At 36.2% G+C, this 141347-nt stretch overlaps 11 protein-coding genes and 3 long non-coding RNA genes across 34 annotated transcripts; 5 read left to right on the top strand and 9 right to left on the bottom strand.

Annotated features, from left to right (window-relative positions):
- Positions 1-2441: 2441 nt before the first annotated feature.
- On the bottom strand, positions 2442-8421 carry LOC140009645 (uncharacterized). Its single transcript, XM_072055746.1, has 8 exons — positions 8323-8421; positions 8110-8236; positions 7323-7384; positions 6349-6468; positions 6192-6260; positions 3857-5067; positions 3627-3706; positions 2442-2844 (listed from the first exon to the last, which is right to left on the bottom strand). Exons 1-5 carry the CDS (start codon positions 8419-8421, stop codon positions 6219-6221), a joined length of 450 nt encoding a protein of 149 aa, XP_071911847.1. The 3' UTR covers positions 2442-2844; positions 3627-3706; positions 3857-5067; positions 6192-6218.
- Positions 8422-10528: 2107 nt separating this feature from the next.
- On the bottom strand, positions 10529-17794 carry LOC113695615 (26S proteasome non-ATPase regulatory subunit 1 homolog B-like). Of its 7 annotated transcripts, XM_072054869.1 has the most exons (8): positions 17465-17791; positions 14627-14715; positions 14228-14333; positions 13914-14022; positions 12764-12894; positions 12265-12496; positions 11914-12082; positions 10529-10836 (listed from the first exon to the last, which is right to left on the bottom strand). In XM_072054869.1, exons 6-8 carry the CDS (start codon positions 12313-12315, stop codon positions 10793-10795), a joined length of 264 nt encoding a protein of 87 aa, XP_071910970.1. In that variant the 5' UTR covers positions 12316-12496; positions 12764-12894; positions 13914-14022; positions 14228-14333; positions 14627-14715; positions 17465-17791; the 3' UTR covers positions 10529-10792. The 7 variants fall into 7 exon arrangements, with proteins under 7 accessions (XP_071910970.1, XP_071910973.1, XP_071910972.1 ...); XM_072054872.1 differs by having other exon boundaries at positions 10529-10877; positions 14228-14715; positions 17465-17794; XM_072054871.1 differs by lacking the exon at positions 13914-14022 and having other exon boundaries at positions 17465-17793.
- A 1110-nt stretch (positions 17795-18904) lies between these two features.
- LOC140009646 (replication protein A 70 kDa DNA-binding subunit D-like) lies at positions 18905-20861 on the bottom strand. Its single transcript, XM_072055747.1, has 9 exons — positions 20724-20861; positions 20371-20641; positions 20213-20297; positions 20014-20138; positions 19853-19931; positions 19643-19772; positions 19390-19547; positions 19195-19315; positions 18905-19093 (listed from the first exon to the last, which is right to left on the bottom strand). Exons 1-9 carry the CDS (start codon positions 20859-20861, stop codon positions 18905-18907), a joined length of 1296 nt encoding a protein of 431 aa, XP_071911848.1.
- Positions 20862-21059: 198 nt separating this feature from the next.
- LOC113695785 (uncharacterized) lies at positions 21060-26860 on the bottom strand. Its single transcript, XM_027214937.2, has 7 exons — positions 26620-26860; positions 26412-26489; positions 26219-26326; positions 25890-25952; positions 25719-25790; positions 25534-25596; positions 21060-25408 (listed from the first exon to the last, which is right to left on the bottom strand). Exons 1-7 carry the CDS (start codon positions 26858-26860, stop codon positions 21060-21062), a joined length of 4974 nt encoding a protein of 1657 aa, XP_027070738.2.
- Positions 26861-42245: 15385 nt separating this feature from the next.
- LOC113694534 (uncharacterized) lies at positions 42246-50481 on the top strand. Of its 3 annotated transcripts, XR_011816843.1 has the most exons (14): positions 42247-42462; positions 42618-42795; positions 45471-45532; positions 45694-45781; positions 45882-45943; positions 46035-46128; positions 46294-46719; positions 47141-47779; positions 47879-48037; positions 48126-48230; positions 48326-48451; positions 49057-49204; positions 49311-49353; positions 49671-50481. XR_011816843.1 is itself a non-coding variant. In XM_072054876.1 (12 exons), exons 2-11 carry the CDS (start codon positions 42700-42702, stop codon positions 48428-48430), a joined length of 1836 nt encoding a protein of 611 aa, XP_071910977.1. In that variant the 5' UTR covers positions 42246-42462; positions 42618-42699; the 3' UTR covers positions 48431-48451; positions 48532-49015. The 3 variants fall into 3 exon arrangements, 1 of the variants encoding a protein (XP_071910977.1); XR_011816844.1 differs by lacking the exons at positions 42247-42462; positions 42618-42795 and adding an exon at positions 44203-44511; XM_072054876.1 differs by lacking the exons at positions 49057-49204; positions 49311-49353; positions 49671-50481 and adding an exon at positions 48532-49015 and having other exon boundaries at positions 42246-42462.
- A 2616-nt stretch (positions 50482-53097) lies between these two features.
- On the bottom strand, positions 53098-56222 carry LOC113694536 (polyadenylate-binding protein 8). 8 transcript variants are annotated; one of them, XR_011816846.1, is made up of 5 exons: positions 55910-56222; positions 54691-54809; positions 54134-54559; positions 53776-53811; positions 53553-53681 (listed from the first exon to the last, which is right to left on the bottom strand). XR_011816846.1 is itself a non-coding variant. In XM_027213371.2 (5 exons), exons 1-5 carry the CDS (start codon positions 56091-56093, stop codon positions 53616-53618), a joined length of 750 nt encoding a protein of 249 aa, XP_027069172.2. In that variant the 5' UTR covers positions 56094-56222; the 3' UTR covers positions 53553-53615. The 8 variants fall into 8 exon arrangements, 5 of the variants coding, with proteins under 5 accessions (XP_027069171.2, XP_027069170.2, XP_071910979.1 ...); XM_027213371.2 differs by having other exon boundaries at positions 54215-54559; XM_027213370.2 differs by lacking the exons at positions 53553-53681; positions 53776-53811 and adding an exon at positions 53098-53464 and having other exon boundaries at positions 54215-54559.
- Positions 56223-61596: 5374 nt separating this feature from the next.
- Positions 61597-63747, bottom strand: LOC113694535 (uncharacterized). Its single transcript, XM_027213367.2, has 5 exons — positions 63244-63747; positions 63085-63136; positions 62108-63009; positions 61894-62022; positions 61597-61800 (listed from the first exon to the last, which is right to left on the bottom strand). The coding sequence occupies exons 1-5, from the start codon at positions 63745-63747 to the stop codon at positions 61597-61599; spliced, it is 1791 nt and encodes a 596-aa protein (XP_027069168.2).
- A 4204-nt stretch (positions 63748-67951) lies between these two features.
- Positions 67952-87106, bottom strand: LOC113694538 (heavy metal-associated isoprenylated plant protein 35-like). Of its 3 annotated transcripts, XM_072054879.1 has the most exons (4): positions 86412-87106; positions 85797-85905; positions 68844-68906; positions 67952-68161 (listed from the first exon to the last, which is right to left on the bottom strand). In XM_072054879.1, the coding sequence occupies exons 1-3, from the start codon at positions 86622-86624 to the stop codon at positions 68863-68865; spliced, it is 366 nt and encodes a 121-aa protein (XP_071910980.1). In that variant the 5' UTR covers positions 86625-87106; the 3' UTR covers positions 67952-68161; positions 68844-68862. The 3 variants fall into 3 exon arrangements, with proteins under 3 accessions (XP_071910980.1, XP_027069174.1, XP_027069175.1); XM_027213373.2 differs by lacking the exons at positions 67952-68161; positions 68844-68906 and adding an exon at positions 77459-77807 and having other exon boundaries at positions 86412-87100; XM_027213374.2 differs by lacking the exons at positions 67952-68161; positions 68844-68906 and adding an exon at positions 77459-77807 and having other exon boundaries at positions 85797-85872; positions 86412-87085.
- LOC113695786 (uncharacterized) lies at positions 71776-74528 on the top strand. The gene is made up of 3 exons (XR_011816848.1): positions 71776-72225; positions 73708-73852; positions 74382-74528. It is a non-coding gene; the product is annotated as an uncharacterized lncRNA (long non-coding RNA).
- On the top strand, positions 80491-86355 carry LOC113694539 (uncharacterized). The gene is made up of 3 exons (XR_011816849.1): positions 80491-81232; positions 81349-86030; positions 86133-86355. It is a non-coding gene; the product is annotated as an uncharacterized lncRNA (long non-coding RNA).
- Positions 87107-94578: 7472 nt separating the features above from the next.
- Positions 94579-96023, top strand: LOC113694540 (uncharacterized). The gene is made up of 2 exons (XR_003449413.2): positions 94579-95014; positions 95814-96023. It is a non-coding gene; the product is annotated as an uncharacterized lncRNA (long non-coding RNA).
- Positions 96024-98162: 2139 nt separating this feature from the next.
- Positions 98163-106249, top strand: LOC113694533 (uncharacterized). 3 transcript variants are annotated; one of them, XM_027213365.2, is made up of 15 exons: positions 98175-98419; positions 98572-98753; positions 101382-101443; positions 101608-101695; positions 101798-101859; positions 101940-102036; positions 102202-102627; positions 103074-103712; positions 103812-103970; positions 104058-104162; positions 104250-104330; positions 104978-105125; positions 105232-105274; positions 105619-105775; positions 105910-106249. In XM_027213365.2, exons 2-14 carry the CDS (start codon positions 98658-98660, stop codon positions 105755-105757), a joined length of 2145 nt encoding a protein of 714 aa, XP_027069166.1. In that variant the 5' UTR covers positions 98175-98419; positions 98572-98657; the 3' UTR covers positions 105758-105775; positions 105910-106249. The 3 variants fall into 3 exon arrangements, with proteins under 3 accessions (XP_027069165.1, XP_027069166.1, XP_027069164.1); XM_027213363.2 differs by having other exon boundaries at positions 104978-105143; positions 105910-106045; XM_027213364.2 differs by having other exon boundaries at positions 98163-98419; positions 105619-106249.
- A 12395-nt stretch (positions 106250-118644) lies between these two features.
- Positions 118645-125257, bottom strand: LOC113694677 (uncharacterized). Of its 2 annotated transcripts, XM_027213530.2 has the most exons (13): positions 124658-125257; positions 122699-122990; positions 122385-122458; positions 121731-121890; positions 121589-121613; positions 121388-121477; positions 121050-121221; positions 120890-120963; positions 120517-120586; positions 120052-120123; positions 119847-119977; positions 119380-119453; positions 118645-119194 (listed from the first exon to the last, which is right to left on the bottom strand). In XM_027213530.2, exons 2-13 carry the CDS (start codon positions 122931-122933, stop codon positions 119133-119135), a joined length of 1239 nt encoding a protein of 412 aa, XP_027069331.1. In that variant the 5' UTR covers positions 122934-122990; positions 124658-125257; the 3' UTR covers positions 118645-119132. The 2 variants fall into 2 exon arrangements, 1 of the variants encoding a protein (XP_027069331.1); XR_003449448.2 differs by lacking the exon at positions 118645-119194 and having other exon boundaries at positions 119406-119453; positions 119847-119972.
- Positions 125258-135914: 10657 nt separating this feature from the next.
- On the bottom strand, positions 135915-139415 carry LOC113696234 (uncharacterized). The gene has a single exon (XM_027215642.2). It carries the CDS (start codon positions 139000-139002, stop codon positions 136645-136647), a length of 2358 nt encoding a protein of 785 aa, XP_027071443.1. The 5' UTR covers positions 139003-139415; the 3' UTR covers positions 135915-136644.
- Between the last annotated feature and the right edge of the window lie 1932 nt (positions 139416-141347).

Genomic DNA, 141347 nt, shown 5'->3' on the forward strand with positions numbered 1-141347 from the left:
GGGGCGCCCTTTGCAAAATGCTGCTGCTAAAATGATGCAGATGAAGCTTAACAGACATCATCAAAGTGGATATGGATGCGAATCAGTTGAGATCCTCTATGCCACTATTCGATGTCAAATTCAGTGTCAATCCCACTTATTACGTGATGGTAGAAGAAATTTAAATAAATAGCACATGACAAATTAAATAAATAGTACACTTGGCATAAATATAGAAGAAGTGACACTGAATTGCCACTGAAAAAGTGGCATTGAGGATCCCGTGTGGGATGCGAATAGGGTTCACTTTGCTTGTTTAGGACACTGATAAGTGGGAAACAAAGGAAAAAAAAAACAAATGCCATGCATCAACTACCACATGCCCTTGTGGGGTTGCCATTCCACATCGGTTCTGGGGGGGGGGGGGATTTGGATTTGGGTTTATAAGTTCTTGGGAGGACCTCAAAACTCAAAAGTTGCCGACTTTTGAGGTTTCTTCTGGGATAGGTTTATAAAAGTCGAATTTCTAACTTTAGTTAGAAAAGGTCAAGATGCATCAACTACCACATAGTCGTAATAGTGTCATATGTGCATTAATTGTTTTATTGAGTAATTCCAGTATTAATGCGATCTAATTTAGTGATTAAGGAGACGTATCTCCCGGCTGTTGTTGCACATATCCTGCACTTCAATTCCCCCAAAATAGGCAATTGATGCTCGATTAAAGTATACTCATAACATAAATAATTAACCCATAAGTCAAAAGCTGCGCCATTTACCAAAATGAATACATTTCGCTAAGAAAATGCTTTTGGGAACATCAGTCGTCAAATCAAGAAGGCACCTAGCCTGCTCCAGCATTGATGTTTGTCTATTGTTTGCACATGCATGCTTCTTCATCGTTCTCATTAGGAGCATCTCATACATAAATATGTTATCAGTCAATTTTTTTTAAAAAAAAACATCATATTAACTAATTAGCCGCGCTCTACTCTACTATTCTGTAGGAGTATCGCCAAGAAATTACACAAATCCATTCGGCGCTTAAAGGCTCAAACGAGGAGTATATACCAAAATCAAATGCTTTTGGACAAAAGCAAAGATCGTGTAATCACTTATTATCAGTTCAAGTAATCAAGTTAATTTATCTCGAACTTGATTGCTTGATCCTCCCTTTTTCTTCTTGATCCACCCAGTTATGACCCAATTACACATATCCCTTTTGCTTGATGCCGAAAGTAGAGAGTTTCACTGAGGCCTAATTATATCGAGCTGGAAAAGTTAAAAAGAGTATAATGTCCGTGGGCATGCTTCTCATGGTGGAAGAAATTAAGTGAAACGGGCAAGCATTAGACACCAATCATTATGACAAATAAAAATTAGATCAAGATTAATCACGCTCCACATTTTGTTGACCGCACTCTCGATCGATGGCTATCATTTTTATTATATAATTTTCATGTATCAGATTATATACTAAAATAAATAATGAAAATATAATCAATAAAAAGTTGAGTGCGATTAATATTTTTTTAAATTCATGTTCAACATACGATAACAGAGGACAGTATAGTAATGTATAGGAATTGATTAACATGCATACAACATCAAATATATATATATATATACTAGGTAATGACTTTCCACGCAAGGCGTGGGAACTTGAGACCTGTTAATAAAATTTTATTTGTTATTGTGATATTTTTTAATGGTTGATACGATGCTATAATTCAAAAGAATAAAGTCATTGGAGTATTGTACAAGAATTGTTTGGTACCATTTACATATACAGCAGCATGGCTGATTCAAAATATATTGCTGAAGTCACTGCAGTGCTACATAAAAGTTGTCTGATATGTTCAAGCAGGAGAGCCTGAACATCAAATTGAGACACAACAGATTTATCACCATTTTTCATGTGCACAACAAATTCCAGAAGTTCTTCTGATGCCCATTCAGTCTTGCCCGGTGAAGAAATGTCTTCACCACCTTCTCACAACCGCACCAGTAGATTCCTCTTCATTAGCAACAGATCTTAACCCCACCATAAAATTCACTAAAAGAGACACCAAATAGCCCCACCATATCATGAGCAAAGTTTAATCAAAAGATACACAATTTTACAGCAAGACAATTTTTAAGACCTAAACCAAACAATCCAATTTTGCCTAGAAAACCAGACATGAAAAGCAAGCATTAATCTCTTAAAGATGCAATAGTGTCAAAACAGAATTGATGTTGAAGGGTTAAAGGAATAAAATTAGTTTTGTTCAAATAATTACATTCTAAAGGGAAAAAGAGGTTTATTAGCCAGAACCTTTGGCAACCCAATTCACATTCTCTCCTTGAATGGTAATAGCAGGTATTATGGGTTTTAAAAGAACCAAATAATCATCAGATGCATATGGTGAAAACTCATAAAGAACTCAAAGACAGCATTAGTCCAAGCACGCCCACAAAGATAACAAAAAGATAGAAGCTATTAAAATATGAACAAACCAGCAAACCTATCAAGAGAAAAGTTAAAATAACTATTACAACCAATATACAACGAAAACCAATCAGAATGAGTATGACCAAGGCCTAATTGAATATAAATTACTCTACTTAGTACTTACAGCACCAAAATTAAAGGTAATTCTACCTATCAAGAAAGGGGAGCGAGAGAGAGAGAGAGAGTACATTGTTAGTGTCTTTGTCATAGCTTTCAATTAGCTTGACAATCCTCATTCATGTCTCACAAAAGCCTTTATTTCCTAGGACACAAGAAAGCAGCATCTTTCACACATCCTTTGCACAAGGCAAAAGGACAGGTAAGACACATGTAATAGGCATTCTTTTGACAAGTGCTACAAATATGCCAACCTGAAATACAACAAAAGGACGAGTGCATGTCAAAGGCTATCAAAACCTGCATAAATATAACACAACAACGTCAAATTGAATATGTCTAACCAAAAACGAAAGAGCAAGCAGAGATCAGTCAACCATATTTTATGAAAAACTTCAGCATAGAAAAATGATTAAATAAAAGCATGAAGTGGAGGGCTCAATTTTCCCAGAGTATACGTTAGCAAGTAATCATCCTTTATCAAACTACATGTATAGTAAATAATGTCAATTGTAAAGAGCATGCTGATATATCAACTTCATCAAGAATAATGTTCAAATGTCATGTCTCGTATGATATACAAATCCCAACCCTTTTAACATGACGAGTCAAGTCATTTCTGCAATTTCCTGAGGTTCTCTTTCCTATTCTTGATATTCCAAAAGTGTGCTTCAGTTGGTGCAAAGAAACTATCACGCAACTGAGGTAAGAAGAGGTATTCAATTTTGTAGCAATTAAAGGTTAGTCTCATTGGACATGTCAATAAGTCACGTTCTTCAGTTTTCAGAGTATCTTAGGTTGTCCGCATGTTAAATTAGTCTCTCGAGAGCGAGTACAATAAGCGAATAAAGCTTTCAAAACTACTTAAGAACAGATAAATTTCACAAAGTAGGTAGCAAAAATCACATATAAACAACTAAAGAGAATAGCACTGCACTTATGCATCTGAACCCTCCAAAACAAATTTATGGTTAAGTGTGAATATTGTTGCATCCCCGCATCTAACCATGTTTGCAGAAGAGACAGATGCACTTACCACAATTCCATTTGCCCTTTGCACGGCAGAATGCCTCATCCCGATTAACACAAGAAGGATGATATGCCTTGGGGCAACCCCTGAAAAAATAATGAATCAATATCATTTACAAAGAAGGCATATAAGTAGATACAATAAGCATGTGGATCATATTCAACACATTAGTTAATTTCAAGAGGAAATATATTTCAAGTGGAATGGAATTCAATTTGAAAAGCCGGCATACTTACCGCCGGTCACACAGCACAAGGTCCCCCCCATCAAAGCAAATGAAACAAACATCCTCATCCATTAGCTTTTGAGTTCTTCATCCAATTTTAGAATTAGTCAAATTTTTAGAATTCTTCCCTCTCTTGCGCTTCTCTCCAGCAGCCTTGCTTGACTCCCCAACACCTGTTTCAGTTTCCAATTCCGTCTCTGCCAGAGCAGATCCCTCCTCAGCAACCATGTCTTCATCTTCCTCATCTTGTGGAACAGACACTGAATCATCTATTTTAGCATTGGATTCAACATCACTAACCCTAGTAGTCACCATTTCAGCGTCAATCTTCTTCTCCATTTCAGTGTCCGCAGTTGGAATCCCCTTCTCCTGAATATTTTCCTTATTTTGCTACCAACAAACTCCAAATCATTTGGCACAGAATTTTCAGGTGCTGCCATTTGCTTCTTTTCATCCATCTCCGCATTGGCTAGAAGAGTTTCCTCCTCCACCACCCCACTCTTACTATCTTCCATTTTTTTATGTCATCCATTGTTGCGTTGCCTACAATACCTGTCTCCTCACTAATACTTATCTCTTTATCCACCTCTTCTTTAGCTGAATTTGGAGGTTCATTATCATCCAATTGTAAACCATGTGAACCCATAATATTTTCACCTTCAGTTACCTCAGCAGCCGAAGTGGATATCTCCATGTCCACCTTAATCTCGATTTTCACAATCTCATCTACCATTACTTCTTTACCGTCAGGTAACTCCTCTTTCTCCTCTCCTGTCACCACTACAGAAGATTTCACGGGTATCACCACCATTTCTGCATCTTGCTCAACTGTGACTGATTCATTAGCGCTTGATTGCAAATTGTCTAGCCAAACAGGGGGCTTTTCTCCTCCAACCATGGCCACAGCTTCGTCAACCACCACATCATTGCTCCTTGTAGCAACAGATTCGGCACTATCAAGTTGGAAAGAAATAGCTGTGTTAGATGCATCCTTCCCTGCATCACCTACAGTTGTGTTCTCCACTTCAAATTCCCGTCTCAACCACTTCTTTGACCTCTTCAGCCTCTCCAACAGCAGCCACAGACTTGACACCTAGTATAGAGGCATCCTTCCCTTCATCACCAACAGTTGCCTCCTCCACTTGAATGTCCCTTGTCTGAATCACCTTTTTGGCCTCGTCAACTGCAGCCACCAACTGAGCACCTACAGCGGAGGCAGAACTTCCAAGAAAAAGTAAATTGTAAGAATACAGTCCAATCTCAATTATTTTGCTGAGATACATGGGCAAAAAAACTAATCACATGGGGATTTCAGGATGATATCAAATTGTACGCGTTTAATATAAATCTTTTCAGTGAACGAGTAAACAACATAGATGTCATACAAAAATATCCAAAATGAAATTATTAAAAAGAAAATCAATAAAAAACAACCATTCTGACAGGGAAACATGCAGAAATAAGTGTTCTCAGTTAGACGCTATCAAGCACCTGTAGTTGTTAACTATAAGCTACTTCTCAATTATGACATTGATAAATTTATTCCTATCAAGCTATGAGACTCAGTAGATTGCATCTTTGCTAGAATCAAAGAATTGCACACTTACTAAGTTTTAGGAACAGGACAGAGATGAATTGTAGAAGCTGCTCATTTGGAGTGCCAACTTGAGCAGTAAACAAGTGATCAAAGACTCCACAAATAGATTTTACTGCTGTTTGTTCAATAAAGATAGCCTTATCATCTTCGACCTAATCTTGGATTGCTTATATAACTTTTGCATCATTATTAACGTTGATCAACTCTTGCAAAATATTTGAAGCTTGCTAATTCCAGAACAACAAATCACAAATGCACCATTATTAATAAGAAAAGAAAAAAGACAGGCTTAACAGATTTGCACCAAAGTTAATGAAAGTTTATAGTTAAAAATATTAGTTATTTTAGGTTCCTTGATTTAAAGGCTAGTTTTCAAAGCATTGCATTAGATCAGAAGCCTACTCAATCTAACAAGCACATTAATCAAGAAGAAAGTCAATTGATAGGAATATCTAAGTAACTTTTCGTTGAGACATACATTTAATATTGAATCTGGAAAAAAAAATTTGTTGGCTAATGTACTTGACAAAACATAGAACTTTGGACTACATGAAAACAAGCATGAAAACAAAGTTTCTCATTCAAACTCAAAATGAAAAGGAGCTCAATTCACCAGTTCTGAAAATAAATTAAGAGAGTAAATTATGTCCTAATCAGAACAACAGATTAATGGTGGCAAAATGTGCAACAAGGCAAAACAGAAGGCTATCTATTGATATACGAATTGATCATATTCAGAGAGAGATACCTCCAGAGGCTATCACTAAAAAGGCTTTTAGTCATTTGGATAGCTCCTTATGTATTTTTGCATTACAATCTGAAACATATAGTACAACTGCAATCAATACTGTTAGCTTAAAGAAAAGGCTTTGCAAGAAAAAATGCTTAGCAGTATCAGTTCGAACCTTCAGCAGCTTGCCATGTGAGGAGGATGTAGCAGACAATAATCCTTCATTTTTTGGCTCATTCCCAACCAATGCACTTTTTGACTCAATTGAAGACAACATATCTGAATCATTTCCAATCTTTTTACAGATTAAAAAAAGTTCAGCCATCAAAATGGAATACTAAAACTTATAGCAGAGAGACAATAAAATAGATATTACTGACTGGTGTTAAAAAGGGGGGGGGGGGTGTTCTCTTATTGTCGAAAGTTAGGCCAATGCTAATCATTTCCAAACATATCAATGTTTTGAAAACAAAAAACAAAAAAACAAACAGCAAACCAATCTTTTGTATATCAAACAGCTGTAATTGTTTGATTATCTATAGACATAACATGAAGAAATTATGAAACCTTTTTTTTGCATCGAAGTCTTTGTTAGTTACATCTGTAATGTCCTTTTAGCTAAGCTTCTGTCTATAGAGTGATAATCTGGCACATTAACAGGTTGTGCAGCTTGCATGACCTATATAAGAGGATAAATGAAGCTTAATAAGTAATTGTTACAGAATCTATATGAACCTGCCATGCATGGGAGGATCACTTAGTACATGAAAGGATACAAATTGTTAAACGAAACATGCAAAGCCTACCTCCACTACACTGCCTTCGATATTAACTCCACATTAAAAATAGAGTTCAAAAAAGGTTTACAACCTGTACCATACTTATGCAAAATCACTAAAATTGATGTTGAACCCATAGCCAAATATTTTAACGCAAAACAGGAAATCTTTTATGACTTCCGGCAAGGGTGATTTACCATATATATAGATTGGAAGCGAAACAAGGTATAAGATGCTTAAAACCATGAAACTTTCCATAAATTTCTGTTAAATTATTGTGTTTTTATGAATTTTGATGCATTACATGGTTAAAAGAAATTACCTAAGCAACGCAAGAAAACAACCCAAAAATAATGAAATTGAAGTTCACCTCAGGAAATTTCCCTTCCTCTCCAAAAATGGTACAAGAAAGACAGTAGCAGCTGCATAGACCTACACAATGAAGAAACCCAAAATTATTTAAGGAAAATGATAAAGCTGAACGAAGAAACAAAGAAAGGCCAAAATTTTGTTTAAGTAGAAGGGAGCATCCACTTGAGCTTCAGCGGCAACCTTTTACTTGAAAATCGAGAGTACTGCAAATCCTTCAATCAGTAATTGAATAAGAAATAGAGATTTTTGTATCAAGATAAAAACGGAAAAGTAAATAGCCAAATTTGATTCGAAAAGCTAAAAATTAACATCAACATCGGAAATGATACTTACAAAAAAAAGTCACCACTGGAGCGCACAGCAATCTTCCAGCATAATTGAAGTTTTCACAATCTTAAATAGTGCTTATGTTAAACAAGACAAAAACCTGTGCTAAAACAAATACTAATAAATTTTGACAAAAGTAAATAAAAAAGGAGGAGAAAAAAAAAATCAACGGTAGCCAAAAATAACGTGAACAAATTAGAGCAAAATTCAAAATTTTATCTGTTCCTTTGCATTTCATATCAAGTTTATCAACTCAACATACAATAATTATCTCATCCATTTCAAATTCTAAAGAGAACTGTTACCATTTTTACTTGCTGCTTTCTCACTAAATACCATTGAAGTACAAAAACCCCTAACGCCCATTAACGCTTCGATAAAAAAGTGTGCAAAACAAATAAGATACTCAAAAGGGAAGAAATAAAAGAAGGATGGAGAGAGGAAAAAGGAAAGCTAACCAGCTTGAGCTGGGGGGAGCGGCTTCGAAGGAAGCTTAGCCGTCGGCTTGGATTGCTGCTGCTGAGCAGCTGCAGGAGCTGGGGTTTTCTTAGCTGCGGCCACAGGAACCTTCTGAGCAGCAATCAGCTGTGATGGGTCTTCAGTGTATTGCTCACAACAAAGCGATATTTCGGAGTATTGTACTTGTTCTTGTCTTGATTGATCAGACGCACCCTAGCTCGGTAGTCCGTCTTTCCCTCTCTCCTTCTCTTAAACGAGACTTGGTAGTGCTTGAAGTAAGCTTTTCTTTTCTGGGCTTTAACAAAAGCCATTGCTACGGCAGTCGGAGCTGTTAGCCACGGGGTGCGGGGGTGTTGAGGGTGGGGAGTGGACCGGGGCATCGGGTGAGAGAGTGGGTTTGGTAGGTATTGGTTTGATAATGCGTAGTATATCGTCTGATAAGTGATAAGGTCGACAGAATAAAGGCATAATTGGCTTGAATTAGTAATGGCCGACAGAATTCAGAGGGAAAACGTAAAAAGCTATTGTAAAATGACACTATTAGACATGAGTTGAAAATATATAGTCCATTCAATGAATATTTTGAAGGACGAAAATGTAATTAAACAAGAGAAAATTAGCTGGCTGATAGAATTCAACATCACATCTCATTAATGCTTCTTGTAAATGCTGCAAAAGAGCCGATGTTCCACTGACATTCGGCTAAGCCTTGCAACAAGCAACAAGCAACAAGCAGTTCCAATAGCTCTTGAACAGAACAAACGAATTGCAATGAACACTAACCAAACGAACAACCACAACCAAAAGACTTTAAGGACAAAAATGGCCCTGAAGTGAGCAGATGAAATTTTAAGGACAAAAATGCCCAATGAACAGGAACCCAAAACCCAATGAACAAAGTGCTTCTTATGTATATGTAAGGACATTTCTAATGACTTCCAAATTATTATGTTTACCATAATTCTTCATTTTTTTTCATGATTGTTTGGTCTATGACCTTAAATGATGAAAACATCATTTAATTCAATAATTTAATTGAATTTATTTTTTATCTTTCCCAAAAGTGTAATTTTAATTTTAATTCAGATTCAGAAGTTTAATTGGAGTTTAATTCTCAATCTTTTAATTCAAAATTGGAGTTTAATTGGAGTTTTAATTCTCCATTCTTGATTTAACTCCATTTTTTATTCGAGTTGAATTTTAATTTTAATTCAGAAATCTAATATTTCTAAATCTATGAGTTGCGATTATTATGTCTACAATAATTCTTCATTTTTTTTGATGATTGTTAGGTCTATCATCATATAATTCAATAATTTAATTGAAGTTTATTTTTAATTTTTTCCAAAAGTTTAATTTAATTTTCATTCAACAGTTTAATTGGAGTTTAATTCTTTAAAAAAGTTAATATTTTTAATTGAATAATTTGGGAACATCCGTTATCATTTAATTTAACTCAAGTTAATTTCAAGAGGAGATATATTTTTTTCTTCCCACTCCACACAACTATGCATACAATCAATGTGGGGTCCACGGGCCACAAGCAAGAAAGCAGAAATCTCCAACGTATATAATATGTGAAGGAGCCTAAACCACAATGAGAAGCAGAATGTTGCAGTGGAATGTTATCGTGGGCTCCACAGTCCAAAAGCAATAAACCAATAGTGCAACGTACAAAGCACAACCATCACAAAGTGCACTCGAACGTACAACATCCTCAAGCATGGAGATGCACACGGAATCCCAGCAATAGTATGCAATGAACAGTATCCCTCCAAATGTCTTCTTCTATATTTAGCTCCACGAAAAAGAACAGCCAAAAGGCTAGAAGAACAAAAAGCTAGAAGGACAAAAATGCCCCTGAAGTGAGCAGATGAAATTTTAAGGACAAAAATGCCCAATGAACAGGACCCAAAACGTCTTCTTATAATATATAGCTCCACGAAAAAGAACAGCCAAAAGGCTAGAAGAACAAAAAGCTAGAAGGACAAAAATGCCCCTGAAGTGAGCAGATGAAATTTTAAGGACAAAAATGCCCAATGAACAGGACCCAAAACGTCTTCTTATAATATATATATATATAAAAAATATATATATATATATATAATACTAGGGATTGCTTCCCACGCAAGGCGTTGGAGCTTTAGACCTGTTAGCAAGGTTCCTTATTATGAAAAACCAGTATATATTAGTAAGGTGTCATTGAGTTTAAGCAATTCCTGATTTTCACTTTTCTGTTTTATTAGCAGAGGAGAACTGGTCTGAGTTTTTATATAATTGATTGCTGCTTGAAATTGTCATTGTACTGAGAAGTAACGAAGAGAAAACAAACTTGATTAAATATATAGAGTATTATGCAGGGGTGAGGGAAGGGAAAAAGTTGGAAGAGAAAAAGAAGCGAAGATAAGAAACAGAAAATAGTAGGAATGCAGAAGTTGTATACACAATCTATAAGCACAATAAGTGTCGTACAATGAATGAGCATGAGCAATTGCTTTCATTGCATGAAGTTTTAGGCTCTGATATTAAGTGTAAGCAGAAATCAACAGAGTGAGTTTCTTGCTATAAAAGTTTAAGAATAATGTCTATGTTGCTATTAAAAAACAAAAGCAATAACTGACGCTAGTTCAGGCTTGTGTCGTGAACTGAGTGTGTTACACGAGTTCAAAATGCTTAGTCCATTCAAAGAGCTCCAGTTCTGATTTCTTTTCTGCAGCACCATGAATCTACCAATTACAAAATTGTCCATGAGCAAAGCTTGTAACAACTAAAAAACATCCAACATAAAGCATTGTCAACGAAAACATTTTTTTTATTCTATAATAAAGAGATCATGCATCTATTGTGACTAAATATGCAATGAAAATGATGCGTTTCTCAATCTTCATTACACAAGGAGGAAAGTTTTAGTCAAAGTAACAGCAGGGGTTGGTATGTGGAGAAGGTGCGAGTATAATAGCATAGAGGTAGTAATAGATGGGAAAACACTACTGAATATCTATTATGGTGATGCAATCTAAAATGGATTCAGCAGAAGAAATAAGTCTGTATAATTCAGATGTAGAGAAGAAAATGAAACAAGAAGATTAATAAGCATGAGTTATTGTACAGCATTAATGAGAATTGATGCTCAGGTTAAATCAGTGAATAGTGTTTTGCTATGTTTAATTACATTTTTCTCCTTAGAGATGCTTAATTCAATAGACTAAATGTCTCGAATTCTTGTGCAAGAGGGTCATTTTGGCATAAGCTTTCCACCACTGCTCTTGTTCTTTGCTTTCGTTTTCTGCATCTACACTATTTTTGGGCTTGCAAATTCTCTCTGATTGTAATGTGTAATTTTTTCCCCTCATTTCTTTGCTGATTCTAATGCCTAATATATTGGGTCTCTGTTTTTTCAAAAATTTTGATTTTGTTATTACCCAGAAATTTTGATGCTATCTCTGCTGTGTCTCTTTCTTAGCTGTCCTGGCCTTTGCTTTGACTGGTGTGCATAAAAATGGCCGCAGGAAGCTTGACAGCTGAAGTGGTAGAGGACAAGCTAAGGAAGTATATGAGCGGATTCCAGTACCAAGATTGGCTAAAAAAAGACCAACAACTGCAATTACTTTGTTATGTTTTGTCTTTGAAAGCAACTTTATTGTCACATTGCTTTCACCAGCATCCAAGATTCCTAATGCTAAAATTGTATGCATCTTGCTCACAGTGTCCTGATGCTTATCCAGAATAAATTTTTCCAATGGCCGTCTGTTAAATGAGGCAAAAATATCAGGGAATCACTGTTAAATGAGGCAAAAAACTACCTGAATGCATCAACAGGGGAATCGCTGGCACATCTGATGTCAAAGGCTCCAGCAATGATATGGCCTCACTCAGACCAGTCCCAGCACATGATATGCCAAACATAAGAGCTGGACTATGACGAACATGTGGATTATATGATTCAGAGAGCAGGGAGACGATTTGAAGAGTCTACATTTTAAGGTTAGCAACTCAATTAGATGGATTGTTCAATATGTGCATTTTCATCGATCCTTGTAGAAGGTTAGAAAAAATTAAGAGCGAATACATCATATGAAAAGTTGTTTGGAGAAGTAAAGCCTTGGTGTCAAATTCTTATAGCCTAGAACATAAACCATATGCAAGTGCCAAACCTGAACATAAGAGAAACTAACCCAGTGCCAAAACCACAGTGTGCCTAACATTGTCACTCAATTCTGATGCAGCAAAATGCAGCAGCTGTCGAATGGCCTTGTTGTTTGCAGTTCTACTGTAAGCCAATGCCAATGCATACATTTATCCATAACGTAGTATGGGGTCTTGATCCCAAGTTATCTGCTCAATCAGTGTATGAGTTGCTTCTTCTGTTCCATAAACTGTCAAGAGCTATTCCCAATGCCAAATCGTTAGAAATGTCCAACTGACTTTTGATTTCTCTTTTTCACAAAAAGAGAGAATAAGAGAGAATTCATTAAGCTTTTAATTTTAGAAATAGATTATAGACGTTAAGCACAGATGTTCGTGTACGTGTAAAGGACATTCTTTAAGGTAGGTACTATGCTGAATAACCTGTAGGAGACAATTTTTAAAAAAGGCGGAAAAGTGCAAAGATAAAAATAGGTACTTTTTTACATAATACAACAAGGCAAATACCTCAGCATTAGTGCTTGTTAGACTATCACACAGGAACTGATTTATGCCTTCCCCATAGTAGACAATGCTTGTGTTTCTCGTAGTGCTGTTGTGTTAAACTTAGCCTAATTTATAGCCCTGGTGAGCCAGTTCTGAGAGTTTAAACAAATACGAAATGTTAGATAGAAATGACTACTTTTATCATTATGCAACATATAAAATGATGAGCAAAGCAGGTGCACAGTAAGGTGTTGACGGTTCTGACAGCATGCATAATGCTATTAGCGTATATAGTTGCATTATGACAAATACCATTTCTCATCTCAACAGATTGCTTTATTTTGTTGAGAATTAGGACATGCAATGTAATATGCAAAAAACCAAAAATTAGTAAAATACTTCAAAGAAATCCAGTAAACTGAGAAACTATCTTGGGAAGAGAAGAAAAGAAAATAGGGAAAATGCCTTAGTTATAATAACTACATAAGAATTGCAATGTCAACTGTATGGAAGTCTCTCCAGACAGTATTCCTTTTATTTTTGATAACCTCTCAGCATAAACATCTTCCTTGAGACTGGAAAGTTGGTCCTTCATTTTCAAAAGAAAAGCTTGGTGTTCATTCTCTACAAGGTTAAATGCTATTTGAAATCCCAATAAAGCATCATTGTTGCTTTCTGTTCTTAAGAGTTTCTCAAATACAACAGCAATGTCCTCTGGTCTATCCAAAAACATGAGAAGCTGACATATGCTTAAATAATGAGGTGATGTCTGTTTTTAGAATACTCTAACAGGAAGATGCTGTATCTGCATTAAAGTAGTTGAGGGTCAAAATTTCTCAAATTTTGACATCTGATATATTTGGACTAATGTTCTCTAGAATTAGGAATAAGGTTAACAAGAATGAATTAGATAGATATAACCACTGTTCTGATATTTTCTAGAGCTGACAAAATTGTGAGAGACATGATTACAATAGTATAGGATTACTTGAATGTTGTCACTTCTTATAACTGCTTCCCCAATCTTATCCAATCTTTGGTATTTTATGGCTATTCTCACAGCTTATTGATGTTTTCTGTTAGTTATAAACCTACAGGGAGGTCCAAAAATGAGATAATGAGAAAAAGTTCAAATCTCTAGTGTAATCTAGCATTTCAGAAGTTTACATACTTATCAAGCATCCTTTCAACAATGGGTTTTGATCTTGAATCTATCTTTGCTGCTTTATTTGACTCAGCAGCCTTGGTCTTTAGGTCAAGACATTCGTCTATAGCTTTAGCTGAGACACAAAAGCATATAATAGAAAGATAAGTAAGAAGTGCATGCCATGGTTAAAAAGAAATGCATAGTTAAGTTATGTAGTACCAGTGCCACTTTATAGTCAAAACTCAGTATTTATCTAACCATGATTTATTTTCTTATAAATGCAATACATATAAATACTGAACAAATTTAGAAGGCAGAATTCAAGAATAACATCCTACCTATAATACTTCGAACATAATCTGAATCTTCTGATACATCGAATAGAAGGTCAGCTCCAAGGGCATACGACAATGAGTGATTTAGTTCATTCAAATAACAAATGACCTGAGAGGGGAGACAGAGATTTGTTATAAATAATGAATGCATACAAAAGCAAAAATAACTTATGCTTCCTCTTCTTGAGATGTATTTTACATAACCTGGTAAAATGTATGCTAACATATTAATCAAGAAGATGGGCACTCTGTAGAAGTAGGCTTTAAAACAAAAACTTCCAACAAAACTATTGTTTAGAAGGATTTCGAGTTTCTCTAATCATAAACTTCAAAGTAAGGTAGATGATTATTTCTATCATCCAATTTATTATATAAAACAGGCAAGAAGAGAATTAAAGATACAGGAAAAGCATGTTTGAATCTTTGAGGCCAGTAATGCAGCTAGTTGCCTCTGGGTCTCATCAAAGTCCTCATCTTCATATACACTCTCACTGCAAAACGATAAACACTAAGTAATCAATTTTCTGAACATACAAAAAGTTGTGTACATACAACTGCAAGAATGAGTAATAAGGGTAGCATCATGAGAGTTCAGCAATAACTAACATTTGCATAAAGCTTGTAATAAGAGCAGAAAAAAGACATTTTCCCAACAAAAGCAGTAATTAGTTGTATGAGCTTTAAGAAAAAGATCAAGCAAGAGGTTGGAATGACAAAAATGCCCCTAAGGAGAGCAGATCAAATGTAATCAACACTAACCTCTGTTCTTTGAACATTTCCTAAGGATATTTGTAAAAGTATAAGCTAGCTCAATAAATGAAGCAATGGTATGAGTTATTGACTCAGAAGGGCTAGTGGCTGAGATGAAAATTGACTCAAGAATTCAAGCAATGGTATCCAAAAACCAATGAACAGCAGCCAGTTGTACCAGCTGCAACAAAACGAACAAGCGCCGGGCCAAAATGACAAAAATGCCGCTGGGGAGAGCACATGAAAACCAATGAACAGTATCCAAAAACGCCTTCTTATAATATATAAGGATATATATATATATATATAACAAGCTATTTTTTTGAAAAGATAACTAAAGGCCGAAGAGCCCAAAGAGCAAAATGTAATAATGATTAGGGCTGAAGAATTAAGGAATTGAGGAAGATAGAAGGAGAGGAAAGAGAACAAAAATGATAGGGAAGATAGACTTCAAAATAAGGAGATAAAAGAGTAAAATTGATTGTCTGGGTAAGGAGACTACAATTCACATACAAACTGATCTTCATTACATCCCCAATCTCCTATGTATAGATTCAGCTTATAGAGTAGTTACCATGTAACTAACATTCCTCTTGCAACTAATTGGTCTAATTATCAGATTGGGTCATAACACAAAACTTGCTTATCCCTGTTATAACTACCATGGATGAGATTTCAGGTCCATGGGTACTTTTTCAAGTGTTCCACCAAAAGCACCGGCAATATCCTCCGTAGTAACAGTCAACAAAAGATCAACTAACTCTGCAGGGACTAACTCAAAATGCTTCTCTACAAGGACTAACTTAAAATTCCTCACGTGGCAGCCATATAAAATAATTGCTGTTTTTTAGACGTAGGTTCTACAAAGAGGGTTATTTTTCTAGCTATAATTGGTGTTTTGCATATGAGTATTTCCCTCCTTCGGATTGATAGAGAATCAATACTGCACAAGAATATAAGATTGGTAATTAGAATTACCTCTGTAATTCTTTCACTGAATATAAAGTAATTAGAAATACTGTTGTTATATGTTATCAAACATTTTTAAAATATTTTGTATCAAATGTTAGTGATATTTTCGAAAAAATCATTCAAAACATCTTTTACATTTTACTAAAATAAATTTTTCATCCCTAAATTTTAAAATGCTAACTTCAAATTTGGTTCAAGCCTAGGTTTCTGATCACTTTTTAACTTCAATACACCATATGACCCATATATAGTCATTTTTGTGTGCAAAAAGGTCAGATATTTGTAGTTAAACAAATTGCTCAACCCGCATTCATTTTTGCTCCTAAAAAGGATTTGTAGCTAAATAAATTACCCAACTCACATCCATTTTTTGCCCTTAAAAATATGAGTTTTAATCTTTTTGTCCCTAAAACAATGATTACGTATAGGTCACAAGATGAACTTAGGCCAAAACTTAGTTGGAAACCTAGGGATCAAAATTGATCGACTTGATTTTGTAAGAAATGTAAAGTTCAGTATTTTAAAATAAGGGATGAAAAAAATCATTTGCTAAAATGTAAAGGATGTTTTGAATGATTTTCCATGCTTTTCTCAACAGTTCATGCAATTAGTTATAAGTTTCAACTTTCAATTAGTATATGTATATTATTAACACGGGGGAGAAGTGTGATTTAAAAAGCGGATAGAGGTTTCAATTTTAACCATTAAGCTAAGCCCTCGTCAACTATAGTGTTATAAATCTGTAAAATAAGCATTTTAATGCTCCACTTAATATTATCTTATAAACTATAAGCCATATTCTATATAACTGGGGCTGAATTAGAACTAAAAATATTTACGTAGCAATCCATGTTTCTTTTTTCTTTTTTGGAACAGCAAATGCCGAATGCATAAGAAATGTCTACAGTTTTTTCTTTTTGCCCTTTTCCCTTGTCTGAGAAGATAAACATAAATTGATCTCCTTGAACCAATTAGTCATCTCTTACCATTGTCAGAAGTTTAAATTGGCATCCCTACCTTGTAACTTTGTCACGGTTTTTGAGCTTTGATGCAGGCCCATTAGTTTTTGCCCAAAATTCATTTTCTTTTTGTTCTTTTTAACCACTGTTCTGATTATATGCAGGAATTAGCAACTAATGGCAGATGCATCTTGATCATCACAATTCCATTCTAAGCTCAATTCTTTATTTATTGTTCATATGTATTCTGCTACTGCAGAAATAGCAGGTTTGGTTTCATAAATTGCCCTGCAAGTTAGGCATACACTACAAGTCTTGAGTACCATTAGTCACTTCTACAAGTTCTCCAACGCCCATCTTTCATACAGGCCAAAACTGTGCATGGAAGATTTGCCCGCTAAACAAAATTAGTTTAAAGTAGGTGAGCTCCATAACCCACCTCAAATCTACCAGCTATTTTGCCTACAAATCTCCCTGAACAATCTAATCTACAAATCATCCGCTTCAACAAAAGGGAAGAAATAAAAAAAGGATAGAGAAAGGAAAAAGGAAAGCTAACCAGCTTGAGCTGGGGGGAGCGGCTTCGAAGGAAGCTTAGCCGCCGGCTTGGATTGCTGCTGCCGAGCAGCTGCAGGAGCTGGGGTTTTCTTAGCTGCGGCCATAGGAACCTTCTGAGCAGCAAAAACCCCTCAAGACTTCCTTTTCAACCGGACCTTTTTCAAGAAAGATTAATCAACGGTATATCCATTGTGTATCAAAATATTTTATCGATCTATACTATCGAAGAAGAGGGACCAGAGAAACAGAGAGAGAGCAGAGCTTGATGAACAAAGAGACAAGGGAGAAAATGGAACGAGAAAATAAAAAGAAGAAGATAGAGATGGAGGCTAATAAGGAGGCGGGGAATTATCCTTAGAGGGCTGGAAACTCTTTTTGGGCTAAAAGGACGATCCTGACCTGGAGATGGTTGTCTACACACCACACAAAAGGCATATTTTGGGTTATTATTGTCAACACAGTTTTTGTGATTGTCACCTAATTACCAAAATATCCTTTTCAAGACAGATGAAAAAAACTGTAGATCAAACCGTAATCTGGCTCAATGGACATTCAAAAGGTTGCAGTACAGCCAGCATGACAGGCTGCGTGATGGTTAGTTGAAATGACAAAAATGCCACAGAGGAGAGCAGATGAAAATTGCAATGAACAGTAATTTTCAAACGTCTTCTATAGTGTAACTTACAAGGGTATTTTTGAAGGTTGTGGGAGGATAGCTGCGTACGGGAACCCAAAACGTGTTCTACAACATTCGGCTAAAGCTTGCGGCAGATGAAATTTGAAGGACAAAAATGCCCAATGAACAGGAACCCAAAACGCCTTCTTATATATTATATTATATATATACTAGGTGGTTTTCCCCGCGCAAGGCGCGGGTGGTGCCTGGGGGTGGTCTGCGTTCGTTTGATTATGAGGAATAATTGGTCATGAAAATTGAGAGGTTATTGTGGTTAAATTTGTTGAGGTATATGAATATGGACAATGAGTATATTAACACGCTTATATTATAGGTTTTCTGTTTTTGGTAGATTGTAGTCCAACCAATCTGAGTTTAGACTGGTTGGTAGTTTATCTACCATCAAAAGAGTTGAATATGTACATAAAAGTTGTCTTTTTACATGCCTTTTACAAAAGTGATAATAGGCATAGTTAGTGGTGTAGATGGAATCCACACTACATTTGCGTTATGTTGGTCGCAAAAGCAAAAGTTGTTGTGCGAAGCTTACTGAGACTAATCTTCATCATCTGATCTTGCAGTTCGCTGTTTTTTTGGTGGACTTTCTGTTATTTTGAGTGAAGTCAAGAGGCAGTCATCAATCTTAGCTTTTGTGGATCCTTGTGCTCTGTTACTTGGTGTGAGTGATAGTGTTGCAGTGTCTTCTTCGTTTTCAATGTCCATTGGTTCTTCTTCGTCCTCTGCACTTGTTCCTTTTGTGTATTTTTAAGCGCTGCTGCTTCCTGCTGCTCCTGTCAGTCTGCTACCTTGTTCAGCTAGATAGATCTTGTGAGCAACTATAGCTGTGTATTTTTGAGTTGCAGAAGGCTCATAGCTATAAGGTGCCTTTTTTATGAAGCAGATAATGGTGTTGTCGCTGATGCATTCTTCTATAGCTCTATAAGGAATGTTATTCTGCAGTTGTGTAACATACGTTATTCAGATGATTTATCGTGTACTGTGTAATGATTAGCTAAACTTGATTTGTAGGGGAAAGTCATAGTTGTGATAATTACCTCCGATTCTTGTTGCTGAATTTCTGAGATTTTATATGGCAAGAGCTGCTGAGCATCTTTTCCATATAGATCAAGTGTAATGTTACCACTCCAATCCGTGAAATCAACAGTTATTCTTGGTCTGATAGATATAAGAGTGATTTGATTAGATAAATGATTAGTTGTTAGTTAAGAGTTAAATGTCACATACATTACCTTGCTACAACATGGATACGACGGTGACAGGAGAGACAGGTGATTTTATACTCAGGTGTGCTGCGAATGGATTTGTGACAGAAAGGGCAAGCATGATACCAGAGTTTTTGGCTTCTGTCCAGAAGTTTGGGTGTTCCTTGTATCCAGAATGCTTTTTTCTATAAGAAAGGGAATAGTAATTTAATTAGTTTTTGCAGAAATTTGAATGACATAATCAGATAATTTGTAGAAATGTGTATGACTTAATGTTTACCTGTGGAGCAGTCACGATGGCACCTATGTGGGTTATGTCTTCTGCATCTGGTGGTGGAAGAAGTTCCAATGGGTTTTCATATGTTTTTTCAGTAATGGCTTTGGTGATTGCCTCATTATTTTTAGCTGCCCTGTTGTTGTAGTTTATGTGCTAGTATTAGTATTGTGAGCTGTGGTTGAAATGTATTTTATTAGTTTATTGAGTGCTTACCATTGCCTCAGAGGTGGACCTTCTTGTAGTGGTGGGTTGATTAGGATGCAGGAAGCAAATTTTGTCGAAAGAGTTATAGCTGCAATTATGTTTGTTTGCTTTGGTTAAGATATGTTAATGTAATTTTGTATTCTGCTAACTAAGGGTTTAAAAGTTCTTACTGCCATATGATGTCGCCTTAACTCTGAGAGCTGCAATTAATGGCTGAGTGTGAATTGTTTCAGCAATTATTTGTCCTTCGTCTGTTGCATGCTCTCCCCAGAGTGTAAGGATGATTGCCATTGAACTGATACAAGAAACCTCTTTGTTAGTAATTGCGATGGACTTGTGGGTAACTTAAAATTAGTTTTGGTATCATACCTTTGATCTGTGAGTACAATGTCTCTGATTGGAGTTGCTCCTTTGGTTGATTGTGGATTGACGTGGACAACAATACCAATCACATCTGCATTTAGTTTTATGAGAGTTTATTGAAGACATATAATTATAATTATTATTGTTGAAATAGAAAATATTACCTAAATCAGAATTAGTGTCAATGTGATGACACAGCTTTTTGAATGGAGTGAATTGGTAGAGTGGTGGAAGAAGTGGTGGTTGCTGTTCATCTAGAGGCTCAACGATAGTCGAGTTATCAATAATCATAGTGCATGTTTTTTGCTCAAGAGTTAAGGGATCATCTGCATACTGAAGCCTTGCATTTGATACTACAAATCGCCTATAAATCTGAAAGTGATTTCTGAAGAAGTCGATGTCTGAGCCATAGATGAGAGCATCAATCTTGTTTGCCTAATTAATGCAGTAATATGAGTATTATGTATGTAACAGTTGTAAGTTGAGTCTTAAAGCTGTAGTTTTGGGGGTGATGTACCTTCTCGTCGGCCAGAAGTAATTTGAGATACCTCCTTCCTTTTTTTGATACCTGAGGTTTTTGTTTGTCGATGACTTGAACGGTAACTGCCCAATTCTTGATTCCAGGGAGCAGGCGATCAAAGGTTATGAAGTTCATTGGTCACAATCTGCGGAGAGTTTCAGTATCAAAACAGATTAGAATTATATACTGTGGATTATGTGCGATGAGTGAAATGCAGATAATAATTAGCTGAGAGTAAGAGTAAAGAAGATGTGACAGGTATGATAAGTTAATGTCAATGATAGGAAAAAAATGCTGTTGGAAAAATGCAAGGATGAAACTATTGATGAAGTATTAGAGCTGTGCTGCTTCTAAAATTTCAGTATAAACTATGTTAGGCGTAATATTATCCAAGCTGAGATCAGAAAGAGAAGGCTTGATCAACATTTTCACAGATTTGCTGTTTCTAGCTCTAGAAAGAGCTACGTAGAGTTGGCCGTGAGAGAAGACTGGTTCACGAAGGTAAATCCCAACATAATCTAAGGTCTGATCCTGAGCTTTATTTATTGTCATGGCGAAGCATAAACGAACTGGAAATTGCATTCTTTCAAAAGCTATAAGACAGTCTGGGTCACTATCTGATTTGAAACATATTCTGTGCAGGAAAACTTCTTTTCCTCTGAATTCACCAGAGCTGATGATTGCCTCTATTATATTTGGTCGCAGAGATCTACATATGAGCCTTGTACCATTGCAGAGGCCTTCTGGAGGATCTATGTTTCTGAGTAACATGATCGGAGAGTTTGGTTTTAGTAGTATTTTGTGCGGAGGGAAACCATTTGGTGTAAGGCTGTTAACAAAGTCTTCTAGGATAGCCTGTTGAGAAGTGTCTGCTATTTTATCTCTGCTAATGTATTCAAAAGAATTCCCTGAAAATTCTTGTATCAATGCATTGTTGATGTCGTCGACAAAGTCATTTTTAGTTGTAAGAATTGCTCGATTCGTCCATGAATAATCTTCTTTTGAGCAACTTTTCAAGTCTGGAAATACTGCATGAATTAAGGTGTTGAGTGATTGCTCTTCAGTGGTGTATGGTATGAGCAGGTCTTGAGGAATTTGAATATTGTTGTTGTTGACAAAAGATTCAGCTCCATTTCCTACACGAAGTAAATAATCAGTAAAATTGGGATCAGCAATAGCTCTCATATTTTCTTTGAGTTTTAGTTTCTGCAAATCAGGCCATATATAGGAATTTACAAGACATGCTTGCATAAAGTCAGGTTTTGATCCTTTTGTTATGACTGGAAGTACCTGACGAAAATCGCCGCCGAAAACTATGATTTTCCCTCCAAAAAGTTCATCTGTCTCCATTAAGTCTCTTAGCGATTTGTCTACACGTTCAATTCCTGTTTTGTGCATCATCGGAGCTTCATCCCAGATTATTAGCTTTGCTTGTCGAAGCAAATCTGCTAGTGCACTCTGTTTACTGATACTACACATATTGTTTGTGTCCATATTAATTGGAATTTTGAAGCGCGAATGCGCTGTTCGTCCTCCAGGAAGTATTGATGCTGCAACTCCGCTTGATGCTGTAGCTAATGCTATGAAACCTTTGGATCTGATATCAGCTAAGAGAGCTTTGTATAAAAATGTTTTACCAGTCCCTCCTGGTCCATCTAAGAAGAAAGATCCTCTGTGATTATTGTATACGTGAGCTGTAATTATATCAAATGCAAGTTTCTGTTCCATATTTAGTCGACTAATGGATGCAATATCTTCATCTGAGACAATAATCTGAGTTTCACTCATAGTATCTCTTGTTTCTCTGTCTGCCAGATTCAACCTCAGAATTCGTGGGACTAAGTCGTAGGTATTGATGTTCTTGCCCATTGATTGTAAAAACTTACTTATTTCATGAAGCACATTTAGTCGTATCTGATCACTTTGCACATTAGGCTGATGATAAAAATCTTCGGATAGAGATCTTTTGAAATTTTCCCAAAGCTGTCTAGGATTTGCTGGTGGAAAATGTACTAATATTGTGGCAAAAAGTCTTCTGAAGGTGTAAGGCATATGATATAGTGCTGCTTCTTCCAGGCATTGCTGTTGTGCATTGTTTGATTCGAAATATCCCCTGAGTATTGCTGCTTCCTGGAAGCTGTTTGCATATTTATTATCTATCATTTTCAGATCATCAAATGATGTTGGTCCTTTAACATTGATTAAGAGCAACCGCAGAAAATAACGCTCTCCTTCATTTGGATTTGCTGCAACAATTCTTCCAATACAATCCTTTTGTTTCCTTGCTGACCAGTACTTCTTATCTGGATGCCAAACGAAGTGTTGAGGAAACTCCTTGTATGTGCATTTTAAGGCTTTTGCTAAATCATATGTTGCATTCATATGGAAAAACTCTGTTAACATGGTCCTTTTCTTGAACTGATTTTTCAATAGATCTCTGATGTCTTCATTGTCCTTGAAGCTCATAGATTGGTAATTTTGTAAGTGTAACTGCAGATTCATAACAGAAGGATGCATTTCATTGAGAGTAAATCTGTATATACGCCACATAGCTTCAATACCAGATACCCATCTTGCTGTCTGATACTCTTTGATTTCATCAATGCATTGTTCTGGAATATCTGAGCTGACTCGAAAATGGACTTTGTCATGTCCTTTGAAAATATACTTGAACATGTATTTGACAACTTTGATGGTAGAACAGATTTCAACATTGATATGGCAATTGAACTTTGTTAATAGGTACGGATTATGTGGTACTACCCATCTGTTATCTAGTTCTTGACCTCGAACATAAACTTTTTTTCCATCATTTCTTCGGCGATATATCGGATAAGCATTCTGTCCGTGAGTTGTAGAATCTGCCCATTGCTTTGGATACTTGTTCTTACAGAATCTGACCTTTTGACCTTGCATGCAGACATTGTTAGGATTTTTACTACCACAAGGTCCATGCATCATATGCTTACGGACCATTTTAAACAAATGCTTTTGTGTACCTTCATCTGGTAGTTCAGCAGAGACTATTCGATCATAAGAATCAGGAGAGTATAGCTTTGAATTGGGTTTCAGAATAATAAGGAAGTGAGCATGTGGCAAGCCTCGTTTCTGAAACTCAATAACGTAGGTGTATGCTGCAACTTGACCAAAAATTTCTCTCTTGAATAGCTCTTCCTTTAACACTTGCAATTTCGAGTGAAATACCCGAGCACATAAGTCGATTCTGTTTTGTGCTTCATCAGTAGGCAGCATATTTTCCTTAATTTCTGGCCATGAAGGATTACATGTCATAGTAAGAAATAAATCAGGCCTTCCAAATTTCTGGACTAAGGCCATAGCATCCATATATCTCTTCTTCATATCTCGAGGCCCTCCTATAAATGAAGCAGGTAAGAGTACACGCTGGCCTACTTTAGAACCTTGTGATTGCCCTTGAATTACAGAGTCCATCAAGCCTTGGAGTTGTTCTCTTCGAATAAGCAATTGTTTACTTCTGTAGAAGTCAAGTCTTTGAGTTTCAAGCTTGACATACATATCTACAGCAAATTGTTGTAGTAAGCGGCCGGTGTTCAGAATATTTGGAATGTATTGTTTTCTGATCTGAAACTTGTAGGCATAATATTCCCTCATTGACACGAAGTCCTTTGAATTTTCGTGTTGCTGAAGAGCTGCAGAGGTTGTTTTAAAGTATGAGTACCAAATATATGAAATGCATTCAGAGAAAATTTTGATGCTGATAGTAAAGTTGTGCAAAATAGCTAAGGAGAATGCACCTTGTTGCTCTGAGGTGAAAAGCTCTTCAGGTGATGTAAAACTGCTTAATGTCACTGTACATTTTTTCTTGCTTTCTGCTCTTTTACGTTTCTTTGGATTCACATTTCCTGATCTTTGAATTCCCGGGTGCCAGCCTGTTTCTCCAAGAGGATATAGGAGAGGATATTGCAGAGGATCGTAACACCCATAATAATACTGTACGCGATGACTCTGGCCTTCTTTTGTATATACTTGTATGTGTCTACTATAAGCTTCTGTTGGATTTTCACCTTCAATCCATAGAGCAGCAATTTGAGAAACTCTAGGCTTATTGTAAATTCTTTGATCAGCAGTAGAATGTGATCTGAGGATAATCTGATATGAGTCTAAATCTGAAACATTTCTTAAACTTCGGAAAAAACAAGCATAAGGATTTTGCTTCATCACATCCATGAGTTTAGAGACTATGTTTATTGTGACTCTCTCTGAAAATGCTAGCCTGTTCTCTAATTCATGATCTGTGTCATGAAAATAAAGTTGCAGATACATGCCAGATCCTCCGTGAGGAATCAATTCATTGATGAAGTGATAGGTCTGTCCTTGGATTTTGAATGTATAGATGCCATTAGTCCTCTTGCATAAGGCCTTGTCATAGTGAACTCCAAAAGAAGTAAAAGCGAACATATTATTATATGTCCGAACATATGTACGAAAAGATATTGCATCCTCTGTGTTTCCCGTATACAGCTCAACCAAAATGTCTGGTAATTTGTTTTCATGCAGTATAACTTCACCATCAGAGCAGCAGAAACTTGGTGTCTCAGAATGGAATTTTTTAGCGCCGCAGTATTGACAGTCAGGAACCTGAGGCAATTTATCTGGTTCATTACTGATTAATTTCAATGCTTCAGTCCCATTTGTTGTTTGACCTGATATATATTATTAATGAATCAGAACGGTAAAGGTAACTGATAGTATATAGTCAGTTGAAGAAGAGGCTATAGTAAAGAGTATAGAACAAATAGGATTGATAAATTTGTAGCATGCTGCATACATTTTTTAGCTGTCATCTTCTTTTTCTGAGATCTAGTAGATCTTTGTTGCTGAGTGGATACAACTGTGGTAAGAATTATGTTAGGTAAAGAGAAGTAATTGATATATGAATACATTTACAGATAAAGGAATTTATTCAGAGGAAAGAAACAGTAGAAGAAAAACTTCATGAACAGCATAATGGACCTTTGATAGAAACATTATCATCTCTGACATTTGATTGTAAGGTCTTATTAAGAGAAGGAATCATAGCAATGCCTACAAGAACATAAAAGAATGCAACGGAAACATTTTGTTAAGATGATTGTTAAAGTAATAGAAGCTAGCAATGTAAACACTCAAAGCATCATTGGGAACCTGGTGTATCTTGCACAACATCAGAAATATAGCTATAACAGTTGGTGCAGATTGGAGATTCACCTGCTATATAAAAGTAGTTAACAATTATTTATGATTATAAAATACAAAAAGTTTTGTGTAGTTATCAAAATTAACCTTGATTTCGTTCTGTATTGGACTGTAAGGATTGGTGGAGACATTGTAGTGCAGGCTCCAAAGGAATAGTTGCAGTAACTATAAATTTCATAATGATAGGTATATGATCAATGATCAGATAATCAAATGTAAGATGAGAATAAGAAATATGAAATGCAGGATGGAATAATTAAATAACTGAATAAATTAACCTTGATTTGTTATAGGCTGGAACACAGATGTTTGTAGGAAGTCATTAGATTGCAATTGGGACTGCATAGTTTGTTGCGAAGATTTGTTATGATGAAGTTCCTGTTTATCTAAAGAAGCAGAAAAATCTTAGAGAATAGGAAAAATGCTCATACAACTTAATACTACATTTGTTACTATATATAGGTATCTCACCTTGGAGTTGCTGATGAACATTGGTCGTAGCTGATATATTTGCATCGTCAGTGCATTGTTGAGAACACTTGGCAGGGTCTTTAATCAGTATTTTGGAGCAAAAAATATTTGCAGTGAATAATCAATATTCATAAAAGTGGAATTCAGATATATTAATATAGTATAATACTAAGTTTAAATGAGTGAATAGAGGAAATATCTTCTGCACCTGGATCAAGAGTTAGTTGGGCTTCATCGCACAGCTGAAGGGTACCTCCAGTGGTAGTTTGTTTTTTATCAGTGAAATTAGTGGAATTTTTTTTAGCTTTCCTCTTTTGATACGCCTCTCTCTGTTTTAGGCGGTGCAATTCTTTCTCCTCAGGCGATAACATAGCATATTTCTCTCTTAACCTCTGATTGCATATAGCCTTTTGCGCAGCTACCTTATGACTATCGCTACAACTACTCATCCTATCGTTTAACTCAATATACTAAACAAGCGTAGGTGGAGGTAATGGTGTCTGGGAAAAAAGCATGAATGCAGAGAGAGCAAGGAAAGTTGATGCAAGCATAAAAGTGGAAAAAATTGCAGTGAAAGCAGTCAAAGACGGAAGAGAAATTATTACCCAACAAAAGATGGCTAAAAGTAGTGAGGAACTACTGCAAAAAAAAGGCAACGTAAGGTGAAAAAACACATGCATGCAAAACATAAATACACGAGCAACATAAATATGCATGAGGAAAAGATGGATGGCAAGAAGTAAACAGACGATGAGGAAAATATTCATGGAACAAAAACGATGAAACAAAATAAAAGAGAACAGAGGAGAACGATGAGTACCAGTAGCAGGAATGCAAAGCAAGCAAAGCGAAGCAGTGGAAAGCTAATCGAGAATGAGAAACAATAGCATATGCGTATGAAGTTTATTTGAATGAAGTATCTAGAATTACTGTTTGCTGATTTAACCCAGCAGTCTTGTCAAAACAATTGACAAAAAAGACCAATCCATATCCATAAGGAAGGCATATAAAAAGGATCTATTAAGGGTAAATAAGGGAACAATAAGTACATCAAAAGAATGGACAAAAAAGGCTAATCCCTATCCATAAGATAAGAAAGGCATATAAAAAAGGGAAATTTATTAAGGGAACAAAAATCATTAGACGAACATGAGAAGTAGCCTTGAGAGGACAAAATTGACGGAAAAGGCCTTGGAGAAGCAGATGAAAGTGGCCTTGCACAGTAAAATAAAAGTTCCCCTTATATACTGTAAGGATATATAAAGATATATAAAAGAAGAAATATATAAAGATATATATACAAACACCCACACGTGTATGTAAATGTACATGTATGTATTATTTTGCGAGCTGCACATGCCAGCTTTCTTCTGGTTCTTATTTTTCTTAAATCCTTTCCCGTTTCTAGCTTCTTCCTCCATCAATTGTCACTCTTTAATTATATTATGAGCTGGACTAAAGCGTCACCAGTGCAAATCCCAAGTTGCTACTAGTAATTATTCACGAGTGGCTAAGACAAGCATGCTGTCTAAAATTTTTTTTTAAAAAAAAAATTAAAAAGAAAAATGCAGCAGCAACATGCTGTCTGGCCAATTGGAATCAAGCGGGTCAAATCAAAAGGGAACTTAAGATATTGTCAGCAATATAAAACATACGTATGCTGGAGTTTAATTTACTGTAAAGCCGTACATCATATAATACGCCAATCATATCAATTTGCTAGTAGTAGTACAAGATGTGGAAGAAAGCATGAGAATCAACAGGCTCCCGATGTCATAATGTATAACACTTTTAAGCATTGCATCTAATACATCAAATAATGCGCCAATGTTAAACAGTTGCAACTTACAATTAGTCACGTCTGGGGGATAATTTTTGTGTCAAGGTTTGCCTTATAAATGAAGAGTCAGAAGTTTGAAGATAGATTCCTCCTGCCCCCCACTCAAGGGTAAAAACCCAAAAGAATAATTAATATGTCCTCGTCATAGTTCTTATTTTTTCAAAATTTTTAAAGTCAAATGATAGCTACACTGCTAAAGTCATATTTAAAATTAAAAAAAAAATAGGGTCCAACATGGCAACATCTATACAATATATAAAGGAAGAGATCACATAGTGGTGTGTTAATATATAAAGTAAGAGATCACATAGTGGTATTAACACGCTTTGATAACTTTTTTGAACTCGTATCCTTAATTGTTGGGGTAAAATGGAACCGATTAGACTAAAAAGAAACCTTAAAATTTAACAAATCATTTAAACAACTTATCCGCTCCCAACTGAATCAAAATGAAGAAATCATAAAATTTGGTTATCTAAATAAGCACAAGGAGATTTTTCACTTCTTATACAAATTGCACTCCACCCATGCTGCTTCTTAAGTTATCCATGAAAGTTTTCTTCTCGCCCCTTATAAATTTGTTATATACTGCTTCCATGATTTCTGATTTCTTTTCCATTTATTTCGCCAAAAATAATTTCTATGAATTTTTTCTCCCATTTTAGTGCACAGACATGAGTGTGCCTTGATGAGTTTCGGTTAAAGCCCAAAAAAATAACATCCACAAAGAGAAGGCTTCACTCATGGGCTACTACTTGTCTAGACTATGAACATAATGGGCCACAAAGGCCCAAATCAATGATTTCCTGAGAAATGTCGCCGCACGATTAGACTCTTTTCCTTTCTTCTTCTTCTTCTTCTTTTTTTTTTTTAAATGTCGGGGGTGGTAAACAGCTGATTATTCCCTAAAACGGTGCCTATTTGATTTGATTTTAGTGTCAATGAGATAACAAAAATTAGAACCAAAGGGAAAAAAAGAAAAGAAGAAGACAGAAAGACTCATCAATTATTTGTTCACATTTTCTGGTAACACATATAAGACTAATTTTGCTCCTCGGATGAGATCAAACCAAAAATTTACACCAATACTGAGTCATTTGATTCGTCACTAAGCTATCAACAGTACAACACATGAATTTCAGCAATCATAAGGAGGAGGACTCGGATTTACATCAGCAGAAAGAGCAATCCTAGAGGTGGCAATCTGTCTCAAGTCCCAATGAATTACCCATACCCATGGGAATTTTGGGCGGAATCGATATTGTAATTTGATATTGGACTTAAAATGAATCAAATCCCAATTGTACTCATTAATTGATGAGAAATTTTGGGAAATACTTGGGTACCCGTTAGGCCCAAATAGCTCACCAAAAAATTTAATTTATTCAAAAAATATCTCTAACAATTTTCCTAGTCATACCAGCGAATACAATCTAGAAGTTTTCCTAGTCATTATCCACAAGAATTTCCAACATTTCAGTGAGTTTAGACATACCATCCTTGGACAATGATGAGAATAAATATTCAACACCCTAACTGCCTTTTTCATCTTGATATCTATTGGAATATGGCTGTATATATATCTTTTTCTTTATTTGTTAATCCAATTTTTGATGGGAATCTTGAGTATAAGGCACTTGCATGTTTATTTTCTTGTTAGCTATTTTCCTTTGCCTTTTTGTTTTCATGCTTTTGAGGAAGTGAAAACGTCAACTTCATGTATGAATAAACCAAAATGTTCATTTTTTTGGTTTAATCCTGGGAAAAGATATGTTCATTCTTATCAAAATGTCACGTCTTTTTTAAACAATTATTGATCATTCTAGTGTGTAAATCAATGTTATTCAGGCTCAATGGACTAATTTGATTACACAATGCTGCTACTTGCTGACTCAAAGATTATTTTTTATGGTAATATGGTTTTGTCGGAAATTGCATTACATTCCCCATTTGATGAAAAAATGAATTCATGAAAATATAAAATCACTCTAAAAGAAATTTAATAAATAAAAAATATTATAGTTATATAAAAAATAAAAAATGAATTAAAGAAAAAATATGTAAAAAATAGATTTGGGTATTGGGTGGGACTAATCTAAACCCATTCCAAGCCCAAGTTAGTTCCAAAACACATATGGATAAGATTGGACCCAAACTCATATGACTCTATTCCATTTCAAACTCAAGCAAATCCCCCTATTTTGCCACCTCTAAGCAACACCACCATCAGGCCATCAATACTGCTTTTGCCCTAGCATTAAATGCATCATGGTGGTTGTGCAAAAATAATAAAAATCTGGACAGCTTCACTAAAAGCAACAACAAAATAACGGAGAATAAAATGTGATCATGGAACCTCAGAGATAGACAAAAGGCAGTATGAAAAAGTTAACCATTATTTCTCCCACCTGTCCTAGAAGTACGTAAGTAACCCATACCTTGCTCAAAAAAAAATGATAAAATAAAATGGGCATTTTGCCGCCCTCAAAAGTAGGGCTGTCCCACCTGTCCTAGACCCGGATCCGTCAAATTTATCCGGGTATAGGTAGGGATTTAGTTTCGTTATCTGGACTCGGATCCGGATCCGTTTTGTCAAACAAAAAAACGGGTCGGATACGGAATATAGTATTCCGACCCGTATTGGACCTGGATCCGAATATAAATGGATTAATAATTTAAAATATATATTTATTAATATAATTTGATTAGGATGATGTATTTGAGTAATCAATATAATTGGACCTGGATCCTAATCAATATAATTTGATTAGGGTGATGTATTTGAATGAGGTTAATTTGATTTATTTTCTTATTTGATTTTTTTTGTATTAGTTAGAAATTAGTTTATAAATATATGTTTTTTTCTCATTTTGCTAGGAATTATAAATTTTGTTAGTTTTTTTCGGATAGACCCGAATCCGGATCCGAATATGGGACCCGTCAGATCTGGATCCGGAACATAAAGTAAAAAGACCCGTCGGATAAACGGGTCGGATCTGATATAGTGCGTCGGATTCGGGTCTGGAATAATGAATTCCGGCCCGTTGACAGCCTACTCAAAAGGGAAAAAAAATACAAGAAAAAAGAAAAGCACAGCCATCAGTCGTGATAGGGATCCACATGAATCGTCAAGTTCTTGAGATGACTGGAAAACAATTGTTTGGATAAGAGTTTATTTGGATGATTTATTTGAGATATTTACTGTAGCACTTTTTGTGATGTGATGTATGTGAGATAAAAAGGTGATTGGGAAGATAAAAAGGTGATTGGGATTTGTGAAAACAAATTTTGCAAACCAATACGAGACCCGATACGGATCTGGCCTCCCTGGGGCGATTTTGCAGTGGCCCGATACTACACGAATATGTACGAGACGAGGAATGCAAAGACAAAATATTAATCTGGGAGCACACGAACAGTCGTGGAAATGTCGGGCCAATATTTTTATTTTGGCATGAAAACATCCATTATTTGACCAATGGGCAGCTATTAGATTTTGATGGACTGTTCCCCTTAACATGAAAGAAAAGTACTGCCTACTTGACAATAGGCTAAAGACAACCGATTCATGGGCTACCCATGGCAAGAGTACGATTAGGAGATAATTTTGCAGTAGCTTTTGGGAAGCTCAACTAGTGCTAGTTTCGAGGCTTTGTCCAGAAGGTTGTTGGCTGAGGAAGAAATTACTTCTGTTTCACACTTTCAGTAAGTACAATCCACGCCCAAAATGGTTGTACATCTTTGTATGCGAGTGTGTATGTGCGTGTGTGTGTTTTTTTTGTCATATTTCAAAATTTGTGGCTCAAGTTTGTTGCTGATTAGGCGAATGAAGCTACTAATTACAGGCTTTTAAACTCAAAATCGTTTTTTATCAAAAAACAAAAAAAAACCAGCCGCCGTGTGTTTAGACTGGACCAATCCATTTGTTTAATGCAAGAAAAGAGCTGCAGTCTGTTGACGTGAACCTGATGGGCTACATTTGGTTCTGCCCAGCTTCTCAATTCATTCGTACACTAGAATTTTATACTGCTAGTATGATAATGATCCAATCCACGTGGATAAAAAAAAATACCCCGAGTTAAACATGCTGAAGATTCCATTGCTCCCTCCTCATCCATGTTAAAACAGTTGAGCATTAATTAAAATAGTAGAGTTAAGTAGCTGTCCAAGTCCAATTTAAAGAACGTCACTTATCGCACATTAAACTCTCTGAAAAATGACATGAGTTGGTAACGTCTTCATCATCCACGGAATTAACCGAATGACCGCCCTGATTATACGACTAAAAAAATTGTGCTATTTTGGCCAAAGTTAAAATGCGACGAAATAAATGAAAGAGTCCTGAGTAAGCACGGAGGTCTTAGCTTTGGCAGCTTCCAAAATAATATATATATATATATATATCTTATATCTTTTACTATATTAAAAGCAGGAGTTCGGATTACTACAGTGAAATTGGACTGGTTATAGTGCAATTTGTGTGAACTTGAGGGGCGGTTTGGCCTTTTGCCATTTAGTGGTGGTGGCTATGCTGGAAATTCGTTTCTGTCCGCGTGGCACTCTTGGATGGAAACATTTCCTCTTGGTCAGCAATTTCCTCTTCATGTGATTAGCATTAGCCTCAGTGATGCTTCATTTTTCGATATGTCATTTGCTATTTCTCTCTTTCTCAAGACACCGGAAGATGCATGCTATAGTATTGTGGTTCCTTTGTAATTTATTTGTTCTTTGTACCTCTTTTGTTTGAGTCATTGTTGTCCCTTGTGATCCGGAGAGATGGGCCACCTTAGCTATTTACGGGTATTAGTTTAGCCTTAGGTGTTTGCCATATTTTCCAATCACGCCATTTATTTTCCTTTCATTCAACATATATGTTATATTTGCTTGGTTATTTTGTAATTTTGTTATTTTTTGACTCTAATTTTTGTTGACTTATTGTTCTCTTTTGTGGACAACACAGATAGTTTTTGAACATTTATAAATACATTTTTCTAAAAAGAAAAATTTTAAATACATTTTTTCTAATTTTAAACACGAGTTTGTCACTCCATTTGTAAAATAGATCCATCCTTTATTTCTTAGCATTTTATTTCAATTTATCCGTAAACACAAGTCGATTTGGAATTCACCATTTAAAGATTCCAACTATCTCTTGATTTTGAATACCACTTTTATTAAAAAAGAAAAAGAAACAGAGAAACTCACCTATTTTAGCACATGATTTAAGAATACAAAATAACCTATAATTTTGCAGCATATGATACAGATTACAAAAATAAAAAATAAAAATCAACCAAGTTTCTGAAAGAATCATCAAATGAGTAAGAATTATAGATCCAAAGAACCTAGAAAAATATAAAGGAAAAATTTTTAACTCAAGAAATCGTTGGATATTGTATATATCTAAGCCATTATCTTAGTGAAAATTCAAAAAGCTTCTTCCATGCTTCTCGTACTCACCACATAAAGTGCTGCCTCCTATACAAATTATCAAAACCAATATCATTAAAATCTCCAAAAATAAACAAAGAATAGACAACCAAAAAAAAAAGGAAGAAAAAAGAAAAATAAGAAAATATGTATATTTACCCCTGCAAGTTGAAGTCGTTCAATATTGAGAGTCCGAGACTCATTTTCAATAGATGATGTCTTGTCCAAAGAAACCATTGTTGCTCCCTTCATTCTTGAACACTTTTAATCTATCAATCAAACAATCATCTGAATTGCAACAAAAAAAAGGATCCAATATGAAATCTTGATTAGGAGAAATGATAGTGTATATAAACCGAGCTCATGGTGGGATAGAGTTGAATAAAAATTATATGTCATGCATCCAGACCTATTAATGTAAAAGAAAAAAGCCATTGAATATACAAAAAAATTTAATTTAATTTTACATTGGTCTAAAAATATTTTTAAATATGTTTGAAAACTCATTCAAGTATAGCAAACAATAGAAAATGATAAACCCATTTTATAATTTTAGGCATTATTTAGTGATTAATGGTACATTAAAAAAGTTAGATAACCATGCCTTATAATTCTACCGAATTTTAGTCATTACTTACTGATTAATGCTACATTAAGAATGTTAGATAACCTAATTTCAAGGTCTTATTTATCAGTGCAATTAGGAAAAAATACACACTCACACATGACGACTGTTAAATCATTGATAATTTATTGCAGATATGAAGTACTAACATATCGTATCGATAGTCAATTAGTAGTCCAAGTCCAGTAGGTACAAAAATCTCTTCAACTTCATAAATAAATTGAGTAAACGAATAACGACAATAACTAATTTACCTAAAGTTAAATTCCCCATAGTTGCTAGCACCCATAATGTATTTAATATATAACTATTTTATATTAATTCACTTGTCTTCATTTGAACTTGTTTAACACAGACTCAGGACATCCTCACGCATCACGTGAGGCTGAAAAAACTAGTACATATATAAAGCGTCAATAGCCTTATGAACAGTGGAAATGGGACAGTTATACCGTGATTCTTGTGACTTTGAGGGGCGTTTTGGTCTTTTGGTGTTGGATGGCAATGGTTTTGCTGGAAATTCACTTGTGTCGGAGTGGGTTATCCAGTAATTTTCACCAACTTTGAGGGCATTTGGTATTATTAGTAGGGCAACAAATTTTTTGGAATGGTTGGTGTGCGTTTAATTTCCTTCTTTAGGTGTGCGTTTCCTTTTGCGAGCAAAATTCATAGATGTCAGGCTGGCTTGTGGTTAACTGTCCAATTGTACGAAATATATTACATTAAAGTTAGGACCATCAAATTAAAATTAACTCCTCTTACCAACAAAAAAAAAATTAAATTAACTCCACTTGCGAAGTTTATTGCATGGAAATTAAGACCGCTTCACAAATTAAGATTAGTGGTGAGTGGGCGATGTAACCTTGCACTTTCTGCAAGCTGTTGCCCGGTTGTTTCTTCAGTTAAAATGGTTAGAGGGTCTACCCGTTTTGCAATATATATATATATATATATAGATATATATATATATATATATATATATATAGATATATATATATATATATAAGGATCCCCATGTAAACATTTTTTTTTTTGCAAAAGGAGAAACTTTCGTCATAAAAAAATGCAGTTTAAGCAATGGATTATAGTTTTTGAACTTTTACAGTAGGCCCAACTTTTTTCTTTCGAGCATGAAAAAATGATTCAATAAATACTAACCCTAAGCACGAGTTTATTACCCCATTTGCTAGAATAGTTCCACCATTTATTTTTTTAGCATTTTATTCTAACCATCCTTAAACACAAGTTGATTTGGAATTCACTATTTAAAGTTTCCAACTATCTCTTGATTTTGAATACCACTTTTATTAAAAAAGAAAAGAAAAAGAGAAACTCGCCTATTTTAGCACATGATTTAAGAACACAAAATAACCTATAATTTTGCAGCTTATGATACAGATTGCCAAAAAAAAAAATCATCAACCAAGTAAGAGAAAGAATCATCAAATAATTAAGAATTATAAATCCAAAGAACCTAGAAAATAGAAAAGAAAAATTTTGAGCTCAAGAAATTATTAGATATTGTATATATCTAAGCCATTATCTTAGTGAAAATTCAAAGAGCTTCTTCCATGCTCCTCGTACTTACCACATAAAGTGTTGCCTCCCATACAAATTATCAAAACCAAAATTATCAAAATCTCCAAAAAAAAAAAAAGGGATAGATAGCCTAAAAAAGGGAAGAAAGAAAGAAAAATAAGAAAATATACAAAATAAGAAAATATGTATATTCACCCTTGCAATTTAAAGTTGTTTAATATTGAGAGTCCAGGATCATTTTCAATAGATGATGTCCTGTCCAAAGAAACCATTGGTGCTTCCTCAATTCTTGAACACTTTTAATCTATCAATCAAACAATCATGTGAATTGCAACAAAAAAAATAGGATCCAATATGAAATCTTGATTAGGAGACATGTATAGCCATTAGCCTTTTAGTTCTACCTAATTGTAGGCATTAATTACTTGTTAATGCTACATTAAGAATGTTAAATAATCATGCCTTTTAGTTCTGTCTAATTTTAGGCATTACTTACTGATTAATGCTATATTAAGAATGTAAGATAACCTGATTTCAAAGTCGTGTTTATTTGTGCAATTAGAAAAAAACATACACTTACACACATGACTACTATATCTAACAAAGAAAAAAAAACTGCGTCGGGGCCAAAAAAACTAGTATATATATAACTTGTAGGGTACTACTTATCATTTGCATGGCTTGTACAGTTCTATGACCCAACCCAATCATATGCACTATAAATAGAATAGAAAATGTGACACTTTTTACAAGTCATAGCTACCATTATTCGATGGGGGAAAAAATACAAAAGCTTCGTTACTGCTGCTTAACAGTAGTGCTATTATCTAAAGATATTTGGAGACCAATCACTGAGTTCAATTGCGGTAATGATAAGAGCGCATTTATCACAGCAAACCAACCTTCAAAAGATTGGGAACTCTGTGCGTTTCTCCAGTTAAGTTAACTGTATTTTTTCCGATTTTGAAAATTTTGGAATAGTTTCATTTATTCAAGCCTTAAAGTATAATCTAAAAATTAGAAAAGTGGTCCCGAGATCCAACTTATTTGATAGAGATGTTATTTAGAAAAGTGTTCCCGAGATCCAACCCAATTTATTCAAATCTTAGTTAAATCTTTGCTTTTTTTTCCCCTTCGTTATAAGATTTAGAACTTTTCATAGACGAAACAAAAATTTTAGAAATGACAGACGTCCAACTTGTTTGATACCATAGAATTCCATTAGCATTCGTTATGTAGTGCTTGTGACCTGTGACAGTAAAAAAACGTCTTATACATTTATGTAGTTCCTTAAAAAAATAAAATAAAAGTTTCAATTAAGTTAAAAGGGTGCAAATATGAGAATGGAAAGCACTTAAGTTTTTTTTTTCAGCAATGATAACATACTTATCTAAACCAAAAGGTTGTGAATTAAATTTTTTTCACTGCAAGTAGAATTTAAACCCCCGACTTACGGTTCAAAAAAGGACAAAATCCATTTTTGGTGACCACTGAGCCAAATCCTAATGGTTAAAGAATGTGCTTCAATTCATAAAGACGTTTTCAAGTTGAAGTATTAGAGGAGTGGATGAACTCCTATCACGACCTTTGATAAACTATCTATAATAGTGCTATAGCACATACATAAATCTGCAAAGAAAAATTCATTAACCTGAGATCTAAGGAGTTCCATGCAAAGTTCTACAATGATAATTTTGTAGGCCATCCGAAGATGGCTGAAGAAGCCCTTACCATGTAGGATTTCCTCTTTTTACCAGCAATTTATCCAATTGTATTCTGAGTGTACTAAATCTACCTCCGAATAAGCAGTTACATTCCTTTAAGCCTCTAAGAGAAAAATATGAAAACAAGGAAGCTTAATTTTCAATAGCCAAATAATGGCCAGAAATCATTTGCTTACATCACAAATACAATTTCCAACACATCTTTTTATCTCACATACATCACATTACAAAGCGTGCTACAGTAATTATTCTAAATAATATTTCAAATATCTCCTATCCAAACACATCTTAAAATGCAAAAAATTTCATTCGATTAAGTTAACAAATATATTGTAATAATGTGATGTATGTGAAATAAAAAAGTGATTAGAAAATATATCGAGATAATTTTTTTTGTGAAAACTCACAATCTAACTCTGCAATCACAAGTCCTCTTTTACCCATCACATAAACAAAAAAGAAGTTTTCTTTCTTCCATTTTATCATAAGAAATCAAATGTGGAGGTATTACCAATGAAGTTTCCGCTCAGAACTGTGCAGAGCATTCTTTACCTAGTAATTTTCAACTAGGTAGAAGGAAAAAAATATATAGGTAGATGTAGTTTATGGATCCACTTAAGATTATGTAATATTTCCAAGATCATGTGTATTATAGGCCTTGTTTGCAAGCAAATTTTTGCTCAAGTTTATTTGCTACAAGTTTTTTAATAACTTTAGTTACAGTAACCTCAAAAAATTTCTCAAAATTTTTAAACTATACATTTCAAAATATTTAAAAATTTACACATTTCAAAAAAAATTTCTACAATTTCTACAATAAAGTTTCAGACAAACACTCAAAAAATTCACTTGCCAAACGAGACCATACAAAGAAATTGCTGGTGAATAACAAATTCAAGAAAATTTTAATCCTACTATATATTGTATATTTTTTTGTCAATGTCAGTATCTACAAGCTATCCCTACATTAACTTAGACTAAAGAGGATTTAACTAGGATAGAATAACTAAAAAGAGAGAGATCCACCTTTTGATCGAAGGAAATTATTGTTATATATCTTTTGAATTTAATTACAGTAGTAAGGATTTGATCTCTTAACACTACTTCAGCCTCCCAAATATATTGCACGTATAAGTAAACTTTTGGAAAGCCTCAATCAATCTAAGTCGTACCTTTTTTTAAAGGTAGTACTAGTATCGTGCCGATGGCGTATGATACAAACCCAGTTCAAAAGACTCGAGACCACCACAAAGCCCTGTTTGTGTGTCTTGTCCTGCTACAAGTTCTTGTTTGGCAAACAAGTTTTTTATCAAATTTATCTGTTAAAGTTTTTTAAAAACTTTAGATATATTAACCTTAAAAACTTTTTAAAATTTTTAAATAATACACTTCAAAAATTTTTAAAAAAATTTCTATAATAAATTACAATAAAATTTCAAATAAATACTCAAAAAACTCACTTGTCAAACGGAACCTACGACTTGTCCCCAACCTCCAGAAAATAGTTTCACTTCCAACTAGGGATGTAAACGACTCGGTCAAAAGTTTGACTTGCACTCAGCTAGTTTGAGTAATTCATTAATATATCAAGTCAAGTTCGAGTATTGATTTATCAAGATCGATGGCTCGTCGAGCCTTAACAAGCACAAATTAATTAATTAAAATTATATATTTAGTTATTACAATTTTACTTTTTTAGGCATGGAGTTATCTAAATTACCAAAATGTTGACTATAGTTTTAAAATATTTATAGGTCATATAGTCATTTCACAAGGAAAAAAAATAAATTCGAAAGGGAAAAATAATTCTGGAAGTAGACAAGAATCTCTAGCTCGAGTCATACTCACAAGAAATCGAGTCGATCTCGAGTTTTCGAGCAATTTTCGAGTTCGAGTGCGAACTCCATTTCTGCTACTCGCTCGAGATCGAGCAATATATCTCTACTGTCGAATCGAACTTGAGTATAGTGATACTCATGTTCGACTCGACTCGACTCGATTACCGCCATAGTTCCAATTCCAAGCACCTTTAAAACAACTGTTAAAAATGTTAGTAATTATTATTCCTCTCTAGTGATTGCTAATTAAAACTCTGACTTTGAATAAATCCAGACAAGTCTTCATAAATTCTCCTGTTCTGCCCTCTCAGGGATGGTCCAACTGTAAGCGTGTTTTTAAGAACTCTTGAGATCCTGAATTCGAATATTACTCTGGACTTGAATTCCTGTAACTCGTTCGGGGTCGCTGCGTGGGGGTGTGGTGCACTCCTCCGATTTGGTGTGCCGGCTTAGGTCATAAGGATTCGAGTCGGGCATGATTCAGGTTACAAAAAAAAAAAAAAAAATCTCGCGTTCTACTTCTATGTAAGGGTGGCAATCGTGTCGAATTCGGGTTGACGGGTCGGGTTGAGACTCAAGTATAACAGAAAATTCGCTGACCCGAACCTAACCCCTAACCCGAAACGGGGGTCAGGATACTTGACACGAACCCAAAAATTTCGGGTCAGCGGGTCGACCCGAAATGACCCAAAACTTAGGGCCTGTTTGAAAGGTGAGTTTTTTGGATGTTTATATAAAACTTTACTGTAGATCACTGTAGAAGTTGTAGAAAAACTTTTGTAAAAATTTGGGTGTTTGTAAGATGAAAGTTTTTTTTCCTTTTCATTTTCTTTCTTTCTTTTTCTTTTTTTTCTTTCTTTCTTTTTTTCTTTCCCTTTCTCCCTTTCTTCCTCTTCTCCCTCCCCTGCCCTGATCCCTCTCCCGGTACCTCCATGGCAGCAACCAACACGTGAGAATCAAAATTTTTTTTTTTGCTTTTTTTCTCTTCCCCCCTCCCTCCCCCCTCCATCCCTCTTGTCCCTCCCCCTCTCCCTTACCCCACCACCCTTTTTTTTTTGTTGCCTTTTTTGTCTTCTCCTCTCCCTCCCCCGCCACCCCTCCCTTTCCCTTCCCCGCCATCCCTTGCTTCCCCCGCTGGCCCTTCCCTTCCCCTTCCTTCCCCAGCCACCCTCCCCCTCCCCCTCCCCCTCCGGCCTCCCCTAGCTGCGATCTGGTCACGCAGCTCCCTTCCCTCTCCCCCTTTGCGATCTGGTCGCGCGACCAGATCTGTCAAAGGGGGAGGGGGAGGGTGGCGGGGGAGGCAGAGAGGAAGAGGAGAGGGGGGAGGGAGAAAAAAAAAAAAAAGAGCTTCAGCGACCAGATCGGGCAAAGGGGGAAGGGGAGGGTGGTGGGGGAGGCAGAGTCGAAGAGGGGAGAGAGGAGGGAGAGAAAAAAAGAGGACCACTAGAACTGGTGTCCGGAATAGTGATAGGCGCCGGAAGTGGTGGTGGAGGTGGTCGCTGGCGCCGGAGGACGTGGTGGGTTGGGTGGGGGAGGAAAAAGAAAAAAAGTTGAAGGGAAAGTTTTTTGTGTATTTTTGAAGTGTGTTAGGTTAAAAACTTTGATAAGTTTTTTGAGATTCCTGTAGCAAAAGTTGTTAAAAAACTAGTTTTATACAAACTTGATAAAAAACCAAGCTTCCAAACAGGGCCTTAATTTTAATTTATCAATTTATCACTGTAATTTCTAATAAAATTAATTTCTCATAAAACTAATTACATAATTAAGTAATAAAAATTTAAATAAATAATTTCAAACCAAATCTAAAATAAATTAAACACCGTAAAAGTGTTTTATCCCAAACAAAATATAAAATAAATTAAAAAATAATATAATATATTATTTGTCCAAATATAATAATTTTAACTTCACACAAATTAAATAAATTTATTTAGGATTAAGTAATTAATGCCTTTGAAAAAAAAGAATAACTTAGTTTAGTTAGATAAAATAATTTTTATATTTATTAAATTATTTTTAATTCCTAAACTGGTCATATCAGGTCACCCACGGGTTGACTCGAAATCGACCTGTTTTCTTTTCGGGTTCATCAGGTTCGACCCGATTCTGACCCTAACCTCTGAAATCTCAACCCAAACCCATAAATTTCGTGTTAGGTTCATGTCGTGTTTTTAAGTCGTGTCGAAAATTGCTATCCCTACTTCTACGATTTTACTGAGAGGAGGGGAAAAATAAAAAAAATCTCCCGTGTCCGCGCAAGCACCCTATATTTCCTCCTCCTACAAACCCCCATTTATTTTTCTCTCACTACGTTTTCCCCAAAAGACAGCAGCACGCCATCTCTGTCTCTTTGTCTCTCCTCTGGAAGTTTAGCTGCACAAAGCCGGCGTTTCACATACCCAAATTCACCCCCGGCCCCCAAGGAAGAAAAAAAAAGAAGAACTTGTTGTGGTACAGAACCAGTATAGAGACTGAGGGGGAAGCTGAAGTAATCAGAATCACGTTAAAATTGACACTCACGATTGAATTGAACTCAAATGATCCTTACTGATTTTTATTGATGAACTTCAAATAGGGATACAGAATTGGATTTGGCGGGAAAGGGGAGAAGGGGAAAAAGAATGCAGGAAAATTGAAGAAGAAGACAAACAGAGGGGATATTCCCACTCTGATTTAATGACAAATCTTGACAAAAAGCTCCCTAACTATTACATAATCGAATCATTTATAGAAAACTATCCTAACTAACTTTTTTCCATAGCTAATAAGCAAATGACACGTGTAATGAGAATCTTCAAGTTGTCTGGACCTCAGCTACCACAAGGACAGCATGAACCCAGAACGGGCGTGCTTTCTTGGTCACGCCTTCGCTATCCCTTCCCACGCCTTCTCCTTTTGTGTATGGTTACTTGTTGGCTTTGTTTGTCCACGCCTTCCCATGTCCCCTCTTTGCCATTTCCACGTCTTTCCTTATCCACCTTTCACGCCTTCCTTTCCCCAGCTTCCTACTTCATTACAGAACTAAATTACACTACTTCGCCTCTGCACCGATCAGGTTAGTCTTGTGTGTTTTTTTTTAAATAGCACAGATAATTCATATTTCTCTTCAATTTTACTTAATTCTATCAGATCTACTTCTGCTGAAGTTTGAATTTTTGACTTGTGTTTTTTTGGGAGTATTTATGGATAATTGTTGTTGAATCTTGGCAGGGGATTGAATTGTGAAGAGTAAGAAGTAGGGGGAAAAAGTTTGATTTGAATTGAATTTGGTTGGAACGTTGAGGTGTTGGAAATGTCGAGTCGGAAGGAGGATGAAAAGAATGAGCGGATTATACGGAATTTGCTCAAGTTACCCGATAATCGGAGGTGTATTAACTGTAATAGCTTGGTATGCTCATCTTTTTTTTCTTCTTTTTGATCTATTTTCCGTGAACTTTTGTTTTGTTGTTTGATAATTTTCTTACCCAATTTCGTTGCCTGTGCTGCACTGAAGTACAGTTTTTGTTTTGAATTTTGATTATTACTTGCGGGTTTCGAGGATAATGATATATTTGGTGTATTTGAGTTGGATAATGTTTGATTAGTTATTTCTATTTTTAGTTAGCTGGTGACGGGAAAAGGCTCCCCCCCCCCCCCCCCCCCAAACAAAAAAAAAACACCACCCCACCACACAAACTCCCCCCTCCCCACACACACACACACACAACACCCAAAAAAAGGATGGGCGGTTGGTTAAAGGAAATTGAATTGGGTCGATTAAATGTTTGCAATTACATTTTTGGCTATTAGGCTACTGATCTAGCTAACGTTAAGGAGACGTTTCTATAGCAGCTAAACAGCTACTGAAAATGTTTTGGATAACATTTTGTGTCTGTCAGATATTGGCCTTCGGGTAGTCAATGGATTTCTTGCTTGCTGTGCTATAGATTCTTATTCTTTTAGGTAATCAGGAATTTCTCATTAAAGTACTAATTTCTTGTTTCTAATGTCTAGCAAAAGGACATTAAGATTATCGATGAGTTTTCAGTCCAATTCAATTGGCTGTCTTCAAATGACTTGGGCAAAATTATCATGAGCAGAAGAAAAGAATGGCCATAAAGTTAAAAAATTGTCTTTCCTGTCGTAGGGGTCAAAATCTGGCAATAATGCTTCATTTGCATTTCTTATGTTTTCCATGGTAACTTTGCAATTGTGCATACAGTAACTACCTTTATCACGTAATATGGTTCCTATTTCTAGTCCTTCAAAAATTTTCATCTACAACCTGTTTGGATATCTGACTCATATCTCAAGCTCTGAGACCTTGGACATGAAGCTAAGGTGGATTTTGGGTTGAACCATCCAGTTTCCATTGCTTAAGTAGTCTTGGGGTGCTGATTAAGAAACATAACAGGGTATTGGGCAAAATGCATTCTTAATTTAAGACATCCAGAAATATGCTAAAGGATGTAAATCTGTATTGCATTTACCATTTGTGGTTGAGCAAAAGGAACATTTTGGTTTGACAGTTATAACTGTATCTAAATGGTGTTCATTTCCACTATATTTTAGCCTGTTGTGTGGTTAATTTGCATATAAGACTATTGGCTACCATGAGTTGATAGCAGGATCTATACTATATATAAAGGGAGAGCCTTTAAGTTTGGCGGAAATTTTTTTTGTCATCTTTTAGATTTCCACTTTTACCCTCACAATCACTTAAATGTACCTCCATATTGCCGACCAACTTAACCACAATTAACTTTCACCCTAATTATCTAAATATATATATGGCATGTATAACTACCTACAAACATTGTAACCAACAAGTTAATTAAAATTCTGTTCAGAAAAACTAATTTTTTTGACAAATATTGAAAAAACTATTAAAAGATGAAAATTTACTCTTTTCATATGTGAAAATTTTACACTAAGTCCTTCCGTGGATTGTTCCTAAATTGCACACACATCGGGTGTGCCCTTATCACTAGCATAGAAAATACATGTTGCTGATGTTTTGATGTCCTCACCATAAACTTAAGCATATTGAAGCTAAGAGTGAAAAAGACAACTGATTTTGATCTTGTATGGTCTAGGGTATGGGTCTTGACTAGCTGCAGAAATGGTATTCCTACTTTATGAGCAACGTTAAGTTGATATTACTTTGAAAATTTTATTTTATTTTGTAGGAAGGGTAGTTTTCTTTTTCGATATTTCATAAATTATTTGATGATTGATCTCTTTTGAGCAATCTGTCTTTAAAAACTAGTAGTTTCCTTTTGAACTTTGGATATATTTTAGAAAAGTAGTTTTTCTCATTCTGAACTTAGATATACTTAGATAATAATGGAGTGGATATTTAAGTATCTGCTATTCCATTTGAGTGTCTGTAAAGCGTAAACTGCTTTTGAAAATCTGATGCCTTAATTTTGTGATGCAACTATCTTGTACATTCCACAAGTTGATATCATTCTTTCTGATTGGAGAACGATCTATTTGTTGTTTGTCATTTGATTGGAGGTTGCTTATTAAAGGTTCCAGAGTATCATATGCACTTGCATTTTTGGTTATTTCTCTCTTAAGCTTTTTCTGAAGAATTATATCTTTTCTGTTTTATTATTTAATTTAGTATCATCTGGGCAGAAACTGAGAAAAATTTCTCTTTCGAGAAGAAAATCCTCAGGTTTGGAATATGAAACAATTTCTTCTGAGAAGAAAATCTGAGATTAGGAAACATAGTTCAATCCTGCTTGGTATGATCTTGATTACTCATTGTTGATCGTTTAATTTCTTGACAATAGAGTTGTTATCAAACTTTGAACACTAATGCAATGAAACTTTTAATATATTGAAAATAGTTGCTACTTGATGCAGTGAATTAGACAAAGCCTCTTTTGGAACTTCGTCACTTGATTTAAGTTCTTCATGTGAAATTTAATTTTGAACTTTGAGCTTAATTGCTAGATGCTCTATTTTATTAGTTCAAAATGCAAGTGATTTCTGTTTTATCAATATGATCTAGTAAATTGAGAACTGATTTACGAATATGATTTATGTTGCAAATGACTTGGTTTCTTCCAACAGGGGCCTCAATATGTCTGCGTTAACTTCTGGACATTTGTCTGCACAAACTGCAGTGGGATACAGTAAGTGCAATATGAGTAACTCCCTCATTTTATCAATGTTGATCTTTAATGCTTGCCTCTTATCTCAACTAATTTGGTCTTTAAGAATTTTCATTATGTTAAAGAGTCCTCTTAGTGCTATTAGCTTGTTTACCTAAAATTACATTTAAATTTGCTTTCAGTCGCGAGTTTACCCATAGAGTGAAGTCAATATCTATGGCTAAATTCACTTCACAAGAAGTTAGTGCTCTTCAAGGGGCAGGAAATGCGGTAAGACTTAATAGGCTCCTGTTTAAGGTCTTAGAAGTCTATGTGATGATTACAAGTGTTTTTTAAGTTTAACATATTCACTTCTTTTCTTTATTCATAGAGTGCAAAAGAAATTTATCTTAAGGAATGGGATCCACATCGTCAATCTCTTCCGGATGGCAGGTTAGCAGACATTGTTCTTTTTTTTTTTTTTCCAAAAAAAAAATAAAAATTAACAACTACAAGTTACCCTAATTCTTGTTTTCTTTGCCAGTAATGTGGAAAGGCTTCGAGATTTCATTAAACATGTTTATGTAGAAAGGAGATATTCCGGTGAAAGGATCTTTGAGAAGCCTCCAAGGGTGAAGGTGGTTTATACGTTGATTCTTAGTTTAATTTTTCAAATTGTTATTTATATAATGGCTTTATTTGCTCTCAAGTATGAATCTTACTACATCCAGAGAAAAGTCTAGTGTCTATTCCAAAGTTGCATTGACTTCTATAAGTTCCAAAACTGCATTTAATTACTCCAGGCGGAAAGCGAGGACTCTCAGGAAAACAGGAGGATAGGTAGTTTCCAGAGTGGTTCTCAAAGCCCACCATATGATGATGAGCATCGTTATAGTGATAGACCGAGTCCAGGTGGAAGAAGTCCAGGGTATGATCAGGATCATCGGCAATATGATAAGAGAAGTCCTGCTCGCACAGAAGTAGTCAATGACTGGCGACGTGAAGATAGATTTGGTAATGGAAGGAGATCGGAGGATATAAGAGTGTCTGATGGAGGTTCTAAGCTTGGTAGTAGGTCGCCAGATCATCAAAGAGATCTCGATGTGTCCAGCCCACCAGTGGTACGACCTGTTAGAGATATTTTGGGAGAGAATGTTTCTCCTCTTCGTGTTCTTGAACCTCCAAAAGCCAATGACCCCAAGTCTGCTGATGTTTCCACACGCACTCAGGTGACAATCAGTATAGCTGCATTCAGATTCAAGCATCCTAATGCTGCTTTGAATGTAACTGGACTTAAAACTACTAACTGGAGCAACAATATATCTGCTTATGCATTGTACAATGTAGTTACAGTTTAAACTAATTGTTGTGCTAATGTGATAACTAAGAAAATCATGCACTTGATTTGACACTCACCAAATTGTCAGTTTTGTGTTCCATTGACAGAACTTTTGAAATACTCTGGTCTTTTGGCATGCTTATGCATAGTCCTCATGATTAACCTAATTATTCTGCCAGCTTGGGCATCTTTTTTCTAGCTTATGCTTTATAAATATGATTACCTAAGCATGTAATTCATGCATTTGCATCATTTATTTTTATCCATTTTATTTGATCTAAGAGTACACTATTTTTCTAAATATGTGGCAGAGAACCGCGTCTTCCAGTAGCTTGGCATCCTCTAATGGGAACCCAGCTGAAATTAAAATTGAAGCTTCATTAATTGATTTTGATGCTGCTCCAGAACTTCCTGTACCTGCACCGGTGCAGCCACAGCAATCGGCTGCAAGTGCATCCATAGCGCAGACAGCAACACCTAGCAGTGATAACTGGGCAAATTTTGATTCTGTGGCTGAGGTGAAAGCATCTCAGCCACGTGTTAACTCCAATCCACTGGAATCTGTACTTTCTCAGCTGTCAGTGCCAGCATCTGTATCTGGTCATGTGGCCGTGACTCCGGGAATTGGTGATGCCTTGCATAATGCCTCCGTAGGCACCTCATCAGCTTTCCCAAGTGTTTCACCTGTTACATCTTTTGGTTTGCCTTTTGGCAATGTTGCTTCCACTTCTGTGGCAGCAAACAACTCCACAGCATCTTCAACAGGTAATCCAGCAGCTGCCCCTGGACCTGTTGCATCACTGCGAATTCCGGCTGGTAATTCATTTGGAAATGCGGTTACTGGAGGACAATGGTTACAACCTCAGCCACATTCTTCGTTCCCTGCTGTTGATGGCCAGCCTTTGTCTCAACCACTCAATCCAGCTTCTGTTGGACCTTCAAGCAATCAGGTACGCCTCATTTTTCCCCTCCTCCCCTGCCCTCCCAAACTGCTAGCTGTTTCATGTGGATATTGCTTTACTTAACATTTAAGCATGGAAAATGTACAGCCATGGAACCCGTTATTTGCACCAAATGCTCAAGTGCTTCCTGGTGCAAATGTACAAGCATCACAAGCTGTTATGAGACCTGGCTTGGATGCCAGTGCCGGTGTTGCTACACAAAACTCTCAGAAAGCAAAGTCTAGTGGCAGAAGGGAACTGCCTGAGGTAAATGAATGCCCCTTTCTGTTCTATGGAGCTCTTATTGAAATTTTTGACATACGTTGACACCTCCTGCTCTGTTTTTTGCCTGCAGGATTTGTTCAGTTTTAGTTATCCAACAATGCCAGTACGAGTTCATGGTTGGCATGGTAGTCCAGCACATGGGATGGGATTTAACATGCAATACAACATGCCAATGGTAGCTTTCAAATCCACAATTTTATGAATTTATTCACTTTGCACGTATAACTCGAATAACCGTCAATCTTAAACGTGGATTGATCCTCTTTTCAGTCCATGCAGCCCACCTTCCCTCGGGCCTCAAAATCGACAAACCCTTTTGATGTCAGCACTGATCCTTCTCCTGCTGCAGCAGCAAGTGAATTCGTTTCTTTTTGACTAATCTGAGTCGTGATTACAGTAAGTGAACTCATTTCTTTTTGAATAATCTGATTCGTGATCACTGTTTGTAATACTTGGTTTGTTATGCGCGCCAGCAGACCCCTCCAACCCCAGAACTAGTGAATAGGTGAAAGAAAAATGGAGAATGGCAGAGGCAGCAACATAGTCTCTTGTCAGAAAAATACGTTCTGCTTGAATGATGTAACTCTATTTAGATATCTGCATAGGAGATCATGACGATAGCACCAGGGTGGTAATGTTTTGGCACTGGGTGCGTTACTGCTTTGTTTCATCCATTGGAAAAGCCTGGTTAATTGTTTTCGTGATTGAAGCAAGTCCATATCTAGTATGGTTTAGATTAATCTCTCACATTAATTTACCTTAGATAGAACTATATGTGATAGCTGAAGCTAAAGTTGAAAAAGCGTTTGGTCCTTTTCTTGCTTATTGCAATGCCAGGTCTCTCATTTTATGGTGCTGGAGCTTATTAACTGTCTGATGTCGAGTTACCTGCTTTTACTTATATTTTTTCCCTATGGCTTCATGGTAAGTAGGCGTCTTGTGTAGTGGCATTCCTCATATTTGTGTTTAGATTTAATAAAATCGTATTCTGCATTACACAGTTTCCCTCAATGGCACCATTGCAAGGTGCATTACCACCCTTGGCGGCTCCTGCAGGCCTTCTTCAAACTTCCAGTCTTGGTGCCCCTTTGGCCCATCCATCAGCACTGCTACCTAATGGACCTCCTTATGCATCTATTTTGCCTTCAAGTAATTTGATGTCTTCTGGTTTGGTTTATGCCTTTTTATTCTGTAACCACATATAAGATACCCCTTATCTTAGAAATGTTGTAATATATACCTGGGACTTCTGCAGCTACAAACCGGATGCAGCTGCTGCCTGGTAACATGCCACCAAGGTACCTTTTGTTTTTATAAATTCTTCCAGTCTTCAGGCTTAAACAGTGATCTCCATTTCTACTAAAGGATGCGTAATCATATGTTCTAAAGTCAGTGGCGGTTACTGCAGAATTTCATCTAGAAGAATTAAGTAATTTGGTATTTAGCTCTAGAATAAGTTCTCTATTTAAGGTATTTTCGGGTTTTAAAGTGGATTTATATAAGTTGACTTATTTGTTTCTTCTAATGTAAATCGTTGGTACCTGACTTAGTCTGGATAGGTTTTTTCTTTTTGTTTTTTAATGTGTCATGCTTAAATCACTTGGAATTCTTGCAGGCCACATGGACAAGTTAGTTATGGCATTGAGAGTGGTGCTTTTGGACCTCTAAGTTCAAATCAGCAGCTGAGTGTGTTACAGTCAGTACCTGCTGCACCAAATACCTTCTCTTCTATTGGAAGGAACCCATTTGGGTGATTGGGAGAAATAGCCCTGGTGAATGTTTTTGATGCATCGACGTGTTGCTTCTTTTTAATAGTTCGGTGGAAGTTTTGGTTCCTTGTAGCCTAATTATATGATGATGAGGCGTGTTGCATCCACACCAAGTTGAAGTTCAATAATCCTCTCTAATGTGTTGCTGTAATGATGCTATAGTCAGAAATTGGGAGCGGCTTATTGTCGGAAAGGGATTGAGCAGCTCCTGCCGATTGTTTTGTGCTTGATTGGAAAGAGTTGCATGCTGCTATAGCGAGGTGCATTTTGAAAATTTTCTTGCCTTTTTTTTTTGTACTAGTCATCGAGAACTTTTGTTGGTGAGAAATTCCTTCTCTTTTTCTCCCAGTTGGGTTAGTGGAGTAATTGTACGAGAGCATGCAGACACTAGAGTAGCACATTATATGTATTCTGGTATGAGTGTGTTCAATGTTCATATCTGCATCAAATAAGCTTGTACAGCTGATTTTTTTCCCCCTTTTTTGTCTGGTGATAATGTGATATGAATTTATGTAGTTGTGGGGAAGATTAATGACCTTTAGGAGGTGTTTGGGAAGTGGGTACGAGCATTAGGAATAGGTTTTGGATTCATGTTTATTTTGGACAATGGGATTGAATCAATGCTGTATAAAAGGTTCTTTCTATGGGTTATTATAATTAACTACTACAATAAAGAATTTCACATCTGATTACCCGCCTATAATTTACGTTTGTCCAAAAAAAAAAGGAAAAGGAAAAAAAATAAAATGAACAACAAGAAAGACCGTATCCTCGAAAAAAAAGGGGGAAAACTCAGAAAAATAACAGAGAATGATGTCCGTTTGATGTTCTGGTTCCCTTTTTCTACTCCTCTTTCTTCTCTTTGAACTGTCTTTGATTTCTAATTTTATTGTCGCTAATATTCGATCTGGGTTTTTGCATGGTAATTGCGATCAAACAACATGGGAGGGTTTAATGGTAATGTTAGAGAGGCAGTGGCGGTTGAGTGTTGTGATCTGAGGAGTGCTTTAGATGTTTTTAATTTGGGATCGTCAACGGAAAATGGATACATTAATAAACTTGGGGGGCCAAATTTTGGTTTAAAACTCATGGGGTACCAAAATTTTGGTTTACTACTCATGGGCAAATGGCGAATTTTGGTTTACTACTCATGGGGTACCAAAATTTTGGTTTACTACTCATGGGCTTAATGGCGAAATTAAACTCATGGGCAAATTTTGGTTTACTACTCATGTGCTTTAGATGTTTTTTTTTTTTAATAAAATCAATTTATATCTTTAATTTTTATTTTAGCCAATCTAATTCTCAAACTTCAAATTTGTACCTGCTTTGATCCCTTTAAAGTGGCGCTGCCAAATTTTATCGTGACAAAAACCAGCAACTAATCAAGGCAATTATAGAAACTACAAGCCAGGTTCCAATTAAAAAAAGAAGAAAGTAAAAACTTTCCAACAAACAAGGCAGAAAACAGATTTTCCATTAAGCTTGGGACGAAAACATAAATCGTCATTGTTTCCCCAAGACAAGCATCCATTTTCAATGATTCCTTTTATCATTTTTATTTGTCTTTTATTCACAGTCTATACTACTACTTACATTGAAAATTAACCAATCGCTTTTGCACAGCCGAACGACAAGAACAATTTACCCTAACTACCAACACACACATATATATATATATATATATATATATTTCTGTTAACACAAGTATAATTGACACATATATTTCACAGTCCATATATATATTTCACAGTTAACATATAGTTAACATATATATATTTCACAGTCCATGTTTTTAAACTCGGACCGGGTAGGACGGTCCGACCGGTTGAACCGGGAACCGGCCAAGTGCCCGGTCCGAGCTATCTTAAAACTCGGATTGGTCAAGACTCGGTCAAATCCGGTCAAACCTAAAGAACCCGTACGAACCGGGTTTTTTTATTCTCCATTTTTAAATTCTTTTTTACCTTCCTTCCTGACCTCTTAACTCCAAATCCTTGTGAGCTCTCCCTCCTCTGCAAATCCATTTTCACTCTTTGACTTCAATTCAAGCATGAAAAATCAATGTTTTACCTCTTTTTTTAAATAAGATATAATCTTAGATCTTGTATTCAAAAGAAAAAAAAAAGACCCAAAAATGCAAAAAAGAGCGTGGAGAAGAGAACAGTTTGCAGAAATCAGATAAAAGCATGATATTTCACGGGTTTGAGAACAAATAACTAATAAAATAATAATGAAAATGAAATTAAAAAAAAAAAAAAAAGAAGAAGAAGAAAGGAGTCGCAGAATGGCGTGGAAGATGAAGAAAGGAGTTGAAGGAAGATGAAATGACCTATGGGATACTTACAAACCCATAAGCTCCATACCCAAATGACAAGTCAAAGAGAAAAACAAGAATCATCACAGTTTGACATCATACTAGAAGATAAAGAAGAAGATAATGATGATGGTAATAATCTTGATGCAAGGAAAGAGTTAAATAATAAGTGGAAGGCAATCTTGCACTTTATAGACCGTGAACTGCTTTACTCTTTCTCGCACTAGAAGACAATTTCTCCATACCAACACGGCTTGCGAGAAAGGAAGAAACAAGTTTGCATTTTTTTTTGGATATTTTTATCCCTTCACAAATATTCCCTCACTCTACATATCCTTGTAACCGAATGATTCACCTGTAAAAATCGATAAAATGACTCCACTGGTACGTTTATATGAATTTAGTGACCTTTTTAGCCACAAAAAATATTTGATGACCAAAAAGTGCCATTTTGAATAGTTTAATGATCATCTCAGCCATTCACTCTTTCTTTTACAGATGTAGGATATTCTGTTTGATGTTCGAAACTTGGGCTTGTCTTTTGGCTGCAATGACCAAGAGAGCGTCACTTTCAAGATTGCACTCGCAAAACATGCATTTCAACATATCAAGCCCGAGAAACTTTTTCATATGCCACAAATAGAAAATGTCAAAAAGCTTTCTGAATGCACGGCAAGGATTCTAGATCTTCTACAAGCACCGGCCGGTTGTATGGTGAGTAAAGACATCAACAAAATAGATGTAGATACAAAGATAATAACTTGCAAAAACACAAACAAATTTTGACACATATTGAAAATTGTCCCAAAATCATCCACCCAAGTTCAAATTAAACCCCCATCATTGTGTGCACCGGCACCATACAGCCAAACCTGCAACTCTACGAGCCCCCAATCCATGGGAAAAACAGTTCCACTGCTTTGTGCCAGAAAATGCGGCTTTTGCTTCACTAAAAGTTATAAAGTACTTATATATTATTTTAAATAGCATCTAATATAACAGGATCCATCCATAAAACCAACAGGCGATATTAAAATCCTAGAACATAACAGAACAATGCATGTCCTACAATAAACAACTGAGAAAGCTCCAATTAGAGTGTTTCTTAGTGCAATAATCCACACCATTCCCTCGCTCAGGAAGCCATTAGGAAAACATGCTATCAGTCAAGGGTAATGATGCCAACCGATCAGCAACATGGCTTGAAAGCTCTTCAATCAAAACATTCCCCATGGGCGGCAATGCATCTGTCCCACAATCAGTAGACGCACCAGCAGTAGACGCACCAGCAGTAGACGCACCAGCAGCATCCACTTTCGCAATCTGCTGCAGCAATTTTCCTTGCACCATATGAATTTGATTCCCTTGCTCAAACACAAGATTTTGAATGTTTTTAAAAAATTATCTATAATTTTGCCCACTAATTCCTGCTTCACCCTCCTTGTCATTCTCAAGCTAGAGGAACACACAGCACTTATTTTGAACCCTCCAACTCAACTCTTCTTCTAATTTCTTTAAAGTGGTTTCTTCCATGTTCCATCTAATGACCAAGAATATGCAGAAGATGCTATTCAACATTTTGGCAAGAATTGAGTAAAAGGACATGCATATATCTTGTCATACAGAAGCTCTACCTTTTTCACCTTTTCTCTCTTACTACATGAGGCTGCCTGATGATGAAAGGGTGGTTCAGTAACAGCAACAACTTCGACTTTTACAGACCAAGAAATAATTAGCAAAATTCACTGTCAACGGAGTATTCTCCTCCATTCTTTTAGACTTTTCTGTTAGTGTGATTCTATCCGATGATTTTGCATTGCAATGAATTGCAAAAAAAGAAATCATTGACTCGACAAAGTATATGTTGAACCTTTAACTTCTACAAGAATATTTCCAAGAGAAATTTGAATTTGTGTTCCAAACAATTTAAGGTAAAAAAAGAAATTAGAATAAAGAGAGACATTCACCAGACTTTCAGAATACAGCACTTACTATTGCAAGGAAAAGAAAAGGAATCCATACACGATCACATAGATGCGTGATTTTCAGTCAACAAAGAGACACGATACAGACCTTGCTTGCACCCGTGTTTATCTGTTGAGCAAGCACATTCCGAACAGCACAAACCACGTCAGCTGCATCTTGTGAATAACCATCACAGGGTTTTGCACTGTCCAGCCCAAAAATTTTCTTCTCAGGGTCTAGATAATAAGGTTCCACACGCAGGCTCACTCCAAGCGCTTCATAGCCATTCATCTCCTCAATAGCTGCTCGACAAGGTTCATCACTGTCAAATTGAACAAAGCCATAGTCGGCTGATTGACCATCAGGACGTCTTGGGATATTGATATACCAAATCTTTCCGTATTTCAAAAATAGGAATTCCAAAAGTTCAATGTCAGCCCAGTCTGGCAAGTTCTGCAAAAAGGTGAGGATTAAGAAAAAAAAAAAAAGAAGGGCAAAGCAATTCCAAGAAATAGTTAGAAAAACTCACAAAGGCTACAAAGTTTTGAAAAAGTAAAAGAAATAAAAAAAGGAAAGTACAGTACCCTCACAAACAACGTGTCAGGAACCAGCCCAGTCATTTTAGTACATGGATGACAATCCATCATTTGGATAGGCCTTCCGTGGAGGGTAGCAGAGGCCAGCTTGTTCATTGCCAAATCAGCTGTCATCATTATGGTAAAACAGTAGGGAAAAAATAATTACACATAGCACTTTGAAGGATTGGAATAAAACTAAATACTATGACAAAAACATGCTTTGCTATTGCAAGCAATCTCTTATGCTTTTGAAGAGAATTGCAAAATGAAACATAATATAAAAGCAAAGCACGGATCTGAACTGCAATTAGGAAAACAATATTCAAGGAAAAAAGCCATGGTCGATAAGCTGCATATGGAATAAATATCTTTTTAGAGCCGTTCTTTCATACCTTAAATCAATCCTTACGTTAAAATGGAAGAAAACAAGGAAAGTGGGAATGCACAAGCTCCGAAAGGGGATTAAGAAGGCGAGGATTGAACTCTCGTTCCAATGGACCAGGCGATATTCAATAAAACAGAAGCCACATTGAACCCACCCCGCACACAATAATTGGTTCCCACACATCAAAATAATGTTGTAACAGTTATCATAGATGATATATTTTGGTTAAATGAAAAATGCTCCTTGTACGTTAATCACTGATCACCTTGATCAAGGATCTCTCTGACAAGGGAAAAAAAACTTAAATTGCCATGTGATCCCATTCTAAGGAGGCACCACTGAAAGAAGAGACTTAAATATTTCATCACTCTTAGATACTGAGACAAAAGACAGACACTTGCATGACAATAAATTCCTGGCACGTACTAAATCAAGGAAGGTCCCAACTACAGCTCGCCTATATGCAAGAATAATCGGGAATCTTTTCCAATTTCTGACTTCAGAAAGAGAAACAGGTATTCGCTCTTCAACTAAAGTCCTAGTACGATAATCCATTCCTCAAAAATCATAATCTATTTCCACAAACGACAGACATGGTTCAACAGTTGGCAATCACTCGTTCATGACACAATTGGTCTGCTTTAAAAACGCCAAAGATGGGGGAAAAGGGTTAGGCAGAAGTTTATCTAAATAGATTTGCAACAAGAGACATGAACAATCAGAAATTCCTCAAAGGCCAACCTTATAATGAATTTTGCAACTACAGATATGAATCACACGAAGCAGCTATAAAGCAAAGGAAAAAAATTTCATCAACAGCAGGATGTCAACAAAACTGACCATGTTCTTTCTTCGCAAAGGAAACCAGGGCATAGCGGCCAATTATGGAGTCACAGAAAATCTCAGTCCTAATCGCGACACACACGAGGAAGAGGCGATGAACATCCGCTCCCGTCACGGTATCGGCCAAAGTCCAAACATAAAGCGCCGGCAGCCCAAAACCAGACGATCGAAGACCAGTCATCTTCTGCCGCACTCGATCTCCTCCCCGATGTCTACTCGCTTGGTTTGTGTACTCGTTTTGAACCAATCCCTAATTCTCTCGTTTCTATTCTTCTACAGGATTCCTATTCTATGTAAGTACGCTGTTTTGGGTTTCGACTTATAGAGTTATAGGAAAATCGCATACCGACGGAGAGGGACGGTAATTGGGCTTCATAAATAGTAATTCTTACTAATAACACAGTAAATTTGATTCAGGATCAAAATTTACTATTTTTTGGAATACATGTATAATTTTACATTAAAATCTTATCTCAAATTAGTATTAGGAAGTTTATTTGAAATAATGATAAGATATTTTATTAATGATTCAAACTTAGTACCTTAGTTAGTAAGTACTCATAACATACCTATATAATAAATGATTATAGGTATAATTTAAAATTTTTTTGTATTTATATATTTTAAAATACTATGAAAAGTAGTTTCACTTTTCAGATAACCTTGTAAAATATGTAATAAAATTTGTCTTATTATAAGTTTTTAATTATTTTCAATTTTTGAAAAGTTTAAAAGTTTGAATAACAATAACAACAAATCTTCTTAGTTACATGTAGAATATCATTTGTTTCTATATCACACTTTTTATAATTTAACACCTATGAATATAATAAGATAATAAAGTTTTAATAAATTTACATCTGGGACATAAGAATTAATAAGAGTTAAAACCCAAACAAAATGAGAAATAGTATAACAATAAAAATGACAAAATTGGTATAACGGTTAATATAAGAAAATTAGTATGATTTGGACTTTTTTCCTTGAGAGATTGTTCATAAAAATGAGATCCAACAATTAAATGAAAACCACTTGCACATATAATCTATTGTATAATTTAAATTAAATTCAGTTCACGTATAAAACGGTCTTAAAATAATTAGCGCACTGTGATGCAATGTTAATTTAATAACAATTTTTTTTTTTTTGCTGAAAGTCTCAAATATCCATGTCATACATATGAGGGATATTTTACCATATTTGTGTCCAATTGTAAGCACAAATTTCGTTGCCCAAAATTAAAGACATGAAAACTTGCACAAATATCAAATTTATTAAATCAAATAATAAGAGAGTTACAATCTCTAAAAATTCTTTTTCTTTTGATAATTACAAGTGCTAAAAATTCTTGAATCAAAGAAATTAATCCCCTAATTCTTCTCTTCAAAAGCACTCCTAATTAAAGCATAATAAAATCAAGTTTTTTTAACTTTTTAATGTAGTAGTTATGTTTACTAAAAAAATTAGTAAACCATTCCTACAATGCATTGCTTCTCCTGAAAGTACTAATATTTTGTAAATAAATTGAAATAATTTTGTAAAAGATTTTATGCATTGTCACTAATATGATCAAGAGAATTTTGCAACTTTAAAATATAAATAGAAAGAAAGGAAAATGGTATGAGTATAAAGGTGACCAAATGTAAGATATATATCACATCATGTGTTTAGATATGATTTGTTAAGTAATCAATAATTTAGTCCTGGTCAATATATGATGCATATTGATTTCTTATAAATAAAAATATAATTTAGCAATTATGCATTAACAGAATTCGTATTTTGAATGCAATCAATTGAGCACCTATTTCCTTTTTTTAAGTAGCTATTATTTATTTTATTACTTAGGTTATGTATTTACATTTAAAATAACAACAATAGCTTATCAATCCTCAGACCAATAGAACGTCAATTATTGTTAACTAAACTAATTTTATATTGATAAAAATTAGTCTAGAAAATAAAATGTTAATAGCAACAATTGGTAAAAAATAGCAATCTTTTAATTTTGGGACAATAAAAAATAAGTTCCCAAAATATTTCACTTTTATTTTTAAAAAAATCTCAACTTATTAATTAAATTCAAAATGATTTTATTATAAAAAATATTCTTCCTCAAATTAATATCAATGATTAGATATGAGATACAAATATGGGAAAAAAGAGATAAAAATATGGTAAAATATCTCTCATACATATGTCATGGATATTGGAGAATTTTGGTAAAAAAAATTTTTGTTGTTAAAATAATTATATGGTGTTGCAGTGTGCTAATTATCTTAGGATCATTTTGTACATGAACTAAATTTAATTTAAATTATACAATAAATTATATATGCATGTGATTTTTGTTTAGTGGTTAGATCTTATATTCGTGAACAATATCCAGAGAAAAAAAATTCAGATTATACTAATTTTGTTATTTTTATTGTTGTATTAATTGTTACACTGTTTCTCTCATTTTGTTTGGTCTATATTAATACAAGTTTAATTCTTATTATTTCTTGTGTCCCAAAAAATAAATATATTAAAACTTTATCATCTTAACTAGGACGATGTGTTGTTATTATTAACCAAACTTTTAAACTTTTCAAAAATTATTCAAAATTATAATACAATAAAATTTTATTATTTTATAAGGTTATGTGAAAGGTCAAAATATTTTTCACATAATATTTTAAAATATATAAATACAGAAAAAATTTAAAAGTATACATATAATCATGTATTATACAAGTATATTACGAGTACTTACTAACTAAGGTACTAAGTTTTAATCATTAATAAAATATTTGATTGTTATTTCAAATAACCTTCCTAGTATTGGTTTGGTATAAGTTTTTAAAGCAAAATAGTACATTTGTGCCATAAATTAGTAAGTTTTGGTCATTAATCAAATTTATTATGTTATAAGTAAGAATTACTATTTATGTATAAAAAATTATTATTACTTGAACTAAACTTACTCTCTCAAAAGTATGTTTGGGATATAAAATAATAATTTATCTATTTAAAAAAGGGATAATATCAGAAACCTCCCCTGAGGTTTCTTGAAATATCACTAAGCTCCCTCCACATTTTGGAAATCTCTCCTACCACCCCTTGAATTGACATTTTCTTAACAATGTCAGCCCCTCTAAGCAAAAGTAACAATAGATTAAGCATTTTGGAGGAGGGAGAGTATTTTAGTTCCCTTCATACCCTTAGTTTGACTGATACAGTGACATAAGAAAGTTGCAATAGGTGAAAAATATGAATTGGAGAATATTTTCCTGGCAGCACTGTTGCATGACCGTTGGACATGCAACGGCTACTTTGAGTGCTTCTACTGGTATTAAAAGGTGAAGGAACCGCTGGTGAAGTAAGGCAGATGGAGAGGTAATTGGGCAAAGCAATGGCTAGTTCATCCTTTGAAGGGCACTCATATAAATCACCTTCATCATTAAGCATGAAGAACCGGTATTGTAAATGCAACCGTAAGGCTACATTACGAATTTCAGAGAGTGAAAGAAATCCGAATAAACTATATTTTAGTTGTTCAAAGTGCAACTACTTCCAGTGGTATGAAGGAAATGAAGGTGAAGAGTTGCAGAGCCAAAGAAATGAAGGTGAAGAAGTGCAGAGCCAAAGAAATGAAGCTGATCGTGCAGTGCTTCCATTAAGGACAGCAAATCAGGAATGTAACTTGATGCCTCGACAGAATGCAATTATCACCATCTTGTTTATCATCAATCTACTACTCTTAGCAATTTATCTTTTCATTCAAATAGTTAAAGCAATCACACTTTCTTGTTCTTGTAATAGTAGATGTGTTCCAAGCTGTTTGGAGCCTTACTAGTCACACATGAAAAAACCAGAAGGTATGTGTAAGTCGAACATGATGTTAAGCTATGCAAAAATGAGTTGAAGCTGTATTTTACTTCATACGTATGTCCCCCAAGATTTGTTGCATTACTGTTATACCAAAAGTCATACTTGACAGAAAATGCTCTAAGCACACAGGTGAAGTTCCTTAAGTACAACAATACTTTACTGCTAAGTTCATTCCAATTATAACAATAAGGCTTCATACATAGAGAAAATTCTTAAATTGTGATGAAAAAAAAAAGTTATTCTACAAAGGGGGTAATTTGTGAAGTTGGTTCCACAAATGTGATCTTCGCATTTGTGAAATGCGAGTTCAAATACCTCGCATTTCACAAATGCGAGGTAAGTGTTTCTAGAAAAAAAGAAAAATAAGCTCGCATTCTCCAAATGCGAGCTTAATAAGCTCGCATTTGGAGAATGCGAGCTGAGATACCTCGCATTTCTTGAATGCGAGGTACTTAATCTAAACACAAACAAAGTTCACAATTTCGGCATTCAAGTCTGTCTCACTCTCCCTTCACTCTCTCCGTCCAGCTCAAAGAGCTGGTCTTTTATTTTATTTTAATTCAATAAATTTATTTTATTTTATTTTAATTTCGGCATTCAATGGGTTTAAATTTATTTTATCCGATAAATAAATTTCTATTTAAGGCACCTTGGGTATTCTGTGAGTATAATGGACGAAAGGTATAAAGAGCTGGTCTTTTATTCAACAACGAATTTATTTTTATTTTATCCGATAAATAAATTTCTATTTAAGGCACCTTGGGTACTATGTTGTTGTAATGGAGAAAAGCCATAAAGAGCTGGTTTTTTATTCAACAACGAGTTAATTTCTAAGAATGAATTTAACAAATAAACAAATTTAAAAAGTAATTTAAAAAATATTAAAATTTTTTGATGCAATTTTCTAGGAATTCGTATTTATCGGATGCAATATACAGTCCAACCAAAAAGCTTGCTAGTTTGGTTAAGATTTATTGCCCCAAATTATTATCAACTATTGATGGCAATATTATGGGATTTTTTTCCAATTCTAATGAATTTAGAGCCTTAACTGCTAAAATTTGTAGACGCTTTCATTGCAAATTGTAAATCATTTTATAATTTGCAGTTAAATCATTTATATTGAGTACATGGCATTACAGCTGAAGCAAAAGGAAAAATCATGCCAAAATATGGAAGCATCATACGAAACAATGATGGGAAACTGAGGTACATGACCTCGCATTTAAGAAATGTGAGGTCATGTTTTCTTTTTCTTTTTTTTTTTTGGATCTTGGTGGCTGGAAAATGGGGGATAATTCGCATTTAGCAAATGCGATCTCAATGAACTCACATTTGACAAATGCGAACATCCCTTTTACAGAACATGACACCCTAAACGCCCCCTTTGTAGAATTTTTTTAAAAACCATCACCACATTAGAAATTTCTCTTCATACATAATGGTAAGGAATCCGAGACATAGAGTTAAAAAAGAGCACAGCATACACGTTGGAGTTAGCAAATTCCATACACAATGGAATAAATCATCATGTTCCAAGATCTGTGGATAGCAGCAGAGCATATTTGGCAAGAGTAAATTGAAATTCCACCATATTGCACCAAAACATATGTCTAAGATTTTGTTCACTGGGACTGGGAATGCATATAAGTACTTGGCATACGGTACAAATAATACTTAGCAAAAGTATATAGCAATCCACAAGAATTGAAAACATCATCTAAAAACATCATTCTAGATGATGAGGATTGCTACATATATAACTGTACCAGATCAGTCTCCCAAAGCAAAACTCATATTACTAGTACTAATTAAAACCACATACTGATGCTGCTATTGTCATTGTGAGTTCCAGTGGTAGTTGCAGAAGTGGATATTGAAGAGGCAGTGACTGTTGGAGCTGTTGCAGATGCAGTGACTGCTGGAGTTTGATGTGGATTAAGAGCTGCATTTCGTCTGGCTCTCTTATTATTGTTAGCAACAGTAGTTCCAACCCATGCATTTGGCCCTCCTCTCTGAAGCCATGCAACAAATTCTATTAAACTAATGGCCTTGACAGTTAAAATAGTTAGCAATAGGTAATGAAACTAATTTCTGATTAGCATTACCTTTCTGGTATTAGTACTAGTGCTAGCAGAATGAGTAAGTTGAACATTAGCTCCAGTAGTTTGATTTTGAGTGCTTCCATTACTGCCTTGACTTGACACAATCACTGGCACATTTCCTTGTGCATGTTCCTGACAAATCATGACAAAAAGCTAAGCTCATTTGCAATCCCAAATACACATAAAGATACTGTAAATATACAACTGCTACAATTACCCATAGAACAGATCCTGCTAATCCAGTATTGGCAATGCCTCTTCCTGGTCTTCCTCTTCGTTCTACTACCTGATTTGCAGAGGTACTGCTGCCTCTTTTTTCAGCAACAGGAGCTCCTTGACAAGTTCTCCTATTATGTCCAAATGCACCACACTTAGAGCACCTAAAACTGATTGATCTCTTGTGTTGAGATGCAGGAGCTCCTTCATCAGGTGCTCTTCTTCTATTTCTTCTTGGTCTACCAGCTCTTCTTCTAAGTGGTGGTGGCAAAACTACTGCTGGTGTCACATCTTCCATAGGAGGCCACCTATTCATATGTGGAATTGGGTTGATCATGAATGCATATGTTTTCAAATACTGATCTCTTGAAAAAGCTGCATCACAATAACTTTCCAGTTTCTCCCTTCTGTAAATAACTCCTAGTGCAGCATGTTTGCAAGGAATGCCAGTCAACTGGAAAGCCCCGCATTCACATGTCCTCTCATGCAGCTTGACTATATAGGACTTATCCACATCTGCTACTTCAAATGTGTTCTCACTTGCCATTGTCAATGAACACTTTCTTGATTCAGATGCAATATCCTTCAGCTTACCAGTAACATGTGGAGTAAGTCTAGATGTCCATGTGCAGCCTTTTTGATACCTCTTATGTAGTTTCTTCATGAATTTTTGCCTCAGTCCATCAGCCAGAGCAAGTATATTCTTTCCTCTCAGTTCACCAACCCATGCATTAAAAGATTCTGTGAAATTGTTGGTGACATGATCACACTTAATTTCAACAGAAAATGCATGCCTTGCCCAATTACACTTAGGAATGTTTGCTAAGTATCTCCAAGCATCTATGTTAATATTCTTTATTTTTTCCATAGCCTCATTGTGTCCTATCAGATCATAGCTTTTAGCTGCTTGCCAAAAAAATCTTCTTAGAAGCAATCCTGGAAATTTCACTTTGAAGTTGCTATAGATGTGCTAATCACAATATCGTGCAGCAGCTTGTGGCACTTGTTCCTCGTATGCAAGGTTTAGTCCCTAAACAGAGAATGGACAGAAACAAATTCCTGTTCTGTTACTTGACAGCCATGCAAAACAACAATGGAAGAAATCTTATACATAAAACATAGAACCAGGAAACATACCTTCTGCCTATCACTCATGAAGGTGAGTGGAATATTGTTTGGAAAAGGTCCAAAGAAATCCTGAAAATAGTAAAAAAACCAACTCCAAGCTTCCTTGTTTTCACACTCAACAACAGCAAAAGCTAATGGAAACAAACTGTTGTTCCCATCAAGAGCAACAGCAGTCAACAGAATGCCCCCAAATGCACCTTTCAAATGGCAGCCATCAAATCCAATAAATGGCCTGCAACCTGCTAGGAAACCATCTCTTTGTGCCTTGAAACTTATGAACAATCTCAGAAATTTAGGCTCCATAAGAAGGTTTGGCCTATCGTAGTGAATTTTCATGATGCTTCCCGGGTTATTAATCCTCAAAAGTTCAGCATATTTTGGTAACCTTCCATAGGCTTCACTGTGTGAGCCTTCTATTTGTTCTAAGGCTTTCTTTTTTGCCCTGTAAATTTGCATTCTACTTGGCAAGACTCCATGCTTCTGCATTTCAGCCTTTACTCCCTTGCTTGTCATCTCTGGGTGATCTCTCATAACAGAAATTAATTTTTTTGCAATCAATCTGATGTTGCTTCTGAGTTTTTCCTATCCATCACACACGTATGCTCAGGTGTATATGTCTTAACCATGAATGTGGTTGTATCAGCAACTGGGGATGCATGAATCCTCCAATTACAACCCTCAGCTCCACACTTAGCAGTGTATCTGCTCTTTTCATTTTTCAACCTCACCAATGGAAATCCTTTTTGAATAGCATAGTCTTTTAACACTGCTCTAAATGCATCCACATTAGTAAATAGCATTCCTTTCTCAAACTCAATGTCCTCTCTTGGATTGTAAGTCCACATTTTTGACAGCATGATTGCTCTCAAAGGATCTGATTCTTGGTCAGATTCTGAATCAGGCCCAACTTGTGCATCCTCAATCTCCTCATAATCAGACAAGTCATTTTCCTCCTTGTCACTGGAAGAAATTAAGGCCCTATCTTCAGCTATGACATCTTCTAAGTCACTATCCATGTCATCTTTCCAAGAGTCATCAGAACTAGAAGCATAAATCTCATCATCACCCTCACTGTCAACTACAAGAATAGGAGCTTTTTCGATTCCTTTGTCTTTCTGTGCATCCTGAAGTTGGTTATTCCTATTGTCTACCATATTCTCCTCTGTAGTAGGAATAATATCCAGGTGCAGCAAGTACAAGTTTATAACAAGATCTTGCTCATGAAGTTTGAACATATCAGATACTGATTTGTCACTACTGATGTCCATAAAGCTTGTTGTTCTAGGAATCGCACATTTCATATGCACAAGCATGTTCAAATTTCCAGGCAAATCATTCATTGCCTTATCAGTAACATCACCGAGAAGGTCAATATATTGGTAGTTCTTTGGATCGACATTTGGAATTCTGACAGTGTTTCCCATGTAATGAACTACAATATCATGTGCAATAATTCTTCCCATCCTACATATCAGTGTGTTCCCAAGAAAAGTCTCAATCAGTTGCTATATGGATCACATACTCAGAGGGCTATAACACATGCATGCTTATTCAAAGTCAAACTCAGGTTGCAAAACAGAACCTTCATTGCAGCTTTCATGAACATCATCACCCTCACCAGCTTTTCATTTAAATTTTCACTTTTGTCTACTAACCAACTGTATACACTACACTTAGAGCTTGTCATATGTATTGCAACTTTAATCTACAAAGCTAAGCTCTTCTTATGTATTACAGCTTCAAAAAACTCAATATTCATCAACTTTTTTGTTCATCAACTTTATAAAGGTTAGGCATACATCATCAAATCACACATTTTTTATAACATCCAACATCAATAATACTTAATAAAACAAGAGCATACAAAGGGTCTGGTTGGATTATAAACTCAGTCATCAAGTCTAACAAAACAGAAAAATATAAGGAAAACAGAGATATTATAGGCAAATCAAACAGAAAGCTTAATGACACCTGCATTTTGTCCAATTACATGTTGATTATATCAACCAGCAATGGAAGATTTTTACCTGTTTTGCAGCTTAGTTTTGACAATCACACTTTCGGTCCAACCGAACGCATGCAATTCATTCAAGTGCCATATTTCTCCTCCTCTGCAATATCCAGCAAGAGATTTCCAGAAACATAGCTTCAATTGGTTCTCCAAGCTACAAATAACAATCACAGTTATAAGTAGTATTTCATTCCTTGACATTTCCCGGGCACTTAGATGTCTTATCAGAGCAAAATGGCGCCATGATACACGTACGGAACTCAACTTCTAGGCGGCAATGGTTTCCCGCTCCTTATACAGTTGCACGCTTAGTGATATTGTCATTTTTTCTCCTTTTATAAGCTGAATAAGACCACAGCAGAAACAAGGGTATTATTAGCAACTGATGAATTTTCATAGTGACTTCTGACCCCACCATCACTTGAGGGGTGGTAGGAGAGATTTCCAAAATGTGGAGGGAGCTTAGTGATATTTCAAGAAACCTCAGGGGAGGTTTCTGATATTATCCCTTTAAAAAATAAGTTTCATATTTATTCCAATTTACCTTTTGAGACACAAAAATTACTAATTATTACGGTTAACTTACTATTTTAGATGAGAAACTTACTTTCTTATTTTTAGACATTATCTTATTTAGGTGGATAGATCCAACAGGTAATTAAATGATCGCTAAAAGTATAACAACCTGTTATATCAGGTAAAAACTGTTTAGTTATTATAACGATAGTTACTACCGCATTTTCCATAAAATCTATATCTATCTATATAAATTTGAGAAGAGGTTTTTAATAATAAGCTTCCACACACCTTCCCACACTCAATTCCATTTTTCTAGCATTTTATATTTAATTTATTTCGTAAAATACATCATGTCCACGTTTTCAACACATTACCACATTTTCATCAAATAAGAATACCACTCCAACTAACACTCCTCCCCTCACACACCTCCTCACTCCAATTAATACTCTCTCAATTAACAATTTTATTCCGATTAAAACTCCTCCAACCCAATAATAAGATATAACAACATAATTTCACCAAAAATAGCAATTTTGCAATTTAAAGTTCATGTGATCAAAAGAAGTCCCTTTAGAAGTAACAAAGCACTAATAAACATTTGCCAAAAGTAGTTGATCTAAAAGGGCTATATTTTTCACATCTTTCTGCTCCAACAAACACTGTCTTAGAGAACTCGTCGGTAATTTTGAATGCTCCCTCAAGAAGTGCGGCGGCCATGCATTTTTTTCATGTGATTATGATGTCGTCTAAGGCATCTGTGGCGTGGAGTTGTATTGACATGAAAGTGATGGATTTGACTGCAACATGGTAAGGTGTTGAAATGTCTACAACCTTATGAATACATTTATGAAAGCTGGAGTTATGAACAACAAGAGTTTCGTTCCATTACAGCGAGTGATGAACGGTCGAGATATCTTGATATATAGTGACTGGAAAACGACGTATTTTAGCGAAAAATTTTAAAAGCGTGCTATTACACGCAAAGACATCTGCGACTTTCTGAACATTAATTTGATGATAGTGTTTCTGCTTAATTACGCCTATATAAGGAGTACTGGAACAGAGGACTGTGGGAAGGCGGATTGAGGGCTTAATTAATATGGCCCAATATAAAATCTCGGCCAAGGTTGAAGATGTTTTCTTTTGATAAATCTTACTCTTCCAAGGCCATATCGGGGCTTCAAATGGAGCAAATAGACAGGAGAACAGGGAAATCAAGAGAAAAGTAACAAATCCTAATGGTTAAACAAACTTTCGAGTTCAATCTTGTAGAAGGGCATAAAGAATCGGGTCAAACCATCAATAAAGCACGCCTTTACCTGTTATTGATCGAGGAGCGTATCATAATATGATCGATATGGATTTCTGACCCATCAGTCTTGCCAGCATCAGCCGGTCTTCTAAAAACTCCATGTGGGACTTGAACTACCGGGAAAACCTTTCGATCCTTGTGAAATCTGGCGTTAGAAAAATGGCAATGGCAATGATCTGTGCTTGTATCACCAATCTCCTCCATTTTTCTCTTGTTCTTCTGCCTTCTTCCTAGTGATAAGGGCTCCATGGTAGAAGTCTTCACCAACAAAATGAGAAATCCTAGTGATATGAACTTTTGCAGTTCAATTTAAATTGTCAAGAAAAAGCAGCAGCAGGAATGGAAAGGGAGAGAGGAAAAGGAGAAAGAGATTGAGGGTTGGGAATACGGGACAAATTCAGATGGGAATCGGATAGGAGTGACAATGCTTAACCCTTGCATACACAGCCGCACTACTAATAGTAGTGCCTGAGGATGCATGTAACTAACTGCTGACACGGATCAATTCCGGAAGATTCTTTCTAACGACCTCACAACACGACAAATTACGAAGAAAACGACACGGCCGGTACTACTAATTCCTGCTACAATTACTCACACTATTATTTGAGTACATATATATATATAATCATATTGTCTTTGTAACAGCCCCACCTTCCCCTAAGGCGAACCAAAGGGGTTAGCAGACTGCCTGCCCAACTCTCGCCAGGACTAACGGATCAGTTTACGTCGATCTACTACGTTCCGAAACACACCAACGCGCGCAAACAAGTCAAAATCACAAAATGAAAAAAATATGAAAATCGAAGCCGATGATGAACAGTACCGGCCATGTCAGAATCCGGAGTTCAACCAAACATCAATCCAACATATATACATCGAAATTTAACATTTACAAGCCAAAGCGGTATACCAAAATATCCAACAAGTTCATACATGTGCAATTAGCCAATTACAAGCCAACTATTGGTTGAAACAAAACACTTAGGGTTTTCACTCTCAAGGAGCTATTCTAAATATACATTTACATGAGTTCAACTTGACAACCAACTAGCACAACCTTTCTCAAAATAGTCATTTTCCTGTAACGAAAACAAATGGAACGGAGTGAGCTAAAGCTCAGTGAGCAACTATCACATAATCAACAAAGATCACTTAACCTTAAACTTTCATCTCAAGTACGCAATTAAGAAATAAAATAAGTCGGTAAAAGGATACGGACGGCTCTCAAGAGCCCATTTCCACGCTTACATTCTTGATCCAATCTCATTGACTCTCCGTCAACGTTTATGAGTACCAACCGTAGAACCCACTTCACTCCCATCCCTTCCACCAAACATACCCCAACCGGGCCCGCACTCCAATCAGTAGCTTTTGGTAATACTCGAGTTTACCGGAATCAAGAGTCTCATTACTACAAGATTCCCCAGTACAGTCCCCGTGACATGTCAATTTTCACGACCAAACCCTCGCCGGCTCGATTCAATTGACTACCAACGGGGTTGAGCTCAGTAGTACAGTAAGGCCGTTGGATACTCGTCCAAACGACACCAAATCAGTTTTTCATGAAGTGAATTCAATATCTCATATAGCAAGTGCAGTATATCAGTGAAGCGGTAAACAGTCATTAACGTATCACAAGGGGTGAGGGCGGTCAAGTACACCCTCGCCTCAATCAATTCCAATAGCCAAATAAGCCTTCAAGGCATCAAAATCACATATAGCAAAGCCACATTGTAACATTCAAGTGAGTAGTATACTCACAACTCAAATAGGTGATGTTTCATGCACCGTCGTTAAAAGGACGTCGTGAACCCCCGTCACGTCCTAAAACACGTAAACAAATACAATGAGACTCGATAACGAGTCATAAAGCCATGCCAATCACAACCCCAATAGGGTTTCATAAACATAGACAAGTAGCATAGGTAACCAGAAATTTCAGCAATGTAACTAACTTGACCTTGACAAAACAGTTTTCGTCCTAATTTTGCGGTAATGGCACAAATTGCGCTACGCTTATCGGATGAGGGTGCAAGACCCACCATCTCAAAGCTAAAAGACAGGGTTACAACAATGTAGAAGGCCACTCAGTCCAAATCCTAGCACAACTAGGTCAAATATGCAAAATACCAAACCAGAACCTTAATTGCAGGTTTACAAATTACACTATGCTGTAATTAGTCCAACTCAGTCTATACAAGTCCAAATTCATTGATTCCAAAGGCATATGGTAGCTAAGACAACAAGCTACATTTCATCAAAAGACCTCAACAACCAAATCTAAAGCAATTCCAGTCAAAATAGCCAATTACAGGCGCAGTTCGGCCATCCTGAAGAACCCAGAACAGCAACAGTAAAATCGACTTTTCTCACTCTACACAACTCCGATGAACTTGAAATTTTACAGGCACCTCAAACACATCAATACCTACAATTTCCATGTTTTAAGCTAAGGCCAATTCGGCCTCTAACCATGAGATACAAAACCAGACAGAATTGGGGATATAAAACCCTAATTTTCTCAAATTCCTTCAAAACCCAAAATTGCTTGCAATTACCAATCATGTACACCTACTAGAGTCATTACCCTTCATTACCAACCATCATAGATAACCACAACATCATGATCACATTAAACCAGAAAATACACCATTAAATTGAAAACTTCATCATTTCATCCAAAAGCAAGAAATAAATCACAAATGTCATCACTTGAGCTTCCAATAAGCACAACTCAAGCTTCATTAAGTGTAGGAGGAAGTTCAAATACCACTTACCTAGAACACAAGAGAGGGAGAGTTGTAGGACACCTTAGCTTCCTTGAACACTTCCACAAAATCACTTACTAGCACCAAATGGAGGGATTTTATGGAGTAGAAACAAATTTAAGCAATTGGTTTGGATGATTTGCACTAGATGGAAGCTTGAAAATTGGAGAAGTTTTCTTTTTTTTCCTAGAGAGAGAGCCGGCCAAGAAGTTGAAGACAAGAATGAATTTTGTGTGATTTTTGAGATATTTAAGCAATTGGTCAAAAGTCAAGAAAATGAATAGTTGTCCTACAAGTGCCACCATTCACCAAGTGACACTTGTCACTACATTTAAAGCATTTCTATCCTTTAAGTCTCTCTCACATCAATCACATCTCATCCTCTGCTTATCTCTTAACACCCGATAAATTTTACTCAGTATCCGAAACTCAACCTACTTGCCCGAATTTTTCCGAACTTTTCGCACTAGTGGGTCCCACGTCCATTATATATCCGTAATTTTTCAAAAACTATCCAATACTAGAAAAATCATCTAAAAACTATAATTACTCATAAAATCCACCAAGAAAATTTTCCTAAGTCAGAAAATGCAGAAAACATGCCATTAAAGGGGAAAACCCTAGGAAAAATATTAGGGAAAAATACGGGTTCTCACAGTCTTACTATCATTTTGCTCTTTTTCGGATAGGCAAATTGATACCCAGAACTTTGTTTTTACATCCCAATTCAGTACCAATATAGATTTATGTATCGAATTGCCAATTTCTCGAGGCATGACCATTTTCATAAATTAGCAGCTAATTATATATAGTCCCCTATTTTCATTTTCCAAATCTGACACTTCATCTGGATTAACTGTTTTTGGAGGTGTTTTGAAAAATTTTACTATAATAGAGTTTTTAGAGTATATTTTGGGATATTTAAAAGTAATAGAGTTTTTAGAATATGTTTTAAAATATTTTTAAACATTAAAAAAATTAGACTACTTTTTAGAGTACTTTTTTAAAAAATTTTATAATATTTGAACTATAGTATTTATATCTCTCACGTATGTCTTTGTGAGAGATATACGTGGATTATTCATCAAACTCTCTAATTTAAAAAGGTTCTTGTCTTGTGCAAGATCTTGGCTCTACTTTAGGTGGAATCGTACGTTCTTAGTGGTGTAAGAACATGACAAAGTTTTTGGATCAGCCTTTTCTTCTTCCATCTGTTTGCATCAATTTTACTATATTGCTATTTATTTCATTATTGATTTTTTTTATTGACTATATATGTTTTATCTGTTTGCATCGTAGTCCAAATTTCCCTTTATTTCTTTCATTACTATAATGTTTTGTTTGACTAAATTGAGTGTAACTATTTCAGGTGTTCAGATTTTTTTTGGTACTACTATTACTATTATGGTTGTACGTCTTCGCCAACACTATCGCACACTTTCCTGCTACTTTCTAGTGTATCAATTTTTTAGAATCTACAGTACATGGAATTGGCTTGAACCGGTTTTCCTGTATTATATAGAAAAGAAAAATGAAGCATTTCTAGTTTGAGATTGGGAGAGAGATTTTAAGCAACATCGTCATAAAATTCTGATAATTAGTCCAGCATATCCTTGCAATAGTGTTATCTCCTTAGTAACTCCAAATACATTTAGATTTTTGTACAAGAAATTGAGACGGGAACATGATAAATGTAAAGTAATATGTTTACATATTACATATTAAGGTAATATGTAAATGAGACGGGGAAGCATTTCCAATTTGGGATTGGGAGAGAGATTTTAAGCACTATCATCATAAAAATGCCGATAATTAGTCCAGCATATCCTTGCAATAGTGTTATCTTCTGAGTAACTCCAAATACATTTAGGGTGTGTTTGGTTCCCATAGAATTGGAGGCTTAGAATTAGAATTGGAGCATCAATTCCAAATCTTCGGTTTGGACGCTATCTATGTGAGAGAATTAGAATTCAATTTGAATTCTATGAGCCATCAATTCCACAAATTCAATTCTTTGGTAAGACCTAAGAATTACAATTCTAATTCCATAATTTCACCTCCTATTCGGGTTAGTACGCGGATCCTAGCGGGTAAAAAATTAAAACCGGGTCAACTAGGTAAGCGGCCCTCTCTCGCTATCTAATTAGACACTTTTCCTCAACCGCAAGTACCTCTAATCTAATTGCTCTGCGTCATCCCCTTCACCTCCACCCTAACATTTTCCCTCTTCCACCACCGTCTCCGGCATCGCTCTGCCACGCATCTACCCATCACCTCAGCAATCGCGAACAAAGTGCAGGATTCTCAAATATTTTGTATATATTGAAGCCGTCTAGGGGAGGATTCTCAAATATCTTTTACTGCTCAACTCAACGGTAAGCGCATTTTCCTTTACATTCAACGTTCTTCCTGCATTATATTCGTCAAATGAAGTTTTCTGTAACTTGATGGTTCTGGACATCCGACGATTTGAATTGTGTTGTGGGATTTGGATTATGATCGATATTTGTTTTTTTATTTAAAGAAAAAATAAATTTACTGCTGCTACTTATGAATCGCATTTGCTCCCCTAATATTTGTGAAATTAATTAAATAATAATAATAACAAATGGAATAGTAGAGGCTTTTTGAAGGATGAGTTGATGAGGATTGAGTGAGTGGCTTACCGCTTACTCTCACGGTAGAAACAGAAGCTTGCGAAGGCTTCTCTTGCTTTCAATTGCAAAAAGTGAGTGTTTTGGGATTCTGATGATTCTGATCCTGGATTGCATTATTTACAGACATTCTGCATACAGGGGGCTGCAATTTTGTTTTTTTGTTTTTTTTCTTTTTCTTGGTTGGTATTTTGAAGAAATAATTATACCTTTCCTTGCATTTGTGTGATTCCTAAATCTGATCACGTGAACTGCATTATATAATTTCATTCTATTTGGACAATGCATCTTTTATTGAGTTGTATTTCACTTCGTTGATTCACTTCTGATGTAATTAGTAATGAATGATTAAAGTAGTTATTTGCCTCTGTATTTGAACTTTTAAGCTTGCTCCTGATGCTGTATTTACATAACATTTCTTGAATTTGACATTAAAAAAAACACTACTAGTATCCAGTTTTTTTTCCCCCTTTTGTTTGTGGCTTTGTAATACATTGTTCATGGTTCTTTGTAGATTGAATATTCAAGAGATAATTTCTAGGATCTACATTCACATTACAGGCAGAAAAATTATCTCATTCAAGAACGTTTTGTCTACAAAAAATTACTGCTACAAGTTTAAAATTTCACTGCATTATAATGATTCGACCTCTAAACATCAGGAAGTGGCCTTGGCTAAGAACCTGACTTCGTGAATCATATCCACATGTTTAAGACTGATAATGGATGAAATGCTGAATCCGAAGCTAAAGTATCCTCCTTCAAGACACTGAGATCATAAACACAGAGAATGCAGATTACACCCTTTTTATAAAATCTATTTGTTGGCTGTTATGATCAAGTATATAACGTCTCCAGTTCACACTCCAAGGCTGTTGGCTGTTATGACCAAGTGTCAGATTAAAAAATCTTCTTAAAACCAGTTATACTCTTCTTAACTTAGTATCTAGAATCATAGAAGGAATCACAAATTTACTTTGACAGAGCGAATTTTTAGTTCTATACTGCAGTGGCTGTTGAAAAACTTGCTGTCAGGGCCTGAAAAATCTTTTATGTATCAGCTCAAGGCTGCTAAATTCTCGTCAATGGACATGGAATGTGATGAATGTTTGTTTTGGACTATTTAATGCTGTCATAAATTCTCTCACACACTCTCTCTTAGCGTATATTTAAATGTGTTTGATTGTTCCTAATATGTTACAGGAAGGCTTGTTTAACCTTGCCCTGCATTTAAGTGAAGTCGGTGCATTCTTCTTGATAGCAAAGTTGTGGGCTGACATGAAGTTGGGCATGCTTAAAGGCTGAAGATCGTCACTTCAGTCTTCCTTGTATCTGTGGTTTTATAAAGGTATTTATTTTCAAGCACTTAGAATGCTGTGAATAGGTTTTTGATGTGAAAATTATAGCTCTATCTCTGGCTTTCATGTTTCAACTATTGAGCTTGGTAATAACGGTTCAATTTTGACACTAACTAGAACAATTGTCCTGCAGTTCTTTGGTGTATGTTTCTGTATATAATCAATTGTTACACATATTTTAAAGCTTATGTGGTGTAACAGTTGGGCTTTCCCTGCAATTCATTGCTAGTTAGGAAATTGTAAATAGCTATCTTTATCTCACACACACACATATATATAGAGGAGTTTCAAGGAGAAGATAATTAATCTTTTTAGCTATCATTTTAGCTTCAATTGACTATGTAGAATTTAACACACTCACTTTTTAAAATTGACTCTGCAGCAGATAGTAGAGTTCTACGGGATGCGTTAGTTAGATCAGATCCATTAATTGTTCCCAAGGGTATGTGACAATTACATATCATGTGTTTTTTTTCTTTTAACTATAAATGAGTAATAATTTGTTGTCTAACATTACAGGCAAGTACTTTCTTGTTGATGCGGGTTATGCAAATAGCTCCGGTTTCTTAGCTCCATATAGGGGAGTTAGATATCATCTTAGCGAGTGGTCTGCTAGTGGGAGGAAGCCTCAAAATTTTAAAGAGTTATTCAACCTTCGACATTCAATTGCTCGAAATGTCATTGAAAGGACATTTGGTTTGTTCAAGAAGCGGTGGGCCATTTTGAGAGATGCATCTTTTTTTGATGTTAAGACTCATGTCATGATAATTAATGCATGTGCCATCCTTCATAATCTTATTCGAGTAGAACAACCAAATGACCCTTACTTGGATGAAGTTGATGCTGAGATGCGAAGAGTACAACATGAGGTTGATGATGAAGATGAAATGGAAGATGAAAATGAGGAAAATGGAATGGAAGATGATGGTCCAAAAAACACGTTGTTTGTGTATTCATCTATTGAAATTTCTTGTAAGATACAAAACTCAAATATTTATAATAGGTACAAGTTATGACTTTCCTCCCAATTCATATCATAGAGTAGGCTTTTGATTTTCTAAAATTTAAAGTTCTTAACATTAAATTTGTATCAAGGTTTTAACTCGATAAATATTAACTACTTTTTAAGTTATAATATACAATTATTTTTATTTAATATAATTTAATTTTAAAAAAAGAATTTTTTTATTTTTGCAAAAAAGGAACTAATTTTTTTTCTTTTAAAGCTTTATTAACAATTAGTTAAATGCAAGAAAAAATAAATTATTAAAGGTACTAATTGGTTTTTTCCTTAAAGCTTTAGTAACAATTAGCTAAATGTTAAAAAATTATTATATAGTAAAAAAAAGAAATTTTTTATGTAAGGAAATATTAGTTGGAAACAATTCTAATTCCTAATGAATTCTTCTCTCATCCAAACAAAGAATTTGGAATTCCAAATAAATTCCGTATCAATTCTATGTATTTTCCAAACGAAAGAATTGCAAGGATTTGGATTTCTAATTCATAGAATTCAAATTCTATAGAATTCCAATTCTAATTCAATTCTAATTCTGTAGAACCAAACGTACCCTTAGATTTTTGTACAAGAAATTGAGACGAGGACATGATAAATGTAAGGTAATATGTTTACATAATAATAAATATATTATCTGTTAGTCCGCTTAACATATTTGCTTGTTTTGCTTGTATGTGTAAAATTTTTGTTTGTATATGTGTAAAATTAGCAGCACACTCGAATGGAAAATGCTAGTTGGGAGGATTTATTTAAATTTGTATCAATACTTGAATTGTGCAGAAATTCATAAAAATCAAGTTTCTTATACTTGCTCCTATTGCTGATGACACCTGTTGATGAACAATTGAGTTTGTCGTCGTGTAATATTGAAGAGCGCTTGAAGTCATACAAAGGAATATGTCTATCTAACCTGAAGCATTTGATTGACGCGATAAGTTGTGCTACATTGCTAATTTATGTTGCTACGAAAAAAATGTTTTAGAAAAATAGATGGTAGTCCGCAATGTTTGAGGAAACATACTTTGAGTAATATACCTCAAAGTTGCGGATAGCCGAGGGACATACATGAGCCACACAATAATCTGAGCCCACATAGTTATCTAATTTGAGCCTACACAATAATCTGAGTCCAGAAAGGGTTATCGGATTAGAATGCCAAAATCATAGGTATTAAACCCGACTCGGCCCGGCGGTTCAATCGGTCAACCCGGTGAACCGGCCATGAAATCGGGTTGGGTTTGTAATTGGATCGTTTGTGCAAGAAGCCCGTTGACTTTTCAACGAATCGGCGGTTTAACTGGTCAACTCGATTGAACCGGATGATTTTGTAAGGAACTCGATTTTGGGATAAAAATGATTAGAAGATGTTCTAATGCTGATTCAAACCTCAGACCTCAAATATAAAGGTTAAGCGCACTCACCACTTGCCCAACAACTCACTTGGTGCTTATTCACTCCTTATATATTATATATTAGATTTTTATTCTTATTTTATTTCTTCAAAACAGAATTTGTTTGGAATCTGTTAATAAAATTTTATTATTCCCTAAACTTTATAAATTATTAAATGGATTTAAAAAATAATATATTACACAATTCATTTTAAAAATAAATATTATTCTTAATAACTTTTTGCACTTAAAATTCGTAAATAAATTAGATAATTACACTTAGATAATATTTTATACTTGAAGTTTTGTGGATTACTAATTAAATTGAGGTTTTGTTAATTCTTATAAGAATTAATGATTCTATAATAAATTGGACTAATTGAATATTTACTATAACATAGTTTATTATAGTTTTAACCATATCAAAAATTATAAAAACTTAATATTTAAATATATGTAGTGACCCACCGGTTGGACCACTCATCCATTGATTGAACCAATAACCCGTTGACCCACCTCTTTCACCGGGTTCCTCTCCGGGCCGGGTTTAGTAACTATGGCCAAAATATTTTTATCCTTTTACTTTATCTTCTTAGCCACTGGTTGCTAGTGACTTTTCGTTCTTTTGGTTTTCTGGAGCTATGTAAATCAAAATTGTGTATTTAAGTGGAAATTTTTGAAAGCGTGCTATTTCACTCGAAACAACTACACGCCTTTCCGAACATTAATTTGATGAAGGCGGTTGTGCTTGAGTACGCCTATGTAAGGAATCCTGGGATAGAGGATTGCAGGAAGATTAAGAGCTATATATGGCAAGATACGGTCTTGGCCAAGGTTGAAGAAGTTTTGCTTCTCTTTTGATAATTCTTACTCTTCCAAAGCCAAATCAAGGCTTCAAACGGATCAAAAAAATAGGAGAACAAGGAAACCAAGAGAGAACTAACAAGTCCTAATAGTTAAAGAAACTTCCTAGTTCAATCTTGTAGAAGGGCATGAAGATTTGGGTCAAACCCCTTCACCTTGCACCTGTGGTTGTTGACTTGACAACCTCGGAGGGACAAAAATACAGTCATACTGAAGCAGCTGGAAAGGTCTCTCATTACAGTTGCTCAGGGAAGTAGCTTGGTGCATCAATCGATTTCTCAAATACACAGATTATAATATCGTACATGGAGAAAGTCTATTGATTAATTTATGTCATGATGTCCAATGGATCTCTATTGGATATAATTAAGCACGATATTTGACATGTACAATATTTATAGATGTGAATGTATATTAATACATTTCAATGTTACATGGCACGAGGTCTATATAGTCGTCTTGTCCACTTGTTCCCCGTGGCTTATAGCCTTAGTCTTTGGAATAGCATTGAAAATAAATGGCAGGTTTCCTTGCATTTTGGCTAGCAGGCAGGAGCGGTCCATAACTCGGCGGTTTTCACTTTAGATACGCTCTCTAACACTTCGAAAGGAGCAATGTCTCCAATCACCACCACCATCTTGCTTTCCAGGTCTACTTCATAAGATGTCACTCCTGTTTCCAGCCACTAAGAGTTAGAAAGAGCATAATCACGTTTTGATAAAACAGTCTGCCCCTTCCTTTTTTTATTTTTTTGGAAAAAAATTACTTGATCGATTTTATTTAAAATATTGTGAATCTGTTATCTGGAGATGGCTGGACTCTCTGAGAGGTTGCTAAGGATCTAGATCAATTTGCATTTCTGGTGCCGTCGATAACCCGTAATAGACGGCTCAAACTCTAACTGCAGGATTCTGGACATTAAGATTTTAGCTTAGTACGTCTCTCGTTCAAATGTGAGGGATCAATGTAATCTCAAAATTTTGTTTCATTTTAGAATGGATTAATCTTTTATACACTAATAATCTATATCTATATGTATTACAGAAGGGGTTTTTAGCAGAGAGCCTCTCAATGGCTTCCAAACTTCTCATTCTTTTTTCTAGATTTTTGTATTTATTTTAATACATAAAAAGTAGTGAGTTATAACCGACCCTATCACCAGTCCAATTTAAAATTTAAAACTTTTCCACTATCTCTTATCTCATCCTACAACCACTCCTACAAATCCTCTACTCATCATCCCACGTTTCCCCCCACATTTCCTCCCACGTTTCCCACTCCAATCTATATCTATACGTATTGCAGAAGGGATTTTTAGCAGAGAGCTAAGTGACTTATCATGTTTCACCAATTTTGTTTCAGAATGTACATGTAATCCCAGCAGATGCCAAGTACCGGATTGCACCACATCAGTTCCAGTTGTCATTTGAGAATTATACAAAAATAGTGAAGATTTTAGATGATTGTGCAACCATCCCCCGTTTCAAGTTCAATTTGGTCAAATTGAGACATATAGAACAGTACATGGATAACGATCTGCAATTGATAGGTACGTCCTCACAATTAATATCATTTTTATTATATTTCTGCAAATCAATTGCTATTAATTAAAATTTTTTATTTATTACAGATGTAATTGGTTTAGTTATAACTGTCGGTCCATACTATCAGATATCTACTAATAACAAAATTGGTCGGGAGATACGATTGGTTGATAAAAGGTTAGTTAACAAATCTTAACATCTTTAAAACTTTTTATTTTTAAAGAATTTAGATTTGCACTTATCAAAATTTTGTTAACACAGTTTGACAGTAGCTCGATTCATATTGTGGGATAAATTTGCTAATGATGATGGTGAACGGTTATATCGGTCTGCCACAAAAAATAATATTTTAATAGCATGTGGTATTTGAGTACGAAATTTCAGAGGTAAATCAATTGCTTTTAGTTATATTCTATATAATTTGAATAGCTTTTGAGCGAACATAACCATACTATGCAGGACCATCACTATGTACAATTGGAGCTAGCAAATTGTATATTAATCACAATTTAGATTTTGCTCGATACCTGCGCAGTTGGTGAGTTCCTCAGTAACACCATAACAAACTATTAATATTGTTTCGTACTCTTATTGACATGTATTTAAAAAAATTGCAGGTTTGAAAATAATACATGTACCCGCAAGTTAGTTATGTGGTTGAGATCAAGCAATTTCACAACACCACAAGCACTGTTGATAGCAAATTCAAAGAGAATATGGATATCTGAATATACAATCATGCCTACGGTAAGCTTACTCAATTTTAATTAATTACTGAACGAATTTTTTTAATTTATAATCATAACCTATATTTTCTTTCATTTTTATTAGGTTAAATATTTTCGAATACTTGCTTACATTTAGAGCATTAACATATAAAATATGTTCTACAAGCTATGCAAAAATTGTGGACAACTATGTGAAGGTCATTTTTCAAAAACAGTGTGTATGCATTGTAATGACGTGGTTGACACTATTATTAGGTAATTAATTTCATGTATATTTAATTTCAATATATTTTTCTATATTGTATATAATATTTTATTTGTCAAACAAGTACAATGTTAACATACAAATCAGAGATTCCAGTGGTAACATGCATCTTAATTTACAAGACAGACATGCACGATTCGTATTTGGTTGTGATGCTTCTTATCTCAGAGAATTACAAAGGAAGGTAGAATTTCTTAATATATATTTATTTTTTATAGTACTATTCATAAACTATGTAAAAAAATACACTAATTTCGTACGTTCTTAATTTCGTACATCTTCCGAAAAAAGACAATTCTTGAATGATATACACATTTTATCATATTTTAAGCTATTGTTAAACAAATATTACATTTTAATTTTGTTGCTACAATTTTTTCACCTTTATTTGCTCACCTTTTTATTTTTTCCAATAATGTCAGCACCGTGCGTAGCACGGGTATTCCCACTAGTGTATATGTACTCACCATTAGATGAGGTATGAGAATTAATTTAAATTTGAATTTGAAATTATAATTTTGTATATATATATCTTTACTATACTAAAGGTGGGAGTTCGGATTGCTACAGTGAAAATGGGCCGGTTATAGCGCGATTTGTGTGAACTTGAGGGGCGGTTTGGTCTTGTGCCATTCAGTTGTAGTGGCTTTGCTGGAAATTGCTCAAAATTTGTTGCTATCCATGTGGAGTTGTTGTGGGCGGTGGGTTCAGTGGTAGTGCCTTTGCTAGAAATTGCTGGAAATTTGTTGCTATCCACGTGGAGTTGTTGTGGGCGGTGAGTTCACTTTTATCAGCTGTCTGCATGGCCTTCGCTTCGCTGGTGTCCGCATGGTGGCTTTGTTTCCATCCGTTCCATTCTGCTCGTACCCCGCGTGTTGTCCTCGCATAGGGACACGCTTAGCGGTGGATTATGATACGGTACAAGAACCGTTGCTAGAAAGCTTGGCAGTTTCCACTGCCCTCTCATTCTTTTCTTAGCTTTCTTTGCCAGTTGCTTTTTTTTCCTTCGTCTCTTCCTACTGAATTGTCTCCTACACCACGTCTTTCTTCATAGTTGAACCTAAGTGTTCTGGAAAGAGTGCAAGAACCGCTGCGCGAAGGCTTTGCAATCTCCATTACTGTGTCTCATTTGTTTCTTAGTCTGTGCAAAACTAGATCTTCGATTTTCCTATGATCGGCGGAGTTTGGAGTGCCAACCTCGACAGTTTTGTTGCTTTTAGCCAGATTTTGAATTCGGTGTGTTAAGCATGGTGCCATGAAACAATAATTGGAATAAGGCTGGTGGAGCATCTGTTCCTTTTTGGTGTCTTACTCCCTTGCCCTACTGAACACAGGAGTAACGGACAAGAGGCCTATCCTATTTAGAGGATAAAGTTTGTGATTCAAAAAAAAACCAGACCAGTTGTTAGAGCGGGGTAGGATAGGCAATTAACATGATTGGTCCCGTTTCAGTTTAAGTTGTTGGATGTGAGTACGTCGGATAAGCGAAAGCAAGCAGGAAATTTATATGCTGTACTTTGGCTTCTTTTCTTTCAATATTTATGGAGCCTGCGCATTGGAGTAAGTTTTGTTTATGGTTATGTGAATCAAAAGTTATGGTACTACTCTTGGGAGGGGTGGGAAGCGGTTAGTGAAAACCTCATTACCATTCATTTTTTACGCATGTTTTCTTTCAGTTTGGGACCTTTGGGTTAACTAATGCAGCAGGTTATTGTTTTTTAAGTGCTAAAATTATGAAGACGCCACTACTGTTATCTCAAAGATTTCATCTCCAAGAATCATTGATGCACATCACTAAAAACGCATACAAGTTTTCTAACTCCATCCCATTACAAGCAAACAAGAAATAGAGAAGAAGGGGAAAGTAATAGCAAAGCCACAAAAAAGGGAGTCCGAGGAGCACGGAGGAGTCATTGCCTGCTGACCGGAATCCACCACAGCCACTGCCATCGCCATTGTCGTTGAATTTCTTCACCAAAAGAGCATTGTGAACTTTCGATGGTTTTGAAAGGTGAACTTTTCACTCTACTTCTATTAGCTTATCGGTTTTGAGTTTATCAATTTGCTGATCATAATTGAAGGTCGCATTGATGTGATTTGTTTGTTGTGCTGATGTCTTTTGTTTTATGATTAAGGGCTGTATTTTTAGACAGGTCATTCAAACTTATTTGACGTGCACACCATATATTCGCTATATGTCCTCATTTAACATCTACAATCATTGTGTGTTAGTTTTTCTCTGTTTCAGAAAATTGTATGATGTTTTGGATTGGTTTAATGTAATTTCATCAATGCATGTTTCGATTGTGATATGGTATTTGCTTGTTCTTTTGTTTTTTGTAATTTGTTATGATATTATGGTTCCCTTCCTGTGTTTACATAGTACATTATATGGTTCACGTAAATTTGAATATTGCAGAGCCAAAAAACTGGTGTCATTGTCAACGGTTATGAATAAAGAAAATAAGTAAGAGACTTTCGATGCTTAATACCCAAGCCAATGAAAATGTCCACTTGGATAGAAACCAAGTAGTTCTTGATTTGTGATTAGTACATGAATTGGCAACCAAACCCATGAGCATTTTGTTTAACCACTTCGAAATATTCATTTGGTTTTAGATTCTGTTGAAGATAAAATACCTTTCAAATCTTTTGTAACAAATTGGCAAACTATTGCAAAATTGACGTAGCCAGATGTAGATTTTTATATTGAGCAACAACTTCTTTGATATCAAAACTGGTGGAGCATTAATTTGTCATTTTTTTAACAACTCATTTATAATGTATTGGAGCAATTGATTTTTCTTCTCGTAAACAACACCTAACAGGTTTTGCAGTTCCTATAACCTTCTCTTATTATAATATCTGTATAGTTTAATCCATTATAAACTAATAAGTTTCCAAAAAGAACCAGAAAAGCTATAGAACAGAAAGGAATATATGGAAGGCCAATTGGATGCTATTTTTCTCTTTTTCTTTCTTTAATTTTCCTTGTGTAAGACATGGCCAGGCATTTCATACTTTCTGTTTCACTTTGTGTTTGTGTGTGTGTATGTGTGTTTTATCTTTTTCCTATTTTACTTTGTGGGTCTAGCTAATGTAGTTTGTAATCTAGCCTATGAATATATCCAATTCATTTTCTATATTTGAGATTTAAAACATTAGAAATTACGCAGGAAACTAATCAAATTAAAAGGTGTTGAACATCAAATTTGCAAGTTCAATTTTTTTTGAATGAGTTTAATTAGGTTGTCAAGAGACAAACTATTATAAACTAATTACATTAAGGTATTTGTATTCCAGAGGCATTACAACTAACTTTTCTATCCAAAACCAAGTAACAAGAAAAATATAGGTGATTTTCTAAACATATTGAGAGGTTATTACAGTTGGTCTAGGTGTCATTCCTAACTTCAATAAATGAATGGTGGTCTAACAATATGAACTTGTTAGCCCTGAATTTATGCAATGTAAAGCTAAGAAAAGATGATGTGTTTTTTTTTTTTGACAATTAGCTATACTTTTTTTTTTTTTGAGTCTGAGCAAGCTTAGACTGTTGAAATATGCCATGGTAGTGAAATTAGTTCCAAAGATTCTTTGATGTTAAATTCAGGCCACTTCAGAAGAGCGTTCAGCATGATTGATGGGTTAAATGTATAATTTTTGGTTCTCTTTTTTTTCCAGGAAAGGAAGTCAGTTTTTGTCCCAAGTCACTTATGAAATTTCACGCAAGTAGCTAACTCTTGAATTTAAAACAATTGGATTTCCCCACTTTTGCATGATTTCTTTTTCCCTTGCATATTTTGTCTCTTCAAACCAAATTAACAAAAAAAAAAAAAGAGAAAAAAATGAGAGGCAGGGTCTTGTTCGAGGAATAGGGATGAGCTATTGTTGCCGAGCAGAGTTCGCCACCACTATTGTGGTGGCAAAATTTCTTCATCGGAAAAGCACGGTGAAGTTTCTTCATTTTTTGGGTTTTCTGATCTTGTTCTCCAATTAATTGGGTATCCATGAAACAAACACAGAACACACTCTCATCTCAGGAGCAACTTAAACGATTGAAGAACTCATTCTCATTTCAGACATTTCATTCTCTAGAATCATTAACCATGGAAAATGATGGATATTGTGAATGGATGAAAAGTTGAATTCAATCAAATACAGTTGCGATTGTCACCTCTTGGTTATAAATGTTCCATAACAGCTAATTTCTGCTCTGTTTACTCTTTGTAGTATTTTTCTCCATCCTAATTAGTGCCCAAAACCTATTTGTAAAATGCCTTAAAGCCAGATTTAGCTTTCTGAATTTAATTAAGATAAAATGTTGCATGCTTATACTAGGTGTTCTAAGGATTGCAGATAGAGACAGCTTATTTGTTTTAAACCAAGTTTACCACGTTTAGAACCAAGATAGAGAGAACTCATATTGGAGGGAACTTATTTGTTTTCAGTCAAGTTTACCATCATTAACATATTTTTGTAGCCTTGGACAAGTTGGAACATTTACTGTCTTTAGAGTCTAAAGCAATACAATCATAGTTAGAAAATGCATCTCCTCATGCCAATGTATGACTTGGGAATTAGGATGATGATGGTATTGAATAGGGCTGGTCACTTCTTGGTTATAAATGTTCCGTAGCAGCTAATTTCTGCTCTGTGTTCATATTTCATTCTGTTTTTTATTTTTTAAGTTCTGTTTTCTTACTCACCTTTGTTTGGTGATTTGATGTTTTGATTTCAGATTTCCAAGTTAGCAAAGGGTAATAAGATCTCCTGTTTTATTCCGGTGATTTGAGTTTCAGATGATTCTCTATTTATGTGGTGCATGCTTTGATTTGTGTTCTTTACGTGAACTTTTGCCTCCATTTATGTGGACCATTGTCTCAGGGCCAACTTCTTCTTCCAATTGAAAGCTTCCATTTCCTAATTTTGCAAGGTGAGCTCTTTGCTTTATTTTGCCTTTTCGTGATTTTGTCCTTGTAAAGAAAGGCCTAATGAGTCAGAGCGTTCAAATCAGCGCAATGGTTCACTGAAGGATGTTAATGAATATGTTATTAATTCTTGATAGCATATTGGAGGTACAAACGTTATTATTTATTTATTAATTGTGTTTGTGCTAATAATTTAGTTGGTTATGCATTCTTATTCAGACCTTTTTACATATGTATAGTTGAGCTTTTCTAAATGAGTCGCCGTTGAAAATATGCAAGCTTAGAAGAATCGTATGAAGAAAGGATTAGAAAGAGACGTGAGCAACGTGCCAGTCCGAGTGCTAAGCATGACTGTGGTAGATATCAAGGTGTACGTATTATGGCTATAAGTGCATTTAACATATGCGAATCTAGCATGACGAGGACAACAGGTGATATCAATTCATATATCAGCCACCCTGGTGTATTGAGTATGACTTAATAAACCAGGAAAAGGATTCTCTCACATCATAATTATTAAGTATGCAAGTGTTTTATACTAAATTACTCGCCATCATTTAATTTTGATTAACACAAACTGGGGGCAACCTCGCGCAGCGCGCGAGGCCAAAAAAACTAGTATATATCAAGTATCTAAGGTGATAAAGTGTACACTTTCAATGCGTGTAAGTTTAACACTTTTAGAATTTGGACTTTCAATGAGCATTCGACTTCGTGCCTGAAATCCGGATGGTAGGAAAGGTAACTTCATATTGCCTTTGTACAAAGCGGCGAGGCCTAAACAGACTTATGTCAAATAGTACGGGACAATACATTGTAGATGGGATGAGTTCTCACAACTTTTCCACACCAAGAATTTCAACGGTTTAGAATTCATCATTCATCTAAGATCATTCGATATACATTGTTTGGATGAGTCCTAGATGAATCACAACCGGTCATTTTATTTTTTGGTTGGTGTTTTGCGAGGTGTCATTAAATTTTAACAATCAATTTTCTCATACTAACGTAGCATGAGAAAATTGCTACCATTTTCTGTGTATTGGCCGGCAAGATTCCTTTCCCTCACATTTATTTAGTGGAACTGGAAAAGATTGATTTAGCAGAAGATTTAGTTCTCACTTGCTAGTCTATTCAACTGGGAAAGTCATTGTTAAGCATGATGGAGGATGGAGACATGATTTAGTAATTACCTTCCATCTTGGAGATATGCTTCTTGACTTTCCTTGCGCATCCATTGCAGTGCATCGACACTTTTAGCACAACCGTCTGGATCAATACAGCGACAGATAATTTAACAAGCTGGGAGTCATTTGGCATGTCGAATGGAAGAAGAAAACTGAACGGGATAATCAGCACAGGCATAATACTCCAAAACTTTAACCTTCTGTTAAGTTGATCAATGGTTCGAACTCATGGAATATCAGGTAGTGTTATGATTATTATTTGTTACGCAGAAGATAAGCAAATCCAGTTATTAAATCCTTCATAGTTGGTACTTAAGTTCCAAAACTTCAACATGAATGCAGCTGCAGACAGGCGATGATTTGAGGCGGTCACAAAATCTCCTGGTTCTAGAAAGTGAATGATTAAACTAAAGAAGCACCGCATAGCAAACGCGGTGACTAGAGTTTTTGCATTACATGTATGCTACAGGACAAAATGCAACAAAAAATGAGATGCAACCCCGTAGATTTTTCAGTTTAACAGACTGGAATCTGGCAATTTTAAGGGGATGCGATTTTTAACCAATTGGTACATTTACTGCTGACTGCAGCTGTGGCAAGTATTAATGAGGAAGTGTTTACCTTGGGCTTCAATTGAAGAGCCAGGGTCGGGGGTGCAGAAATAACATCCTTGATTTTCACCAACTGGCCAGTTTCAGGTGGTGTAATCAGTGGCTTGCTTTCTAGCTCACGCTCATCTTCTGAGGCATAGTTATTGATGCAGAGACAAGAGCCTGATCCAGAAGAAGAAAGACAAAAACGATCCAAAACTCTGCCAAAACTCAGCTTCCCCATTCAACCTTGTCCCAGCCACTCACTCAAAGCAAATTCTTTGGTCTAAAGGCTAATAAGAAAATGGTCTAGTCGTAGAAGTAGCCAGTACTTGCCCATGCGTTCCCAACTGCTGGTGGTGCTATAGTACTAGTAGCATTATTTAAAAACAAGAAAGTATTAAATGATGATAAGGTAAAGGTCAATTTTCATGGGAATGACAAAAAGCTTATCAGAAACCAATGAAGGTAATGTGGAAGGGGAGAGTTTTCATGACTCTCGAGACTCCATCACTTTTCTTGGTAGATTAACTGAAAGTAAAAGTGGGTGAGACCCAATGGAAAGGCTTTACCAATTGTGATCAGCCCCAACTAGATTTTGTCATGTGATTGGGCACAAAAGATCGTAGCACGAAATTAATTCTTCAACATCTTCATGTGAGGTGGTTAGCTAACTTAGCTCGAGTGTTACGTACAAGTGAAGTGAGCATTTGCTTCATGTGACTAAATCCAACGAAACTGATTCAATCGCTTCAAAAGAAGTTTAATCATGAAGCATAATCCACACCAAAGGTTTCGAGAAAGCTGAGGATTGGACTACTGACGAATTTTTTAAGACAAGTGGAAGTGTCTAACGTTAATTTTTTTTTTTTTCACATAATCCTCTTACTATACTAGCCCCTTAGTTTTTCAAGTTAATTATCTCGATTCTCATCTAACTTTTCCACGAATCCTCCGACGCACAAAGCAACAAAAGCAAGAAATCAACATAGACGAAAGATGTATAATTATAGAACCGCCCAAAGCCGGCCCCATGTCCAAGTTACCATATACAAGCCGTCAAGAGTTTCGTTAATTATTTGTTAATCTACTGTATGTTTGAAACGAGTACTCAATAATTGTCATAAAGAAATGTTTCCAGTTATCAGTTCATATGATGTCACGCTACTGAACTTGTATATGAAAAAACAGTGCGCTTTTAATCCTGTAATGTCGTTTGCAGTTTGCAGATTGGCGCCATATATGTAACAGCATTAGATAAGTCATGTATAGTAGCCATACAGGGGATAGCAGCATTTGTCTAGACTAGACTAGACCTTGTAAATTACACCATGCAAAAGGCAAAAAGCCTCGTAGGGAAGTCAATTATTGAAAGTGCAGGAGACTTTGGTGGCCTCTTAACTCTATGAATCGCTGAGAGAGAGAGGAAGAGAGGCTCGCTGAATTATTGTTCGGCCGACTACTGCATTTCTATTCCAGTTTAGTGGGTCTTATTGTCAACAGGTTGGTCCATGTGACGATGATTGTGAGAAAGAATACAAATATGCAAAAGCTAGTGGACTGGTGAGTTCATACTTCATATAATTCATTCATGTCTTGCACGTGCGTCTTGTTGGTAATAGTTTGTAATGAGTATGTTGAAATCCATTGTCCCACATTGAAAGAGGATAAAGTGCATGTTGCCTATATATGAGTCATTGTCCTATTCCTTTACAAACTTGTTCCAAGATAATAGTTTGGAGGGAAAGTTTGGTGGGAAATTTATTTCAAGATATATAAAATCTTGACAAGGGCACTTGGGGCTTTCTGAAAGGGTGTCAATCAGAGGTAGTTAATGGCGGTTGGCGGTTACATTTTGCAGACATATCTGTTAATTGGCTAACTACCCAAACGCCTATTCAATAAAGATTGCATCCTCTGATAGTGCCTTGAATAGGTGCTTCAATCCTTTTAAATAGTAGGATTTCGACAGAATTAAATCACTTTTACTTTTCATTTGATAGTTCTTAGACTTTGTTGTATCCTAGAGGTAATTTGTCTAATAGAGGCAAATAACACCTTAAGGAAAGTGCTTTCACGCCTCAAAGTCTCTGTATTTGTCTAGTATAGTTTTGTTCTTTACTACAGTTTAATAACACGTCTCACATGAGCCTTCTTGCTAGCAACCAAAAGAACGCATTGGAAGTGTTTCAAGTTTGAGTGCATCTACTGGGACGCTATGTCCCCCCTTCCCCCCAGCTTTTATTAAGAATTAAGCATTGATGACGAGAAGAAAGTTTATGGTAGTATCCGTCCACTGTTCGTGCTATGGATTTTCTGGGTTTTTTCTCTTTCAGGGGCGCCCTTTGCAAAATGCTGGTGCTAAAATGGTGCAGACGAAGCTTAACAGACATCATCAAAGTAGATATGGATAGGAATAGGGTTCACTTTGCTTGTTTAGGACACTGATAAGTTGGAAACAAAGAAAAAAAAAAACAAATGCCATCAATCAACTACCACATGGTCGTAATAGTGTCATATGTGCATTGTTTTATTGTGTAATTCCACTATTAATGCGATTTAATTTAGTGATTAAGGAGACGTATCTGCCGGGGTTCCCGGCTGTTGCACATACTCTGCACTTCCACCCAAGTAGGCAATTGATGCTCTCGATTAAAGCATACTTATAACATAATAATTAACCCATAAGTCAAAAGCTGTGCCATTTTCGCTAAGAAAATGTTTTTGGGAACATCAGTCAAATCAAGAAGGCATCTAGCCTGCTCCAGGCTCCAGCATTGACGTTTGTCTATTGTTTGCACATGCATGCTTTCTTCATCGTTCTCATTAGGAGCATCTCGATCATACATAAATATATTATCAGTCAATTTTTTTTTTTTTAAAAAAAAACATCATATTAATTAATTAGCCGCACTCTGCTCTACTTTTCTGTAGGAGTATCGCCAAGAAATGACACATATCCATTCGGCGCTTAAAGCCTCAAACAAGGAGTATATACCAAAACCAAATGCTTTTGGACAAGAACAAAGATCGTGTAACCACTTGTTATCAGTTCAAGTAATCAAGTTAATTTATCTCAAACTTGACTGCTTGATGCACCAGACCCAGTTATGATCCTCCCTCTTTCTTCTTTGTAAGATGTTATGTACCTAAAGAAGGACACAATCAAAATTCTGGCTACGTAGTAGTAATTAATATCCTTTGACGTGGTGCGAATTTATGGAGTACGTGATAACAGTTTTACATTTGACGCATGCAAAACTCGCATTGTGCCGAAAGTATAGAGTTTCACTGATCAATAATCACCCGCCACTGGGCCTAATTATATCGAGCTGGAAAAGTTAAAAAGAGTATAATGTCCGTAGGCATGCTTTCTCATGGTGGAAGAAATTAAGTGAAACGGGCAAGCATTAGAAACCAATCATTATGACCAATAAAAATTAGATCAAGATTAATCACGCTCCACATTTGGTTGACCGCACTCTCGATCGATGGCTATCACTTTTATTATATGATTTTCAGACTATATAATAAAATAAATGATGGAAATACAATCAACAAAAAGTTGAGTGCGATTAATTTTTTTTTAAAAAATTTATGCTCAGCATATGATAATAGAGGACAGTATAGTAATTGATTAACACGCATACAACATCAAATATATATATATATTTATACAAACAAACACACACACGTGTATGTAAATGTACATGTATGTATCAGTTCGCGAGCTGCACATGCCAGCTTTCTTCTGGTTCTTATTTTTCTTAATTCCTTTCCCGTTTCTAGCTTCTTTCTGCCATCATTTATCACTCTTTAATTATATTATGAGCTGGAGTAAAGCGTCACCAGTGCAAATCCCAAGTTGCTACTACTAATTATTCACGAGTGGCTAAGACAAGCATGCTGTCTAAAATTTTTTAAAAAAAAATGAAAAAGAAAAGAGCAGCATGCAGCATGCTGTCTGGCCAATTGGAATCAAGCGGGTCAAATCAAAAGGGAACTTAAGATATTGTCAGCAATATAAAACATACGGACGCGGCTGGAGCGGTTGTCAGAACAATCACTCCGGAAGGTGTAATATCATTTGTACATGGTGTAACATCATCTGTACAACGTGTAACAATAGAATAACAGCGAGTAACACTAGAACAACATTTTTGTGGATCTCACACGGCGTGAAAATCGAGTTACAATATGTGATCTGAGTCGCACAAATTTTTGAGGCCTCATCCAGGCCGTGAACTGCCTGGGATGTTTGTCTCTGACAACCGTCCAAGCCCCTCGTCCAAAACATACGTACGCTGGAGTTTAATTTACTGTAAAACCGTACATCATATAATACGCCAATCATATCAATTTGCTAGTAGTACAAGATGTGGAAGAAAGCATCAGAGTCAACAGGCTCCCGATGTTATGTAAAACACTTTTAAGCATTGCATCTAATACATCAAATAATACGCCAATGTTGATCTCAAGTCAACACTCTCCCTCTTGACCTTTTCTAAACTAAAGTTTAGAAATTCGACTTTTATAAACCTAATCACTCAAGTCAACACTCAAAACACTTAATAATATGGCCTCCTTATTCATTAACTGTGGGTACTGCCTCAACTTACAATTAGTCACGTCTGGGGATAATTTTTGTGTCAGGGTTTGCCATTTAGTCGAAGAGTCAGAAGGTTGGCGATAGATTCCTCCTGTCCCCCACTCAAGGGTAATTAATATGTCCTCATCATAGTTCCTTTTTTTTTCAATTTTTTTAAAGTCAAATAATAGCGGAAGTCATATATATATATATATGTATAATGAAATAGGGTCCAAAATCTATACAATATATAAAGTAAGAGATTACGCAGTGGTGTTAACACACTTTGATAACCTTTTTGAACTCGTGTCCTTCATTGTAAGGGTAAAATGGAACCGATTAGACTAAAAAGGAACCTTAAAATTTAATAAATTATTTAAACAACTTATCCGCTCCCAACTGAATCAAAATGAAGAAATCTTATAATTTGGTTATCTAAATAAGCACAACAAGATTTTGCACTTCTTATACAAATTGCACTCCACCTATGCTTCTTAAGTTATCCATGAAAGTTTTCTTCTCGCCCCTTATAATTTTGTCATACACTGCTTCCATGATTTCTGATTTCTTTTTTCTTTTCCATTTATTTCTTCAAAATAATTTCTATGAATTTTTTCCCATTTTAGTGCACACACATGATTGTGCCTTGATCAGTTTCGCTTAAAGCCCAAAAATATAACATCCACGTAGAGAAGGCTTCACTCATGGGCTACTACTTGTCTAGACTATAAACTATAATGAGCCACAAAGGCCCAAATCAATGATTTCCAAAGAAACGTCTCGGCACGATTACACCCTTCTCTCTTCTTCTCCTCCTCCTTCTTGGGTGGTAAAAAGCTGATTATTCCCTAAAACGGTGCCTATTTGAATTGATTTTAGTGTTAATGAGATAACAAAAATTAGAACCAAAGGGAAAAAAGGAAAGCAGAAGAAACAAAGACTCATCAATTATTTGTTCACAGTTTCTGGTAACACATACAAGACTAATTTTGCTCCTCGGATAAGATCAAACCAAAAATTAACACGAATACTGAATCATTTGATTCGTTACTGAGCTATCAACATTACAACACATGAATTTCAGCAATCATAAAGGGGGACTCGGAATAATTACATCAGCAGAAACAGCAACAGCACCATCAGGCCATCAACACTGCTTTTGCCCTAGCATTAAAGGCATCGAACCTGGTGGTTGTGCAAAAATAATAAAAATCTGGACAGCTTTACTAAAAAGAAAATAACGGAGAATAAAATGTACTAATCATCGAACCTTAGAGATAGACAAAAGGCAGTATGAAAAAGTTAACCATTATTTCTAGGAGTACGTGAGTAACCCATGTTTCACATTGCTCAAAAAATAATAATAAGGGTAAAAAATAAAAAAACCTCTGTGGTAAACCTAATACACAGAAAATCCCCTCGTGATTTCAAAATATACAACACGACACCCTGTATTTTGAACTAAATTGTAAAGGTGACGGAATCCGTTAAATTTAATGGAATTGGACGAAATGACCAAAATGCCCTAATATAATTAAGCAAAAGACAGTTCAAAAAAATCATTTGTTTTATCCTCTAGATAGAGAGAATCGAGGGTAAAGGGGTAGAACAGGTATTTTTGTTAAAAATTTGGTATAAATTTTTTTTTTATGTTCCAATAAGTCATTTCCGTTAAATTTAACGGATTCGTAACCTTTATAATTAGTTCAAAGTACGGGGTGTCGTGTTGTATATTTTGAAATTATGGAGACTTTTCTGTATATTAGATTTATCACAGGGGACTTTTTTGAATTTTATCCTAATAATAATAATAAAATAAAAGGAGCATTTTGCCACTCTCAAAAGAAACAAAATGCAAGAAAAAAGAAAAGCACAGCCATCAGTCGTCATAGGGATCCACATGAATCGTCAAGTTCTTGAGACGACTGGATAACAAGAACTCATCAGCCTGCCTGGGGTGATTTAGCAGTGGTCCGATAGTACACTAATATGTACGAGACGAGGAAAGCAATGACAAAATAGTAGTCTGCGAGCACACGAAACAGTCACGGAAACGTCGGGCCAAAATTTTGGCATGAAAACATCCATTATTTGACCAATGGGCAGCTATTTGATTATGATGGATTGATCCAACTTAGCATGAAAGAAAAGTACTGCCTACTACCGATTCATAGGCTACCCATGGCAACAGTACAATTAGGACAACTAGAGCTAGTTTTGAAGCTCGTCCAGATGGCTATTGGTTGAGGAAGAAATTACTACTTTTGTTTCACACTGTTAGTAAGTACAATCCAGGCCCAAAATGGTTGTACATTTTTGGATGCGTGTGTGTGTGTGTGTTTTTTTTGTCATATTTCAAAATTTGTGGCTCAAGTTTGTTGCTGATTAGGCGAATGAAACTACTAAGCACAAGCTTTTAAACTCAAAATCTTTTTTTTTTTTAAACAAAAAAAACCAGCCGCCGTATGTTTATTGTTTAGTCTGGACCAATCCAATTGTTTAATGCCAAAAAAGAGCTGTAGTCGGTTGACGTGAACATGATAGGCTACATTTGGTTGTGCCCGACATCACAATTCATTTGTACGCTAGAATTTTATGCTGCTGGTATGATAATGATCCAATCCACGTGGATAAAAAAAATAAATAAATAAAAACCCCCAAGTTAAACATGCTGAAGATTCCATTGATCCCTCCTCATCCAGCCAGGTTAAAACTTAAAACAGTTGAGCATTAATTAAAATAGTAGTGTTAAGTAGCTGTCCAAGTCCAATTTAGAGAACGTCACTTATCGCGCATTAAACTCTCTGAAAAATGACATGAGTTGGTAACGTCTTCATCATCCGCGGAATGACCGCCCTGAATATGAGACTAAAAAAATTGTGCAATTTCGGCCAAAGTTAAAATGCGACGAAATAAATGAAAGGGCCCCGAGTAAGCACTGAGGTCTTAGCTTTGGCAGCTCCCAAAACGAGAAAAAAAAAATGAAAGGGGGAAAAAAAGACTTGCAGAGCACTCCTCCGTCCCACTTTAACAGTGCTGTTCTTTTTTTCACACAATTTAAAAAAAAATAGTTAATTTTGTTGGAACAATCAATTTAGGTAGTTATTTTCCTAAAATACCCTCACATTAATTAGAGTATAACTTTATGGGAACTTGAATTGATGGTAAAAAAAGAATCAACTCTCATTAAATGTGATAGGTTTATAGTAACAACAACTTACATTGAATAAGGGTATTTTAGAAAAATTAAAATACAACTACATTCTTCAATTGGAAAGTGGACTACAATTTGGGACAGACGAAAAAGGAAAACAGGACTATCAAAGTAGGACGAATGGAGTACTACTTATCATTTGCATGGCTTGCACCGTTCTAGGACCCAACTAGGACTGGTGACGACTCGAGCTGCTCGCGAGCTGCTCGCGAGCAGCTGGAGTCAAAGCTCGGCTCGAGCTCGTGTTGACCGAGCTCGAGCCGAGCTCGAGCAGTTCGTTAAGATAAACGAGGCGAGCTCGAGCCTTCGTTTCTTAGGCTCGATAACTCGACGAGCCGCTCGTTGGGCTCGAGTAAGTGTAAAATTACAAAAATACCCTTGCTTCAATTAAAATTTACATGTTCTCTGCGCACTAAGCTATAATCGATGTTCAGCCACTGTTGGTAAACTTTCCTCCTTCCTTCACTTAGGTTAACTTTTATGCTCTGCTGACTCCTTCGATTGATCTTCTTCCTCCGCCACCGACTGTCCCAAACTCCCAATTTCCACTTCCGTCACTGCCATTGCTGCTACCGCTAGCTGCATCTCGAGTTTCTTCACTTCCTCCCACTTCAGCCACAGTCATCGGTGCTACTGCTAGCTGCATCTCCACCGCTTCCGCCATCTCCACTTCAGCAACCTCCAAGATCTTGTAGTGCTAAGGGCAGGTTGGGAAGAAAGGCAAGTTCCAAGGAAAGGCAGAGGAGCAAAGCTGCGAAAAAACAGAGCAAGGAAGGTTCATCTGAAAAAGTTAATCTTCTCCACTTCAGCAACTTCACCGCGAGAGACCACTGTAAGTTAATCTTCTCCATTATATTTCAGTTTTCATTCGAACATAAGCTTTGAAAGATTTCAGAGCATGTTTGCTGATGAACGTGCCATGTCCGCCGTTAGCATGTTGTTTCAAATTTTACGTCGATTGTTCGTGGCCTTTTCTGTGTGTTGATTAGACTGTATTCTTTTGGTTTTGCTGTAAATTGTGGGGGCTGAATATAGATTTAATTGAGTAGAAGATTAGTGAAATTTGTGATGCCCCTAACCTGTTCGACGAAATGCCTGGCTGAAAATTCTTATTGAAAGAAGATTCGTTTGCATTTTTTCTTTCATGTTAAAGAACCGGCTAAGTCCGCAGGTTCATTTCCTCGCACCTGAGAAATTTTGATGTATTGCAGTCTTGCATTTTTTTGTTGTTGCTTTATGCCTCCCATCGTATGAATTTGGATTGAAATGGCATGGGAAGGATCTTGTGATTTTCATTTTGATTGGAAATGATCAGACTTGAGCTTTTTGATGTTCTGTCCGCAGAGGAGAAAAGACGACCCCATTCCTAGGATCATGATTTTGGTCCTTCATTTTACTTTATTATTATTTTTTTATTTATTTATCCCCCAAAGTTTTTATTTATTTTTATCAAGCTGTCTACAACAAATATTTTGTGTTGTAAATTTGTGATAGCTTGTAATATTTTGAGCTTTGGCTGAAAAATTGGACTAAAAGACCTGTATTTCCTCATATAATTTCATTTTAATGAGTATATTTCTATCTTTTGAAGTTCTTGATGGATTGAAGGAGCTCTTGCATGTTGCCTGCAGGTTGGTTTGTAGATCCATTGCTGGCATTAGTGAAGTTATCATAATTTGTATTAATGGATTTTTGTGGACATTTGGATAATTTGTATTAGTGGATAATTTTTGGATAATTTGTATTAGTGGACATTTGGACATTTATGATTGTATTAGTGCATAATTTGTAGGCCGCAAAATCAAGAATATGTGAAAAATTGTAGTTATTTCATGCGCAAATTTTGTCAAAAAATGGGGAAAAAATGCTGTATTCTTGCTTAAAGTTTCAGAAATTTTCGAGCTATTTTCGAGTTCGAACTCGAGCTCCAAACGAGCTAGAATTCGGGCTGCTTTCGAGCTTCATGCGAGCTAGAAAATCGAGCGAAACTCGAGCTATTCGCGAGCCAGATTTCGAGCTAAGCTCGCGAGTCATAAACGAGTCGATCTCGAGTTTTCCTTTTCTTACGTCGAGCCGAGCTCGAGCTCTATTTTTCGAGCTCAACGAGCTCGAGCTCGAACTCGAGCTCTCATATAAATATGCCTGACTCGACTCGATAAGCTCAAAACTCGACTCGATTCGGCTCGTTTGCACCCCTAGACCCAACCCATCATATGCACTATAAATAGAATAGAAAATGAGTTCCATGCACAGTTCTACGAGGATAATTTTGTAGGGCATCCGAAGATGGCTGGCTGGCCTAAGAACGCCTTACCGTGCAGGAAATGTTTGATTTCCTCTCTTTACCTGCAATTTATCCAATTGTATTCTGGATCTACTACATTTACCTCCGAATAAGAAGTTACATTACGTTAAGCCTGTAAGAGCAAAATATGAAAAGAAGGAAGTTTAATTTTCAACATAAAAATAGCAAAACAATCTTAAAAAACAAAAATTTCGTTGGACTAAGTTAACAAATAGTATATTGTAATAATGTGATGTATGTGAGATAAAAAGGTGATTAGAAAATATATCGAGAGAATTTTTATGTGAAAACTCGCAATCTAACTCTGTGATCACAAGTCCTCTTTTGCCCATCACATAAACAAAAAACAAGTTTTCTTTCTTTCATTTTACCATAAGAAATCAAACGTGGAGGTATACCAAAATGAAGTTTCCACCCAGAACCTTGCAAAGCATCCTCTACCTTGTAACTTTCGACTAGGTAGAAGGAAAAAAGATATAGGTAGATGTAGTTTATGGACCCACTTAAGATTATGTAATATTTCCAAGATCATGTGTCATTATAATCTACCGCGATACAAAGAAATTGCTGGTGAATAAGAAATTCAAGAAAATTCTAACCCTACTATATATATATATTATATATATATTTGTGTCAATGTCAGTAGTATCTACAAGCTATCCCTACACGAACTTAGACTAAAGAGGATTTAATTAGAATAGAAGAACTTAGAGCATCCACAATGCTATTACACTTTGTGGAGTGTAATCCACATGCCACGTCAGCATTCCACTTTCTCCTCTTTTATTACACTTTCATTCACAATGGATTACACTCCACAAGGTGTAATAGCATGGGTCCACAATTAATCAAATATTTATTTTAATAATGCATAACTCATATCCCATAAATAAATAAAGTAATTTTTAAAACTAATTTTGTTATTTTAAAAAATAAAGTACTAACTTTCGTTAAATTTTGTACATTTTGAATTTTTTTATTTTGTAAAAATGATATTATTAATTTTTAAGTTTGAATAATATATCTTTTTCTATGTTTCAAAAATAATATATTGTTATTTTTTAAAAAATAATTATGTAGGAAATTAAACAAATATTTGATACTTCAAATGCCATAGGACCCACCTTCAATGGATTACACGCATCATATCCATGATGCGTGTAATCTCCATGACACGGCTCCCAGCCGTGTCATGGAGCGGTGTAATGGCTCCCCATTACACCCGCGTTGTGGTTGCTCTTAAAAAGAAAGAGATCTAGAGATCCACCTTTTGATCCAAGGAACTTATTATTATATATCTTTTGAATTTAATTACAGTAGTAAGGATTTGAACTCTTAACACTACTACAACCTCCCAAATATATTGCACCTCCCAAATCAATCCAAGTCGTAGATTTTTTTTTTTTTTTTTAAGGTAGTAGTACTAGTATCGTGCCAATGGCGAATGATACAAACCCAGTTCAAAAGACTCGAGACAACCACAAAGCCCAGTTTGCCTTGTCCCGTTATAACTTTGTACGACTTGTCTCAAACCTTCAGAAAAAAGTTTCAGTCCCAACTCCAAGCACCGTCAAAACAACTGTTAAAAATGTATTATTACTCCTCACTAGTGACTGCTGATCAAAACTCTGACTTTGAATAAATCCGGACAAGTCTTCACAAATTCTCCCGTTCTAACCAAGAAGGGGGGGGAAAAAAATAAAAAAATCTCCCTTGTCCGCGCAAACACCCTATATTTCCTCCTCCCACAAACCCCCCCTTATTTTTCTCTCACTACATTTTCCCCAAAGGCAGCAGCACGCCATCTCTGTCTCTTTCTCTCTCCTCTGGAAGTTTAGCTGTACAGAAGCCGTCGTTTCCCATACCCAAAGATCTGTAAATTTCCCAAAAAAATAAAACTAAATTACACTACTTCTCCTCTGCACCGATCAGGTTAGTCTTTTGTTCTATTTTTAAATGGCACAGATAATTCATGTTTCTCTTCAAATTTACTTGATTCTATCAGATCTACTACTGCTCAAGTTTGAATTTTTGACTTGTTTTTTTGGGAGTATTTATGGATAATTGTTGTTGAATCTTTCCAGGGGATTGAATTGTGAAGAGTAAGATAGAAGTAAGGAGAAAAAGTTTGATTTGAATTGAATTTGGTTGGAACGTTGAGGTGTTGGAAATGTCGAGTCGGAAGGAGGATGAAAAGAATGAGCGGGTTATACGGAATTTGCTCAAGTTACCCGATAATCGGAGGTGTATTAACTGTAATAGCTTGGTATGCTCATCTTTTTTTTTTCTTCTTTTTGATCTATTTTCCATGAATTTTTGTTTTGTTGTTTGATAGTTTTCTTACCCGATTTCGTTGCCTGTGCTGCACTGAAGTTTCAGTGTTTTGTTTTGAATTTTGATTACTACTTGCGGGTTTTGAGGATAATGATATATTTGGTGTATTTGAGTTGGATAATGTTTGATTAGTTATTTCTATTTTTAGATAGCTACGGTGGGCAAAGAATGGGCGGTTGGTTAAAGGAAATTGAGTTGGGTCGATTAAATGTTTGCAATTACATTTTTGGCTATTAGGCTACTACTGATCTAGCTAACGTTAAGGAGACGTTTCTATAGCTGCTAAACAGCAACCCAAAATGTTTTGGATAGCATTTTGTGTCTGTCAGATATTGGCCTTCAGGTAGTCAATGGATTTCTTGCTTGCTGTGCTATAGATTCTTATTCTTTTTAGGTAGTCAGGAATTTCTCATTAAAGTACTAATTTCTTGTTTCTAATGTCTAGCAAAAGGACATTAAGATTATCAATGAGTTTTCAGTCCAATTCAATTGGCTGTCTTCAAATGACTTGGGCAAAATTACCATGAGCAGAAGAAAAGAATGGCCATAAAGTTAAAAAATTGTCTTTCCTGTTGTAGGGGTCAAAATCTGGCAACAATGCTTCATTTGCATATCTTATGTTTTCCATGGTAACTTTGCAATGTGCATACAGAAACTACCTTTATCACGTAATATGGTTCTTATTTCTAGTCCTTACAAATTTTTCATCTACAATCTATCTGGATATCTGGCTCATATCTCAAGCTCTGAGACCTTGGACATGAAGCTAAGGTGGATTTTGGGTTGAACCATCCAGTTTCCATTGCTTAAGATTAGTCTTGGGGAAGAATTGTAGAAAAGTTGATAATTAACGAAAACCTGACCATGTGAGATGCTGATTAAGAAACATAACAGGGTATTGGGCAAAATGCATTCTTAATTTAAGACATCCAGAAACATGCTAAAGGATGTAAATCTGTATTGCATGTACCATTTGTGGTTGAGCAAAAGGAACATTTTGGTTTGACAGTCATAACTGTATCTAAATGGTGTTCATTTCCACTATATTTTAGGCTGTCGTGTGGTTAATTTGCATATAAGACTATTGGCTACCATGAGTTGATAGCAGTATCTATACTATATATAAAGGGAGAGCCTTAAGTTTGGTGGAAATTTTTTTGTCATCTTTTAGATTTCCACCTTTACCCTCACAATCACTTAATTATTTATACCTCCATATTGCCGACCAACTTAACCACAATTAACTTTCACCTCAATTATCTAAATATATATGGCATCTATAACTACCTACAAACATTGTAACCAACAAGTTAATTAAAATTCTATTCAGAAAAACTAATATTTTTTGACAAATATTCAAAGAACTATTAAAAGATGAAAATTTACTCTTTTCATGTGTGAAAATTTTACACTAAATCCATCCATGGAATGTTCCTAAATTGCACACACATCGGCCCTTATCACTAGCATAGAAAATACATGTTGCTGATGTTTTGATGTCCTCACCATAAACTTAAGCGTATTGAAGCTAAGAGTGAAAACGACAAGTGATTTTGATCTTGTATGGTCTAGGGTATGGGTCTTGACTAGCTGCAGAAATGGCATTCCTACTTTATGAGCAATGTTAAGTCGATATTACTTTGAAAATTTTATTTTATTTTGTAGGAAGGGTAGTTTTCTTTTCCAATATTTCATAAATTATTTGATGATTGATCTCTTTTGAGCAATCTGTCTTTAAAAACTAGTTGTTTCATTTTGAACTTTGGATATATTTTAGAAAAGTAGTTTTTCTCATTCTGAACTTCAATATACTTTGATAATAATGGAATGGATATTTAAGTATCTGCTATTCCATTTAAGTGTCTGTAAAGTGTAAACTGCTTTTGAAAATCTGATGCCTTAATGTTGTGATACAACTATCTTGTACATTCCACAAGTTGACATCGTTCTTTCTGATTGGAGAACGATCTATTTGTTGTTTGTCATTTGATTGGAGGTTGCTTATTAAAGGTTCCAGAGTATCATGTGCACTTGCATTTTTGGTCATTGCTCTCTTAAGCTTTTTCTGAAGAATTATTATATCTTTTATGTTTTATTATTTTAGTGTCATCTGGGCAGAAACTAAGAAAAAGTTCTCTTTCGAGAAGAAAATCTTCAGGTTTGGAATATGAAACAATTTCTTTTGAGAAGAAAACCTGCAGATTAGGAAACATAGTTCAATCCTGCTTGGTATTATCCTGATTACTCATTGTTGATCGTTTAATTTCTTGACAATAGAGTTGTTATCAAACTTTGAACACTAATGCAATGCAACTTTTAATATATTGAAAATAGTTGCTACTTGATGAAGTGAATTAGACAAAGCCTCTTTTGGAACTTTGTCGCTTGATTTAAGTTCTCCATGTGAAATTTAATTTTGAACTTTGAGCTTAATTGCTAGATGCTCTATTTTAATAGTTCAAAATGCAAGTGATTTCTGTTTTATCAATATGATCTAGTAAATTGAGAACTGATTTACCAATATGATTTATGTTGCAAATGACTTGGTTTCTTCCAACAGGGGCCTCAATATGTGTGCGTTAACTTCTGGACATTTGTCTGCACAAACTGCAGTGGGATACAGTAAGTGCAATATGAGTAACTCCCTCATTTTATTGATGTTGATCTTTAATGCTTGCCTCTTATCTCAACTAATTGGTCTTTAAGAATTTTCATTATGTTAAAGAGTCCTCTGTCTTTGTGCTGTTATCTTGTTTACCTAAAATTACATTTAAAATTGCTTTCAGTCGGGAGTTTACCCATAGAGTGAAGTCAATATCTATGGCTAAATTCACTTCACAAGAAGTTAGTGCCCTTCAAGGGGGAGGAAATGCGGTAAGACTTAATATGCCCCTGTTTAAGTTCTTAGAAATCTATGCAATGATTGCAAGTGTTTTTTTTAAGTTTAATACATTCACTTCTTTTCTTTATTCATAGAGTGCAAAAGAAATTTATCTTAAGGAATGGGATCCACAGCGTCAGTCTCTTCCAGATGGCAGGTTAGCAGACATAGTTCTTTTTTTTTAAAAAAAAAAAATTAACAACTACAAGTGACCCTAATTCTTGTTTTCTCTGCCAGTAATAATGTGGAAAGGCTTCGAGATTTCATTAAACATGTTTATGTAGAAAGGAGATATTCTGGTGAAAGGATCTTTGAGAAGCCTCCAAGGGTGAAGGTGGTTTATATGTTGGTTCTTATTTTAATTTTTCAAATTGTTATTTCTATTATGGCTTTATTTGCTCTTGAGTATGAATCTTACTGCATCCAGAGACAAGTCTAGTGTCTATTCTAAAGTTGCATTGACTTCTATAAGTTCTAAAACTGCATTTAATTACTCCAGGGGGAAAGCGAGGACTCTCAAGAAAACAGGAGGATAGATAGTTTCCAGAGTGGTTCTCGAAGCCCACCATATGATGATGACCGTCGTTATAGTGATAGACCGAGTCCAGGTGGAAGAAGTCCAGGGTATGATCAAGATCATCGGCAGTATGATAAGAGAAGTCCTGCTCGCACAGAAGTAGTCAATGACTGGCGACGTGAAGATAGATTTGGTAATGGAAGGAGATCAGAGGATATAAGAGTTTCTGATGGAGGTTCTAAGCTTGGTAGTAGGTCGCCAGATCGTCAAAGAGATCTAGATGTGTCCAGTCCGCCAGTGGTACGACCTGTTAGAGATATTTTGGGAGAGAATGTATCTCCTCTTCGTGTTCTTGAACCTCCAAAAGCCAATGGCCCCAAGTCTGCTGATGTTTCCACACGCACTCAGGTGACAATCAGTATAGCTGCATTCAGATTCAAGCATCCTAATGCTGCTTTTCTTACCCTTATAGCTTGTTCTGGCATCTAACTGGACTTAAAACTACTAACTGGATCAACAATATGTCTTCTTATGCATTGTACAATGTAGTTACAGCACCTAAACAAATTGTTGTGCTAATATGACAACTAGGAAAATCATGCACTTGATTTGACACTCACCAAATTGTCAGTTTTGTGTTCCATTGACAGAACTTTTGAAATACTCTGGTCTTTTGGCATGTTTATGCATAGTCCTCATGATTAACCTAATTATTCTGCCAGCTTGGGCACCTTTTGTCTAGCTTATACTTTATAAATATGATTACTTATGCATGTAATTCATGCATTTGCATCATTTGTTTTTATCCATTTTATTTGATCTAAGAGTATGCTACTTTTCTAAATATGTGGCAGAGAACCGCATCTTCCAGTAGCTTGGCATCCTCTAATGGGAACCCGGCTGAAATTAAAATTGAAGCTTCATTAATTGATTTTGATGCTGCTCCAGAACCTCCTGTACCTGCACCGGTGCAGCCACAGCAATCAGCTGCAAGCACATCCATAGCACAGACAACATCACCTAGCAGTGATAACTGGGCAAATTTTGATTCTGTCGCTGAGGTGAAAGCATCTCAGCCACCTGTTAACTCCAATCCGCTGGAATCTGTGCTTTCTCAGCTGTCAATGCCAGCATCTGTATCTGGTCATGTGGCTGTGACTCCGGGAATTGGTAATGCCTTGCATAATGCCTCCGTAGGCACCTCGTCAGCTTTCCCAAATGTTTCACCTGTTACATCTTTTGGTTCGCCTTTTGGCAATGTTGCTCCCAATTCTGTGACAGCAAACAACTCCACAGCATCTTCAACTGGTAATCCAGCAGCAGCCCCTGGACCTGTTGCATCACTGCCAATTCCAGGTGGTAATTCATTTGGAAATGCAGTTACTGGAGGACAATGGTTACAACCTCAGCCACATTCTTCGTTCCCTGCTGTTGGTGGCCAACCTTTGTCTCAACCACTCACTCCAGCTTCTGTTGGACCTTCAAGCAATCAGGTACGGCTCATTTTTCCCCTCCTCCCCTGCCCTTCCAAACTGCTAGCTGTTTCATGTGGATATTGCTTTACTTAACATTTAAGCATGGAAAATGTACAGCCATGGAACCCGTTATTTGCACCAAATGCTCAAGTGCTTCCTGGTGCAAATGTACAAGCATCACAAGCTGTTATGAGACCTGGCTTGGATGCCAGTACTGGTGTAGCTACACAAAACTCTCAGGAAGCTAAATCTAGTGGCAGAAGGGAACTGCCTGAGGTAAATGAATGCCCCTTTCTGTTTTATGGAGCTCTTATTGAAATTTTTGACATTCGTTGACATCTCCTGCTCTGTTTTTGCCTGCAGGATTTGTTCAGTTTTAGTTATCCATCAATGCCAGTACGAGTTCCTGGTTGGCATGGTAGTCAAGCACATGGGATGGGATTTAACATGCAATACAACATGCCGATGGTAGCTTTCAAATACACAATTTTATTCACTTTGCATGTATAATGGGAATAACCATCAATCTTAAACATGGATTGATCCTCTTTTCAGCCCATGCAGCCCACCTTCCCTCAGGCCTCAAAATCGACAAATCCTTTTGATGTCAGCGCTGATCCTTCTCCTGCTGCTGCAGTAAGTGAATTGTTTCTTTTTGACTAATCTGATTCGTGATTACAGTAAGTGAACTCATTTCTTTTTGAATAATATGATTCGTGATCACTGTTTGTAATACTTGGTTTGTTATGCGCGCCAGCAGACCCCTCCAACCCCAGAACTAGTGAATAGGTGAAAGAAAAATGGAGAATGGCAGAGGCAGCAACTTAGTCTCTTGTCAGAAAAATACGTTCTGCTTGAATGATGTAACTCTATTTAGATATCTGGATAGGAGATCATGAAGATAGCATCAGGGTGGTAATGTTTTGGCACTGGGTGCGTTATTGCTTTGTTTCATCTATTGGAAAAGCCTGGTTAATTGTTTTCATGATTGAAGCAAGTCCATATCTAGTATGGTTTAGATTAATATCTCACATTAATCTACCTTAGATAGAACTATAGCTGAAGCTAAAGTTGAAAAAGCATTTGGTCCTTTTCTTGCGTATTGCAATGCCAGGTCTCTCATTTTAGATTTGGTGCTGGAGCTTATTAACTGTCTGATGTCGAGTTACCTGCTTTTACTTGTATTATTTTCCCTATGGCTTCATGGTAAGTACGCGTCTTGTGTAGTGGCATTCCTCATATTTGTGTTTAGATTTAATAAAATCGTATTCCGCATTACACAGTTTCCCTCAATGGCGTCATTGCAAGGTGCATTACCACCCTTGGCAGCTCCTGTAGGCCTTCTTCAAACTTCCAGTCTTGGTGCCCCTTTGGCCCATCCATCAGCACTGCTGCCTAATGGACCTCCTTATGCATCTATTATGCCTTCAAGTACTTTGATGTCTTCTGGTTTGGTTTATACTTTCTTATTCTGTAACCACATATAAGATACCCCTCACCTTAGAAATGTTGTAATATATACTTGTGACTTCTGCAGCTACAAACTTGATGCAGCAGCTGCCTGGTAACATGCCACCAAGGTACCTTTTGTTTCTATAAGTTCTTCCAGTCTTCAGGCTTAAACAGTGATCTCCATTTCTACTAAAGGATGTGTAATCATATGTTCTACTAAAGGATGTGTAATCATATGTTCTAAAGTCAGTGGCGGTTACTGCAGAATTTCATCTAGAAGAATTAAGTAATTTGGTATTTAGCTCTAGAATAAGTTCTCTATTTAAGGTATTTTCGGGTTTTAAAGTGGATTTATATAAGTTGACTTATTTGTTTCTTCTAATGTAAATCATTGGTACCTGATTTAGTTTGGATAGGTTTTTTCTTTTTGTTTTTTAATGTGTCATGCTTAAATCACTTGGAATTCTTGCAGGCCACATGGACAAGTTAGTTATGGCATTGAGAGTGGTGCTTTTGGACCTCTAAGTTCAAATCAGCAGCTGAGTGTGTTACAGTCAGTACCTGCTGCACCAAATACCTTCTCTTCTATTGGAGGGAACCCATTTGGGTGATTGGGAGAAATAGCCCAGGTGATTGTTTTTGATGCATCAACGTGTTCTTCTTTTTAGTAGTTTGGTGGAAGTTTTGGTTCCTTGTAGCCTAATTATATGATGATGAGGCTTGTTGCATCCACACCAAGTTGAAGTTCCATAATCCTCTCCAGTGTGTTGCTGTAATGATGCTATAGTCAGAAATTGGGAGCGGCTTATTGTCGGAAAGGGATTGAGCAGCTTCTGCCGATTGTTTTGTGCTTGATTGGAAAGAGTTGCATGCTTCTTTAGCGAGGTGCATTTTGAAAATTTTCTTGCCTTTTTTTTTTTTTTGTACTAGTCATCGAGAACTTTTGTTGGTGAGAAATTCCTTCTCTTTTTCTCCCAGTGGGGTTAGTGGAGTAATTGTACGAGAGCATACTGACAGTAGAGTAGCACATTATATGTATTCTGGTATGAGTGTGTTCAATGTTCATATCTGCATCAAATAAGCTTGTACAGCTGATTTTTTCCCCCCTTTTTTGTCTGGTGATAATGTGATATGAATTTATGTAGTTGTGGGGAAGATTAATGACCTTTAGGAGGTGTTTGGGAAGTGGGTACGAGCATTAGGAATAGGTTTTGGATTCATGTTTATTTTGGACAATGGGATTGAATCAATGCTGTATAAAAGGTTCTTTCTATGGGTTATTATAATTAACTACTACAATAAAGAATTTCACATCTGATTACCCGCCTATAATTTATGTTTGTCCAAAAAAAAAAGGAAAAGGAAAAAAGATAAAATGAACAACAAGAAAGACCGTATCCTCGAAAAAAAAGGGGGAAAACTCAGAAAAAGAACAGAGAATGATGTCCGTTTGATGTTCTGGTTCCCTCTTTCTACTCCTCTTTGAACTGTCTTTGATTTCTAATTTTATTGTCGCTAATATTCGATCTGGGTTTTTGCATGGTAATTGCGATCAAACAACATAGGAGGGCTTAATGGTAATGTTAGAGAGGCAGTGGCGGTTGAGTGTTATGATCTGAGGAGTGCTTTAGATGTTTTTAATTTGGGATCGTCAACGGAAAATGGATATATTAAACTTGGGGGGCCAAATTTTGGTTTAAAACTCATGGGGTACCAAAATTTTGGTTTACTACTCATGGGCAAATGGCGAATTTTGGTTTACTACTCATGGGCTTAATGGCGAAATTAAACTCATGGGCAAATTTTGGTTTACTACTCATGTGCTTTAGATGTTTTTTTTTTTTTTTAATAAAATCAATTTATACCTTTAATTTTTATTTTAGCCAATCTAATTCTCAAACTTCAATTTTGTACCTGCTTTGATCCTTTTAAAGTGGCGCTGCCAAATTTTATCGTGACAAAAACCAGCAACTAATCAGGGCAATTATAGAAACTACAAGCCAGGTTCCAATTAAAAAAAGAAGAAAATAAAAACTTTCCAACAAACAGATTTTCCATTAAGCTTGGGACGAAAACATAAATCGTCATTCTTTCCCCAAGATAAGCATCCATTTTCAATGATTCCTTTTATCATTTTTACTTGTCTTTTATTCACAGTCTATACTACTACTTAGCTTGGAAATTGATTAATCGCTTTTGCACAGCCAAACGACAAGAGCAATTTACCCTAACTACCAACACATATATATATTTCCGTTAACACAAGTATAATTGTATGACAAACTTGGACCACATCAACATTTTCATTCTTTTAATAGTTTAAACTTGCCACACGCATGACATAGGTTTATGATTGTTAAACTACTTATTTTACTTTTATTTTCTTTAATTGCCACCATTTCTAGCGTATCCTTTTGCATTTTCATCTCCCACACACTGTTTCATTACATAGGGTATTAAAATGAGTGACTCTAAAGGGTTTGAATGGGTCATTGGGTAGGAGGTATAACTAGGTTAAAATATCTATTTAATAAATGGATATGAGTACATCTAATTATCTATTTATGACCTATTTGAAATTCTACTTGTTTTTCCTTTATTTTTTCGCATGTTGTTTGACAAGAAGTAACGACATTTTATTATTACTAGATTGATAGGAAATTCAAATTTATCCTCTTAACTTCAATCAAAACATTGAATTTAAATGTATTATTATTTTTAAATAGGTATGAATGGATGATGCGAATCAAATCATTACCCACCAATAAAAAAAGATTTAATTGAGTCTCTCTTTTACATCTATTTAAAGTTTATTACATACTTAAGCTCACTAATTTGGAGTGACATCTTATCCCGCGAGATTTTGCTTGAAAAGTGGATGTCAAGCTCCACGAAAGAGTCGGATGATATTCTTTTACAAATGCCTCACTTTATACCTTATTATTTTTTTCATAAATTCCATACGAAAACATGATATAAATCTGCATACTATTTCTCGTCCCAAGTACTTGTGTCACGATTGGCTTTTTCTTGCCGACAAAGCCCATGCGACAGTAGCAAACTCAAACATAGAAGATAAGAGATAAGAGATATGCTAGTTCAACCTTCTCTCAAGTGATGCACGAAAGTGCGGAAACGTGTGAACCAACACAAACAAAAAGCAAGGAGGCAAAGAAGGAAAGCCAAGAGAACTTAAAAGGTAAGAAGGCACAGAAAGAAAGCTAAAAGAATTTGGAAAGCGCTTGTTTTGCAAATGGAACTCCAATCCACAAATGGTTCCGAATACTTACAAATGAATGGTGATATGTATGGGGATCAACGGGTCGGGTTCGGGTTGGAATTGAAAATTCTGAACCCGGACCTGTTTTTATGTGATAGACCTTGATTTGACCTGTATACCCGACGGATTTTGATCTTAAAGTTCCGGAACTGGGTACTATGGGTCCGGGCCGAATTCAGGTCTAAAAAATTCAAATTTAACTATTTCAAAATTAAATCCAAAACCAATCACAAATCCAATCTTCAAACTTATACAAATCAAATTATAAAACTAAATTACAAATAATTTGCAATAGTGAATTCAAAACTAACCACAAATCAATCTACAAAGTCATTACTAAATTGTTAATTTGATAAAAGAATATATTTATAAATATTTATATTTTATAATTATTAATATATTATTTGAATCCGAGTCGAATACGAGTCAATATCTTATATTTCGTATCCGATTCTTTTCTTGTTAGAATAAACAGGTCCGGATCCGAATTCGGATATCGAAATTAATTTTCAACCCAAACCCAAAAAAATTTATTGTATCCGGATCAGATTCGGATCCAAACTCGATTAGTTGACATCTCTAGTGATATGGCCTATTTAGTGAGTGTTACTATGTATACAGTCTTGATGTACAAAGCCTTCTACTCAATTCCATCCTAGACTCTTATGTATAATTTCCTGACTCTTTCACAATATTCAAGAGAAGTCTAAAGGGCTACGAAAAAATCTAGAATCTTTGTACAACCCTAACATAACCTCTATACGTTGGCCATAACTTCAAGGGCAAATTATCTAATTGGCCCTTTAACTTTTGTCTAGATAAAATTAAACCCCTCATCTATTTTTTGATGACTTTAAGCCCTTGAACTTGTAAAAGTGGGAAACCGTGGTCCTTTTAGCCAGTTTCTCCGGTTTTGCAACCGGAGGACCAATTCACACGAATGCAAGTGTGCTTCTTCAAAGGGCATTTTTGTCCGCATATTCTAAACAAAAAGGGCACAACTCCTCCCTCCTTTCCATTTTCCGAACCCAACCCAACCCAACTGCTAGTCGAAACTTCACAGCAACAATGGAAGCAACAATGGAGTGGCAAGAGAAAATCTTTCCTACATTTTCCTTACCCATTTTCATCTTCCCTTAAGGATCTTTGCGGAGGGAGAAGAGCAAGAGAGAATCAGCACTGTCAGGTTTGGGTATCATCGAGATTGAAGCAACAAGGAGTGGCAAATCAGGCCGGAAAATCATCGACATTGAAGCAAGAGAGAAGTCTGAAAGGAAAAAAAAAGGGGGGAGAAGGTAAAAGCTTTGTGAAGGGAAGGAAAAAATGCGCAAATATCGCGGCCCTCTGCTTCCTACTTGTCGTTGTGGTAAAGTCACGAAGATGATTACTTCTTGGACTGATAGAAATCCAGGAAGAAGGTACGCCGTTTGCTCAGAAGAAGTTGGTGGCTGCAGGTATTGGAATTGGATTGACGACGAGATGTGCCGTCGTTCTATTGAGCTGATACCAGGCCTTCTAAGGAGGATCAATGCAACAGAAAAGCAAAAAGACGAATTTGAAACTGCAGCCGCGAGATCCAAGGCAAAAGCTGCCAAGTTGAAGGCAAAATTGAGAGAAACAGAGAAGCAGCTGCGGTGGCAAAAATGGTTGAATAAGTTCCTTGTAAGGATTTTTGTGGTAAGTTGGTTGGTTGCTGTAATAATGGTGCTTACAGAGAAAAAAATTGCAGGTGGAGTCTCTCTTGGGATGCTCCAAATTGGGAATAAATGTAATGGGATTATGCAAATTGAAGACGATACATGAAGGGCAGTGTGTAAGTGTAACATATTGCCATCGGTACTGCCAGTTTTGAGGACCATGGATGGAGCAAATTGATCTATGGTGTATGATGCAGATGGTTAGGGAGAAGTATATTGTATTGTTTAGCTTAAACAAGTCTTTGTTGTACCCACAGATTAGTGTAAAAGCGTGGTTGAACCCAATCAATGCTAACTGTAATTTTCGGCAAGTAATGTGATGAGAATTATTTATCCCAATTCGCATGTCATGGGCTTTGTTAGATGTATTTGATTTATCTAGTCAACAAAAACTGCTATACCAAACCATACAAATATAAGATAGCAACTGCATAACATTAGAATATAATTAGCAAAAGGAAATTACAATGATGTTTGCCTGTAAATACAGTCAACAATCACTTTCATAGGAAACAGACAAATACACAAAAAGCAGTGACCTGTGTCCATATTGCTAGATACCAAGCACAGGCACATGCTTTGATTCCCCACAAAAGCCTATTCAAAAAAATATCATTTATAGTTTCAACATTCTAGTTACATTCATTTACAGTCAACAAAATCACACAAAAATATTTGCAGGTCCAGCAATACTTCAAGAACTTGTTCCAGATGGACCCTTTCCTCTTCCCCTTCCCCTGCCTCTTCCTCTTCCTCCACCTCTTCCCTGCCAGTTTCCAACATTGAAAGGTGGATCTTTACCCAAATAAGTATAGTTGAGATTAATAAAACCTTTGTCTGCTTCTGTCAGTGGCCTTTTTGATGTACTTCTCTTGTGCCTATGAACTGGTGGTCTTGAGGTGGATTGCTGGGACGGAGGTTGATGTGTTGGTGGCTGCTGAGAAGGCTGGGACTGAGGTTGATGTGTTGGTGGCTGCTGAGAAGGCTGGGACTGAGGTTGATGTGTTGGCTGCTGCTGAGTTTTTTGCTGATTTCTTTGTCCCTGATTCTTGCTTACCTACATATTAAAGAAAGCATTTCAGATCACAAAAAAGGTCACAAACAGGCTGAAAGTTATAATGAAGTGCAAACGCACACGTTGTCTTTTTGTTGGTGCTTAGTGCTGCTGCTGATTACATGGTTGTCCAGTAGGTGGTGGTTGTTGAGAAGGTTGCTGTTCAGTAGATGACTTAGGAGGATTCTTGCAAGTTTTAGCATTATGTCAAATCCCTCCACACTTTCTACAGTGGATTACAACCCTCTTTCGCAACCTTTTGCCATGATCTTTTCCTTCTGTAACATCTCTCTTTCTAGCTTTCTTTAGCCTACCAGGTTGAGTGACACTTGCTGGTGGGTCCAACTCCAGCATGTCTGACTGTGGCCACTGAATATCTCCATTAATAGGCTGCAACACATTATCATAGATGGTAAAAAATACCTCCCTATGATAGCAATTAGTCAACATTTTGTAGGGATCTTTTTTAGCTCTATGTAGAGCAGCAATTGCATGGAAACATGGAATGCCACTCAAGGCCCACAAATTGCAGGTGCACTCATTTTTGTCAAGGTCAACAGCAAATTGGGCTCCCCGTGGCCCTTTTGCTTGATAACCTGAGCCTGAATTTCATGTTATTTCCCATTGTGCTGCACGTTTGACCATTTCTTCCACAATTTCTCTAATGAGTGGTCCACCATCTAACTTGTATTTTTCCATTGCTGCCATTCTCTTTTGGATCCTTTCAATCAGGTATTCCCTAATAGCCTCCATCATAGAAATAATAGGCTGGTCCCTAGCCTCTAAAATATGGGTATTAAATGATTCACACAGGTTATTAACCAACATATCACACTGTGTATGTTTGGAAAAAAAGGCCTTACACCAATGTCGAGGGTGTGGTCCCTTCTTCACCCATGCATGTGCTTCTTTGTCATAGGCTTCAAGGTCATCCAAGGCTTGGTTGAAATGTTCAACTGTTGTGGTGCTTGCTATATGCCACAATCGATCCTTTAAACCTAATCCTGGATGTTTCTTCTTGAAATTCCTATACATGTGTTGAACACAGTATCTGTGTTCAGAATTTGGTAGAACCTCTGCGAGTGCTCTGTCCAGACCCTACAAAAAATATCACAACAGGTATAAGTTAGATATCCAAGCCAAGTGGTGAGTTTGAGGGCAACAAGTATGCTATATTAACAGTTCAGGGGCTTGTTTTTACCTACACTAAAAGTTAAGGGGCTTAAATTCTGCTATAAAAAGTTAAGGGGCTTATTTTTACCATAGAATAAAAGTTTTAGAGCTCTCATTAAGCTTTTACCTTCTGCTGGTCAGACATGAAAGTATAATGTCCCTGGTTCTGTATTTCCAAGTCGCCACTCAAGAGGGTTAGGAACCATCTCCATTGCTCCGTGGCCTCCTTTTCAACAGCTGCCCATGCAACTGGCCAAAAGCCATTGTTGGGATCCACTGCAATAGCTGTCAACAGCTGGCCTGGGTATCTACCTTTAATATGACATCCATCCAAACACAAAATAGGTCTGCACCCATCTTTAAAGCCTTTCTTCAGTGGGCCAAGGCAGCAGTACATCCTCATGAACCTTGGATTACATCCAGGTTCTCTAAATGGAGTGAACATAACCTTCATTGTACTGCCAGGATGAGTCCTTTTAATTTCTTCACAATATTGCCATATTTTCTTGTATTGTAACTCAACTGACCCCTTGATCTTCTCTATAGCTAGTGTCTTGGCCTTAGCTGCAACATGCTTAGATACTTCTGCCTGGTAGTCTTCATGGACTGTTTGCCTTAACTCTCTTGTTGGCAGATTGTTATTTGATCTTATCCTCTCTACATACCTGTCAGACAGCCACTTGGCTGTAATATTCTTATTTTTCCATGCATGGCTGCATGTTTCATGGACATCATGCAGAGTCTTTACTACCAAATCCTTTGTGCCCAGAGCCTTTTCTATTGAAGCAAATACAAACCATTTACATGGTTCCCTACACTTGGCCCTCACCCTGGTGGGCTCATTTTTACTGGTCCAAACAGGTTTACCCATCCTAATCCCATACTCAGTCACAGCAGATTTGAATTGTGCTCTTGACTCAAACTTCATCCCAATCTCGAATTTGGGATCCCTGAGGAATTTCTCTAGGACAAAGTCTTTGTATCTCCCTTTGAATTCATCATCTGATGAGTCATTGTCACTGCTCAGGTGATCAGGGATATAATCTTGTTGGAGTGAATCTATATCCTCTGGTCCCTGGCTAGTTTGTTCTGCTGATCTGGTTCTCTTTCTCCTAACTTGTTTCTTTCTCGCACCGTGCTGTTGTTTTTCCAGGTCAGTTTCTGTTTGCCTTCCACAAACATTCTCCTGTTCTGAACATTGCGTCTGGTCAGTTGTTTCATCTCTCTGCTGTTGCTGTGAAGTTTCACCACAGCCATCAGCATTCGAATTCAAAATGTGCAGCATAATCTCTTCACCACCATAGTCATTGGCATCACTAAATCTATCATTTTCTTCCTCTACTTGGGATTCAGATTCATCATCTATGTTTTCACCCTCTGCTTCATGTTCACCTTCGTGTTCACCACCACCATAGTCAGTTTCATGTTCACCCTCTTCTGTCCCAACATTACTAGTTGCATGAGTGCTTTTTGCTGTTTTTTCACCCCCTACCTTTTCAACCGTATCTACACCTTCTACTGCCCTAACATTACTATCCCTTTGACTGTTTTTTGCTCTTTTTTCACCCCCTACATTCCCAACCATACAATCCCTTCTACTACTCTTCTCAGTACCTACATATCTAGTTATGCATTCTTCCTCATCTATTTCCTCTATGACAACTCCAGTTTTCTTTTTCCCCTTGTCTGGTGACTCTATTATTACAGCATTTTTCAGTTCTTCAATTTCTGGGTCTGTCAGATGATGGCAATACACTTCCATCACCTTGAATTTATATGCCCAGTCACAGAATGTCCTAACATGGGTATCAGTAGACAATTCTCTCAAACCAGTCCTCATGTCTGCAACTGGTTCAAGGTAATAGTATAAAATGGTTGCATTACGATGACCAACTTTTCCAATCATTTTATTCAACTCATGGATTGACATACGTTCAGCATCACACATATCTATGTAGGCCACTTCTCCATTCTCATAACTGACATAATTTCCCCAATTTATTCTTCCCCCATGGTGTAATCTTATGCTAAATATTTCACATTCTGGATCTGCATATCAATATGAATATATTGTTTCAATACAAGTTGGGCTACAACAAATGCAGATAAATATACTATTCAAATTCAAATATAATTAATTAAAATTTCAATTTCTTTTTCACATGCTTTTTAAAAAAGTAACCCTAATGTAATGCTTAAATCGAAGTTAAACAATAAAAAAGTTCCAACTTTTAATGAAATGCTAATTATTCGTAAATTCCTACACTTTTTGAACAACTAAACAACAAACTTAGGTGCCTACCACCATACCCCCACATCTAGGACCACTGGCACGTCACTTTCAGTAACCCCCACCACCAAAATTTTACTCTCTTCACCCATCTGACCACTAAATATGCTACCTATTTCACATTTAAAGGTTTTCGAACGAATATACATACCATAAGCGAGGACAGGATCAAAGTATTCATTTTCCGGCCTGATTTGCCACCCCTCCATTGTTGCTTCAATGTCGATGATACCCAAACCCGACAAGTAGGAATTAACTCTCTTGCTCTTCTCCCTCCGCAAAGATCCTCAAGAGAAGATGAAAATGGGTAAGGCTGTTGCTGTGAAGTTTCGACTAGCAGTTGGGTTGGGTTAGGAAAATGGAGGGAATGTAGAGGAGTTGTGCCATTTTTGTTTAGAATATGCGGACAAAAATGCCCTTTGAAGAAACACACTTGCATTCGTGTGAATTGGTCCTCCGGTTGCAAAACCGGAGAAACTGGATAAAAGGGCCACGATTTCCCACTTTTACAAGTTCAAGGGCTTAAAGTCATCAAAAAATAGATTAGGGGCTTAATTTTACCTGGACAAAGAGTTAAAGGGCCAATTAGATAATTTGCCCTAACTTCAATGGCCCTTTTTTTTTTTAATTTCTTTCTCGATGGACTAGATCATTTATCGGTCCTAAGTCTTTCCAACATTCCTGGTACTTCACTGGGGCAGACGTGCGGATCGTGTCACTTGGATTCTACTGGAGTGAATCCAACCAAGGACTTAGACACTTGCACCAAACAAGCTCTAGTTGAACTCAGTAAGGTGAGCTGTTCATCTTTAAAGTCAAATTGTATTCTTTTTTTTTTTTGGTTTTTTTTTCCTAAGATCTTGTCATGACTTAGTACATCAAATGTTAGACTATACTTGTGAACTATTTCATTTCCAAGAAAGAATAGGAAGGAATGTTAATTTTAATAATTCTCACATATTTAATTAAACTCAATTTGCAGTAGAGTGATTAGCGCTACTATTATTTCTTTAAAAACTTTTAAGAGTTATTATACATGTTGCCTATATTCGATTCAATCAAGAGACTTTTAGAAAATCCTAGCCATGGAGATGGTCATGATATAATTAGAAAAAGTACAAAAATTTCACTAGAGAATATTGGGGAAAATGGCCAATTTAGTGTTTAAACCTTTTTACTAAAACCAATTTCTTCCTTTAATTTTTATTTTGGCCAATCTAATCCTCAAACTTTAATTTTGTATCTCATTTGATCCTCTTATAGTGGCGCTGCCAACTAAAATTTTATCACAACAAAAACCAGCAACTAATCAATGGCATTTTAGGAACTACAGGCCAGGATTCAATTAAAAAAAAAAAGAAGAAAATAAAACTTTCCAACAAACAAGGTAGAAAACTAATTTTCCATTAAGTTTGGGACGAACACATAAATCATCATTTTTCCCGAAGATAAGTATCCATTTTCAATCATTCCTTTTATCACTTTTACCGCCTTTTATTCACCGTCCATACTGCTACTTACCTACGAAATTAATTAATCACTTTTGCACAGCATAACGACAAGAACAATTTACCCTAACTACCAACGCATACATCAACGCGTTAACATACATGCTTTGTCCTGGGAGTTACGCTACTGATGTCCAATCCAAGCAAAGCTGCACATTGGACATCAGTAGCGTAGCGTAACTCCAAGACAAGCATAAGGTATATTTTTTATGCTATTTGCTTAGATTTGGCAGAGAGTTTGTCATTGCATAAAGTATGAACCGAAGAGCATAACATAAATCTGGAAACTATTCCATTTAACTCATTTTCTTCGCTGCAATAGCAAACCAATATTGTTGCATTGTAGCAGAAGCTCAATTTTACCAGATTAATCTCCCTGTATTTAAAAAAAAAAAGAAAAAAAGAAGCTCAACCTCAGCATCAGCAACTTCGCAACAAATATGTTGATTGAGCAGCAATTAAATCCCCATATATATATGATTGTGGGCCATTACCTAGTTGAGGAATCATAGTAGGATCAATACCTGTGATTCAGCTGGTTGGCTACTTTTCCATACTACAACCATCCATACTGCAAGATTAGTACGAATAGTTTCAACGTGTTAAATCAAAATGTCATTTATACAATGGGAGGTCAACGGGTTACCACCATCTTGAAAGTTGGAAGGTAAACCTGTGTGCCAGGGGTACTTCATAAACTATTAAGGGATGATCCAACTCTTTCTTAATCGAGATAACTCAGGCCGAGTTGTGGTTGAAAGTTGGAAGGTAAGCCTGTGTGCCATGGGTACTTCATAAACTATTAAGAGATGATCCAACTCTTTCTTAATCGAGATAACTCAGGCCGAGTTGTGGTTGAGGTACATAATTTAGACAGAAGCAGCAAGCCACTCATTTACTTATCCTAAGTGCTGGTCCAACCCGCATCAATTGTCCACCTACACAGTACAAACAGGTTACCACTCGGTAGTAGTCAATAATCTTGGTAGCCAGTAATTTTGTGCATATGGAGTCACTAGTCACCACATTCTCGGCTTCATTCAATTTTTAGCCTGGGCAACATGATCAAGTAGGCTGTAAGTACGTGCGTAGGGAGTTAGGGAACCCTTCTTGTAATTTTTATTGTTTCTCCAGTGCCTTTGACAAGTTAAACATGCTTTCTGTCTATATATTTTTTTTAACTGACACAGTAACTATTCGTTTAATTGTCTCCAGATTTTGCACCATTCAGATTTATGTTAACATTTCGAGATATCCAAGTAGAAGGCAAAGAGAGATGTCGGGAGCTACAGGCAAAATACATGGCTCCAGTTGCACAAACAAAATGAAAAAATGCATACCCATATGGATTTTTCCTCTTCTTTTTCTGTCTCATCGTTCCTGAACTGCGGAATGTTGTTGTCCGATACAGTTTGCTGCAGTTTTATTATTTAATTGAAAACATTTTGAGTCAATGGTTGTTGAAAATGTAGCAATTGCAAGGACTGCAATGATAAAGCTCTGCGAAACGAGAAACTCAAGTAGTGTTATGGAAAAAGGGAAACAAATGCAGTTAAGATTCCTAGTAAATTTGTCTGTAGCAAAACTGTCGTATCAGAATCTCTTTCCAGCTATGAGGCTTGAAAAAATTAGAAGTTAATTTATGAGCAAGGTTTTTCATCAAATTCCCATACTGGTGTGCTCAGAAAGGAGAGGTTGATCAATAACGCTTGGATTTCTATCGGCTTACCAATATTAGTTCATGAAAGGATTGAATACTTTGCCGACTTTGAGACACTCTATCCTACAATTGAAAGCTTTCTAGATGTCCTCAATTGAAGTCCTCAAATGACACGAACGGCACAAATTGGTTCTGCAGCCTCAAGCTTTTCAATAATTCTGTGAAGATTCATTTCAGTTCTAAGTACTTGCTATAATGGTGAGCCGGTCTCCTTGTGTTGCAGTTTCCACTTTTCTAATGCATTTTTCCTCCAGTGATTCGCTGCAACAGGAGAACAATATTTAGTTGATCAGAGGGAGTGAATATAATCTAACCCATTACACCAATTTGTCTTGCTTTCCAACCTTCCCTACTTTAAGGTTAAACAAGCAACAGTAGAAAAGCAAAGGCCAAATATATACTATGCCTTTTTCAAAATTGGTTTTCTTCGGACAATCAATTGAACTAGCGCACATTTCAATAGCACCATTGTCACAAAGAAAAGCGTATGGACTGGACCTGTAGAACACATGCCAAATGTAAGGAAGTTGAGTACCAAACGAGCATTTTCAGGTTCTTTATTTAGTCGTACCAAACGATTTCAGACTTTATTCAAACAGTTGTATACCATCCCGTATTGTTGTTTCTTTATTTGAGAACTCCCTTGATTCCACTTCCTGTGAATTGGACATCAAGATAATTCGAGACAACAACGCAACATTCTTTCTCCTTACTCTTTAACGGTTATCATTTCAAACATCAAAAAAAGTGTGAAATGATATTTAAAAAAAAAAAAGGAACAGAAATTCTTTTTGCTTGTTTCCATCGCTAAATAAACAATGATCAACAATTAATGCTCACCCGAAGTTTTGATACAATGTCTGATACTAAATACCACGTATAGTTTTCCCTCTCTCTCTCTCTCTCTCTCTCTCTCTCTCTCGCTCTCTCTCTCTTTTTTTTTTTTTTGTTTGTGGGTTGACGTGTAACAAAAAATCCTGATACAACAATCCTGTTATGTGCTGTCAGTTGCATATTTACACGTATTGCCGGTATTGGAATCCTTTCAAGATACTATGGAGAACTTAAGGCAGTATTGTCCGAATGGCTGTAGAATTTTCATCAGTTGCATCTGGCCTGGAAGACTTCAGTGCTGGTATAGAGTTGTTTCCTCGCTTCTGCCTGTATGAGCCCTGAAGAGTAGCATAATTATTTCATGGGGCAAATCGTCAAAGGATGTTTTTGTGACTTCTCTTTCGTTCTTTTTTCTTTTGACTTGAACTGATCACACTGGTGATTCAGTTGCTTGCCTGCTTTTCCATATAATTGGTGCTACAACCATCCATACTGCAAAATAAATACGGATAGTTCAACATGTTAATGGTAAGGTCTTTATTCATGCAATGGGAGGTAAAAGCTACATACTTTCATCATACAAGGGTAAAGCTACGGGTCATGGTACTTTATAAGAGATGATCCAACTGTTCCTAAATAGAGATAATTGAGGACTGACTTTTGGTTTAGGCACTTACTGTAGACACAAGCAGCTAGCCATTCGTTTACTATCCTCACCCAACTGCTGGTCCAACCCACATCAATAGTCCATCTACACAGTGCAAATAGGTTGTCAGCAGGTAGCAGCTAAATCTTGGCAGATAGCAATTTTCTCCACATGTAGTCACTCATCAGCACATTCTTTTTTTTTTTTTTTGGGTCCAGCACATTCTTCATGCAATTTTTAGTCTAGAAGCAACTTGATCAAGTGCACAGTAAATACATATTTAGGGAGCCCTTCTTGCAATTTTAATTGTTCCTGGCATGCATTTGAATACCACAAGTTAAACATGCTTTCTGTTTTAGCTAACAAAAACCTTATTACTAGAAATTGGAAGGTTTTTTTGCTTAAGTGTCTCCAGATCTTGCACCATTCACAGTCTTTGAAAGCTTTTGGGATATCCAGATAGAAGACAGAGAGATGTAGGAAGATGCAGAACCTTACTTTTTCATGGAGTGATGAGTGTTCCAACCAATTAGAAGCATGGCAAAGTACATGGCTCCAGTTGCAAAAACAAAATGAAAAAACGCATAGCCATATGGAACATCGTCTTTCTCTGCCTCATCCTTCCTGAACTGCAAAATTTTGTTGTCAGATATAGTTTGCCTCAGTTTATTAATTAATTGAAGTAAGTTTGAGTGAGAAAAACCTGAAAACATTTTGAGTCAATGCCAGTTGAAAATGTAGCTATTACAATTGCGAGGACTGCGACAATAAAGCTCTGCAAAATGAGAAACTCAATTGTTAGGGGAATAAAGGAGGAAATAAACGCATTAAAATCATCTTTTTAGCATAACAATTGTAGCAGAAACTCTTTACAGATATAAGACTTGAAAAAACTAGAGGTTCATCAGCAAGGATTTTCTTCAAATTCTGCTACTTGGGTTCTCAGATGGGAGAGGAGATGAATTTTGCTTGGATTTTTAATAAATAGCAAATATTATTTCATGAAAGGATCAAAATTTTCGCGTAGTTGAGGAGTAAATTAATCCTACTATTGAAATCTTTCTAGATGTTCAGATCTGCTCAAATGACACAACCAGCACGTATTGGTTTGCAGCCTCTAGCTTCTTAATAATTGTTGTGAAGATTCATTTCAGTTCTAAATACTTACTATAATGGTGAGCCAGTCTCCTTTTATTGCAGTTTCCGCTTTTCTAATGCATTTTTCTTCCGGTGGTTCACTGCAACAGGAGAATAATGTTCAGTTCGTCAGAGGTGTAATACTAGAAACAAGATCGATGAAAATCTTCTGTATATTACATTATGAAGAAATTTCTAAGCGCTTGCTAGAGCTGAAGCATGAATTAGAACATTGGATATCTTGCAAAGCCAGCATAGCAAGTTTTTACCATTTTGCAATGGGTAAAGAGCAAGAACAGTATAAGAACACATGCTATTCCGTGCCCCTATTTGGAAGCCAGCAATTTGAAGAAGGATGCAAAAAGTTAAAGAAAATTGTCAAGTGGTTATTACTTATAACATACCTCCTAATGGCCGACCAGCAGAGGAACACCACATACAACCCCATAAGTCCTGGAGTCAAAAAGCCCGCGTTTATCTGTTTCGTAGAGCACACATGATTTAAGTAGTGAATGGTTATTGAACAAGAATAATTTGAAGGATAGAACAATAACAGTATCTTACTTTGGGGTGGAGAGAGACACTGGTCATGAGCTGGAGAAGTACTAGTGTCCAGGTGATGAAGAAAATGTTAAGTAGGCAGGACGGTTCTGGAGTATACCAAATGTACATCAAAATGATCCCAATTATGCAAACGACATATGCTGTTGTTGCAAGTAACATAATGTGGATTTGGCTGTGCAACAACATCAATAATTTTCCATTAGATCTTATATTAAAATCTCATTAGATTAATGACCCCATGATGTAGCATGACACAGTTGTGACCAGAGTAAAGCATGCCTAATTCCAAATGTGACACTCAGTTTTTGTGGATGCATCTGCACAAAGAAGTAACGTACCATCTATCTGAATACTTTTCAGATTGGCAACAATCATTTAGCCATGTAATAAAACTGATTATACTGATTAGCTGGATTAGCAAAAATACCCTGCATAATAAATCAGAGAAAATTAGCGTCACCATAGATGTTGCAGAATATGTCAGTTTATCGCAAAGTTGACTCAGATTTCATAGGAAGCTATTTGGCAGAAAAACGTACCCAGCACCAAAATGTGCAACTTCCCCTGCCAAATGTACAGTAATTAAACATGAAGTTACAAATTTATGGAACCAAAATAAGTTTTTATGATGAGATACTTTAGAATAAGGAAATTAAAGTTTTTATTTCAGGAAATGCTCACCATAAAGTGAAATGACCTCAGCAGGAAGTAGAAAAGGCAGGATAATCAGCATCATCATCATGAAGATCTTAGCAGACCACCAACCAGAATGCCAGAACTCTCTACGCTCATTTAACTTTGAAGTACCAGCAGTAGAGAGAAACATTACAAAGTAGAACATCTTAAAGTGGTGTCAAGGCTACCATTAGGCTAAGAGAACAGGCATAAAGATTATCACAAACAAGTGAAGATTGGTTTGAATTCAACATCTCCACAAGTAAAGTTGTGCACTCGTTGAAACATTGATTTACTCAATAGAACCTCCAATTAAGGGCTTTAGAAGCCTCAATAGGAAGAGGATCTTGAATGAGAGTAATAGGTGCCAATACATGCACCAATTTCTGCATTGTAAAGGTGGATAGCCTAATCTGTGAACTTATTGCTTACTACCTGTTCCTGGTACATTCTCTTTAAGTCTCTTTTCTATCCTGAAGAACCTTCCACGTCCAATTGAAAGGTTGTGTATTGCGAAATTAAAGCTAAAAAGATTGCCATTTATCCAATAGAAGTAACTAAGCAGATTATCTGTCAGGAACCTTATTACTCCTTATGCAAGTAGCCTCTGTTATCTTATGAACAAAACTCCCCAAAGAATAAGGACTTAAAAAAGGATACAAAGCATCCCATGCTCACTCTCAATACTCCTTCTGCTCCTAAACAATCTTTCCCTCCCTCGCATTCTTTCAGTCCTGCAGTTACATAGAACATGTTAGCCTGCACAATTTGGTTGAATATTAATCTTACTGGAGACGATCTGAAAGTAATGGCAGAATGTGTTATGGGTTGCAGGCTTTTCCATCTCTATGTGTAACGCTTAGGCAAACACTACATCTTTGGCATAAAATGAAAGACAGAGAAGAAGGTACTACTACAGCCACTTGAGACAATGTAGAAAAGGAATTATAGATTGAAGAATCCAGACGTCTTACTCCGCATTTCTGCCAGTACACTGTGGCCATAATCACGAACAGCCCATGCAAGCAAATTTGCAACAAGGAATATCAAGCCATAGACATATCTAGCCATCCAAGGATTGGAACCATGGCAGAATTGACTAAACCAAGAGCCCTCCACAAGCTTGGCATACCTATCCTTGATGCTTTTTGTTGTGCCCTCCATCTCAACTTTGACACTTGGCAAAGAGTTTGTCATTGCACAAAGCATGAATGGAGAAGCCAGAAACAAATTGTTGAATTTATTCCATCAGTTGATCTTCTTCGCCTGCAATGGCAACCAATGTTTTTGCATGACAGTGGGAAACTCGAAAAACAATATGGTGTCCCAGCCAAGCGGGGCAAAGTTCACGAATACTGAATGAGTCATACACGTCAAAGGACAAAACTGCCAGATGAGAAACTGCGATATTTACATTATTGTTTTTGGGTGAAAGAAAATTCTCTTAAACATGAAATCTACAATCCGGTTATAGTGTCCGCCGCCAAAGATAAAGGTTCAAGAAAAGTTACTTTTAGGCTGCAGAAGAGGAAAATTACACGGAAGTCTATTCAAAGTGGCGAAAATTTTGGAGTTAAGCATAGCAGCGAGAAGCTCATGTCCAACAATCGGTCGGTCGTATGTAACCAAGTGTAGAACGTAATTGTTGATTGAGCCGGTTAAGGTCGATTTATGACCTAAATCAAAGCTAGATCAAAATGGTCAAACATAATTTGACCTCTCCTAATTTATTCCCAATACTAACTAGCGCTTATTTCTTTCATTAACAAGTTAATAAGCAATTAGTCAACAAGGAATGAGCAGGTTTAAATCAAATGGGACTTTGAAAACATTGACCAACCAAAGGATGACATTGAAATTCTTGCCCTCAGGCCTCAACCGTCTGTCTAATCCACAAAAGTTTTATGCTAACGCCTAATTCCTAACTCAATTTCTTATGGTAATGGACAACTCCTAATTATAACATGAGCCGAGTAACGCCTAATTATAACAACTTATAATAATTATATAACGTCTAATTCCTAACGTCTTATAATTCCATCTTATCTTTAAAAGGTAAATACTAATCCAAACGACTTTCCGGAGACGTGCGTGTTCGAGTTTTCATCCACCACCTAAAAGAGAAAGAGCACCACCACCACGCAGTAGTAATGCATTTCCCACCTGTTTCTGCTTCCTTTCTATTACGTCTACTTGTCTTCTTCTACCTCCAGACCTAGCTCAAAAAAGCCCATAAACTAAAATTATTTTTTTTTACCATTATTTTGCAGGGAGGGCATTCATGATTATCATGCTTAATTCGCACCTCCATGAAAACAATCCCTTGCATTTTTAATAGTGCACAGCCGAAGGATGCGTCTATCTCATAAATAACAAGAGATTTTTTTTTTTTTTTTTTTTTTTTAAAACGAAAGCTGTTTGAAACTTTATGGATATAGTAGGTAAAATTGGAGTTTTTTTAAGAAAAAAAATAGGACGAGAAAAGGATGTGGAATCAGAGTAAACATGGAATTTTAGGAAATGGACCAATGGTGTGGCTAATTTGCCAATACAAATTAAATATGAATGAAGAAATGTCGAATTCCACCTTTTTTTTTCCTTACTTTTTCTGATGAAGCGATTTCTTGGGGTGGTGTTTTTAATTTCTAAAGTCTGCATGCGGCTGTCAGAAGACAATAATCCGTCCAAGCAAATTAAGCAGAGAACAGGGAGATAAATTTAGTGCCCGTATTGCTTGGATTGTCGCCAAAGGCAAGAATCAACGACTAAATTGAGGGGGGAAAAAAGAAAAAAGAAAAAAGAAAAAAAAGAAAGAAAGCAGAAGAACAGTGTAGAAAAAATGGCTGTGAAAGATAAATCATGCAGCGCAGAAAAAATAAAGCACAAGAACCGTTGGAACCAGTGACGAAGATCAAATCCATTGGCAAACGTACCTGAGGAGGAGGAGAGGAATTTGGACGAAGCTCTTCAGAAATACGACTAGTGTAATAAATTTGATGATCCCAAAAAAAAAATGAATCAAAAGAATACTTGTTGATCAAGCGCTACTACATAGAAACGAGGAATTGATCGACAGCCACCCCCTTTTTTCTTACGCTCTATCTCTCTCTACATATCTCTTTCCGTATCTTTTTGGCACCGGCGTTGAATCAATACATGGAAAGAGAGATAAAGATGACAGAGAGACTAATTCCCACGATTACTAATTATTTTTGAGCTCTTTTTCTTCACTTTTGTCATTCTCTTGTCTCCAAACTGTACATAAAAAGGAGAAAAAGAGGCGTAGGAAGAGAATGTGGGGGGTCTGGCTTTGTTAACGTTGGGTGGCAGAACTCAGAAGAGAAGAGTAGAATTGTTGTTTTCTTTTCTGTTTCCCGCCGAAGGCTTTATATTATATTATGTTTATGTGGTGCGGTGCGGGGGTCTGTCTGACTTCTGAGGACTCTCTAACTGATGAATTTTGGTGGCCGATGGATCGTTGTATCTTACAAGGCTTAAATTACTTTAGCCAGACACTACTGCTTCCACTTTTCCATATCCGCAATAATGATAAATGCTTCACTGCACCACCTATCACAACTGTTTCATGCGTTCAAGCATCATCCTGCTTGAACCCTTTTTTTTTGGTCGACCCTTTTTCCAATTCGCATGCTATATTAGCATGAAACTATCACCATTATTATTAATTATTAGCACTCATTGTTGTTATTATTGTTCCACCATTTTGTTTTTTTTTTCCTTTTCGTTTCTTTCTGATTAGATCGCTTCGGAGAATAAAATGAAGAAGGTTCTTGTTTTGTTTTCAGAAAAACTATTTCCACTTTGAATGCGTTCATGTTTAAAGTAAGAAATAAATGTTTTTACTCTACAGACTTATGGGATAACATACAGAAACAATTTGCAGAGGTGCAAATTAATGGAGGAAAAAATACACTTTAAAATTGTCACGAGAATTTAATGAGTAGTTTAGAGTTAGGCGGGAGATTCAACAGGGACATTTGCCCACCCTCGCCTGAATTATTTCCAAATAAATGTAATTGTTAAGATGCTTTACAGTAGTAGTATATTTCATGTCTATACTTTTTTTTTTTTTTGTGGCCCAGTAAGTAGTACTACTTGGCAAAACATTTAGTATTACTTTTGTCTTGTGGCATGTACAGTAGTTGAAGCATGGGCCTAAAAGCATAAAGCTCCCAAAGCAAATGATTAAAAGGAAGTGTGGATGGGATTATAACTTCAACAGTTAGCAATAATTGTCACTTGACTTTAATGACTGTGTGCGGGTCATGTGCCAAACACTAAAAAAGGTTGCTTCCTGCTTCAATCCAATTCTCAACAACATCCCATTTTTACTTTAAGCCTTTAAGGTAAGACACTGAATCACTCTGTAGAATGGGGGGGGGGGGGGGTAAAACTTAATAGCAGGTGGATTCAACAGCAATCCAGCACAAACAGCGGGGATTCTGGTTATGAAAAGGAGCAAAATCACTTGGGTTTCTGTGAATTTTAACGCATGAGGATTCTTTCAATCATTCTTGCAAATAGGAGGAGTACTGCTACTGTTAATTATGCATGATGAATAATGATGGGATGTTTACCGCTTACCAAGCCACAGCAATAATGGATGGTGGCCTGGTGATTATCCTTTATATATGCTTGCTGTTACTGTGGCTGTCAATATAATCCTACCTCCCCAATTTGTGCTTCTGATCTCCAGTCTCCCTCCTCCTTCAAGGTTCAACAAGCAATATCAGAAAAGCAAAAGCCAAATATACATCATTATGCCCTTTAAAAATGGTTTGTGTAATGAATGCCGATTATCAGTTGAACCAGCATAAAAGTTAAATAGCACCACCGTTTTCCTCGGCAAGGCATAGGAAAAAATGCTGCTCCGCTCTATTTTCCTAAAGAAAAACACATATAGAAGAGAAATCATATTCACAAGGAGTTTCCATAAATTTACAACCGCGTTATCTTAATTCCCCCGGCGTCGCAAATAACAGCATGATTAAACTAGTTATTAGCAGTGGCTAATGGGATATTCTGATTCTTCAAACGCTAGGCTAAAAATCGTGCCAAACTATAGCATTGCAGCCGTTCAAGAAGTTGGAGACGTGGGAATATTGTAGGCTAAATGTCGTGCCAAACTATAACATTGCACCTGTTCAAGAAGTTTCTTTGCTCGAGAACTTCCTTGATTCCACTTCCTGCGAAAATGGGCATCAAGATGATGCAAGAAAACAACACAACATTATTCTTTCACCGTACTCTTAACGTGTATTATTCCAAAAAAATGGGAGGAGGAAAAGATCTAACAGTAAAATAAGATATGCAAAATGCAAATACATGGAATCTTCATTATCTATTTTCTTTGTTAAGTTGTCGTCAAAAGGGTTGGACCTTAGCAGGGTTTGGATCATGTGCTTTCACATGCTCCCTACTACAATTCCTTGCAAAAAAGTAACACTGATACTCATTATACTTTGGGATTTTCAGTCCATTAACGTAAAATAAGGAGGAGCCATTGCCCCATCTTAATGAGCTTTAACTAAAGCTGCAATTTTTTAACCTTAGAAAGGAAGAGAAAATTAAAACCTAGTACTGTGTTCTCTGTGTGTGTGTGCGTGTTTTTTTTTTCCAGTTTAATTTGAGTACAGTTTCTTTTTTTTTTTTTTTTTTGGCTCCTTTCCCCAGCTGCTCATGGACTCCTGTCCCTAGGTTTGTCTTCAACTACGAGGCATTGCTTTACAGTTTACACTAGCGGCTGAAGTCTAAACGCATATCACAATTGCGGTATTTGCGTCAAGCAGACAAGAACCAGGATTTTTCCTGTCGAACCAATGGACCTCCGAATTCTACCAGAAAATCAGAAATTGGGATCACGAAAAATTGCACTCATGTGTGCCTGTAAATTCATTTGTTGCAGGATTTTCTACTCCACACAGATCTGATCTGAGCAATAGGAGCAAAAACTCATTACGAGGCCGCCCATAATTCACAAGCCCATTTCTCTTCAGTATGTCCACACTCCACAGGATTCCTTTATCGATTTCTTTCAGATAGTAGTAGTGTTTGTTTGCCAGAAAAATTAAAGAATTAGCAAATTTATGAGACCCACCATCTAAAATTTTCTTGTGATCGTTCATTTTTCGATAAAACTTTTCCTGCAGAAATCGATAGGAAAATTAGTCACAGAAAGTTTCAACTAATTAGATTTCTTTTACAAATTCATTTTTTTTTCTAAACTATTTCCTCCATTCTAAACTTCTATATAAATTAGAATATATTAGAATTTACAATTCAAGAAATCCACTCATAGTGGGACATTTTATTCTTATTTTAATAATTAATGAATTAGTAATTTGTTGAATTTTATGCTGCTTTTTATGTCTATATATTTGTGGTGGAAAAATTAATTTTATTTTCCTTTACCTTGCTTTATTTCACTTTTCTCATGACGCACTTTCTTACACAACTTTTCCATCAAACAAACATAGCCTCATTTTTTTGCTCTTCTGCGTGTAAAGAATAGATTTCCTTCATGTTTGCTTGTTTCCTTTTCCCTTTCCGTTTAGTTTGGGATCATTATTTATCACCAACGTTTGTGACAAGTCAGAAGAACAGCTAAAATGTGTGATCGTGAAAATTGGGAAACAGAAATCCTTGATGATAGTAGAAATGTTAATTCTAGTAGTTGTTTCGTGGCACAAGTTGTTGGGCCTTCTCAAGTCATCGCCTCATCATCCATCACACTTGGACATCTCATCGAAAATGGCCTTTCTGCTCCAACGGATGGCTAGAGCAATTTGGTCACAAACCATAACGTCTCCTACTCCATTTCCCTGTCCATCCTTTTAAAGGGACAAAAACTTGGATAGATTCGATCTCACAGATTTAGTAATTTAAATTTTGCCGCACATATAATACTTGAGTTGCTGAGATAATGTGACAAATTTTAAATCACTAAATCTACATGGATCAGGTTTAGATTTATCCAAATGTTTGCCCTTCAAAGAAGGCAATGCAATGAGTTCGCCCGATTCTTTTCGCCTATAACTTTATTATGACTTATTTTGTAGTTATTTTAGAAAATTATTGATATTTATTCAAAATGCCCATCCCCCCTCCTCTCACCGTAACTTCCGTCACCTATCACCGCCATCCACCTCCCTCCCAATATTGGTATCCTATTTAAATTTTTTTTTTGTGTTTTATAAAAAAACTTGTGAGTATTGCACAGTAAATGGTGTTTGAAACAAATTGGTGTTATCCAAATAGACCCTATAATAGTTCCTTCAATGAGTTATCTTAGATTTTGACATATGCCCTTATTTATCTAAATTAAGGCCCCAAGTAAGTACCGCGTAAACCTCAACATATGAAAACTGATTATAGAATTTTGTGGCGTACTAGGTAGGTAGCGAACGGGACAATTATTCTTGGGGTGATTTTCTCTTTGTTTGAATTGACAGCGCCGACGTCTCCGAGAGAAATCCTACATATAGGAGACAACTGAGTATTTTGAATGAATAGTAGAAGAAGTACAAGGAACGAAGGATATAAAGAGAGGTGGAGACTCGTGAAGTTTTTTTTCTTCATAAAACCAATTTATTTCGCTCGAGAAATCTCAAAGAACAGAATAATAATGCCAATTTGTCCAAAATTATTTCATTTTTCCAACCAGATATATCTAAGCTGACTGAGTACGAATTCCAATTACATCAAATTAAGCTAAATTATCGCATCCCTACAACTCTTTTGAAACCGCTTGATGACATAACAGAGTGTATAAAGAGACAATAATGTTGAAGATCACACATACTGCTACACAAAATGTGGACGCCAAACACTCCCATAAAACGGATCGATATCAACCAAAAACGGATACAGCTTTTTAACATGAAACTTGTACGTTTTTTCAAGAATGAGATAGGAAGATTTCCTGAAAACTTGTAACGGCAATACCACCTTAGTTTTGATATTCTTGTATTACATGATGACATCTTCAACTAACTAATTGTTGCTACTACTATTAAGCATTATCCACTCCGTCAACCTACCTCTCAAGGCCTGTCCATGAACAAAGTTGACACCAACAACCATACTCCCGTCGTTACTATTTTATCAGTCTCTGAGGCTGGCTGGGAGTGGGGAGATTTCACCAACTGCTTGCCCATAATTCAATTACCAACTGGTCAACATTACAATCATTACAAGTATGGTATACTGAGCTGTTTATTATTGTTTCATATAGGCTATTCGATCTCTTCTTATTTTAATCTGAAAGCAATTAAATTGGCATCCAAGGGGCCATCTGTCTATATATTTTGCAGTTACATGCCTGTCTACTCTTCATAGCAGCAATAACAATACTTGACTCCCATTTATAAAAAAAGAAAGGATCTTTTGGGGAACAGTTCAATTCTTATACACGAACAACTCTTAATGGGTCAGAGCAGAGAGTATTATTATTGGCATCAGTTAGAGGAGGGTATACGACATTAATGGGCTTGACCTACTCACAGCCTGTCATTTGAGGCTTAATTTAATGTTAGTTTTGCTTCTTTATCCAACGTATTATTATGAAATCTCGTCAACTAACTTGTCACAAATGAATATCTATACATATATTTGAGGTGGGAGGAATACCCTAACAGTAACAGCCCATGTGGTTTTATTGTTAATTTGGGCCCACTTTGATGCGATGTCTTCCTTTTGGTGGGTTGTGCTCTCATCTCATCATAATACCGACAGCTGAAAATGACAACCACCCAGGCCATTTGATTTCTCTTTTAGTTCCTCCTTTTCAAGCCAAAACCAAAAGTTTAGAAAGATAAAAGAAGGGAAAATTGCATAAATCTCCTCTTGAGGTTTCTGATACTAGCACTCATCTCCCTTGTGGTTTAGAAAATAGCACTTACCACCCTTGAACTTAAGGACTGTGTTGCCAATATAGTCCATGCCAGAAAAGTTACCGTTCAAAAAATTTTTAAAGAGTGAGATGAGAAATTTATATCAAATTTGCCTTTCATATTGCTTGCCAAGTTGTATTAATAGAGGAATGACAAAATATGAAAAACTATTAAGAATTAGTAAAATTGAAGGGGTGTAAGTGCAATTGAATGAGGTTTACCAACAATACATGAAGCAACGGGAGATACTAATGATTAGTTAAATGACTATATATCCAGGTTCTTGCAGCAAAGTTTATGAAGAATACACGTCGCTTTTAAAACTCTCTATTAGTAATGTGAATAGCTTTTTGTGGGGGCAACACAACTGTTTATATTATCAGCACCAATTATATACAAAAAAATATATATCACTGAACAATCAGCTAATTAACAGCATACTTAAACATCGCTAAAAGTTACTGAACATGAAATAAATCTAGTTACAAGTAATTAGAAGTGCATACGAATAAGATAAAGCTGTTTTTAGTAAATGAAAACTGCAGTAAGTACGTTAGAATCACGTACTAAATTTGCTGTTGCTGCTACTGATATTTCCATATTACAGAGTGATAATTGTATTGATGGAAATAAATGTAGCAATTTGAGAAGTAGTAGTAGGCTAAACTAGAGAAGATTTTGAAATAGAAATGACTTGAGCAGGTATATTTGTGCAAGTTCTTTTTATACTTATTTTAATAAAACCTTCAGAATTGCTTACTGGCCTTCCTTTCTACAATTATATAAAATTAGACTTAAATTGATTGGTTTGAAAAATATAATATGAAAATATGTACGGTGTTTTCTCCCCTTAGTTGGCACCATTTCTTAGTATTGCTTACAATGGTTAATGATACTAAAACTCACAGGTAAGCTAGTTCAATTAGTCACTCAATTTGCTGACAAAATATAAATTTTCTTTTCTAAAATTCGTTCATTAAGTTTCTACAATTAGTTAGGGTATAAAAGTAATATCATATAATTTATTGTTAGTAATAGGTCCAATTTCCTCCTAGGGGAGGTTAGTGCAATTTTAGAAATTATAGGGGAGGTGATTGCTAGTGTCGAAAATCTCAGGGGAGGTTTCTGCAATTATCCCATAAAAGAACATGCAAACAAAAAATATAGTCCTAGTAGAAACTTTACATTTTATATCAGAATTTTGAATATCAACTCCAAGGGGCAACTGCAGGTTTCAGGATGACCAAGTTGCAGTCGTGATTTCAGGCACTAATAGTAGTAGTAGGGCCCTCGGGGGTTGAGATTTACAGATAATCTTGTCACGACGGACATTTCATTTGCCACATTTACCATATACTACCATTTTAGCATGGGATTCATGCCTAAGATTTACAAACATATCTACCTAAATAGTAGCTAGTTATGCATTTTTTTTCCCTCTCAAAAAACGAAGCCTAGGCTTGCATAATCGTCGTATACCCGCTTAGTTAAGTGTTGTTGACTAAGTTGTCGCACTAATTGAAGTTGCAATTTGTATGGCTCAAAATCCACAAAATGCCTAAGGGCTATACGATGACTCCAGCAACAGGTCGCATTGAAAAAGTACTGCTAGCTGATGGCAAATGCTGTTTCGGAGGAAGGATCGAGAAAAGGACCCAAATGCGATCCAACTGCGTCGAAGTTGAACCATTCCCTGCTAAGGTTATCTTCCACAACGTAATATTCTTTGGATGGAGGATTCCGTTTACTTTCCAGATATCACAAGCACGATTAGAAAAACGGGGATTTCTCACCTGCAAGCTGTAGTACCTGTTAGGATTGCGATTTTTCAAAAGTTTTATATCAAAATAATGTAATATAATTATTGGATGCATGTGAGATAAAAAAATAATTAAAAATATATTTATAAAAAACGTAAAAATTCTTTGTTAGAAAACTGCAATTTAAGCATAGTCTAAGTTTATCATTTTATAAATTAATGCGAGAGTCCATGCTACAACAGAAAAAACATATCTGCTTAATTTTCCTTCTAGTGATTTGGGATATGGTCTTTACAAGTATCTAAATGCTTTTGTGCTCCGTATTGAAACTGTTGAGATGCCTTGAATCAGGTCTTCGACTTATGGCGATTCGACTATGTTATATTTTTATTTTAGATCTTGGTTTTGGACCTATTTTTGGGTCCAGTCCGTTTGGTTGTATATATATACACCTTATATTCATTCTGTAAACATTTTTGATTCGTTCCAAACCCTAATAAAATCTGATTTCTCCCAAAATTGTTCTAGTGTTCTTGGTTGTTCTCTTGTTTTGGTGCATCTGTTATAACAGAAACAAAGAAAATTCGAACACTACTGAATCTAGTTCTGCTTGTACTACATCCAATCAATCACAGATGTTGCTTGAAGTTCTTACTTGGAGGGCATTCAATAATTGAGCCAATGAATTCCAAATTGCAGTCTTGTCTTTCGTGAGAAACGATGATATTGGGCACATTGATTGCGAGGAGTGATGTTAAACAGATAGAAGTGGGTGGCAAAAGAAAAGAAAATTTGGTTTGTGTGAGTAGAAGAAGATTAAGAAGTGGCTGGCAGGCTTAAAATCAATTTAGACCTAAAACGATGACAATCATTACGATTACCACCACTAGCACCTCAGGGACAAAAGGAAGTACAACAAAAATGCCATTCGCAAATCATCGGCATTGTGGTGGTCGAGTACAAAATCTGGAAAGCAATCAAATGCACGATGAAAGGAGAATATTGGATTTTCCCATTGTCGTCCTACATTTTTTTCTTCAGAATTGTTACTCACCTAATGTTTGTCACTGTCGCTTTTGAGATGAGAATAGTTGGAAAGTTTTTGGTGAAAATGCTATAATTGTGCTTTTTTGTCCTCCCCCCCCCCCCCCTCCCAACTTAACGACGCTCCAAACATTTACGAACTGTTACCATTTCTGGCGATTTTGTTACTCCACCGAAAAAGTGACAGGAATTTATACAAAAAGAAAAAGGAAAAATCTTGTATGGGGAGAAGATTATCCAAAATTCTTTTAAAAATACTACTATAATACTTATAACTATATCATTTGATGTATATGAAATAAAAATATAATTAAAAAAAAAGATTGTAAAACATGTTCATAATGCAACTGAAGATTTTCTTTCTTTCTTTTTTAAAATAAAAATTGACCAATATAAACAAACTCTTTAGCAATTACCATCTCACTTGAGAATCATACTTTGGTTTTCTTTCCATCTTCAGACACCCCCACCCCATGCAAAAACACCCCAACCAATGAAGATATGTATGTATGTGAATCAGAAATGCATCAAGAGAGACAGAGTCATCTATGGAGCCTCCCTTGAAAATCAGAGCCAGAAACGATGATACACTTTGAAAATTGAAATGGGGTGTCACGTCGAATCGGCATCACGTGTTAGGCTATTAACATTAACAGGAGGACCGCACTAAGGCAGCTAAGAGCTCTCTACCCATGGCCGCTTTCCCAATTCATGTTACTACGTCGTAATTGTTGATATTTAAAGGAAGGAAGAAAGAAAGAAGGCTGAGTCGAAAAGGTTCGTAAATTCAATGGAATTATACAGCTCTTGATATTGTCATATGCCGTTATTTGTCTCGTATTACTATTATAAATTCATTGGTCTCATCAGGGTCTCGCGACAAAATACATGCCTTCTGAGCGCTGGCTTCATCAAAATCATCGCCAAGAATTCCACGTCTGCTGCTTTGTCCATCCATCCCTCACGAATCCAACCAACAAAAGAATAAAAACAATCTTCTTTTTTTTTTTTTTTTTTACGGGAGAAGAAATAAATGGAGACATGATAATGGAAATTTGGCAATATCGCATCGCTGATTTACATCTTTACAAATGAGCTTCCCGACCGGAGTGAATGTGAACAGAGAGATCCCTCCAATTCTTTTCAAAGACCAAAATGTAAACCGATGGGGAAGTGTGAACTTGAAGGAAACATAATAATTATTTATACGCTCTTTTGAATATGAGCAAATCTTCAATGATAACCTAGAATTAATGACTTAATTAATGGAAAGGTGATCGACCCAATTAAGGGTTGAATTTAGCAACCCCCCCCCCCCCCACTTCCCCACAAAAAACATAGCATAAGCATAAGCTACATGTACCTCATCATCGTATTCGTAGGGGGACCTTGTTCGACTCCCATTCCAAATTCTGTGAGAGTGAGTGGATTCATGATGGTTTTTAGCTTCTTAACATGGCCAACGTTACATCAGGTAAAAATAGCTCGTTTATCCAAGAAAATCTCATAATAGTAATAGAGTATGTTTTAGCTCCAAACGTGATTGAGGCTCGAAATGTGCGATCAGATTACTGCTTGAGTTTGGGTTTACATCCAAGTTATTATTTTTCACAAAAGTCTAAAATCTGATGACTCGTTTTGTAGGTAGGAATAGGATGCTTGGTTGATGGTGTTACATGCATCTGCAACAATTTCACTTCGCAGTTACTGTGAAGCCGTGTGATTGTGCATACCAAGATCACTTACTTTATCATGTAACTAACGTATTGCTCTAGCTAGATATGCATGTAACTAATGTCATGGTAGATGATTGTTTATGGAGGCAATCAATGCCCTCTTATCTTTTGTTCACTAATTTCCATATCTTTCTTTTCAATCTTTCTATCCAGAATTTTTTTTTTTTTTTTTTTTTTTAAAAAAAGGGCAACATCACTGGTTGGTTGGTTGTATAACCAACTGAACCAGTTAATTATGGAGTTAGACTGTCTCCGAATTAGACCAGAATTGATGCATTAACTAATCTAACCGAGATCAATTAATGGTAAACCAAATGTGTGCGAGATCGGTTGGTTAACTCGTCAAATCAAATTGGACCAAGTACTTTTTGGTGGTTCGTTTTCCTCAGCCGCTTCATTTCCAGAGTACAGAGACTTGATAGTGACCAAAATCGCTGCTAGTAATAGTAACATAAAACATGCTTCAACCGACGATAAACAGAAGCTATGGAAATGGGAATTGATATTCGGCCTCCCATTTTAACCTCTTATATTTACTTCAATTCACTCACTAAATAATATGCCTCCAAAGAATGCTAGAGGCTAATTAGGAGCGCAAATATCACTTCCAAGGAGTGGTAGAGGCTAATTGGGAGTGCAAATATCACTTCGCTTTCCAAATGTTCAGCTGAAACACAAGGGGTTAGTACACGTCTCAGCGACATGAAAATGAAAGAAGAAACAGGGGAGCCCAGAAACTGAAAATAATGGGTCTACTTTCTCAGAATGAATCCAAATGTAAACTGTTTATGATTATACTACTAGTATAACTGTGAATCAAACACGGCTAAATATCCCCAAAAAAAAATGTATGATAAAAGAAGTAACAAGAGAGAAATAAGAGTAATAATCAACAAAGCAGAAGCAGCAGCAGCAGCAACACCCATATTACTGGCTTCTGGCTTCTTGCCCCTGATGATTTCATTATGACGATGACGATGATCTCTATACATACATTTGAGATGATAAAGAAAAACTTCCCTCCTCCTGCAAATCTCTACTAACCTCTCTCCACTTTCCTTCTCTGCCAATTTTATTTCACAAACTCCGCTTCTCTTTTCTTTTTCTTTTTATCAATGATCAAATAAATATAGGGAGCGAGAACTTTACCTCTTACCTCTCCTCCGCCTCATCCAATCTCTCTTTTTCCCGGTCACCATCTTCATTGTCTAATTCCTCAGCTTGACTATAACACAATTTATATCCTCTCAATGCTAGATTACACTTTCCCGGCACAGAATGCTTCCGCTTTCTCATCTCGGTGATGAGCATTTTAAGTATTTGTGCGAGTTCCGAAGATGGATTGACAGAGAAGTGAAAGAATGAATAGTACAAAGCTAATACTTCAATATTTGTCCTCCTTATTTTTTTTTTCCTTTTCCCTTTTTGAGTTTACGAGGATTGGGTTAGAGGAAAGTTCTCAAAAGAATCAATAGAAGGGTGGTGGTGGGGGAGATGCGTATGACACCCCAATTACTGGCGGCAATGGCCCTTCGTATACCGGAGCAGGAGGTGGTGGGCTCTCGTAAATCACTGGCGGAGGCGGTGGTGGATGTTCACATGGAATTGGGGGAGGCGGCGAGGGTGATGGTGGCGGCGGAGAGTGGTAATGAACTGGCGGGGGAGGTGATGGTGATGGGGGAGGTGGTGAGTTGTAGTGAACTGGGGGTGGAGGCGATTGCGATGGCGGTGGCGGTGAATTATAGTAAGTTTGTGGAGGTGGCGAAGGTGATGGTGGAGGTGGTGAATTGTATATAATCGGTGGTGGTGGGGGTGATGGTGATGGTGGTGGCTTATAAATATATGGTGGTGGTGGTGGTGAAGGTGATGGCGGAGGTGGTGGTGGTTCTATACAAGGCGGTGGTGATGGTGGTGGAGGGGGTTCTATACAAGGTGGTGGTGGTGGAGGGGGTTCTATACAAGGTGGTGGTGATGGTGGTGGAGGTGAATGAGGTGGAGGCGGGGAGTGTACAACTGGCGGGGGAGGTGGGGAGTGTACAAGTGGTGGCGGGGGCGGCGATGAGTAAATGTACACTGGTGGTGGAGGTGGGGGTGAGTTTGGTGGCGGAGGTGGGGGTGAATTATAATAGTAGGGGATAGGTGGTGGAGAGTATAGAGGAGGTGGTGGAGAATTTGGTGGTGGAGGCGGCGGTGAGCGCACACAGTATGGCGGAGTAGGCGAAGGAGGTGGAGGGGAAGGTGGAGGTGGTGAGATAGCTGGAGGAGGAGGTGATGGAGGAGGTGGAGATGGCGGTGGAGGAGATGGAGGAGGGGGAGAAGGTGGTGGCGGTGAGTAAATTGGCGGAGGGTAAATTGGCGGAGGAGGTGAAGGTGGAGGAGGAGATGGAGGAGGAGGAGAAGGTGGAGGCGGTGAGGGGGGAGGAGGTGGCGGAGAATAAACTGGCGGTGGAGGAGGAGAGTAAACAGGTGGTGGTGGGGGTGATGCGGGTGTATAAACTGGAGGTGGAGGAGAGGAAAGAGGAGGGGGCAATGAGGGTACCGGCACCGGGGGAGGAGGCGATGAGGGTACCGGCACTGGAGGTGGCGGTGAAGGTGGAGGAGGAGGGGGCAAGGTAGGAATAAACGGATGACACTTGAATGCACTGCAATGAATTTTCTTAGACAAGAATGCCTTACACTGAGCAGCAGGGCGCTGCGCTGGCCTAGCCGGCAAACAATTCTGGCGGTCGTCGAATGCTGGCAGAGCCAAACACGTCGGAGGCTCACCAGTGAAAAAGTTAAAAGAAAACGTGAAATTCTGAAGCCTTGGAAGCTGGCATATGCTCTGCGGAATAGACCCTCTCAGCATGTTATGCGCCACATCCAGCTGCTCCAAACTCACCAGCCCACCAATGTTATCCGGCAATGGCCCCATCAATTGGTTGAAGCTCAAATCCAAGACAGTCAAATTCTTGAGCAGTCCAATTTCCTCCGGCACACAAGATCTGAACGCGTTGTTCAAGAAAATAACCTCATTCAGATTGCTCATGTTGCCAATACTTGCTGGCACGCACCCATGGAACTTGTTGTTGGCCAGGACTATCACTGAAACTGGCGAATTGCCGAAGTTGTCGGGCAATTCAAAGGCAAACCTGTTGTGGTTGATGAATATGGCATCCAACGGCTTGTCAAATAGCTGTGGGGGAACAGTTCCTTCGAATTCGTTGAACCTTATGTCTAAGAATATCAATTTTGGTAAACTGAGCACGACGTAAGGGAATTTGCCAGCAAACCGGTTGTTACTCAAGTCCAATTCGAACAGTATCTCCAAATTCTTGAACGTTCCAGGGATAGTCCCACAAAACCTGTTGGAATTGATGTGGAAGAGACCGAGATCTGTGAGAAGTCCCAGCTCTGCCGGGAGGTACCCGGCAATGTCAGCGTGGTTAAGGTCGATGCCGGCTACCGTGCGGATTTTGGGGTTGTCCGGCGCCGGAGCGCAGAAGACTCCAGTGTAGTTGCACACATCAGATCCAACCCAATCCCCAGTGAAGTTGGAGGGATCTGATAAGATGGCTTCTTTCCAGGCCTGTAATGCAATGTATGCATTTCTGAGCCTTGGATTCTCAAAAGTTAAGGTTGGGTCGACGGTCACCAGCTCACCTCTGTCCCCAAACTCATCCCTGTAGGAAAGCAGCTGTCTTTGCCTAATGTAGTGCGCTTCTGCATCAGTCAGAGGTCCATGGCTGATTTGGGCCGAATGAACAACCCCAAAAAATGGCAAGAGAATCAACAATGAGAGTAGAAATAGGACAGGATTGAGGTGAAACAAAGTTTCTTTCTTCATCTCACATGAGACATCTGAGGCTGAAGAAAGAAAATTGTCTACTGTTTTTGGAGGAGCCTCGCTTCACAGCTATTTTGGTACTGTTGTCTTCTTCAAATGTGAGATGGTGGAGCTAAGAAGAGATCAAGGAGAGGGGAAGAAAATGGTGTTGAGGGAATCGGGGTTTTGGAGATTTTTGTGGGTGGTGGCAACTACTGGTAATGGTGGTGGTGCTTGAGAAGAGAGAGAAATAAAGGAGGAGACGGTGGAATGGAAGGGCGTTTTCTAGGGATTATGGGAGGCAGCACTAGTGTGAGGTTGTGTATGTGAGAATGTGAGGGGATAGAATGAGTGAGGAGAGAGATAGAGAAATAAGCACCCAAAAAAAAAAAAAAGAAAGAAAAAATTACAGCTAAATCACAGCTCAAAGCCCACCAGATTCTATCTCACTTTCTTTCCAACTTTCTCTCTCATCATGCCCCAGACAAACATTTGATCAAAGGCTCCGCATTCGCGTTTCCATTCATTCAACATTTCAACCCCCCTAAAGCCAAAGCAACAAGATTAGAATAGGCCAACAAATATTAAATTGGATTAGTTAAGAAAACAAATTAACTGTGAGTTTGTTTGGATAAGAATTTATTTGGATGATTTATTTGATCCAGTTACTGTAGTACTTTTTGTGATGTGATGTATGTGAGATAAAAAGGTGATTGGGAATTGTGTGTATGATGCAAGCAAAACAAAATCTGAAATAAATCTTGCAAATTTTCTTTGTCCAAACAAACCCATGTATTTTTTTCAACTCAACTCTTTTGTTTATTAATTAGTAAATGTGAGTTCGCGGTCGGTGGAAATGCCGGCTGCCGGCGAGTTGACCGGCTAAGATTATTAAAGCCGGCCGGAGCCGGTAATTTAGGAAACTACTAGTAATAAGTTCTCTTGACTGACTTACTAGTAATTAACTACTGCTACTAGTACGTATTATTTTGACCCCAAAAAAAAAAAAAAAGCTACGACTAGTAGTGTATTAGCAGTCTGTACTGTAGAGTATTGCATTTTTATGGCTGGGTTGAGGGCAGAATATCTCACGCCCGTCCCATCCCATCCCATCTTAATCAGTTAATCTTCTTAATTAATGCTAAAGTGGGGTTGGTTTGTTGGTTTGTAGTTTGTGGCACTAAGAAACGTTTTTGCGTTACAATTGTCAAACGCAAAAAATGGCAGTAGGCTCCGAGTGTTAACTGGGAATTGCTTTAAATATCTCTCACATTCTCGACCACCGTTCACCTTTGCGCTTTAAACTTTTTTTAAGGAGGCTATAAACAAAGAACAATTAAAACGTCGTTTGGACTAACTCCAACGAACGCGCACTCCCAATTAGTATACGCGTCGAATTTCGCAAAAATTACGCAGGCAGTTTAGGACACATCTATAGATAATGTTGTTGTTTGTTGTTGGACTTTTTTTTTTTTTTTTTTTAATATTGACTTTGTCCCGTTTCAACTCGTTGAAAGTACACACTAATAAACACCTGTCTTCGAATTGCTGCATAAATTTCCTGATATTTAGCTTGAGATTTTCTATCCTCCGTGCTCAAAATGCAGCTGTTTTTTTTTTTTTTTCTCCTTTGATCGCTTGAGTGTATGGTGAAGTAGGCAGTCAATTAAGATGACGAAAACCATTACGCGGAAAAAGATGAATACCAAGGAAAATCAATTTTCTTCTAGGGATGAACAAACCTTTTTTTTTTTTCTTTTGCTTCTTGTGGTTCTTAAGATACAAAATCATAATCTACGTTTTAATTATTTTTTTTAATGACGGGAATTATTGGTTAAGGAATTAAGATACTATTCAATTACTAGAGAACGTACCTAATAAAAACCAATTAGATTTGTTTGAGCTCTTCATTCTATTCAAAAAAAAAAAAAAACTATTGCTTGTAACTGGTAATGATTTTCTTCTCGAAGGTTCATCGGAAACGCGGAATCTTTCGACTGCAAAACGATACATGATTTACTTTTCCAACTTCATTCCTCACCTTGTAATTGAGCTACCATTATTATCTTCTTATGTAAATTTCCTCTAAGTAATGATGTCAAAACGATACGTGTCTTTAATTCCAAAGTTTCCCGTTCGGTATGGAGTATAAAACTGAGACATTCCCTTTGTTTACCGTTTAGCGCTTCAAGTTAATAAGTTAAACGCTTTCTTTAATTAAACTGTTGTAATGCCAAAAGTTCCTCTTTTTTTTTTTAAAAAAAAAAAATGTATTAAGAGCCACTTAGTTGGTATGAAAACTTTTAAATGAAAAAAATGCTATCACTTAATTTATTGAATTTTGAAACTAGCGTATAGTAAAACTT

This window comes from Coffea arabica, chromosome 6e (assembly GCF_036785885.1).
Source record: "Coffea arabica cultivar ET-39 chromosome 6e, Coffea Arabica ET-39 HiFi, whole genome shotgun sequence".
NCBI classification, from domain to species: domain Eukaryota; kingdom Viridiplantae; phylum Streptophyta; class Magnoliopsida; order Gentianales; family Rubiaceae; genus Coffea; species Coffea arabica.

Bases quoted from the DNA above. Each gene is read 5' to 3' on its own strand.
- LOC140009645 (XM_072055746.1), bottom strand. From the start codon at position 8,421: ATGGCTTTTGTTAAAGCCCAGAAAAGAAAAGCTTACTTCAAGCACTAC. The intron at 8,237-8,322 runs GTGCGTCTGATC...GACCCATCACAG, and splicing joins AGACGGACTACCGAGCTAGG to CTGATTGCTGCTCAGAAGGT. The intron at 6,469-7,322 runs GTGAACTTCAAT...ATCTGTAAAAAG, and splicing joins AGGAAGGGAAATTTCCTGAG to ATTGGAAATGATTCAGATAT.
- LOC113695615 (XM_072054870.1), bottom strand. From the start codon at position 12,315: ATGTTAGGCACACTGTGGTTTTGGCACTGGGTTAGTTTCTCTTATGTT. The intron at 12,083-12,264 runs GTTTGGCACTTG...CTTAAAATGTAG, and splicing joins TTAGTTTCTCTTATGTTCAG to ACTCTTCAAATCGTCTCCCT. The intron at 10,837-11,913 runs GTAGTTTTTTGC...TGTAATTGGTAG, and splicing joins TCCCCTGTTGATGCATTCAG to ATTCATGGTGCTGCAGAAAA.
- LOC140009646 (XM_072055747.1), bottom strand. From the start codon at position 20,861: ATGAACTTCATAACCTTTGATCGCCTGCTCCCTGGAATCAAGAATTGG. The intron at 20,642-20,723 runs GTACATCACCCC...TGCATTAATTAG, and splicing joins TACTTCTGGCCGACGAGAAG to GCAAACAAGATTGATGCTCT. The intron at 19,548-19,642 runs GTAAACATTAAG...CCTTTCTTATAG, and splicing joins CCATCGTGACTGCTCCACAG to AAAAAAGCATTCTGGATACA.
- LOC113695785 (XM_027214937.2), bottom strand. From the start codon at position 26,860: ATGAGTAGTTGTAGCGATAGTCATAAGGTAGCTGCGCAAAAGGCTATA. The intron at 25,791-25,889 runs GTTCCCAATGAT...ATGTTCTTGTAG, and splicing joins TGTTGTGCAAGATACACCAG to GCATTGCTATGATTCCTTCT. The intron at 25,409-25,533 runs GTATGCAGCATG...AATATATATCAG, and splicing joins GAAGATGACAGCTAAAAAAT to GTCAAACAACAAATGGGACT.
- LOC113694534 (XM_072054876.1), top strand. From the start codon at position 42,700: ATGTCGAGTCGGAAGGAGGATGAAAAGAATGAGCGGATTATACGGAAT. The intron at 45,782-45,881 runs GTAAGACTTAAT...CTTTATTCATAG, and splicing joins TTCAAGGGGCAGGAAATGCG to AGTGCAAAAGAAATTTATCT. The intron at 48,038-48,125 runs GTAAATGAATGC...TTTTGCCTGCAG, and splicing joins GCAGAAGGGAACTGCCTGAG to GATTTGTTCAGTTTTAGTTA.
- LOC113694536 (XM_027213369.2), bottom strand. From the start codon at position 56,093: ATGACTGGTCTTCGATCGTCTGGTTTTGGGCTGCCGGCGCTTTATGTT. The intron at 54,810-55,909 runs GTCAGTTTTGTT...TAATGATGACAG, and splicing joins CTTTGCGAAGAAAGAACATG to CTGATTTGGCAATGAACAAG. The intron at 53,468-54,214 runs GTCTGTATCGTG...AAATTGCTGCAG, and splicing joins TAAACACGGGTGCAAGCAAG to CAGATTGCGAAAGTGGATGC.
- LOC113694535 (XM_027213367.2), bottom strand. From the start codon at position 63,747: ATGACAAGCAAGGGAGTAAAGGCTGAAATGCAGAAGCATGGAGTCTTG. The intron at 63,137-63,243 runs GTATGTTTCCTG...TTCTCTGTTTAG, and splicing joins TCATGAGTGATAGGCAGAAG to GGACTAAACCTTGCATACGA. The intron at 61,801-61,893 runs GTAATGCTAATC...GCATGGCTTCAG, and splicing joins CTAGTACTAATACCAGAAAG to AGAGGAGGGCCAAATGCATG.
- LOC113694538 (XM_027213373.2), bottom strand. From the start codon at position 86,624: ATGGGGAAGCTGAGTTTTGGCAGAGTTTTGGATCGTTTTTGTCTTTCT. The intron at 85,906-86,411 runs GTAAACACTTCC...AATGACTCCCAG, and splicing joins CTCTTCAATTGAAGCCCAAG to CTTGTTAAATTATCTGTCGC. The intron at 77,808-85,796 runs GTAATTACTAAA...GGCTGGAAACAG, and splicing joins GCATATCTCCAAGATGGAAG to GAGTGACATCTTATGAAGTA.
- LOC113694533 (XM_027213363.2), top strand. From the start codon at position 98,658: ATGTCGAGTCGGAAGGAGGATGAAAAGAATGAGCGGGTTATACGGAAT. The intron at 102,037-102,201 runs GTGGTTTATATG...TAATTACTCCAG, and splicing joins AGAAGCCTCCAAGGGTGAAG to GGGGAAAGCGAGGACTCTCA. The intron at 104,163-104,249 runs GTAGCTTTCAAA...TCCTCTTTTCAG, and splicing joins TGCAATACAACATGCCGATG to CCCATGCAGCCCACCTTCCC.
- LOC113694677 (XM_027213530.2), bottom strand. From the start codon at position 122,933: ATGCTTTGTGCAATGACAAACTCTTTGCCAAGTGTCAAAGTTGAGATG. The intron at 119,454-119,846 runs GTAAGGTTCTGC...TGCACTGTGTAG, and splicing joins ACTCATCACTCCATGAAAAA to ATGGACTATTGATGTGGGTT. The intron at 119,195-119,379 runs GTAAGTGCCTAA...TTTATTTTGCAG, and splicing joins GCTAGCTGCTTGTGTCTACA to TATGGATGGTTGTAGCACCA.
- LOC113696234 (XM_027215642.2), bottom strand. From the start codon at position 139,002: ATGAAGAAAGAAACTTTGTTTCACCTCAATCCTGTCCTATTTCTACTC.